A 144,179-nucleotide genomic window follows, 5' to 3' on the forward strand; every position below is an offset into this window, starting at 1 on the left:
TATGAGTTAGGTCGTTTTTTTTATTTCAATAAAAATGTTTATTGAAAAATAAGAAGTTTACCAGTTAAGCAAGAACACATTTTCATGGACAAGAAAAAGTAATCAAGACAAATACATGTCAAAACAAAGTCCAATACAAGCGTTATGCGTAATACAGCATATTACTAAGGCACAAGCAATCCATGTTAATCATGTGCTCCATTTTAAAACATGTGTAGCGCCCTGCTCCTATTGATCAGGCACTTGCATGTAAATTTAGGGGGTTATCTGTTCTGTATATAGTTCAGATTTAATCTGTAGCTAATTTAGCTTCTGTTCCAGCATTGGCTGTGTTGCGTGTAGTTCCACACTGTCGTCTGTAGGTGTCGCCAGTGTTGGAAGAGCAACAGGCTGAAGTGTATTGAGTGCTCTTCTTTCTCAGAAGTAACCCAGCAGAGGTGGTCCACCGCTGTGCATTCTGGGAGAGGGTACTTAAGAGGCAGACGCCATTTTCTTTGGCTCTTGCCTCCTGGCCCTCCTGGCCTAAGGTATGTGACAACTTCGTTCTTGTCTAGGAACCATGATGGCCCAAGGCTATGTTACTACAAGTGGGTCCAGAAGTCATCTGGGGCCTGTTGGTTCAGAGATGGTCCTGTGCTGTCTGTCCTGCGGGAAGAAGCCAAGCAATTGAAGGATCCAGGGGCTAGACTCATCTTGGAGAGGACCGTGCGAAAGGCTGATATCTCAAGAAGAGCCTGGTGACTCAATTGGAGGATGCATCCTAACTAAGCTACCGCACAGTACTGCCGGGTCAGCTTAAAGGTTCTGGTACTGTGTTTGCTGTTCAACTACTACTAAATCCTGTGGCAGAGGATTGTTCAACCATTTCTGTTCTTCTTAAGTCTGTGGCAGAGACTTTTCGTCCGTGCGCCATTCCTGCTGCTAGGTCAGTGAGAGAGGCCTATCCGGGTGGGCAAGATCCGTAGATTGAAGGTGTGTTTGTCTTCAGGATCTCAAATTCCTCAGTGATCTGCATAAGGTATCTGAACCCTCCTGCAACTCTTTTTCTACCTCTTTACTGCTACTTCTTCAAAAGTTTTGCAATAAAGCATTGGAAACAGAATTAAGTGACTGGTGCATACATTGGTCGGCGCAAGGCCTAATACAGACTCTAAGTCCCGTGTCTGGTGGAAATACAGGTAAGAGGGCAACGGCAAAAACCCAAATTAAATCAGCCGCTCCTTCGGGGGTAAGCGCTACACATGGAAAGAAATTAGAAAGTAGTTTGAAATCAGAGAAATAGGAGGGTATAGAATAAACTGACATCCGGTCAAGCATAGAGCACTCAAAATTAAAGTGATATTAAAATATTGTTTTCTTTTGTTTAACCACTTCCCGCCCGGCCTATAGCAGATTGATGGCCAGGCGGTGGTTCAGTTATCCTGACTGGGCATCATATGACGTCCAGCAGGATAACATGCCACCGCACGCCCCTGGGGGCACGCATCGCGGCGATAGGTGGAGCGGTGTGTCAGTCTGAAACACCGCTCCACCGATCTTGGTAAAGAGCCTCCGGCCGTTGATCGGCTTTCCCTCACTCGTGTCTGGCAGACGCGAGTAAAGGAGAGCCGTTCAGCGGCTCTCCTGACAGGGGGGGTCTGCGCTGATATTTTATCAGTGCAGCCCCCCTCGGTTGCCCGCACTAGACCACCAGGGAAGCCGCCAGGACCACCAGGGAAGGGGGCAACATGTGGATGGCCAGGTATGTACCCCATGGCCATCCACATGTGCAAATTATGCCAGATCTGTGCCAATCAGTGCCCACAAATGGGCACTGACTGGCACCATTATATTTCAGTGATGCCCAGCAATGCCACTTATTAGTGTCATCAGTGCCACCAATCAGTGTCATCAGTGCCACCCGTCAGTGTCCATCGGTGCCACCTGTCAGTGCCCATCCATGCCCATCAGTGCCCACCTATCAGTGCCCATTAGTGCCCATCCATGCCATCTATAAGTGCCACCCATAAGTACCCATCAGTGCCACCCATAAGTACCCATCAATGCCACCTACGAGTGCCCATCAGTGCAGCCTATGAGTGCCCATCAGTGCAACCTATGAGTGCCCATCAGTGCAGCCTATGAGTGCCCATCAGTGCAACCTATGAGTGCCCATCAGTGCTGCATATCAGTGCCACCTATCAGTGCCCATCGGTGCCACCTATCAGTGCCCACCAGTGCCACCTATCAGTGCCCATCATCAGTGCCCGTCAGTGCCACCTCATCAGTGCCACCTCATCGGTGCCCATCAGTGCCGCCGTATCAGTGTCTGTCAGTGCAGCCATATCAGTGCCCGTCATTGAAGAAGAAAACGTACTTATTTACAAAAAATTTTAACAGAAACAAAGAAAAACTTTTTTTTCAAAATTTTCAATCTTTTTTTATTTGTTGCGCAAAAAATTAAAACCACAGAGGTGATCAAATACCACCAAAAAAAAGCTCTATTTGTGGGAAAATGATAAAAAAATTTGTTTGGGTACAGTGTTGCATGACCGCGCAACTGTCATACAAATTGCGACAGCGCTGTAAGCTGAAAAGTGGCCTGGGCAGGAAGGTGTCTAAGTGCCTGATATTGAAGTGGTTAAAAATAACAAACGTCATACTTACTTGCTCTGTGTAATGGTTTTGCACAGAGCAGCCCCAATCCTCCTCTTCTCGGGTCCCTTGCCAAAGCTTCTGGCCCCTCCCTCCTTCAGAGTGTTCCCACAGTAAGCAGCATGCTATGGAGTCACCCAAGCCGAGCCGCTGCTCTGTGTCCATTCAGACATGGAGCCATGGTTTAGCCCCGTTCCCTCTCTCTCCTCGTTGGCTCACTGACTTTGACAACAGTGGCAGCCAGTGGTGCCTGCTGCTGTGTCTCAGCCAATCAGGAGAGAGAGTAAAATGCATTAAATATAAATGGGAAAATTGCACTTAGTGAGCTAATTATGATTGATATTATATGACACAACAGCAGCAAATATGTACACACCATTTAAACAAATAAATAAAGAAAATGTTGCGCTGTCAAAATAGTGATAAAATCTTTCCTTAATATAGTGATATCAGAGGATATAAACTATTAAAGTAAATTGCATAGTCCAAAAACCATTAGGTATGTTAAAGTGATGAAAGTGTCCAAACAGCAGTTAATCCTTAGTAGGGATGGGCTGAACAACCCTCCGTTTCGGTTCACACCAGAACATGCGTACAGGCAAAAAATTTGTGCAAACATACAAAACCGATTAAAGTCTATGGGACATGAACGTGAAAAATCAAAAGTGCTAATTTTAAAGGCTTATGTGCAAGTTATTGCCATAAAAAGTGTCTGGGGACCCGGGTAGTGCTCCAGGGGACATGTATCAATGCAAAAAAAAAAGTTTTTAAAACAACCGTTTTTTCAGGAGCAGTGATTTTAATAATGCTTAAAGTGAAACAAAAAAATGAAATATTCCTTTAAATATCGTGCCTTGGGGGTGCCCCTAGTCTGCCTGTAAAGTTGTGCATCTGTGTGATGTGTTTTACAGTGCCACAGCAAAATGACATTTCTAAAGGAAAAAATGTAATTAAAAATTGCTGACGGCTGTAATGCCCCCCCACCCCAGTCCATACTAGGCCCTTCAAGTCTGGTATGGATTTTAGAGGACTCCACGCTAAAAAAATTTTTAAAATTGGCATGGGGTCCCCCCCAAAATTCATAACACACCCTTATCTGAACATGCAGCCTGGAGCCCCGGATGGGCGGTGAGCGAGCGCCCCCCCCCCCCCACCTGAACCATACCAGTCCACATGCCCTCAACATGGGGAGGGTGCTTTGGGGTCCCCGCCAAAGCACATTGTTCCCATGTTGATGGGGACAAGGGCTTTGTCCCCACAACCCTGGCCGGTGGTTGTGGAGGTATGCGGGCTGGGAGCTTATTGGAATCTGGAAGCCCCCTTTAACAAGGGAGCCCCCAGATCCCGGCCCCCTTATGTTACATAGTTACATAGTAGGTGAGGTTGAAAAAAGACACAAGTCCATCAAGTCCAACCTATGTGTGTGATTATGTGTCAGTATTTCATTACATATCCCTGTATGTTGCGGTCATTCAGGTGATTATCTAATAGTTTCTTGAAGCTATCAATGCTCCCTGCTGAGACCACCGCCTGTGGAAGGGAATTCCACATCCTTGCTGCTCTTACAGTAAAGAACCCTCTACGTAGTTTAAGGTTAAACCTCTTTTCTTCTAATTGTAATGAGTGGCCACGAGTCTTATTAAACTCTCTTCTGCGAAAAAGTTTTATCCCTATTGTGGGATCACCAGTACAGTATTTGTAAATTGAAATCATATCCCCTCTCAAGCATCTCTTCTCCAGAGAGAATAAGCTCAGTGCTCGCAACCTTTCCTCATAACTAAGATCCTCCATACCCTTTATTAGCTTTGTTGCCCTTCTTTGTACTCGCTCCATTTCCAGTACATCCCTCCTGAGGACTGGTGCCCAGAACTGGACAGCATACTCCAGCTTGGCATTACATGCCATTGCTGAGCCTATCATCTACTAGGACCCCCAGGTCCTTTTCCATCCTAGATTCCCCCAGAGGTTCTCTCCCCAGTGTATAGATTGCATTCATATTTTTGCCACCCAAATGCATTATTTTACATTTTTCTACATTGAACCTCATTTGCCATGTAGTCGCCCACCCCATTAATTTGTTCAGGTCTTTTTGCAAGGTTTCCACATCTTGCGGAGAAGTTATCGCCCTGCTTAGCTTAGTATCGTCTGCAAATACAGAGATTGAACTGTTTATCCCATCCTCCAGGTCGTTTATAAGCAAATTAAATAGGATTGGTCCCAGCACAGAACCCTGGGGAACCCCACTACCCACCCCTGACCATTCTGAGTACTCCCCATTTATCACCACCCTCTGAACACGCCCTTGTAGCCAGTTTTCAATCCATGTACTCACCCTATGGTCCATGCCAACGGACCTTATTTTGTACAGTAAACGTTTATGGGGAACTGTGTCAAATGCTTTTGCAAAATCCAGATACACCACGTCTACGGGCCTTCCTTTATCTAGATGGCAACTCGCCTCCTCATAGAAGGTTAATAGATTGGTTTGGCAAGAACGATTCTTCATGAATCCATGCTGATTACTGCTAATGATATCATTCTTATTACTAAAATCTTGTATATAGTCCCTTATCATCCCCTCCAAGAGTTTACATACTATTGATGTTAGGCTAACTAGTCTGTAATTCCCAGGGATGTTTTTTGGGCCCTTTTTAAATATTGGTGCTACATTTTTCTCCAATCAGCTGGTACCATTCCAGGCAATAGACTGTCTGTAAAAATTAGGAACAACGGTCTGGCAGTCACCTGACTGAGTTCCCTAAGTACCCTCGGATGCAAGCCATCTGGTCCCGGTGATTTATTAATGTTAAGTTTCTCAAGTCTAATTTTAATTCCGTCCTCTGTTAACCATGTAGGTGCTTCCTGTGTTGTGTCATGAGGATAAACACTGCAGTTTTGGTTACTGAAGCCCCCCGATTCACTCGTGAATACTGAGGAGAAGAATAAATTCAATACCTTTGCCATCTCCCCATCCTTTGTAACCAGATGTCCTTCCTCATTCTTTATGGGGCCAATATGGTCTGTCCTCCCTTTTTTACTGTTTACATACTTAAAGAATTTCTTGGGATTTTTTTTGCTCTCCTCCGCTATGTGTCTTTCATGTTCTATCTTAGCCGTCCTAATTGCACCCTTACATTTCTTATTGCATTCTTTATAAAGTCTGAATGCTGAGGATGATCCCTCAACCTTGTATTTTTTGAAGGCCTTCTCCTTTGCTTTTATATGCATTTTTACATTGGAGTTAAGCCATCCAGGATTTTTGTTCGCTCTTTTAAATTTATTACCCAATGGGATACATTGGCTAATGCCCTTATTTAATATGCTCTTAAAGCAAACCCATCTCTCCTCCGTATTCTTTGTTCCTAATATTTTATCCCAATTTATGCCTTTTAGCAAGGTTTGTAGTTTAGGGAAGTTGGCTCTTTTGAAATTCAGTGTCTTTGTGTTCCCTTCATGTTTCCTATTTGTGTGATTTATACTGAAACTAATTGACCTGTGATCGCTGTTACCTAAATTGCCCCGTATTTCCACATCTGTGATCAGGTCTGTATTGTTGGTAATCAGTAGATCCAGTAATGTTTTATTTCTAGTTGGTGCGTCTACCATCTGACCCATAAAATTGTCCTGCAAGACATTAAGGAACTGGCGAGCCTTAAATGAATGCGCGGTTCCCTCCGCCCAGTCTATGTCTGGATAATTAAAATCCCCCATTATGATAACACTTCCCATCCTTGCTGCTAATCCAATTTGTGATAGGAGATCCGTCTCCACTTCCTCCCTCAGGTTAGGGGGCCTATAGCATACTCCCAGTATTATTTTCCCCTTAGCTTCATCCCTTTGGAGCTCTACCCATAAGGATTCCACCTCCTCACTAGCTCCCTCAGTGATGTCATCTCTCACATTCACTTGTACATTATTCTTGATATATAGGCATACCCCTCCCCCTTTTTTACCCTCTCTATCCTTGCGGTATAGGGTATACCCTTGAATGTTTGCCAGCCAATCATGAGAGCTGTTGAACCAGGTCTCTGAATTTCCCACAAAATCCAAATCCTCCTTGTACAACAGTATCTCTAGTTCACCCATCTTGTCCGCCATGCTCCTGGCATTGGTGAACATGCCACATAGTTTAGACCGGTCGCATATTGTCCTCGTATTGGGTGTTTCAAGATTGCAACTAGGACTTGCTACTATACTCACCTTGTGTTTTTGTGCTTTGGTTAACCTACCACTAATGCCCCCAATACTACCCTCTGGAATATCTTCCGTGCTGGCTATCACTGTCTCTGGACCCTCCCCCCCATCGCCTAGTTTAAAAACCCCTCTAACTTTTTGGCTATCTTCATTCCCAGCAGATCTGCACCCTCCTCATTTAGGTGCAGTCCGTCCCTTCTATAGTACCGGTTACCGAGTGAGAAGTCGGCCCAGTCCTCCAGGAACCCAAACCCCTCCTTACTACATCAGCTCTTCAGCCACTTGTTTACTTCCCTAATCTCCCTCTGCCTTTCTGGTGTGGCTCGATGTACCGGTAGTATTCCTGAGAACACTACTTTGGAGGTCCTTTTCCTCAATTTAGCACCTAAGTCCCTAAAATCGTTCTTTAGGACACTCCATCTGCCTCTGACTTTGTCATTGGTGCCAACGTGCACCATGACAGCCGGGTCTTCCCCAGCCCCTCCCAGTAATCTGTCCACAAGATCCGTGATGTGCCGAACCCGAGCGCCCGGTAGACAACATACTGTTCGGCGCTTCAGGTCTTGGTTACAGATTGCCCTCTCTGTCCTTCTAAGAATTGAGTCCCCTACCACCAGAATCTGTCTTTCCTTTCCCTTTGCTGCCCCCCCACTCTCACTGGAGGAGTTCTTCCCCTGGCAGCTAGGAGAGTCCCTCATCTCCAGCAGTGCTGGTCCCTGACTGGTTTCACCAATGTCACTCAATGGAGCGTACTTATTGGGATGCTCCAGTCCTGGATCGGCCTCTCTGGCACTTCCCCCTCTACCCCTCCTGACTGTCACCCATCTACTCTTTGCTAGTGCCTGCACCTCTTTGTCTCCACCCACCTCTGTGCTGGCCCCTGCCGGCACCTGCCGTGTACGTTCCTGGCTCAGCTTTAGTATGGAGGGACTTCTCAGTGCTGACAGTTGCTTCCCCAGATTCAGAACCTGGGCTTCCAGGGAAACAATGTGCTTACATTTTGCACAGCAGTATTCGCCCTCGATCGGATGATCAAGAAACGCATACATGCGGCAAGATGTACAAAGAGTCGCCTCTCCACACCCGCCGGGCATCGTACCTATTAAATTTAGTGAGGATTTGGGGATTTTACCCTGTCCAAATTACCTAACAGCTAGCTTCCTGGTACTAATACTCAAGACAATACACAGGTACACAACAAGACAATACACAGGTACTCACAGACCTACGTGCAATCGCAGAACAGTCGCAGACCTACGTGCACTCGCAATACTCAAGTATACAGTACACGATACACAAGTACTAACGATCCACACACACTACTCAGACAACACTCAGATACTCACACTACACAGGTACTATGACCCCTGTTGTAAACTCCTGTTTTAAACTCTGGTTTTTAACTCCCACTTATAAGAGCTCCACTTACACCAAGTTCCACAGCCTCAGACTGAGCACGCTCAGACTGAGTCCTACACCCAGTTAAATAGGCACCTGTGAGCAATTAACCACCCCCCTTAATTGATAGACTGAAGGAACCATAGAAAAAAAAAAAAAGAAGCTATTTAAAAAGGGACAGAAAACGGCAAATGAAAAACTAAAAGGAAAAGCCCCAAAAATGCAACCCAGCAAACAAACAGCAAACAAACAGCAAACAAACAGCAAGACTTGTACACTCTAACTCTGATTTTTAACTCCCACTTATACCAGCTCCACTTACACCAAGTTCCACAGCCTCAGACTGAGCACGCTCAGACTGAGTCTTACACCCAGTTAAATAGGCACCTGTGAGCAATTAACCACCCCCCTTAATTGATAATTGATACTTAATTGTATATTGTACCCCTACCCATTCACTAAAAAAAAAAGTGTCAAAAAGTAAAAACCACAAAAGACAGTTTTTTGAAAATTCCCTTATTAAAAAGTGTCCCGCGATGTACATCCATTGTCAATCACGCCACCCGCCTGACCCGAAAAATAGAAAAAAATAACAACAATAACGAAAATACTCCGCCTGCATGGGAGGGCCCCTGCTGACTGCTGTCTTTTCCTTGTGACAGCTGATATATAGGCAAGGGCGGGAGCTACCTGCTGACGTAACCAGATGACCCCGCCCCCTCTGATGACACATGATGTCAGAAGGGGCGGGGTCATTTGGTCACGTCACCGGGTGGCCCCACCCTTGCCTATATAACAGCTGTCACAACCAAGAGACAGCAATCGGCGGGGCGCCTCCCACCGAGGCAGAGTTTTCTTTCTTCTATTTTTCGGGTCCGTCGGGTGGTGTGATTGAAGATGGATGGACAAACAATTTTTTTTTTTTAATTTTGGCGTGGCGTTCCCCTTAAAATCTATGCTAAACCCAAAGGACCTGGTATGGATTTGGGGGGGACCCCACGCTTTTTTTTTATTTCTCCTGGAGTTTCCCTTAAAATCCATACCAGACCCAAAGGGCCTGGTATGGATTTTGGGGGGACCCATGCCGTTTCTTTTATTCATTCTGTCATAGGGTTCCCCTTAACCACTTCAATACACTATATTATATACTCTGCATTGCACTATATACCCTGCACTGTATTATATATGCTACACTGACTGCACTATATACTCTGAACTGCAGTATATATATATACTATATGGACTGCACTATATACACTGAACTGCAGTATATATACTATACAGACTTCACTATGTACTCTGCAGTAAAATTAGGTCTTAGGTGTTGGTGATGCCAGAACACTGTAACCCCACTGTAACCCATCACTGTGTTGGGCACAGGAACGGGCCCTGCTGTTGAATATTGTTTAAAAAACTGTAATTACATGCCCCAGTCAAACAGGTGTAGAAAAATTGGGCCTTGGGTGTTGGTGGTGCCAGAACACTGTAACCCCTCACAGTTACTCTTGTTGGGTGCAGGAACGGGACCTGCTGTTACATAATATTTAAAAAATTGCTATTACATGCCCCAGTCAAACAGCTGCAGAAAAATTGGTCCTTGGGTGTTGGTGGTGCCGGAACACTGTAACACCTCACAGTTACTCTTGTTGGGCAGAGGAATGGGCCCTGCTGTTAAAACATATTTAAAAAACTGTAATTACATGGCCCAGCCAACAGGTGCAGACAAATTGGGTATTGGTGGTGCCAGAACACTGTAACCCCTCACAGTTACTCTTGTTGGGCACAGGGATGGGCCCTGCTGTTATATATTATTTCAAAAATTGTAACTACATGCCCCTGTTAAACAGGGGCAAACAAATTGGGCCTTGGGTGTTGGTGGTGCCCTAAACCCAAATATTGTTGAAAGCTAGCATCATCAAAATTCCAAAATAAGATAGGCATCATAGGCAGTCTTCAAGGGATCCCAGATCCCTAGCAAATTCAATCAGTTACATCAGCATCAGGGGCTTGATAGCTACTGATCCAGGACTGATTCATTTTTATAAATGTGAGCCTATCAACGGAGTCTGTGGACAAGCGCACTCTTTGATCCATTAAAAAACCTCCAGCAGCACTAAATGTGCGTTTATAAAGCACGCTGGATGCAGGACAGGCCAGTAGCTCAATTGCATATTGAGCAAGTTCTGGCTAGTGGTCCATCCTCAAGACCCAATAACCCAGTGGATACTCATTTGGAAAGGTTTCCAAGTCTGCTCTTGACCCTAGATATTCCTGCACCATATAATGCAGATGCTGCCAATGGTTGCTTGAACCAATCAGCCCTGGGCGCCGAGGACTAAAAATTTTTTAAAGGCTTCGGTCAGCCAGCCACCTTCTCCCCGCTCTTCCTCTGACCGAACAAAGCCTCAGAAACACGATGTCCAACACCAGGAAATGGTAACCTCCCAGGGTCTGGAAAGGTGTTACACAAACTTTTCTTCAAGCCGTCCTGAAGAAATTTCATCCTCTGCTCCCTCTTCGAAGGCATGATGACCTGTAACATGGATCAAGAAGGGTTGCTGCTTTTGATGGGCGCTGGTGAAGCTGCTCTTAAAGGGCGCTGGTGAAGCTGCTTTTGATGGGCGCTGGTGAGGCTGCTTTTGGTGGGCGCTGGTAAAGCTGCTTTTGATGGGCGCTGGTGAGGCTGCATTTGATGGGCGCTGGTGGGCTGCATTTGATGGGTGCTGGTGGGCTGCATTTGATGGGCTCTTCATTAAAAAGGTGGGGTATACATGGGCAGGGCAAAGTAGGTGTAGTCAGGGGTGGAGCAAGGGGGGGGGCGGCAAAATGAGGTTTTGCCTAGGCTGTCAAAAATCCTTGCACCAGCCCTGTATATACTGTGTATACCGCCTGCACTGTATTATGTACTGTACACCAGCTGCACTGTATTATATGCTATGTACACCGCCTAAAGTGTATTGTATACTGTACACCGCCAAATGCACTGTATATATAGTCTACACTGAATGCAGAATATATATACAGTATATATATATATATATATATATATATATACACACACATATATACTAGACTGTAGGGATGAGCCCGATGTTTGAGTCAAATGTAAGTTCAACTCGAACATCGGGTTTTCGCCTGTTCGCCGAACAGCGAACTATATGCTATGTTCGTGGCAAATTCGAAAGCCGCCGGATCACCATTAATGTCTATGGGACACTAACATGAAAAATCAAAAGTGCTCATTTTAAAGGCTTATATGCAAGTTATTGTCATAAAAAGTGTTTGGGGACCCGGGTCCTGCCCCAGGGGACATGTATCAATACAAAAAAATTTTTAAAAAATTGCCCTTTTTTCGGGAGCAGTGATTTTTCTTAATGCTTAAAGTGAAATAATAAAAATGAAAATGTCCTTTAAATATCATGCCTGGGGGGTGTCTATAATATGCCTGTAAAGTGGCACATTTTTCCTGTGTTTAGAACAGTACCACAGCAAAATGAAGTTTCGGAAGGAAAAAATGTCATTTAAAACTGATCGCGGCTATAATGAATTGTCGGGTCTCGGCAATATAGATAAAACTCATTGAAAAAAAGAGCATGGATTCCTTCCCTTTCCATTACCAGGCCCTTTGGGTCTGGTATGAATATTAAGGGGAACCCCGAACCAAAATTTTTTTTAAAAATGGCGTAGGGGTCCCGCCCAAAATCCATACCAGACCCTTCAGGTCTGGTATGGATTTTAAGGGGAACTCTGTGCCAAAAGTTTGGGACAAGTCCTTTATTAAGGACGCTTTTTCTCTGTGACAGTTCTTATATAGCTGAGGGTGGGGCCACCCAGTGATGTAAACAGATGACCCTGCTTCCCCGTGGCTTCCCCATGGCATCAGAGGGGGCGGGGTCACCAGTTTACGTCACCAGGTGGCCCCCACCCCCAGCTATACAAGAACTGTCACAGAGAAGAAGCGTCAGTCGGCGGGAGCCTCCAATGAAGGCGGAACGGTTGCAGCTTTTTTTTTTTTTCAGTCTATCGGGCGGTGTGAATTTACATCGCCGGACATTTTTATTTTTTAATAAAGGACTTGTCCCAAGCTGTATCTTCTCTTTACCATTTTTGACACTTTTTTTTGTGAAATGGTAGGGGTACAATGTACCCCATTACCAATTCACATAGGGGGAGAGGCTGGGATCTGGGGGTCCCCTTGTTAAAGGGGGCTTCAAGATTCCGATAATCCCCCATCCGCATACCACCACAACCACCGGGCAAGGTTTGTGGGGATGAGGCCCTTGTCCACATCAACATCGGGACAAGGTGCTTTGGGGTCAGACACCAAAGCACCCTCCCCATGTTGAGGGCATGTGGCCTGGTACAGTTCAGGAGGGGGGGAGGGCGCTCTCTCATCCCCACTCTTTTCCTGTGGCCTGCCAGGTTGCGTGATCGGATAAGGGTCTGGTATGGATTTTGGGGGGGACCCCTACGCCATTTTTTTTTAAATTTGGCGCAGGGTTCCCCTTAATTTCCATATCAGACCAGAAGGGCCTAGTATGGATTTTAGGGGGATCCCCACGCAATCTTTTTTTCAATTTTGGTTTGGGGTTCCCCTTAAGGGCCTGGTAATGGACTGGGGGGGGGCCATGTTTTTTTTTTTTTAATGAGTTTTATCTATATTGCCAAGACACGACAATTCATTACAGATTCAAATCAGTTTTAAATGACAAATTTTCCTTTAGAAATGTAATTTTGCTGTGGTACTTTTCTAAACACGGGATAAATTTGCCACTTTAGAGGCATACTATAGACATCCCCCAAGCATGATATTTAAAGGAATATTTAATTTTTATTGTTTCACATTAAACATTAAAAAAATCACTGCTCCTGAAAAAACATCATTTTTTTTTTTTTAATTTGCATTGACACATGTCCCCTGGGGCAGGACCCAGGTCCCCAAACACTTTTTATGACAATAACTTGCATATAAGCCTTTAAAATTAGCACTTTTGATTTTTCATGTTCGAGTCCCATTGACTTTAACGGTGTTCGTGTGTTCTTCTGAATTTTTTGCCTGTTCGCATTCTCTGGTGCGAACCAAACCGGGGGGTGTTCGGCTCAACCCTACTAGGCTGTATATGTAGCGGATGCCCCGTAACTCTGCAGCCTGAGACTTACATTAATGCAGCCAAGCTGGCAGAGGTTCTTTTGTTAGGGAGAAATAAACCTGTCAAGTCTGCAGGGGATTTCGCCCCCCCCCTTCTTCCTGTTTTACTGACTGACTGAATCTAGTAATGTGAGCTGACTCACACAGAGTTGCTGTTCACTCTTAAACCTCCCCTGTGTCCCTATTGGCAGGAGTAAGAAAGCCAATTGTAAGAGCGGTTACAGGAACCAATCAATGGGGCTTTAGCAAGCAGCAGCTGAAAAGGCGTCTGGAATATGAAGTACTAGCACAAAGCTGCCCACTGACTTTTAAAGGGACAGAACTCCAAATCCCAGCCTGCACAGCAGGAATGATGGGAGAGACTATAACATAATCTGCAGACCAGGCCCAAAGCCTCTTGTTTCCTGGATCCCATTGTGAGAACATCATCCTGGTGTGAGGAGACTGCGTCCAGGGACGATTTAGCGCAGCTATCTGCACATAACCGCAGGTAATCGCAGTCTTTTGTGTCAACTGCGGATAGCAGCGTGAGGAAAAAAAAGAACAACAGGAAGCACATCATAAGCAGCAGGTATACCTGGGAAATGACACAGGAAGTTCAGGGGGATAGAGGAAAGAGGAGAATGCAGCATGGTGGCACAAGATATTTCCCATGAGGCGATTATAGCCCTGGTGCATGCCCGACCGGAGTTATGGGACTCAGAATGCCCAGGATATGCCGACCGAGTGTTGAAGAGATCAAAGTGGGAGGAAGTATACAGATATGTCACACCGAACTGGGACGATATGTCTGCAACTGGACAGGATAACCAAGGTGAGTGCAACGTTTGTTGTGTCTATGTAGCAGGGTACACATACATCATAGCTGTTTCCCATTCCAACCAAACTTTAACCACAAGCTGAAGATTTACCCCCTAAAAATGACCAGGCCATTTTGTGGCAGTACAGCACTGGGTCACTGACAATTGTGCAATGCTACAAACCAAAATTGTTGTTCTTTTATTTTTTCTAAACAAATACAGTGTCTTTGGGAAAGGTTTATGGCATTTGTATTTTTTTTGTCTGTACTATGGTGATTTGTGGAAAAAAAATTTGCAGGAGGGACAGCGACATTTTGGCAGACAGATTGCACACTTTTGACCCTCTTTTTGGGACCAGTGACAGTAGCAGTCAGAGTTAAAAAATAGCCACTGATTATTGTATTCATGTCACTGGCAGTGAAACGGGTCAATACTAATGGGAAATCAAATGGTTGGTGTCTCACCTAGAAGTGTTTCTTGGGTGGGGGGTGAGAGCAGATCTCTCTCAACTTATGTTCCTAACATACGTCATGTTTGATATATAACAAATTTATATGTAGCGCTGGTAGATTTTCAATCTACTGCTTGTAGGTAAATTTAGTGGGTTATCTGTTCATACATAGTCAGATTTGCCTCTGTTCCAGCTTGGCTGAGTTGCATGTAGTTTCACACTGTGCCTGTGGGTGTCATGTTCGCCATGGGTCGGTGTTGGAAAGGCAACACGCTGAAGCGTATGAGTGCTCCTCTGTCCCGGAGATAACTCGGTGGAGGTGGTCCTCTGGGTTGCATTCTGGGGGAGGGTATTTATGGGACAGACGCCATGTTTTGGGGTTCGTTTTTGTTCCACCTGCTGGCCCTCCTGGCCGACAGGTATGTGCTAGGAGTACTACCTCGTGGTCCTCCGTCCGGGAGGCCCACATAGCTGCAGCGTGTGGGTGGGCCCAGAAGCCTGTCTGGGGCCTACCACAGCGGCAGAGGAATGGTCCTGGGCTGTCTGTCCTAGAGGGAAGAAGCTGGACAACTGAGAAGATCCCAGGGGAGGACCTGTCATGGAAGGATCATGCAACGTGCTGGTCTGGAGAGGGGCCTGGTGACTCAGTTGGAGGATGCATCCTAAAGTAACCCTACCGCATAGTACTGCCGGGTCGGCTTAAAGATTCTAGTGCTGTGTTTGCTGTTCATTAGGGATGAGTCGAACACCCCCCTGTTCGGTTCGCACCAGAACATGCGAACAGGAAAAAAGTTCGCTCGAACACGCGAACACCGTTAAAGTCTATGGGACACGAACATGAATAATCAAAAGTGCTAATTTTAAAGGCTTATATGCAAGTTATTGTCATAAAAAGTGTTTGGGGACCCGGGTCCTGCCCCAGGGGACATGGATCAATGCAAAAAAAAGTTTTAAAAACGGCCGTTTTTTCAGGAGCAGTGATTTTAATAATGCTTAAAGTCAAACAATAAAAGTGTAATATCCCTTTAAATTTCGTACCTGGGGGGTGTCTATAGTATGCCTGTAAAGGGGCGCATGTTTCCCGTGTTTACAACAGTCTGACAGCAAAATGACATTTCGAAGGAAAAATTCCATTTAAATTTAACCGAGGCTATTGCATTGCCGACAATACACATAGAAGTTCATTGATAAAAACGGCATGGGAATTCAACACAGGGAAACCCCGAACCAAAATTAAAAAAAAAAAATGACGTGGGAGTCCCCCTAAATTCCATACCAGGCCCTTCAGGTCTGGTATGGATATTAAGGGGATCCCCGGCCAAAATTAAAAAAAAAAAATGACGTGGGGTTCCCCCTGAATTCCATATCAGACCCTTCAGGTCTGGTATGGATTTTAAGGGGAACCCCGCGCCAAAAAAAAAAAAAAAAAAAACGGCGTGGGGTCCCCCCAAAAATCCATACCAGACCCTTATCCGAGCACGCAACCTGGCAGGCCGCAGGAAAAGAGGGGGGGACGAGAGTGTGGCCCCCCCCCCCTGAACCGTACCAGGCCACATGCCCTCAACATTGGGAGGGTGCTTTGGGGTAGCCCCCAAAACACCTTGTCCCCATGTTGATGAGGACAAGGGCCTCATCCCCACAACCCTGGCCGGTGGTTGTGGGGGTCTGTGGGCGGGGGGCTTATCGGAATCTGGAAGCCCCCTTTAACAAGGGGACCCCCAAATCCCGGCCCCCCCCTGTGTGAAATGGTAAGGGGGTACTTACCCCTACCATTTCACTAAAAAACTGTCAAAAATGTTAAAAATGACAAGAGACAGTTTTTGACAATTCCTTTATTTAAATGCTTCTTCTTTCTTCTATCTTCCTTCATCTTCTTCTTCTTCTTCTGGTTCTTCTGGCTCTTCTGGTTCTTCCTCCGGTGTTCTCGTCCAGCATCTCCTCCGCGGCGTCTTATATCTTCTTCTCCTCGGGCCGCTCCGCACCCATGGCATGGGGGGAGGCTCCCGCTCTTCTCTTCATCTTCTTCTTCATCTTCTTCTCTTCTTCCTTCTTCTCTTCTTCTCTTCTTAATTTTCTTCTCCGGGCCGCTCCGCACCCATGCTGGCATGGAGGGAAGCTCCCGCTGTGTGACGGAGTCTCCTCGTCTGACGGTTCTTAAATAACGGGGGCGGGGCCACTCGGTGACCCCGCACCCCTCTGACGCACGGTGACTTGACGGGACTTCCCTGTGACGTCACAGGGAATGCCACAGGGAAGTCCCGTCATGTCCCGTGTGTCAGAGGGGGCGGGGTCACCGGGTGGCCCCGCCCCCCGTTATTTAAGAACCATCAGACGAGGAGACACCGTCACACAGCGGGAGCCTCCCTCCATGCCAGCATGGATGCGGAGCGGGCCGGAGAACAAAATGAAGAAGAGAAGAAGGAAGAAGGGAACAGGATGAAGAAGAAGATGAAGAGAAGAGCGGGAGCCTCCCCCCATGCCATGGGTCCGGAGCAGCCCGAGGAGAAGAAGATAGAAGACGCCGCGGAGGAGATGCTGGATGAGAACGCTGGAGGAAAAACCAGAAGAGCCAGAAGAAGATGAAGGAAGATAGAAGAAAGAAGAAGCATTTAAATAAAGGAATTGTCAAAAACATTTTGACAGTTTTTTAGTGAAATGGTAGGGGTAAGTACCCCCTTACTATTTCACACGGGGGGGGGGCCGGGATCTGGGGGTTCCCTTGTTAAAGGGGGCTTCCAGATTCCGATAAGCCCCCCGCCCGCAGACCCCCACAACCACCGGCCAGGGTTGTGGGGATGAGGCCCTTGTCCTCATCAACATGGGGACAAGGTGTTTTGGGGGGCTACCCCAAAGCACTCTCCCAATGTTGAGGGCATGTGGCCTGGTACGGTTCAGGAGGGGGGGGCGCACTCTCGTCCTGCGGCCTGCCAGGTTGCGTGCTCGGATAAGGGTCTGGTATGGATTTTTGGGGGGACCCCATGCCCCTTTTTTTTTTTTGGCGCGGGGTTCCCCTTAAAATCCATACCAGACCTGAGGGGTCTGGTATGGAATTTAGGGGGACTCCCACGTCTTTTTTTTTTTATTTTGGTTCGGGGTTTCCCTGTGTTGAATTCCCATGCCGTTTTTATCAATGAACTTCTATGTGTATTGTCGGCAATGCAATAGCCGCGGGTAGTTTTAAATGGAATTTTTCCTTCGAAATGTCATTTTGCTGTCAGACTGTTCTAAACACGGGAAACATGCGCCCCTTTACAGGCATACTATAGACACCCCCCAGGTACGAAATTTAAAGGGATATTACACTTTTATTGTTTGACTTTAAGCATTATTAAAATTACTGCTCCTGAAAAAACGGCCGTTTTTAAAACTTTTTTTTGCATTGATCCATGTCCCCTGGGGCAGGACCCGGGTCCCCAAACACTTTTTATGACAATAACTTGCATATAAGCCTTTAAAATTAGCACTTTTGATTTCTCCCATAGACTTTTAAAGGGTGTTCTGCAGCATTCGAATTTGCCGCGAACACCCCAAATTGTTCGCTGTTCGGCGAACTTGCGAACAGCCAATGTTCGAGTCGAACATGAGTTCAACTCGAACTCGAAGCTCATCCCTACTGTTCATCTTAAACCATTACATCCTGTGGCAGAGGATCGTACAGGTATTGTTCCGATCAAGTCTGTGGCAGAGACTTTTGTTCGTGCTGCATACTGGCTGCTAGGTTAGTGAGAGATACCTATCCAGGCAGGCAAAGATTCAACTCTAAATAGATAGTACATTCATCTACAAGTTCTAAATTCCTAATGCTACATCAAGAAAAGGTATTTGCACTTCCCTGCAACTCTCCTTCTACCTCTTTCTTGCTACTTCCTTCAATTTATGTTTATTAAAGCATTGGAAAAGATACTCAAGTGTCCGGTGCCTACATCGTATGGTGATAAACTCAACGGGACCCTAGACCCGGTTCTGGTGAAATAGAGGTAGCGAAGGTGACGGTAACAGCCCGCAATGAACCAGCAGCTCCACCGAGAGTTAGTGCTACATATAAAATGAAATATATATTGCAGGAAAGGAGGTTTTTATACGATGGAGGTCCCTACGCGACCGGGACAAGAAGGAACTAAATGAAGAGAGGTCTGCAGATAGAAGCGGAGCACCCTCAACTCGTCGTAGGCCTAACCCTCATGCAGAGGCTTTGTCATTTTTGAGGCGCACCACCGAGATGCGCTCGTAAGTGTATATACAGTGGGGCAAAAAAGTATTTAGTCAGCCACCAATTGTGCAAGTTCTCCCACTTAAAAAGATGAGAGAGGCCTGTAATTGTCATCATAGGTATACCTCAATTATGAGAGACAAAAAGTGGAAACAAATCCAGACAATCACATTGTCTGATTTTTGAAAGAATTTATTTGCAAACTATGGTGGAAAATAAGTATTTGGTCACCTACAAACGAGCAAGATTTGTGGCTCTCACAGACCTGTATCTTCTTATTTAAGAGGCTCCTCTGTCCTCCACTCATTACCTGTATTAATGGCACCTTTTTTAACTTGTTATCAGTATAAAAGACACCTGTCCACAACCTCAGTCACACTCCAAACTCCACTATGGTGAAGACCAAAGAGCTGTTGAAGGACACCAGAAACAAAATTGTAGACCTGCACCAGGCTGGGAAGACTGAATCTGCAATAGGCAAGCAGCTTGGTGTGAAGAAATCACCTGTGGGAACAATAATTAGAAAATGGAAGACATACAAGACCACTGATAATCTCCCTCGATCTGGGGCTCCACGCAAGATCTTACCCCGTGGGGTCAAAATGATCACAAGAACGCTGAGCAAAAATCCCAGAACCACACGGGGGGACCTAGTAAATGACCTGCAGAGAGCTGGGACCCACGTAACAAAGGCTACCATCAGTAACACACTATGGCGCCAGGGACTCAGATCCTGCAGTGCCAGACGTGTTCCCCTGCTTAAGCCAGTACATGTCCGGGCCCGTCTGAGGTTTGCTAGAGAGCATTTGGATGATCCAGAAGAGGGTTGGGAGAATGTCATATGGTCAAATGAAACCAAAGTAGAACTGTTTGGTAGAAACACAACTCGTCATGTTTGGAAGAGAGAGAATCCTGAGTTGCAACCAAAGAACACCATACCTACTGTGAAGCATGGGAGTGGCAACATCATGCTTTGGGGCTGTTTCTGTGCAAAGGGAACAGGACGACTGATCCGTGTACATGAAAGAATGAATGGGGCCATGTATCGTGAGATTTTGAGTGCAACTCTCCTCCCATCAGCAAGGGCATTAAAGATGAAACTTGGCTGGGTCTTTCAGCATGACAGTGATCCCAAACACACCGCCCGGGCAACGAAGGAGTGGCTTCATAAGAAGCATTTCTAGGTCCTGGAGTGGCCTAGCCAGTCTCCAGATCTCAACCGAAAAGAAAACCTTTTGAGGGAGTTTAAAGTCCGTGTTGCCCAGCGACAGCCCCAAAACATCACTGCTCTAGAGGAGATCTGCATGGAGGAATGGGCCAACATACCAGCAACAGTGTGTGACAACCTTGTGAAGACTTACAGAAAACTTTCGACCTCTGTCATTGCCAACAAAGGATATATAATAAAGTATTGAGATGAACTTTGATATTGACCAAATACTTATTTTCCACCATAATTTGCAAATAAATTCTTTCAAAAATCAGACAATGTGATTGTCTGGATTTGTTCCCACATTTTGTCTCTCATAGTTGAGGTATACCTATTATGACAATTACAGACCCCTCTCATCTTTTTAAGTGGGAGAACTTGCACAATTGGTGGCTGACTAAATACTTTTTTGCCCCACTGTGTGTGTGTGTGTATATATATATATATATATATATATATATATATATATATATATATATATATATATATATATATATATATATATATATACCGTATTTATCGGCATATAACACGCACGGGCGTATAACACGCACATTCATTTTAAGAGGGAAGTTTCAGGAAAAAACTTACATTTTAAATAAGGAACTTTGAAGCAAAATAAGGGTCAGTGCCCATCTGCAGCCTCACCATTGCCATCAATGCAGCCTGATTAATGCCCACCTGCAGCCTCACAAGTGCCATCAATGCAGCCTTATTAGTCCACATCAATACAGCCTCACCATTGCCATCAATGCAGCAGCCTCGCCATTGCCATAAATGCAGCAGCCTCGCCATTGCCATCTATTGACTTCCTATTACAGAGGCCGCCAAGTAAACAGGAGATTCTCACTGTATGTAATCTGACGCCCCCCCCCCCCCCGTTGCCTCCGAGGCAGCTGAAATTGAAGTATTGGCGTATAACACGCACACGTTATTTGCACCCGATTTTCATGGTGAAAAAGTGAGTGTTATATGCCAATAAATACAGTATATATATATATATATATATATATATATATATATATATATATATATATATATATATATATATTTATTTTCATTTTTTTGTGGGCGGTATAGCTGCACTGTTCCATTGATTTCAATGGGCTGGAGAGGTGAAGAAGCAGTATACACACTGCTCCTTCGCCACTCCAAAGATGTTGCTAGCAGGATTTTTGTTTGTGCCTTGCCAGCACACCGCTCCAGTGTGAAAGGTGTCTAAACCCCTTTTTTTAATGCTCCCTCAGCTCCAGATAGAGGTCTATTCTGTAGTGTACACATGATGGTATTCTACCATGGTATTTTTTTTTTAATTTTGTAATGTTGTTATTCTTACCTAGAACTGTCTCAAGTGTTCCTGCAAGAGCAAGAGCAAGGCGTGCAAGTTCGTCACCAGAAAATGATGACACTGACTCAAGTCAAGAAAACAATTCAGAGACAGTTTCATCCCAAGATTATCAACCGGTCACTCAAAAACCTGCGGTATGTATTTTCAAAACGTCACAACCTCCATCCACAATAAACTTATTACTTACATATTACAATGGCAGCTGGTGTTGGTACACAACGGCTTCTTTTTTTTGGGCAAAGTACCATATCAGTACTTATGGCTTTGGAGGTCTTGCTGCTAATACAGTGGCATCGTTTTTTGGGGCAAAAACAAGTGCCTGTGTCTGATCTATTCAAAACAGGTGCTGCAAGCTCTGACACAACTTCAATATTTGGGCAAGCATCAGGTTTATCAGTATGCTGTCCACCAAATGTGACCTCAACACCAGAAGCATAATCTATATATTCTCTCTATTTGCAGGCAAATGTTAATAGGAGAGTCGGGTCTACTTCCACCACTCGTCGAACATGCCGTACTCAGCAAGAGCCACCTTTTGAGGAATATTTTGATCGTATAATTCAAGAGATGAGAAACCAATCACAAAACCCTGCCACAAAAGATGATGAATTCCTCAACATCTCAGACCCTGATATGATCTTTTTGAGAATGTTACTGTTCAGGGAGATTCCTCCTGATAAGCCTTCTGAAGTCAGGGGTGATATACATGCCTATCTTACCCATATCCAAGATTTCAGCCATGGGGTCTGGGTTTTAATACACCTAGTGGCTCTTTGAATAAACCAATGCCAAGTCATCAGTACCATGAGACCACACCAGCCATGAACCCATACGTAGGACCGCCACCAACGTATACACCTTTCCCATCTCATCCTGGTTTATAAAGAATGCATGTGCAGCCACACCCAGTCAGTTCACCCCCATCTTCCCAATCTGGATCACCTATAGGTGTTGGCAGTGAACCAAGCCATTCTTCCCTGCGTTCCTCTTACCCAGTGTATGAAAACTTGTAGATTTATTATTTTAATGACTGTTTTATTTTTCATTTTTTGTTAATGCAATGTTATTTATACCTTTACACCAGTGGTCATCAAACTATGGCCCTCCAGTTGTTCTGCAACTACAATTCCCATCATGCCTAGTTATGTCTTTGAATCTCAGAGTTTTACAATGCCTCGTGGGATGTGTAGTTCAACAGCTGGAGGGCCGTAGTTTGAAGATCCCTGCTTTACACGAACTAATGTTTACAACCCCTTTAAGTTAAGGAGACCAAGGTTAGGTTTCTGACACTTTTTCGGAGGGGCCATCTCTCAGGAGAATGTTGGACACACTCTGAAGCACTTAATTATACCTTTACACCAGGGGTCATCAAACTATGGCCCTCCAGTTGTTCTGCAACTACAATTCCCATCATGCCTAGTTATGTCTGTGAATCTCAGAGTTTTACAATGCCTCATGGGATGTGTAGGTCCGCAACAGCTGGAGGGCCGTAGTTTGAAGATCCCTGCTTTACACGTACTAATGTTTACAACCCCTTACTCTATATTTGTGAAATACTCTATATTTGTGATTGCTTGAGGGTTCATATAAGGGATTTTTGGGATGTTGAAAAAAATACAAATCAGCGCGAAGTGGTAAATGAGCATTAAAAGCTGCTGAACACTAGGGTCAAAAAACAAATCCCTTAATACAAATATAACAACAGATAGTGCAGCGCTAAAGAAGTAAAACACTGAAGTCCACCATGATATCAATGTCCATAAGGGTAATCAGTAAATCATCCTCAGGTGCGAGCGAACACCAATTTGTAGAGAAGTGATTTCAGGTAGCCCACCACCAAGAAATAGGTTGGCCTCTCACCTGAAGAAATGGACCCTTTGATTATAGAGGGTCATAAATCGCCTTAATCAAGCAAGGAACAGCATGTGTAGGCGTCCGTCAGGGCTCAGGTGTCAAACACTCCTCAGGGACCAAGGGGCTCCGGTGACAGACTCTCCAATATAACCCGGGTATATAAAAGAGGAATGACAAAAAAATAGTGCTCTCTGTATGCAATACTTTATTAAAGACTAAAAAGAATCACTCACATGGTGAACGCTAGGTACAGGCATGTAATCAACAGAAGCAATGCGATCTCCGTCTCGTAGTGTGGATGTACAGTAGCCGCGGGTGACGTCACGGCGTATCCTCGTTCTGGACGCGTTGCGTCCCAGTGGGCGGGGACTTCATCAGCAGATGAGGACACGACGTGGGCACCCGCGTTATATACAAGGTAAGTATCCATGACAACGAACCACATGGTACAGTTAACCTCTCGCTAACCCGGAAATCAATCCGGACGTAGCCCCTCATACTAAAAAATATGCTGAACGGAACTAAGTGTTCAGACAAAAAGGATGGGGGATAAGTAAAATATACATCAATTCACAAAGGAAGAGATGCAAAAAACAAGATATAAAATGTAAATAAATTGGGAATGCTCAGTATTTCATTTCAAACCAATTTCAACATTGCATGACAGTCATCCGCAGCAACTGTCACCCACACATATTAGACGCTGTAAAATTGTAAATACGATCGAGCATAACACTTAAATCAATCAAATGTAAAAACAATCACATATTAAAATCTCATATAAAAATTTAAAAATTATCTTAAAGAATATATAAGAAGTAAAAGATAATTAACGATCAGAAATAAAGCAGTTGGTGTCAAAATCCACGTTTAACCCTTCAGGGCAAAGAACCCTAGTTTCAAAGATCCAGTATGATTCTCTTTTGCTCAATTGCCTTATGAAGTTGCCACCCCTCCAATGCCTAGTGACCCTTTCTATGTCCCAGAATTTCAGGCTTTTTGGATTCTGGTGGTGATGTAATTTAAAATGTCTAGAGACATTGTGCGTTTTCAGGCCTTTTTTAATATTATTAACGTGCTCAGCGAGCCTCACGTGTAGTGGTCTGGATGTTCTCCCAATATACTGGAGCCCACACCCGCACTCCAGCATATACACGACCCCTACCGTGTCACAAGTTATTAACTGTTTAATCTCATATTCCTTATTCGTAGCAGATGCCAGAAACTTTTTCCTTTTCTTTAAATTCCCCTTAGCATGTTTGCACGGGACACACTTGCCACATGCGTAGAAACCTCCTAAGAAGGAAAAGAGCCTATCGGAATAAGGAACAGGGGGGTTAAGGACACTGGGCGCCAGACGGTCCCTCAATGAAGGAGCCTTCTTGTAAATAAATTGGGGGCGGTCCGGTAAAACAGGGCCCAAAATTTTATCTTGTTTTAAGATGGGCCAATTTTTCAATATTACTTTTTCAAAAGTGCGATATTGCACATTGTAATCTAGCACCATCCTGAAATTAAATTTGTCCTCCCCAGGATCACTAACAGCATTCGAGACCAATGCACCCCTGTCCATGGTTTTCACTCTCGTGACCTCATTCTCCAACAAAGAGCGATCATACCCTTTTTGTTCAAACCTGGAGGTCAGGACTTGTGATTGGGTGATAAAATCCTCATCACGAGTACAATTCCTACGCAACCTAATATACTGCCCCCTAGGGATGTTGCACAGCCAAGAGTGATGGTGACAACTCCCCAGGGGGATGTATGAGTTGCGGTCAGTGGGCTTGAAATAATTGGTCGTCGTGAAGTGGTCATGAGTAACACTAATGGTCAGATCTAGAAATACCACCTTTTCTGGGTCAATCGTCCAAGTCAGGGCAATATTCTTTTGGTTATTATTGATCGCAGATTTATTGATGATCTGATCCTTGTCTGGAAAGGTGATAGAGATAAGCTTGATTTGTTTATTGAAACCCTTAATAATAACCAAAAGAATATTGCCCTGACTTGGACGATTGACCCAGAAAAGGTGGTATTTCTAGATCTGACCATTAGTGTTACTCATGACCATTTCACGACGACCAATTATTTCAAGCCCACTGACCGCAACTCATACATCCCCCTGGGGAGTTGTCACCATCACTCTTGGCCGTGCAACATCCCTAGGGGGCAGTATATTAGGTTGCTTATGGAATTGTACTCGTGATGAGGATTTTATCACCCAATCACAAGTCCTGACCTCCAGGTTTGAACAAAAAGGGTATGATCGCTCTTTGTTGGAGAATGAGGTCACGAGAGTGAAAACCATGGACAGGGGTGCATTGGTCTCGAATGCTGTTAGTGATCTTGGGGAGGACAAATTTAATTTCAGGATGGTGCTAGATTACAATGTGCAATATCGCACTTTTGAAAAAGTAATATTGAAAAATTGGCCCATCTTAAAACAAGATAAAATTTTGGGCCCTGTTTTACCGGACCGCCCCCAATTTATTTACAAGAAGGCTCCTTCATTGAGGGACCGTCTGGCGCCCAGTGTCCTTAACCCCCCTGTTCCTTATTCCGATAGGCTCTTTTCCTTCTTAGGAGGTTTCTACGCATGTGGCAAGTGTGTCCTGTGCAAACATGCTAAGGGGAATTTAAAGAAAAGGAAAAAGTTTCTGGCATCTGCTACGAATAAGGAATATGAGATTAAACAGTTAATAACTTGTGACACGGTAGGGGTCGTGTATATGCTGGAGTGCGGGTGTGGGCTCCAGTATATTGGGAGAACATCCAGACCACTACATGTGAGGCTCGCTGAGCACGTTAATAATATTAAAAAAGGCCTGAAAACGCACAATGTCTCTAGACATTTTAAATTACATCACCACCAGAATCCAAAAAGCCTGAAATTCTGGGGCATAGAAAGGGTCACTAGGCATTGGAGGGGTGGCAACTTCATAAGGCAATTGAGCAAAAGAGAATCATACTGGATCTTTGAAACTAGGGTTCTTTGCCCTGAAGGGTTAAACGTGGATTTTGACACCAACTGCTTTATTTCTGATCGTTAATTATCTTTTACTTCTTATATATTCTTTAAGATAATTTTTAAATTTTTATATGAGATTTTAATATGTGATTGTTTTTACATTTGATTGATTTAAGTGTTATGCTCGATCGTATTTACAATTTTACAGCGTCTAATATGTGTGGGTGACAGTTGCTGCGGATGACTGTCATGCAATGTTGAAATTGGTTTGAAATGAAATACTGAGCATTCCCAATTTATTTACATTTTATATCTTGTTTTTTGCATCTCTTCCTTTGTGAATTGATGTATATTTTACTTATCCCCCATCCTTTTTGTCTGAACACTTAGTTCCGTTCAGCATATTTTTTAGTATGAGGGGCTACGTCCGGATTGATTTCCGGGTTAGCGAGAGGTTAACTGTACCATGTGGTTCGTTGTCATGGATACTTACCTTGTATATAACGCGGGTGCCCACGTCGTGTCCTCATCTGCTGATGAAGTCCCCGCCCACTGGGACGCAACGCGTCCAGAACGAGGATACGCCGTGACGTCACCCGCGGCTACTGTACATCCACACTACGAGACGGAGATCGCATTGCTTCTGTTGATTACATGCCTGTACCTAGCGTTCACCATGTGAGTGATTCTTTTTAGTCTTTAATAAAGTATTGCATACAGAGAGCACTATTTTTTTGTCATTCCTCTTTTATATACCCGGGTTATATTGGAGAGTCTGTCACCAGAGCCCCTTGGTCCCTGAGGAGTGTTTGACACCTGAGCCCTGACGGACGCCTACACATGCTGTTCCTTGCTTGATTAAGGCGATTTATGACCCTCTATAATCAAAGGGTCCATTTCTTCAGGTGAGAGGCCAACCTATTTCTTGGTGGTGGGCTACCTGAAATCACTTCTCTACAAATTGGTGTTCGCTCGCACCTGAGGATGATTTACTGATTACCCTTATGGACATTGATATCATGGTGGACTTCAGTGTTTTACTTCTTTAGCGCTGCACTATCTGTTGTTTTATTTTTGGGATGTTATCTGTTCTACTCAGTCACTCTATATTTTATGGGATGCTATCTGTTGTACCAAGTCATGTTTTACTTGAAAATAAAAAAACATCTCAACATTCCAAAGGAATACAAATAAAATAAAAAAAAATCTTATACAAATGCAAGCATCAATGTTTTTGTAAGGTTTTTCTATGTTTTATACCCTTTGTTAATTTACATAGCAAAGATAAAAATAAATCCAATTTAATTGGACAAAGTTGTCAACTACTTTATTTAAAAAAAAATTTAAACAGTGATAACAAGAAGGTTGATGCAAATGGGTAACAAAGAAAATACTAAACCTAATCATACTGCCATGGTAGCTGTCCATCGTCAGTAAGGAAATAATCACAGAAATGTTCACAGACTTGTAGCACATGATTGCTTGGGCAAGTGGTAGTAACACGTACTCTGTGTTCTTCACAAACAGGTAACAGGGACTTATTGGGCGCAATCTCCTTTCCCCTTAGAAAGTTATGGAGAACACGGCATGCCAAAACCACATTGACCGCGTGATCCACTTCAAGGTGCATTGGAGTCAACAGTACACGCCATTTGGCGATACAAATACTGAATGTGCACTGCACCATTCTGCGTGCATGGCTCAGAGGGTAATTAAAAATGTGCTTCTTGGCAGTAAGACCATGCCTCGTATAGGGCCTGAGGAGGTGGGTGGATAGGGCAATTGCCTCATCTCCTAGCACTACTAGGGGCAGATCCGGTCCAGCAGTACCAGGTAGAGGCCTTGACTGTGGTATATTAAACTCTCCATACTGCAAACGCTGGCCCATCATGGAATTCCTAAAAATTCTCAAATCTCCAGAACTGCAGTAAGCTCCAACGTCCACCGCTATGAAGCTCATGTGTGCGTCACTCAGTCCCAGCAGGACAATGGAGAAGTACTTTTTGTAATTAAAAAAGCGGGAACCTGAGTTTGGTGGCTTGATGAGCCTGATATGTTTCCCGTCTAATGCCCCGATACAATTTGGGAAGTTAGTCTTCTCCCAAAATTCCTCCGCTATCTCTTCCCACAGACTGGCTGTTGGTTCCGGCATTACTGTGGTCTTAAGCTCCTCCCAAATGGCAATACAGGTGTCATATACTATAGTTGACACAGTTGAAATTCCCATTAGCAACTGATGATGAAGGGAGGTAAAACTCGCTCCAGTGGCAAGGTATCTGCAATACAAAATTGAGAAGAATTCAGAAAAAAGTATAAAATATAGATGTATATATACACACACACTATTATCAATAATATAACCTGCATGTGCATGAATGTAAGCATATGTTCAAGATATGGAAAACCAACCTTAAAGTAAGTAACAGCTATTCTTCCTCACTAATGCATCGTCTCATGCTGGTCCTGCGTCTGGTGAGGCGTCCTCGAACAAGTCCCAGCAATTCATCAAAACTCGCCACCGACATCCTCGTGTAGTTATAGAACTTGTCTCCGTGAGTTCACCAAACATGAGGGCAAAGTAGCCGATAAAAAGACGCTGAGAAGTTAAAGGGTGCACCCAGTAACGACAGGGACAGCTGCTCCGCTTGATCTCTCTTCTGCCATCAAAATACCCATACATGCATTCATCTTGAATGATCTCAGCACAATACACAGAACACTCCTCTCACTGCAAAACTCCAACACACACTCAGCCAGTCAACTAAGAGACAGGAAATAGATGGTTTGAACTGCAGAGGACCGAAATGCATCATGGGTAGATTCATGGGACCAAACAAAAACATTGACTACCGCAGCTAAAAGCAACCGCATGTAAACGCAGGTAATCGCACTGTTCAAAAGCAGTCGATCGCAGTGCCTGGAGTCTTGAATTTCACAGAACATATTATATGCTTTTAACTGCGGTAGAACAGCTGCCCGTGTGAAAGGCGCCTTAAGGTACTATAGGCCGGCCTGAGGTTCCCCTTTAGCCATAGCATTCTACAGCAATCAATAGTTTGCTTGAGGAGTACATTTAATCTGTGCGCATTGATAATATCCTCCTATTGTCGCAAAGTGTTATTGACTGAGAACAATTTCAACTGAGTTTTGGCTGTTTATCCACAACTTGGCTGACCAATATCCTTTTAAGTCTTTTCTCTTGACTAAGTAAATTTGAGAGAGTTTAAACAGTTTTAACTGTGTCTGTGTCATTACTGTGTTATTTCATTAATCACATTGCTAGGTGTGCTAGAGGGGCTGGGACAGACAGAGAAAGCAGCTGACCTGATCTATCAATTTGAACATGCCCTTCAATGCTAAGGTGAACGCCTGTCTGAATACATCAGATGGCTGAATAAAATGCTATACCAGATTGTGCTAAAAAAGGAATGATGCCTTCTGCCATAGGCCAGTCCAGAATACAGCAAATCCTAAAGGGGGCCTTACGCTCTGACCCAGTCTGGCTTCAACTGAAGACCTCTGCGGGTGTTATGTCCTTAAAATACCCTGATCTCATCAAAATAGTGAGAGAAGAAGAGGCCAATGTTTGATGACAAGCGAGTAGTTGTTCTTCAAGCCTTTACACCTCTGGCTGAAGTTGGGTCTGTGGGGGTAGTGGATGTAAAACTCTGAAATAGCCTCCCTGAACTCTCAGATGGCACAGATAATGAAGATGATGACCTTGCTGGTGGAGGAAAATCGCTTAAGACCCCAGACGAGAGTGTTACAGGGGCAAGTGTACCTCCGACCCCACCGACTGCCTCTGCCAAGAGGCCGATGAGCAATGAAGTATGCTTCAACTGTGGAGGAGTGGGACATTATCGACGGGTGTGTCCAAGCCCAGTGAAGCCTGAAGCACAGCACCAGAAGCTGGCAGAAAACTTCAGAGGCCCTCGGTGAAGTAGAGAACCAGGTGCCCACTTACAGCAGCTAGCTCCAGAAGCAACAAGGAGACCGCAGTGAGAGTCCCAACCCTCTCTGAGTGCTCCCGTGGGTGTCTCTAAGCGACCCAGTGTCCGGCTCCCTTCAACACAGGCCACCCAGCATCAGAGAGTCAGTGCACACCAGACTCCCAGAGCTCAACAGAGACTCAAGCCGGATCAGGACCTCCGCAAGAAAGGAGCACAGATACAAGCCATTGAACAGGCCAAGGCTACCACTTCCCACAAATTCCCTGCCAAGCTAGTGGGACCTTCTCCGGTTGTTTCCAGCCAAGTAGAGGGAATCTACACCAAGGCTCTCTTGGATACCAGAGCTCAAGTGACCCTCCTCTACAGAGACTTTTATGACAGGCACCTCAAACACCTGCCATTGTAGAAGTTGGAAGAGCTAGAGATATGGGGCATTGGGACTCAGAACTTTTCCTATGATGGCTATCTACCAGTCAAGCTGACCTTCAATCCCTCCGTAGCTGGGAAAGCTGAGACCTTTGACACTTTGGCAGTGGTCTGTCCTCGCCGACCAGGGGCCAGTAATGCCGCGTACACACGGGCGGACTTTTCGACAAACTAGGTCTGGCAGACTTTTCGACGGACTTTCCGACGGACTTTCCGACGGACTTTCCGAGTGAACAGACTTGCCTTCACACGATCAACCAAAGTCCGACAGATTCGTACATGATGACGTACGACCGGACTAAAATTAGGAAGTTGATAGCCAGTAGCCAATAGCTGCCCTAGTGCCATTTTTTTGTCCGTCGGACTAGCATACAGACGAGCGGACTTTTCGACCGGACTCGAGTCCGTCGGAAAGATTTGAAACATGTTTCATTTCTAGGTCCGTCGAACTTTTGGGAAAAAAAACTCAGCTGGAGCCCACACACGATCAAATTATCTGACGGACTCCGGTCCTCCGGACCAAGTCTGCCGTAAAGTCCGCTCGTGTGTACGTGGCATAAGAGTTCTCTCATCATCAGGACTAATACTGATCTTGTCAGAAGACTGTTGACACCTCTTGCCCAAGAGCCGGACACTTCAACTACAAGTGTGCACCCCATGTTGAGACAAGCCTATCAGCACCTGGTACAAGAACAGAGTGCCCCAGTTGAAGGAATGGGAAAGATCTGGCGCTTGGACCGAAGTGAGAAGGTGTTACAACCTGGTGAATTGGCCTATTTACGGTATGGGCATCTGTCAAACTAAATTGGAAACGACAGAGAAGACATGGGAGCGCAGATGATTTCTGAAGTGGTCTCAACCAAAGCATTGCAAAGAAGTCATGGGAGGATCAGGTCAGTGTCCGCAACATAACAGCCTCGCCAGTGAAGATGCTGGCTCAGATGTTGCTGGAACAAGTGAATCCAGCTACCCCAGTAAAACTGTCTGATTTGGTGGGGGAGGAAAGGATGGGATCCCTGTTGAGGATTTATATCTGAAGAACACTCATCTCTCACCCGAATTGAGAGGAAGAGCCAAGACAGCTCCTGAAATGGCAGGCTGCATTCTCAAAGAGTGAATTCAATGTGGGGTGTGCAAAGACACCCAACACCGGATCCGTCTACACGAAGATAAGCCATTCAGAGAAAGAGTCTGATGGATTCCTTTAGGGGACTTGGAAGACCTGCATGAACAACTGTCAGAATTGAAGAGAGCAGGTATCATTCGAGAGTCCCAAAGTCCATACACTTTTCTGATAGTGGTGGTACGGAAGAAGAATGGGTCGCTACAGACTACAGTATCGACTACAGAATGCTGAACAGAAGGACCATTCCTGACCAGTACACCACCCCACAGATAGAAGACGCCTTGCAGAGCCTGTCAGGGACAAAATGGTTCAGCCTGCTGGACTTGAAGAGCGGTTACTATCAAATCCCCATACATTCTGAGGATCGGGAGAAGACCACCTTTATTACCTCGGTGGGGTTCTTTGAATTTGATCCCATGCCTCAGGGCTTGTCCGGCACCCCATCCACTTTCCAAAGGCTCATGGAGAATACGGTGAGTGACATGAACCTGATAGAGGTGTTGGTGTATCGACATCATTGTCTTTGGGAAGACCTTGAAGGAGCACAAAGAGCATCTGGAGAAGTTCCTCAAGTGACTCCATGATGAGGGGTTGAAGCTGTCTCTGAAGAAGTGCCAGTTTTATCAACCCTTATTCAACTACCATGGTCACATCGTGTCTGCCGACGGAGTTGCAACTGGCCCCCAGAAGCTGGAAGCCGTCACCTCCTGGCCGAAGCCCACTAATGTGACCGAGCTCAGGTCATTTCTGGGATTCTGTTCCTACTACACAAGATTTGTCGAGGGTTTCACTAAAATAGCTTGCCCACTCAATGAGCTACTGAAAAGCGAAGAGGAAGACGATGACCCAGATCTGACTAAGCCTGTTAGACCAGCTGGAGGGCCCAGAAAACCCAAAGAGTCCATTCAGGAACAGTGGACTGCCCAATGTGAGGAGGCCATTAGGCAGCTGAAATGGAGCCTAACAGGTGCTCCAGTCCTGGGCTATGCAGATCCAACCAAGCCATATGAACTACATGTTGATGCCAGTCAAGATGGGTTAGACGGGGTGCTGTATCAAGAGCATGATGGCCACCTACGGCCTGTTGCCTATGTGACTCGGATCTTGGCACATGCCGAGAAAAACTATCCCACGCACAAACTTGAGTTCCTGGCCTTAAAGTGGGCAGTGGTGGATAAGCTGATGGATTACCTGTATGGAGCAGAGTTTGTGATCAAGACCGACAATAATTGTAACGAAACGTCCCACACTCCGCTTGAGTGCTTTTTCAAATACCGCTTCCTCCCAGTCTGAATATAGATATCAGATATTCCAACTGCTCACAAGCACAAAACAAGACCACACTTGTTTAGTTGCTGAACATGGACTCTTTTATTAGAACCAAAATACAAGTCTTATATACAGTAAAAGAGGAGGTTCCTCCCTCCTGCTCATATTACTCTAACAATACACCTGTAACCAGAAACCTAATTAACATGAGCTAGTTTACTAAATCATTTACCCAGGCTAGGTGACTCAGAGATATGACTTCACGTCTCCTAGCTCACCAACTATACAATACACATTATCAACACAGAACTCCTTCATACAATAGCAAGGTTAATTAGCACAAACAACAATGGGTGAAATACTCTTAGAAGCCACACTAGCTTTCCAAATCTCATTAATTAGCATTCCTTTCACATACATCTGCTATATGAGTCCCAAGAATGCAGAGACCATCATGGCCTCTTTAATAATGTCCTTTTGCATTACATAACAGAATATCTTCCTAAATGCTTGTAGCTCCCTCAAATGCCAGGGCCCATATTCGGTAGGCAAGAGGTTGCATTCAGTCCCCTCCAAAAGCCTCTGTCCCAGGTGAGTCTGTCACATTTCTCCCCCATCAAAAGTTGACTAACAAGGTCCCAGACCTCCACCCGGCCTGAACATGCATTAGTTGGGCAAAGTGAACTCAACTAGTCTGTCTGCATGATCTCCGTTCTTGGCTGCAAGGAATAGTTGACCTCAGTAGGTGTGGGGCAGAGGTCATTGATTCTCTGTCTGGCTGCCAGCACTTCAGCTGGGTGGTTTTTAACATTCCGGGGCTCGGTCTGCTGCTGGTAGAGGGGCCAATCGCCCCAGCTTCCTGAAGCTATATGAGTCCCAAGCATGCAGAGACCATCATGGCCTCCTTAATAATGTCCTTTTGCATTACATAACAGAATATCTTCCTGAATGCATGTAGCTCCCTCAAATGCCAGGGCCCATAGTCGGTAGGCAAGATGCTAGCATTCAGTCCCCTCCAAAAGCCTCTGTCCCAGGTGAGTCTGTCACAATAATCCTCTCACCTTCAGCCTCACTACCGCCAAGTTGGACGCAATGGGTCATAGATGGTTTACATTCAGCCTGAAGTATCAACCAGGGGTCAGGAACAAAGATGCAGATGCTCTGTCAAGAAGTCGCAATTGTTCCAGAGACCCTCCAGAAGAATGGACCCAGCTGACACCTGAAGGGGTACACTCCTTATGTCAAGGAGCAAAACGCCAAGCTGGAGGCAGATCCAGGGCCAAAGACATTGGAGTATCAGCCATTGGTGTCCCCAGAAGTTATTGCAATGTCACCTATGTCGGGGATGAAGGTCTGCCAAAGTTTCTAAGAAAGACTTGAGACAGGACCAGTTGGAAGACCCTTTATGTGGGTTGGCATTGAAGGCCTTGGAGAGCCAACGCCCTGACCTGCTCCTTATGGACTCCCCAAAGGAAGCTGATCTGCTTCACTGAGAGTGGGATCGATTGCAGCTGCATGAAAGTATGGTCTACCGAAGGGGCCCCTCTGATAATCTCGAAGAGAGATGGCAGTTATTCCTGCCAGAAAAACAGAGAGACAGTATTAACCACCCTAAATAACAACCATGGCCATCTAGGGCCCGAGAGGACTTTTCACCTGGTGAGGGACCAGTTCTACTGGCCCAGCATGCAGGGTGAAGTTGAGGGTTATTGCCAATCCTGCATCAGGTGCATCCAAAGGAAGACTCTTCCTCACTGAGCTGCCCCAATGGGCCATCTTCAGAGCTAAGGGCCCATGGGCCATTTACTTTCTGTGCTTGGAGCCTGACCTGAGCAGACAAGGAAATATCCTGGTAGTGACTGACCACTTTCATGAGGGACCAACAAACATCCACGGTGGCCAAGCTCTTAGTGGAGAAGTTCTTTGTGCACTATGGCCTGCCCCAACATATCCACTCTGATCAGGGAGAGATTTCGAGAGCAGCCTCATTAAGAGGCTTTTAGACCTGTTAGGCATTAAGAAGTCCAGATCCTTAGCCAAAGAGATTCAACCTAACCCTTCTGGATATGCTTAGGACTCTGACTTCAGAACAAAAGAAGCACTGGAGCAAGCATATAGCCGCTATTGTGCATGCTTATAACAGCACCGCAAATGATGCCACAGGATACTCTCCCTATCGTCTGATGTTCAGACAGGAGGCCTGGCTGCCAGTAGACTTGGCCTTTGGCATGTGCTCGGACCATACCTCAGCAACCTCCCACAGGTTGTATGTGAACAGCTTACGGAAAAGTCTGAAGACCGCCTATGACGATGCCCAAGCTGCCTCAGATGCGTGAGGACAGAGGTACAAAAGAAATTTTGACCTCAGAGTGTGGGTTCAGGACTTACAACCGGGTTTCAAGGTACTGCTGAGAAACCTGGGTGTCCCTGGAAAGCACAAGTTGGCTGACTGCTGGAGGTCGCAGCCCTATGTCATTTTACAAGCAGCTGCCAGGACTCCCAGTGTATCAAATCTGGCCAGAAGGGAGCACAGGCCTGCTGAAGACTTGGCACCGCAACCATCTATTGCCTCAGAAGCAGTTTGTTTGCCTCCACAGCCAGATTCACAGTCCACACCCAGAGCCTCTCTGAGATCCCGACCAGGGACTAGATATCAGTCTGTGTCCCTTATTGAAGAGGATGACAATAGTGAGGATGAAGAAATTGGACTGGATTAGCTGTGGTCTCAAATGCCAGGGCCTGCCCCCCCCCCCCTCATCTCTTCCCAAATTCACTGACAATGGCATTCTTAGGCCTGAGGCTCCTGAGTTTGTGCCTCAAAGTTCACCTTCTGAAGGGTTGGAAGACCCTCAATCATCCTTGCTGATGGCAGACCCTGAAGACTTCCCATCCTTCACTGAAGAGGAAGCTGAGGCTGATATGCAGGAAGAAGAAAAAGCTGTGGATGAAGCAGAGACCAGTGTGCCTGTAACTTCAGAGCCTAAAGAACAGAGAGAGAGCAAAGAGCTATTCACCCACCCATAGGCTGACCTATAATACTCTGGGTGAAAGCTCTGAAGAAGCTATTTTCACTTCAAAATGGACTCTTGAAGTGCCTGGTTCTTCCACCACATATTTGGTGGAGGACAACCCCAACTCACCCCCTAGCATATCTAGCTGGGCTATATTAATTCAGGTGGCCTGTAGGCAGGACAAGCTCCCCTCCTATGCTAATTGGTGGGAGGTTCCTCTGCCAGGTTCGTATGCAAATGTAAACTGCTTGTCTTCCTGTGTACCCTAACCTGCTTTTCCTCCGCGTGTATTTTAAAAGCATGTACCAGGTCAAGAACTGTTACTTCCTTTGGGGGACCAAAGGTTCTTTGGTGGGGGGAGTGTCCCACAAATCTTCAGCCTGAGATATACATTAACAGAGCCAAGCTGGCAGAGGTTCTTTTGTTAGAACCTGTCATGTCTGCAAGGGAATCTCTCCCCCCTTCTTCCTGTTTCATTGACTGACAGAATCTAATGTAATGTGAGCTGACTCACACAGAGTTGCTCTTCACTCTGCAGCCTCCCCTGTGTCCCTATTGGCAGGAGGAAGAAAGCCAATTGTAGGAGAGGTGACAGGAAGCAATCAGTGGGGCTTTAGCCAGCAGCAGCAGAAAAGGCGTCTGGAATATGAAGTCCCAACACAAAGCTGCCCACTGACTTTTAAAGGGACAGAGCTCCAAATCCCAGCCTGCACAGCAGAAAGAGAGGAGAATGATGGGAGAGACTATAAAAAATCTGCAGACCAGGCCCAAGGTCTCTTGTTTCCTGGATCCCATCGTGAGAACAGCATCCTTTTGCAGTGTGAGAGGACTGCAGCCTACCAAGGGCACACAGCCTGCAGCTCCAGCCCAGAGGGTCAGAACGCCACCTGCTTCCAGAAGGATGCTTTGCAGCAACGCTGAACGTCACGGAGCGACCGGTTCACCGGGTCAGTAGACTGAAAGCCATTGCGACACATCTGCAGCCAGGAGAATTGTTTGATCGCTCTTTGGAGGACACTGTACACAGACACCTGTTATCTGGATCACATCACATAGAGGAGTTACATTGAGGGACCCTTGTTCATAGAGCTCCAACGTGTGGGTGAAGATATAGCAAGGTCTTGCTTTTAGAACATTATTTTTGTTACTCTTAAAGGGGACACATCAATGGTGTTTATATTACCTCATTGCGCATTAGTATTAAAGGTACTATAGGGTGGCCCAGGGTTCCCATTTAGCCATAGCATTCTACACCAATCAATAGCTTGCTAGGGGAGTCCATTTATTCTGTGTACATTGATAATATTCTCTTATTATTGCAAAGTGTTATTGACTGAGAACTATTTTAACCAAGTCTTGGCTGTTTATCCACAACTTGGCTGACCAATAGTCTTTTCTCTTGACTAAGTAAATTTGAGAGAGTTTAACCACTTATTTAACCCCGGAAGATTCGGCTGCTCAATGACCAGGCCATTTTTTGCGATTTGGCACTGTGTCGCTCTAACTGACAATTGCACGGTCATGCCATTTTGTACTCAAACAAAATTGACGTAATTTTTTTCCCACAAATAGAGCTTTCCTTTGGTGGTATTTGATCATCTCTGCGGTTTAAATTTTTTGCGCTATAAACAAAAAAAGAGCGACCATTTTGAAAAAAAAAACACAATATTTTGTACTTTTTGCTATAATAATTATCCTCATTTTTTTTTTTAAATAATCAAATTTTTTCCTTAGTTTAGAGAGATATGTATTCCTCTACATATTTTTGGTTTGCACAAAAGTTATAGAGATAGATTTATAGCATTTTTATTTTTTTTTTACTAGTAATGGCGGCGATCTGCGATTTTTATTGGGACTGAAACATTATGGCGGACACATTGGACACTTTTGACACATTTTTGAAACCATTGACAATTATACAGCGATCAGTGCTATAAAAATACACTGATTACTGTGTAAATGTCACTGGCAGGGAAGGGGTTAACACTAGGGGGTTAACTGTGTTCCCTGACTGGGCACTGACTATAGGAGATAACAGATTGTGGTTCCTAGCTATTAGGAACTCACAATCTGCCTCTCCTCTCCTCACAGAACAGGGATTTGTGTGTTTTTATATAGATAGTCTACACTGAATGCAGAGTGTATATATATATATATATATATATATATATATATATATATATATATATATATATATATGTATATATATATATATATAAAATATATATATATATATATATATATATATATATATATATATATATATATATATATATAAAAATATATATATATATATATATATATAAAATATATATATATATATATATATATATATATATATATATATATAAGACTGTATATATATATATATATATATATATATAAATACGCTGCCTGAAGTGTATTAGATATTAGACACCGTCAAATGCACAGTATATATAGTCTACACTGAATGCAGAGTATATATATATATATATATATATATATATATATATATATATATATATATATATATATATATATATATATATATATATATATATATATACTAGACTGTAGGAAAGAGCCCAATGTTCGAGTCGAACGTAAGTTCGACTCGAACATCGGGTGTTCACCGACTAGACTGTATATATATATTAATACACTGCTGGCACTGACTGTATATATAGTCTACACTGACTGCAATGTACAGTGGGGACGGAAAGTATTCAGACCCCCTTACATTTTTTTAATCTTTGTTATATTGCAGCCATTTGCTAAAATCATTTAAGTTCATTTTTTTTCCTCATTAATGTACACACAGCACCCCATATTGACAGAAAAACACAGAATTGTTGACATTTTGCAGATTTATTAAAGAAGAAAAACTGAAATATCACATGGTCCTAAGTATTCAGACCCTTTGCTGTGACTCTCATATATTTAACTCAGGTGCTGTCCATTTCTTCTGATCATCCTTGAGATGGTTCTACACCTTCATTTGAGTCCAGCTGTGTTTGATTATACTGATTGGACTTGATAAGGAAAGCCATATACCTGTCTATATAAGACCTTACAGCTCACAGTGCATGTCAGAGCAAATGAGAATCATGAGGTCAAAGGAACTGCCTGAAGAGCTCAGAGACAGAATTGTGGCAAGGCACAGATCTGGCCAAGGTTACAAAAACATTTCTGCTGCACTTAAGGTTCCTAAGAGCACAGTGGCCTCCATAATCCTTAAATGGAAGACATTTGGGAGGACCAGAACCCTTCCTGGGGCTGGCTGTCTGGCCAAACTAAGCTATCGGGGGAGAAGGGCCTTGGTGAGAGAGGTAAAGAATAACCCAAAGATCACTGTGGCTGAGCTCCAGAGATGCAGTCAGGAGATGGGAGAAAGTTGTAGAAAGTCAACCATCACTGTAGCCCTCCACCAGTCGGGGCTTTATGGCAGAGTAGCCCGATGGAAGCCTCTCCTCAGTGCAAGACACATGCAAGCCAGCATGGAGTTTGCTAAAAAACACCTGAAGGACTCCAAGATGGTGAGAAATAAGATTCTATGGCCTAATGAGAACCATGTGACCCGCCTCTCTTCACTGACGCGTTGCGTGACTGTCACGTCACTTTATCAAAGGGTAACCTTTGATAAAGTGACGTGACAGTCATGCAACGCGTCAGTGAAGAGAGGCGGGTCACGTGGTTCAGCTTCCCGATCACGGCTGGGTTCGGGAATCAGCTGTTATTACCATCAGTTGTTATTCTTGCTTGTACCAACCTTATGTAAGTGGATATCTTTATTAAATGTGTTGGTTTTAAACTACTTAACTATGGAGTGCGTCCTCCCCTTTCTTACATGATTCATTATTGTCTGGCTGGGGCATTCTGAGAGCGGAGGATTTAGACAGGAAACCCCTAAAAGAATTACCGCTAGGGAGATCATGGAACAGAGGGAATTATTACTATTTATCTCTAAGGCTGCTATCGCTCAGCCCTGAGGTGAGAGGCTGGGGGAACTACACCTGTATTCACCTTATCTACACATATGATTGAGTGCTGACACTGGGAATTTTGGATGAATTAATTCTTCACTCAATTTAATTGTCACAATCTGAATTGCATAGTCTATGGGACTTTTTACTTTTTGACACTGGATTTTTCACTCAATTTAATTGTCACAATCTGTATTGCATTGTCTATGGGACTTTATACCTTTTTGACACTATATTTTTCACCATTTGAAGCACATTTAATGTTTTTTTAATGATTTATTTATTTATTTATTTGCACATTTATGAAGTGTCGCATGATATTTATTTGAACTAATTATATTTATGTTGCACAATTTGCACTATTTGCACTTTATCATTTATAATTATATTAATTATTCACCTATTGTGGCTGTATATTAGCTTGGCTTGTGCTATTTATATATTTATTTATTTATTTATTTAAACAATTGCGTTATTAATTATGGTTAGGCACTATACTAATTTCATGAGTCTCTAGGAATATTTTTATAATCTGGAATTTTTTCCCGGATATAGTTCACTCTCCTTCTGTGAGACTCCATTAATTGGTCGTTTCTGGGAGTAGTCTATGTTGGATCCATTTATTGAAGTAACTTTGATTTGTCTTGGTCCTGACTTACCCAATGTGATGGAAGAATAATGATTTTTAGACATAAGTATTTATTGGATTTTCCATTTTTGAATTTCCATTTATACCTAAAGGGGGGTTGTGACCTGTCCATACCAATTTAAAGCGATGACATGCCTCCATCCCTATTGGTGTGAAAACAGAGAAAGAGGACTAAAGCGGGACCTTGCATGAGACATGTCAACGGGTTAATAAAAGCTAGTTGGTCAGAATCAAATTAAATTAACCTGTAACCAACACAAATCTATAATCCATGGTATCAATGGTAATAAGGAACAAAGGGCGTAATCACAAAGGATTTACATCTGGTATTCATAAAAAATCAATTTAATTAATCATTGGACATGATAGAGCTGATATAAACAATCAATCAGTAGGCATTAATGATATAATAAATACAATTACAGTACAAAAGGTTATTAAGGTATAGGCATCCATAAGTTGGTAACTCAACGCGTTTCTTTGCTTACAACCAATCATCAGGAGTTCAGATGCATAGTGACTAAAAATAGAGTAATGAAACAGCTATTAGTCTAATGATTGACAAATAAGTACAGAGGAAGTATAGGCTTTAGTAATACTCACAGATTCACATAAGGTGAAAAATAACCAATGCAATGGGACTGTTTGGTGGTCTGGGTCAGCAAAGTCTCACCCGGGGTTGAGGCAAGGACCAGCCCCCACAAACCACAGGACAGAGGCCGCCGCCTGTGCCGGGACACCCCACAAAACCACCGCCAAGAAAAAAAGGGAGAACCAGGCTGTAACACAAAGGGGATGCTGTAAGGGAATTGAGTGTTTAAGTGAGGTGAGTGTGGGTGTGCAAGGATGAAAATGCAATCCATGGGTGTACAAAAGGGGGAGATGGTGTATAGATATGAAAGTGATGAAAACAAGTAGGTGGTGTAAAGGTCAGCAATAGCAGTGAAGGGGATATGTGTGTACCATAAGGGTAACAATAGGAATGTGAAAGCATGGATGGCAAAGGGAAAAATTGAGGGAATTTACCTGTGAAGTGCAAGTGATGTGTGAGCCGGTCGTCCCCATACAAGCTATGGTGGCGCATGGAGCAAACCGGCCAGAGGCCCCCGCTAAATACCCCGGGCGGGGGGCGTGTCCACGCCAACGTCATAAAGGGGCATCAATGCGGCGTGCAGGAAGGAAGGAGTGTTCCACCCGCGATATAGCCAATCGCAGTGGGTTCCCTTCCGCTGTGACCCCCGATGGAATAAGTCACTGGTGCCCGCAGTGCAGCGTCCTTGGACGCCGCACGCGGGACGTGAAATCATGATGCCGATGCGTCAAGGTCACGGCCCGCCCCCACCATGGCATGGGATTCAGTGCATACCACTTTTCCATTCCCTTTCACTTTAGCTACTTGTCTGATTTTCTCTTATTACTCAATTTTTCCATACTTACTCCATCTATGGGTGGTGGGTCTCAGTTTCGGGGGTTGCGATGCTCCCAGTATGCGGCCCCTCACCCATCCCATGCCATGGTGGGGGCGGGCTGTGACCTTGACGCATTGGCGTCATGATTTCACGTCCTGCGTGCGGCGTCCAACGACGCTGCACTGCGGGCACCAGTGACTTATTCCATCGGGGGTCACAGTGGCAGGCGGAAGGGAACCCACCGCGATTGGCTATATCGTGGGTGGAACCCTCCCTCCTTCCTGCACGCCGCATTGACGCCCCTTTATGACGTTGGCGTAGACACGCCCCCCACCCGGGGTATTTAGCGGGGGCCTCTGGCCGGTTTGCTCCATGCGCCTCCATAGCTTGTATGGGGACGACCGGCTCACACATCATTTGCACTTCACAGGTAAATTCCCTCAATTTTTCCCTTTGCCATCCATGCTTTCACATTCCTATTGTTACCCTTATGGTACACACATATCCCCTTCACTGCTATTGCTGACCTTTACACCACCTACTTGTTTTCATCACTTTCATATCTATACACCATCTCCCCCTTTTGTACAGCCATGGATGGCATTTTCATCCTTACACACCCACACTCACCTCACTTACACACTCAATTCCCTTACAGCATCCCCTTGGTGTTACAGCCTGGTTCTCACGTTCTCGCTTGGCGGTGGTTTTGTGGGGTGTCCCGGCACAGGCGGCGGCCTCTGTCCTGTGGTTTGTGGGGGCTGGTCCTTGCCTCAACCCCGGGTGAGACTTTGCTGACCCAGACCACCAAACAGTCCCATTGCATTGGTTATTTTTCAACTTATGTGAATCTGTGAGTATTACTAAAGCCTATGCTTCCTCTGTACTTATTTGTCAATCATTAGACTAATAGCTGTTTCATTACTCTACTTTTAGTCACTATGCATCTGAACTGCTGATGATTGGTTGTAAGCCAAGAAACGCGTTGAGTTACCAACTTATGGATGCCTATACCTTAATAACCCTTTGTACTGTAATTGTATTTATTATATCCGTTATGCCTACTGATTCATTGTTTATATCAGTTCTATCATGTCCAATGATTAATTAAATTAATTTTTTATGAATACCAGATGTAAATCCTTTGTGATTACGCCCTTTGTTCCTTATTACCATTTATACCATAGATTGTAGATTTGTGTTGGTTACAGGTTAATTTAATTTGATTCTGACCAACTAGCTTGTATTAACCCGTTGACATGTCTCACGCAAAGTCCCGCTTTAGTCCTCTTTCTCTGTTTCCATTTATACCTAGTTGTTGTACACTTTTAATTGATTTGATTGAGCGCCACTTTAACTATTATTTTGACTGACAACAAAGAGTGAAAAATTTAAGGAGGTCTGAATACTTTCCATCCCCACTGTACATATATTTAGACTGTATGTATGTGTATGTATATATATATATTAATACACTGCCTGCACTGACTGTATATATAGTCTACACTGAATGCAGAGTGTATACCGTGTGTGTGTGTGTGTATATATATATATATATATATATATATATATTACACTGCCTGCAAGCCACTAACTGCCTTATCTAACTCAGGTTATCTCTAGCTCTGTCCACTCCAACACACTACATATGGCCACCGTGTAAGCAGCCTTATATAGTGTGGGGCGTGGACTTAGCCCCCTGAGCCATGATTGGCTAAAGGTACCCTGCCTTTGGACAATCATGGCTCTCACAGCAGAACGCGCTGTGATTGGCCAAAGCATGCAGGTCAGGTGCTTACTTTGGCCAATCATCAGATATCAATGCACTGCGATCTCTCAGTGCATTATGGGGAATTCTGCGGCGCTCAAATTTGTCACGAACACTTCATAATGTTCGGTATTTGGCGAACACCGGTTTGACTCAAACCACAGGACCATCCCTACTGCCTAATCTATCTCCACTATATCACACTACATACGGACGCTGTTGATAGCAGCCTTATATAGTGTGGGGCATGAGCCATGATTGGCCAAAGGCACCCTGCAGAGGAGGTGGTGGACTAGCTTAGTAAACCATCCTCATCCTCCTGATCCTCCATTACCCAAGCAGAGACTAGTGCGCAGTCCACCGCAGCTGCCAAAGCAGCTTATTTTGCCCCCTTGTCCACAGCTACTCCTGCCATAGCCCCAGCATCATGCATGGAGGAGTCAGCCACGTTATTTGAGCACAGCATCAGCCACTTGCTCTTTGACGATGCACAGCCATTACTTCATTCAGATGTTGGTTCTGAGTTTGAGGAAGGTAGGAACATGAGCCCACAGAGAGGGGAGCACACTGGTAAACAACAAATTGGCAGTCATGTTCCCCCAGCCGCAGCAAATTGCTAAGTTTGCTCCAGTGATGAAGAGGATAGAGGGGATGATGATGATGAGGTCACTGACGTGACTTGAGTGCCGGATAGAGCAGAGGAGGAAAGTGGAGCTGGGACACAACCCCAATGAGGCAAGGTGTCCTCCAGAGGCAGCCATCATGGAAGAGTAGAGGGCAAACATTCTATTCTCTCAGCTTGTGGAGCTGTTATATTCCGGCCCACTTCATACAGCTCAGCTGTCGGGCCTTTTTTAGCACATGTGCAGCCAATCCAACTGTTGCAATGTGGATACTTTGCCTCAAGCAGATCAAGCGTGGAAAAAACACCAGCCATTTGGATACTGTCAGAAACCATGAATCAGACCGAGACAGAAATACAGTTAAATCACACTTGTTTAATAATAAAAGTAAATAGAACAAACATAGTCAAAGCATAGCCAAAGTTCGAAAACCGGAACAAATAGTCAGACAAGCCAGAAAGTCGGGAAGCCAGTTATCAGTGGAACAGCAAGCAGGATCTGGAGCCAGAAGGAATGTCAGCCAAGCAAGTATTTAACAGGAACGTAGGAGCCTCTGTGATGTTGACCAAGGCAAAGGCAGAGATCATCTGGGCTGGATGGCTTAAGTAGGCCGGACAGACGAGCAGGATTTAATATACAGGTGAGTCACTGTGAAGAGATAGCAGCTGACAATTAGCCGACACCTGAGTGGCCAGCTCCAAGAAGGAAGGACTGAGCCCAGTCCTGACAGATACAACATGCTTGACAAGGCATTTTACCTTCCATCACTCAGCCCTTTGGCAAGAGCACCTGAAGGCCACACAAAAGAGATGCAATTCTTCTCCTCCTCACTCCTCACCTTTCAGGTCTACCCCGCTACATCTCATGGCCTCTTAGCGACCTTCACTGACAGGAATGATGGTATAGTGAAGGGTGTCACAGGTCCTTGCAGCATGTCTGCCAGCAGCACACCACCAGCTGTACAGTATAGTAGGCAAATATCTATGTCGCAGCTGCTGCAGCACAAAAATACAGACACTGCCACCCACATGCCCAGCATCTAAATTTCAGCTTGTCCAAGATGCTGGTTTTACAACTTCTGCCTTTTCGTTTGGTGGATTCTGTCCCCTTCAGTGATATTTCAGAATGTGCTGTACCACAATGGCAGGTTCCCAGTTGCTATTTCTTTGCACATAAGACTATTCCAGCTCTGCACCATCATGTGGAAGGCAATGTTGTGACATTGTGGGCAAGGCAGTCAGCCACAAGACCCACATTACTGCTGACTTGTGGTCCAGCAAGCATGGCCAGAGATTATATATTTAGTTCACAGCACACTGGGTAACTCTGCTTGCAACCAGGAAGGATGCAGGGCAGGGCTCAGTGCTGGAACTTGTTTTGCTGCCACCTCTCCATACAGCTGGTGGCGATGATGCAAGATTTGTCAGCTCCACCCCCTCTTCCTCCTCATCCGTGCCCTCCTCTGCTGAATTGTCCTATGAACCACCAGTACCCCCTAAGCCTTCAAGGGGCTATTTAACGAGTTAGGCTAAAAGATGCCATGCAGTATCTCAGCTGGTCTGTCTAGGGGACAGAAGCCACACCAAAGCAGAGATTATTTCAGCTCTGCAGGGGCAGGCCAGGAGGTAGTTCACGCCACACCAGCGTGAGCCAGGAATGGTGGTGTGCGATAATGGCACTAACTTCCTGTCTGCCCTTCGACAGGGAAAGTTGACACATGTGCCATACCTGTATCAATTTGGTGGTGCAGCATTTCTTAAACAGGTACCCAGGTTTGTAAGATCTTCTGAAGCAGGCCAGAAGGGTCTGCAGCTATTTCAGGCGGTCATAAGCAGCCAGTATTAAGTTGGCTGGAATTCAGCGAGAATTCCACCTGCCCGTAAACCACCTAATTTGTGACATGCCATCCAGGTGGAACTCAACTTTGGCAATGCTGCAGCAGCTGCACATGCAACACATGAGTACCTCTGTGAGTATGGCACAACGACAGGCTCAGGGCAGCTCCCTTTTTTCCCATGCCAATGGCTGCTGATAAAGGATGTATTCACTGTATTGTCACCATTTGAGGAAGCGACAAGGATGGTGAGCCGTGACAATGCATGCATCAGTGACACAATCCCTGTTGTGTTCCTGCTGGAGCAGACTCTGCATCGCATAATGGACAGGGCACTCGCTTCCTTAACTCTCAAGGCCTGCTTTATGCAGACACCATTCTTACGACACCACAGAACACACAAGAGGAGAGGGAAGAGGAGGATTCTGGCAGTTTTGGAGGCATTGAAGCAGAGGAAGATATACGTCAAACCTTTAGAGTTGTTTTTTTGTCCCCAGAATCCTTGGGAGTAGTACGTGGCTGGGAGGAAGCAGGTCCAGATACTGTAATCCTCAGTGACTAATGCTGCGTACATACCAATGGACTTTCCGTCAGACTTGGTCCGGCGGACCGGACTCAGTCGGACAATTCGATCGTGTGTGGGCTCCAGCTCACTTTTTTTCCCCAAAAGTCCAACGGACCTAGAAGTAAAACATGTTTCAAATCTTTCCGACAGACTCGAGTCCGGTCGAAAAATCCGTTCGTCTGTATGATAGTCTGACGGACTAAAACCCACACTAGGGCAGCTATTCGCTACTGGCTATCAACTTCCTAATTTTAGTCTGGTCATACGTCATCACGTACGAATTCGTCAGACTTTGGTGTGATTGTGTGTAGGCAAGTCCGTTCGTTAGAAAGTCCATTGGAAAGTCAGTTGGAAAGTCCGTCGGACCAGTCTGCTCGTATGTACACGGCATAAGTGGACTCTTCTTCTCATGCCTCACCAAAATTGTGGTGCATGGGCTCTCTTATTCTTCGAAGCCTGCGAAGGGACCCAAGAATTCGTGGTGAAGGATTATTATTGGTTGGCAAGACAGTTAGAAATGTGTGGTTTGTTTCGTTCCGAATTGAAATTTGAACAAATTTTCCTTTTTTGAATTTAAACAAATCCAAAATAATGAAAAAAAATGAATAGATTAGAAAAGAATATAACAGAAAATAAAAGAACAGAATATAATAGAGTATTACAGAACAAGTTAAAATAGAAAATAAAAGAACAGAATAGACTAGAATATAATAGAATCAAATAATAACAAAGAAAGAATATAACCATCTTCTGAAATTTGAATTTAAAATAGAAAAAAAATTGGAATTTGAGTACATAAAAAAAGAATAGAATAGAAAATAATAAAATAAAATAGACTAAAATAGAATAGAAAAAAATGAATTAAAAAAAGGAATAGAAAGAATATAACCATCTTCCGAAATTCAAATTTTGAATAGAATAAATTGGAATTTGAATAGAAAAGAATAGAATAGAGAAGAATGGAATAGAATATAAAATAGAATAGAATAAACAAATAGAAAAATAATATAATTAAAAAAACAATAGAATAGAATAGAAAGAGTATAACCATTTCCCAAAATTTAAGTAGAATAATTTGAATTTGAATAGAATAGAAAATAATAGATTAGAATAGGAAGATGGTTATATTCATTGTATTATACTCTATTCTGTTGTTTTTTTCTATACTGTTGTGTTATTTTCTATTCTATTCTACTCTATTCTTTTCTATTCTATTCAAATTCGAATTGATTCTATTTGAATTTTGGAAAATGGTTTTATTATTTCTATTCTATTCTATTGTTTTTTTAATTCCATTCTTTTCTATTCTATTTGAATTTCAGAAGATGGTTATAATATTTCTATTTTATTCTATTCTTTTGTTTTATTCTATTCTATTTCATTCTATTGTTTTATTTTCTAACCTGGATATAAAAGATAAAAACAATTTGTCACCGATCGATACATCAATCAGTTAGCAAAAAACCTCTATCAGGAAGCAGCGCTCCTGTCATCTACAAATTGTTGACAAATATGCATGAAATAAAGTATACATGCAATCAAACAATTAAATATTGTGCAGAACTGTAGCAGGCAGATACATCTAAAGGTAAACAAAGTTCTTGGTGTGATTCGTTCAGTGGAAACAGGAAAACATGCTGGATAGTGCACAAATCACCGCAAATCCTCCACACAGTGCTCCACACGGGCCTCTGGGGTACAGAGGAGTCCCCCTCCCACCGCATTCCGGTGCCATCTGCCGCTTACCGTAGCCGTTGGCAGCGGCAGAGCTGATCCGGTCCTCTCACTGGCTGCGCATGGAGACGAGTGAGGGGAAGATGGCCCCCACCCGTCTCCACGCACTGCAGGGTGGACGCAACGTCAAAACATCACATCCACCCATAGCTCTTAAAGGGCCATTTTTTTTAAAACATTTTTTTAAATGACAACATTTTTTTTTTATTGCATTTTAGTGTAAATATGAGATCTGAGGTCTTTTTGACCCCAGATCTCATATTTAAGACGTCCTGTCATGCTTTTTTTCTACTACAAGGGATGTTTACATATATAGGAATAAAAGTGACACTTTTTTTTTTTAAAAAACAGTGTAAAAATAAAAAATAAAAGGTAAAATAAATAAGAAAAAAAGAACATTTTAAACACGCCCCGTCCCGCCGAGCTTGCGTGCAGAAGCGAACGCATACGTGAGTAGCACCCGCATATGAAAACGGTGTTCAAACCACACATGTGAGGCATCGTCGCGATTGGTAGAGCGAGAGCAATAATTCTAGCCCTAGTCCTCCTCTGTAACTCAAAACATGATACCTGTAAATTTTTTAAACGCCACCTATGGAGATTTTTAAGTTTAAAAGTTTGTCGCCATTCCACAAGCGGGCACAATTTTTAAAGCGTGACATGTTGGGTATCAATTTACTCGGTGTAACATTATCTTTGACAATATAAAAAAAATTGGGCTAACTTTACTGTTGTCTTTTTTTTTAATTCAAAAAAGTGTATTTTTTTCCAAAAAAAGTGCGCTTGTAAGACCGCTGAGCAAATACGGTGCAACAGAAAGTATTGCAACAACTACCATTTTATTCTTTAGGTGCTAGAAAAAATATATATAATGTTTGGGGGTTCTAAGTAATTTTCTAGCAAATAAAAATGTTTTAACTTGTAAACAACACATCTAAAAATGAGGCTCGGTCCTTAAGTGGATAAACTAAACAAATTCTGAAAATGAATTAAACAAATTTAATTAAACAAATTTATGTAACTAACGAATCAAAACTAAACAAATTTTTATGTTCTGCACATGTCTAGTTACAGTCTCGTGGAAAAGCTAGCTTTGAGGCTTCTGTTGATCAAAGGAGAAGCGGTGGAGAAGGGGGTCCGCCTCAGTGATGCATTTCAAATTTTTTTTTAGTCCTCGGCCCCCAGGGCTGTCAGCTTTCACATCCCATCGGCAGCGTCTCCATCATATGGTGGGAGATTATCTAGGGGCGAAAACAGACATAGAGGCTTTCCAGTTGACGATCCACTGAGTTACAGGGTCATGAGAATAGACCACTGGCCAGAACTTGCCCACTATGCATTTGTAATGGGCTCGCTGGGCTGCCCTGCATCCAGTGTGCTTTCTGAATGGGCATTCAGTGCTGCCACAAACTCGGTTGACTGGCTGACATTTATCAAAATTATTCATTCCTGGATTAGCAGCAGCTATCAAGCCCTTAATGCCGATGTCGTCGATTAAGTGGTTTTGGCGTATGGAATATCTGCAAGACTGATAGGCTGCCTAGCTTTGTGGGTGTTGATTTTATCTGGATGACATTTTTTGGTATAGGTTTCATGGGCACAATTAACGCCCAAAGCCCAATTTTTCCAAACCTGTTACTTCTATCCAAACGCTGAGAAACAGACACCAGAATTGATCCAAAAAAATCTCTAATCTTGTTTCAAGTGCACTAAATTGTGACCTCATCATACAGCCTGGCTCCCCAAGCTATTGTTTACAAAATAAAGAAAGCTTGCAGGGAAAATTTCATTTTTTTTCTTGATAAATGTAATCTTTGTGGCAGCAGGTTGTATACATGGTACAGATGTGCCACTTTACGGGCAAGTATGTGCCCCCCAGCACTGTATTTGAAGAAATTTTTTATTTTTCTTGTTTCACTTCAAGCATCATTAAATCACTGCTCATTTAAAAATGATCTTTTTTAAAAAGTTTTTTTGCAGTGATACATGTCCCCCAGGGCAGGTCCCGGACCCCCATACTTTCCCTATGCCCAATAACTTGGATATAAGCCTTCAGCATGGCCACTTTTGATTTTTCCAGTTCGGGTCCCATAGACTTTAATGTGGTCTGTTGTTCGGCTCTGAACTTTTGCAATATTCGTTTGGCCCATCTCTACCCATAGACACACTCTTAAAACTTGTGGACAGCCTTCCCAGAAGAGTTGAAGCTGTTATAGTTGTTGAGGGTGGGCTAACTATTGAACCCTATGAACTAAGACTGGGATGTCATTAAAGTTCATGTGCGTGTAAAGGCAGTACTTTTGAGATTATAGTGTATGTCTGTCTTATTGTTATTGTCTCACATGCAGAGTGCCAGATAGCTAGGTGTAGGCCACTGTATTTGTGTAGCAGTCACCTTCCAGTATGTTAGTAGGTAAACCTGTTTATTAAATTAGAGTTTATATGCAGTTTCTGTTATTTTAGTTAACCCTAAACCCTTCTGGTCTGGGATTTTATAGTTAATTTTAGCTCGGGTTCAATACCCAGTATAAGCTAGAGCCAGGTTAGGTATCCAATGGCTACTTGGTATTTAGAGGTCCAGTTGCGTGGTAAATAAGAAGCTACTTGGGGCTAAGATGCAGACTCTGAATTCCATTACCCCACCACCGTTTCTGCTGGTAAGAAGCTGCATTCCAGGCTGATTGAACAACAGTTGGAGGATCTTCCTATCACCGCTGATCTTGTCTTAATGTGTCCTACACTGAAACGGACACAGCATCATGATCATCACTAGGGGCCCATGCAACTGAACTTTGCTACAATGTTTATCTGCAGGTATCCATTCTATTCATTCATTTATTCATAACTATATACATGTATATATCCACAATTCCACCAGGTCTGTCATTGGGCCCATTTGTATATTGGATGTAAGTACTATAATTAAACTTTTCTTATATAAAGTTTGTAATATTTTCACACTGATGTGCTTCCATATACTTATGTTTAATGTTATGTTCTGGTTGCAGGAGTTCCTCTGCTCCCAATTACTTTGAATACATTACTGGTTAATTTCACAAAAAGAGAATCCCCTGCTTACACAGGACCTGTCCTGGGTGGAGGCACTACCAAATTTTTTATTATCAACGCCACTCTTCCACTTAGGGAGGGTTCTGGATCAAATATTTACCTACAGCTTTAGCGCAATATCCTGTTTGGGGAGGGCCATTCTTTATAATCCCCTAACCCTCCCCAAAAGAGGGCTACACGCTCAACAAACAATAGTGAATAATGAATACCTAGACAGACAATAGAAGACAATATCAGTCGCTTCTAATACCTTCATAACTATTTTCATCTGTCAACTGAGATTACACATAAACCTTATGTTGTAACATCAGTTGTATGCTCTATATATGACATCAAATTTGCATGTTGGTAATTTATCACTGCATTATGTAAGAGTTGCTCCTCCTATTAAGTTAGTAATATAAAGACAGTGCAAATCTACAATATTAGTTCTGCACAAACAGAAGAAAGCCATGGAGAAGTTTAGTAAGTGTTGTTTGTTATTTTCGTTAAATTTATATTGTTTTGTTATTAGGCTATTTGGCTGTTTATAAAGGTGTAATGGGCTTTAACCACTTAAGGACCGAGCCTCTTTTTTAGATGTGTTGTTTACAAGTTAAAAACTGTTTTTTTGCTAGAAAATTACTTAGAACCCCCAAACATTATACATTTTTTTTTCTAACACCCTAGAGAATAAAATGGCAGTTGTTGCAATACTTTCTGTCACACCGTATTTGCGCAGTGGTCTTACAAGCACACTTTTTTTTGGAAAAGATACACTTTTTTTAATTAAAAAATAAGACAACAGTAAAGTTAGCCCAATTTTTTTTATATTGTGAAAGATAATGTTACGCCGAGTAAATAGATACCAAACATGTCACGCTTTAAAAATTGCGCCCGCTTGTGGAATGGCGATAAACTTTTAAGCTTAAAAATTTCCATAGGCGACATTTAAAAATTTCTACAGGTTGCATGTTTTGCGCTACAGAGGAGGTCTATGGCTAAAATTATTGCTCTTGCTGTACCGATAGTGGCAATACCTCACATGTGTGGTTTGAACACCGTTTTCTTATGCGGGCGCTACTCACGTATGCGTTCGCTTCTGCACGCGAGCTCGGCGGGACGGGCGCATTTTCTTTCTTATTTATTTTACCTTTTATTTTTACACTGTTTTTTTTTTTTAATTATGTCACTTTTAGTCCTATTACAAGGAATGTAAACATCCCTTGTAATAGAAAAAAAGCATGACAGGACCTCTTAAATATGAGATCTGGGGTCAAAAAGACCTCAGATCTCATATATACACTAAAATGCAATAAAAAATAAATAAATAAAATTTGTAATTAAAAAAAATTATTTAAAAAAAAATGGCCCTTTAAGAGCTATGGGCAGAAGTGACATTTTGACGCACTTCCTCCCTGCAAAGTCATGGAGACGGGTGGGGCCCATCTTCCCCTCACTCGTCTCCGTGCCCAGCCAGCAAAAGGACCGGATCGCATCCACCGCTGCCAACGGCTCCGGTAAGCGGCGGAAGGCACCGGAGCACGGCAGGAGGGGGGCCCTCTTCCGCCACCGATAAAAGTGATCTCGCGGCGAATCTGCCACAGAGACTACTTTTACCTTGTAGCAGACCGCCGGCTGAACACGAGGATACCGGGATTATGGCAGCTAGTTGCTGCCATAACAATGATATCCGTCCTCAATGTAAGGACATATATCGGCGTTCGGCGGTCCGGAAATGGTTAAATTATTCCTGATGAGCATATTTTACTTCTTTGTGTTTTTTTTCCCTTTTTGTATGGTGTACTTTACTTCTTTTTTTTGTTCTTATTGTTGTACTCTTATACAAAATATGTATTTTCAGGTGCACACTGAGTCTAGAATCACACATGTGCCCCCTTCTCGATCTGTTTTCTATTTTAATACACGTAAACACATTGAAACACATCTTAACACATGTATTTACTGTTTTTGAAAACATTTCTTATTTGTATATGTGTAGTTGTTTAGTAACTGATTACTTCTGCATACACATTGATGTTGGACTCAAACCTATGTGTTTTCCCACTGATGTATTTTCTATATAAATTAACAGAAAAGCATCAAAAAACATCTCAACACATGCATTAAGACTTGGGCATTTTCAATATGAGTTGACACATGCATTGTGAAATGCATTGCCTTGGTGCCTTGCGTGGGCACAGCGAAAGGCTGATCGCTTGGGTAGTTATCTTTACTGTGCTTACTGAGTTAATGTGTATGTGCTGAAACTTCTCTCTCATGTTGAGTGTTTGTATTATTATTCACTATGTCTTCAGGGTTCTGTACTATAATTTAGTTATGTTTACTGTTCTTATGGAGAATGGAATAGGAATTTGGTATATTTCAATGGAATTCTTGTCATATGATTATGGTTGTGACATCTCAATAAAATAGTACTTGATTTAAAAAAAAAAAAAGAAAAACTGAACAAAGTGCTTTTAAAGGATAATGCAGCAAATGTTACCAACTTTATATTTACCATGCAAGCATAGCCTAGATGTCAGGAGCAGCAATAATAATCACCAGAATCGGTGCTAGTTACATTATTAACCCCCAGCATTGTTGCCAATAATAATCTCCAGTACTGGTGCCAGTTTACTCAATAATAACCTCCAGTATTGGTGCCAGTTTATGCAATAATAATCCCCAGTATTGGTGCCAGTTTACTCAAAAATAACCTCCAGTATTAGTGCCAGTTTCTAAGACTCCCTGGCCAATCAGGTCACAGGACCCACTTCATGATTGTCCTGGAGGAGAATCAGGAAGACAATAGCGAATATTAATTCGCTATTGTCACTACTCTGGGTGGGCTCAGGGGCGCAGTGCTCTGCACCCCGAGCCTACCCTTTTTTTAAGCCAAATAGAGCCTCAGGCTCTAATCATGAGCTTTAAAAAAAAAAAACCCTTGAAATCCATGCGACCGGCATCCTGCATGTAGATTAGGGGCGGGGCGCATGGATTGGGGGGTGACGCCCCTTATGGACAACTGCCATTGCTGAAGACATCTGGAAAAGGTAAGTATTATTCAAAATAGAGCATAGCATACACAAGGGGGGTCTCTGGGGGTGGAGGGGGGTCGACAGGGGGCAGAGCCAAAAGTTGGGCTTTAAAAGTCACATGTTAACCTTATACTGGAGAATATGATCCTTAAAACATTTTTTTTTGTTTAAAAACTTTTTTTATTAAAGTTTATAAAATATACATTCTTGTGACAAGATACAACAAAGAGTAGATGTCACAAATATAATCTTGTGTAAATTTGTGCGAACATGCGAACACCATTATGGGACACGAACGTGAAAAATCAAAAGTGTTAATTTTAAAGGCTTATATGCAAGTTATTGCCACAAAAAGTGTTTGGGGACCCAGGTACTGCCCCAGGGGACATGTATCAATGCAAAAAAAGTATTTAAAAACGGCCGTTTTTTCAGGAGCAGTGATTTTAATAATGCTTAAAGTGAAACAATAAAAATGAAATATTCCTTTAAATATCGTGCCTGGGGGGTTCCCTTAGTCCGCCTGCAAAGTGGGGCATCTTTCTCATGTGTTTTACTGTGCTGCAGCAAAATTACATTTCTAAAGGAAAAAATGTCATTTAAAATTACTCGCGGCTGTAATGTATTGCCAGATCCCAGCAATATAGATAAAAATCAATGAAAAAATTGGTGTGGGTTCCCCCCCAGTCCATACCAGGCACTTCGGATCTGGTATGGATATTAAGGGGAACTCCACACCAAAAAAAAAAACAGTGTGGGGTCCCCCCAACCCATACCAGGCGCAAGGGCCTGGTATGTATTTTAAGGGGAACTCCACGCCAAAATGTAAAAAAATGGCGGGCCCCCAAATCCCAGCCCCCCTCTGTGAATGGGTATGAGACCCCAAAGCGCCATCCCTATGTTGAGGGCAAGCGGGGGGGGGGCGCACGCTCGTCCCCCCTTTCCTGGCTTGCCATGGCTGCTTGCTTGGATAAGGGTCTGGTATTGATTTTGGGGGGGACCCCCACGCAATTTTCATTTAAAATTTTGGTGCAGAGTTCCCCTTAAAATCCATACCAGACCTGAAGGGCCTTGTATGAATTTTGGGGGAGACCCCCACGCCATTTTTTTTATTTTGGCTGGGGGTTCCCTTAAAATCCATACCAGTCCTGAAGGATTGTATGGATTTTGGGGGGACCCCCACACCATTTTTGTTTTTTAAATGTTGGCACGGGGTTCCCCTTAACCACTTCAATACATTGTGTTATATACTACACTGCCTGCTGTAGAGTCTACACTCTAGACTAAATGCACTCTGGACTAAATGCAGAGTGTATATACAGTATCTCACAAAAGTGAGTACACCCCTCACATTTTTGTAAATATTTTATTATATCTTTTCATGTGACAACACTGAAGAAATTACACTTTCCTACAATGTAAAGTAGTGAGTGTACAGCTTGTATAACAATGTAAATTTGCTGTCCCCTCAAAATAACTCAACACATAGCCATTAATGTCTAAACCGCCGGCAATAAAAGTGAGTATACCCCTAAGAGAAAATGTAAAAATCTCCAAATTGGGCCCAAACTGTCAATATTTTGTGTGGCCACCATTATTTTCCAGCACTGCCTTAACCCTCTTGGGCATGGTGTTCAAAAGAACTTCACAGGTTGCCACTGGAGTCCTCTTCCACTCCTCCATGACGACATCACGGAGCTGGTAGATGTTAGAGACCTTGCACTCCTCTGCCTTCCATTTGAGGAGGGAGGCCCCACAGATGCTCAATAGGGTTTAAGTCTGGAGGCATGCTTGGCCAGTCCATCACCTTTACCCTCAGCTTCTTAAGCAAGGCAGTGGTCATCTTGGAGATGTATTTGGGGTTGTTATGTTGGAATACTTCACAGCAGAGCGCGCTGTTATTGGCCAAAGCATGCAGGTCAGGTGCATGCTTTGGCCAATCATCAGACATCAATGCACTGCAATTTTGTAGTGCATTATGGGGCATTCCGCAGCTCTCTAATTTGCTGCGAACGCCCCATAATATTCTCTGTTCAGCGAACAGGCGAACACCTGATGTTCGAGTCGAACTTACGTTCGACTCAAACATCGAGCTCACCCCTGATCTTGAATACAAAAAAAGAGACAATTCAGAAGCATACAGAAAAACCATTAGAAAATATGTATCAGTAACTGTAAAAAAAATTTAGGTACATAAAGAATCAGAGAGATATACCTGAGGGTATTGATCTTACAGATCATGGCCACTTAAAGTGGTACTATATTAATTTAAGATAGCAGAATATGTCTATTGCCGCGTACACACGAGCAGACTTTCCAGCATACTTAATGCGACCGTGTGTAGGCTCCGGGGGACTTTTTCCCAAAAGCCCACCGGACCTAGATTTGATCATTGTTTTAAATCTTTCCGTCGGACTCAGTTTCTGACGGAAAGTCTGCTCATCTGTGTGCTGGTCCGACGGAAAGCCCGCTCGTCTGTATGCTGGTCCAACGGACCAGATACGACGCAAGGGCAGGGTATTGCATTTCGCGCTCGCGGCAATAGGAAAAACAAATTTTCCTATTGCGGCAAGCGCGGGGCATACCAGGCCCTTAGGTCTGGTATGGATTATAAAGGGAACCCCATGCGCCAAAAAAATGGCGTGGGGTCCCCCCTAAAATCCATACCAGACCCCGATCCGAGCACGCAGGCCGGCCGGTCAGGAAAGGGGGTGGGGACGAGCGAGAGCCCCCCCTCCTTAACCGTACCAGGCCGCATGCCCTCAACATGGGGTGGTGCCTTGGGGGAGGGGTGGTGCCTTGGGGGAGGGGGGCCCTGCGGGGACCCCCCACCCCAAAGCACCTTGTCCCCATGTTGATGAGGACAAGGGCCTCTTCCCGACAACCCTGGCTGTTGGTTGTCGGGGTCTGCGGGCGGGGGGCTTATCGGAATCCGGGAGTCCCCTATAATAAGAGGGCCCCCAGATCTCGGCCCCCCACCCTATGTGAATGAGTATGGGGTACATGGTACCCCTACCCATTCACCTAGGGAAAAAGCGTCAATAATAAAACACACTACACAAGTCTTTAAAATAATTTATTAAACAGCTCCGGGGGAGGGGTCTTCCTCCGGCTTCGGGGGAACTTTAAGTAAACTCCGGAGATGGGATACACATGGTGGATAGTTTGCAGCAAAAATAGAAGATAACTGTGGTGTGATGTATATGCCGAGATAAGGTATTTTATCAACTGACCATTGGAAAGGAAAGGATCCTCTGAGTGCCTCACACTGAACAGCGGGTATATTAATTGGGAGAGCTGTAGATTTTGTAAAATTGACTGAAAGCCCAGAGATAGAGGCACATTTCGATAATATAGAGAATAAATTGTGCAGGGAGATTTGGTAATGGGTCAAAAAGAGCATAACGTCATCTGCATACATGCAGAGTTTAAATTGAGAAGATTCAATGGGATATCCAGTTATATCTGGGTGTTGTTTAATAGCTATTGCTAGGGTTCTAGAGCTAAGGTGAATAATAAAGGCGACAAGGGAAATCCCTGTCGGGTACCCCTGCCCAGTGTTAAGAAATCCCAGTTGCAACCTGGTAATTTAATTCTAGTTTTGGGAAGTTGATAGCGAGCTTGTACACCAGTCAAAAATTCATCTTTGGACTCTGGACGGGCGCCGGGCTCTTCCCGTGGTTCGCCCCAGCTGCGGCAGGCGCCTCCTCCCCACCCCCTTCCTGCTCGCCGCCCCCGACCCCTCACGGGGAAGGGGGAGCCGGTGGGCGCGGCACCTCACCTCGGCCGGTGCCTAAAAAAAAAAAAATCATCTTTAAAGCCCATACTTTGTAGCACCAAAAACAAGTAAGGCCAGAGTACGCTATTAAAAGCCTTGTTAATGTCAAGACTCAATAGTAGGACCTATTTTGTATGGAGATTAGCATCTTGGGGAACATTCATAGTCAGATGAATATTATCCGTGATGAATCCTGATTGATCAGAAGAGGTCAGAGTTTTTATAATAGTAGCCAGTCTATCAGCCAAAGCATGACTAAAAATTTTGAGATTATTGGTAATGACCGATATCGGACATGGATAATGCCGAGTTACTATGTAGGAGAAATTTGGCTTTCGACCATTGGAGGGATATTTCTACTTTGGCTGATAACAAGGTATTTAATTCCAACCATTTCTGAGCTATTAGTTGTCTATTAGATAGTATTGGGTTTCCAATTTGTATTCTGTGTAACTTATCTAGTTCTGTAGTTAACATAAAAATGTGTTGCCAGCGTCCCTTATTTTTCCTTGATGCAATACTGATGAGATGGCCCCGTAAAACTGCCTTGTGAGCCACCCACAGAGTATCAGGGGATATATCTGGCATGGTGTTTAAAGTAAAGTGTTTTCTGAATAGCGGTAGAAATCTCTTGACTAGGGATGAGCCGAACACCCCCCCCGATTCGGTTTGCACCAGAACCTGCTAACGGACCGAAAATTTACACGACCGTTAGAACCCCATTGACGTCTATGGGACTCGAACGTTCAAAATCAAAAGTGCTCATTTTAAAGGCTAATTTGCATGGTATTGCCCTAAAAAGGGTTAGGGGACCCGGGTCCTGCCCCAGGGGACATGTATCAATGCAAAAAAAACTTTTAAAAACTGCAGTTTTTTCGGGAGCAGTGATTTTAATGATGCTTAAAGTAAAAAAAAAAAAAAGTGAAATATTCCTTTAAATATCTTACCTGGGGGGTGTCTATAGTATGCCTGTAAAGTGGCGCGTGTTTCCCGTGCTTAGAACAGTCCCTGCACAAAATGTCATTTTTAAAGGAAAAAAAGTAATTTAAAACTGCTCGCGGCTTTAATGTAATGTCGGGTCCTGGCAATATGGATGAAAATCAGTGAGACAAATGGCATGGGTACCCCCCAGTCCATTACCAGGGACACTTTGGGTCTTGTATGGATATTAAGGGGAACCAAATTAAAAAAGGAAACAGCAGTATACAGGCTCTGTACTCTGAACAGCAGTATACAGGCGGTGCAAACAAGACAGGGACTGTAGGTTTGTTGTTAAGTAGAATCTTTTTGTAATTTTGAACTGGTATATTTTTAACGTGTTTAGCTCCAGCCAAAAAATCTACTTTAAGCTTTTTGGAAAACATAGGGAAGGGTTATCACCCCTGTGACATTTGTTTTGCTGTCTGTGCACCTCTTCAGAAGATTTCGCCTCAATTTCTGTCCCAATGATAAATGTGTTTTTACAATTTGGGGTTTTAAGTGAAAAAAGGATTGGTGATAAAGCATCAGTGGAGAGGACTCGAAATGTTTTTCCCATATTAACTCTTACAGGAGAGAATCTCCCTTCCTAGGGGTAGATTTCATCTCACTTCCTGTTGTCTCCTTCCGTTTGCAAGTAGGAGTCGTTTGTAAGTTGGATGTTTGAAAGTAGGGGCCTGCCCTATATACTCAGTAGAAATTTAGGCCTTAGGTGTTGTTGTGGCCACAACACTGTAAGCCCTCACAGGGCCCTGCTGTGAAATATTAGATCAAGAATTGTAATTACATGCCCCTGTTGAACAGGGGCAGAAAAATTGGGCCTTTGGTGGTGGTGGTGGTGCTGGTGCCACAACACTGTAAGTCCTCACTCGCTCTTGGTGGGCGCAGAAACGGGTCCTGCTGTGAAATATTAGATCAAGAATTGTAATTACATGCCCCTGATGAACAGGGGCTGAAAAATTGGGCCTTAGGCACTGGTGCTGGTGCCACAACACTGCAACCCCTCACAGATACTCTAGTTGGAACACAGGAACGAGCCCTGCTGCAAACTATTGCATCAAAAATTGTAATTACACGCCCCTGTTAAACAGGGGCTGAAAAATTGGGCCTTAGGCACTGGTGCCACAACACTGCAACCCCTCACAGATACTCTAGTTGGAACGCAGGAACGAGCCCTGCTGCAAAATATTGCATCAAAAATTGTAATTACACCCCCCTGTTAAACAGGGGCAGAAAAATTGGGCCTTTGGTGGTGGTGGTGGTGGTGGTGCTGGTGCCACAACACTGTAAGTCCTTACTCGCTCTTGGTGGGCGCAGAAACGGGCCCTGCTGTGAAATATTAGATCAAGAATTGTAATTACATGCCCCTGTTGAACAGGGGCTGAAAAATTGGGCCTTAGGCACTGGTGCTGGTGCCACAAACACTGCAACCCCTCACAGATACTCTAGTTGGAACGCAGGAACGAGCCCTGCTGCAAAGTATTGCATCAAAAATTGTAATTACACGCCCCTGTTAAACAGGGGCTGAAAAATCGTGCCTTAGGCATTGGTGGTGGCGCCCAGAACCAAAAATGTTCTTTCAAGCTATCAGCGTGATGATTGAGGAGGAAGAGGATAATTACTCAGGGATAGTCACTCAGCATCAGCATAAGCAGTCTTTGAAGGGATCTGAGATTTAAAAAAAAATTATTCGGTTACATCAGCATCAGGTGCTTGGTAGCTGGTGGTGATCCAAGACTGATTCATTTTTATGAAGGTCAGTCGATCGACCGAGTCGGTGGACAGACGCACCCTGTGATCGGTTACAAAGCCTCCAGCAGCACTGAATGTGCGTTCCAAAAGAACGCTGGATGCAGGACAGGCCAGGAGCTCAATTGCCTACTGTGCAAGCTCTGGCCAGTGATCCATCCTCAAGACCCAGTAACCCAGAGGATTTTCGGTGGGAAAGGTGTCCAAGTCAGATCTTGCCCCTAGGTTTTCCTGCACCATGTAAAACAGACGCTGGTGATGGTTGCTGGAACCGATCATACCTTGGGGCTGCGGACTAAAAAATTGTCTGAACGCATCAGTCAGACGGTCACCTTCTCCACCGCTCCTTCTTTGACTGACCGAAGCCTCAGCAACACGTTGTCCAGAAACAGGAGTTTCTAACCTCCCAGTCTCTGGGAACGCGTTGCACAGACCTTTCTGCAAGGCCTCCCGAAGATGTTTCATCCTCTGCTCCCTCTGCGACAGCAAGATAAGGTCCGCAACCTTACCCTTGTAACGTGGATCAAGGAGGGTTGCCAGCCAGTATTGGTCCTTCTCCTTGATACCACGAATACGAGGATCCTTACGCAGGCTTTGCAGGATCAGGGAGGCCATGCAGCGTAGGTTTGCTGAGGCATTCGGTCCATCTGGGTCACTAAGGATGACATGGTCCGCAGCCACCTCCTCCCAGCCACGTACAAGTCCATGTGTTTCTTGGGACTGATCCCTTAAAGACTGCTGCTGATGCTGAGTGCCAGGCTCCACCTCCATACTGACACAATCCTCCTCCTCCTCCTCCTCTTCCTGTGTGATCGGTGGGCACGCAGGAACACTGTCTGGATAAAGGGGGCCTTGAGAGCTAAGGAAATCCTCCTCTTCCTGCCTCTGTTCTGCCTCAAGTACCCTGTCCATTATTCCACACAGCGTGTGCTCCAACAGGTGGAAGAGGGGGACAGTGTCACTGATGCATGCACTGTCACTGCTCACCATCCTCGTGGCCTCCTCAAATGGTGACAGTACAGTGCATGCATCCCTGATCATGGCCCACTGGCGTGGGGAAAAAAACAAGCTCCCCTGACCCTGTCCTGGTGCCATAGTCGCACAGGTACTTATTGATGGCCCTCTGCTGCTTGTGCAGCCGCTGCAGCATGGCCAACATTGAGTTCCACCTGGTGGGCATGTCACAGATTAGGCAGTTCTTGGGCAGGTTAAACTCCTTTTGGAGGTCTGCCAGCCGAGCACTGGCATTATATGACCGTCGGAAATGCACACAGACTTTCCTGGCCTGCCTCAGGACATCCTGTAAGCCCGGTACCTGCCCAAGAACCGCTGCACCACCAAGTTAAGGACGTGAGCCAAACAGGGCACATGGGTCATTTGTCCCTGTCGGAGTGCAGAGAGGAGGTTGGTGCCATTGTCACAAACCACCATTCCTGCCTTAAGTTGGCGTGGCATCAACTACCTCTGAACCTGCCCCTGCAGAGCTGACAGAACCCCTGCCCCAGTGTGGCTCCTGTCCCCCAAGCACACCAGCTCAAGCACCGTATGGCATCTTTTGGCCTGCATACTTGCGTAGCCCCTTGAACGGCTACGGAGCACCGCTGGTTCCGAGGACAAAGCACAGGAAGAGGCCATGGAGGAAGAAGAGGAGGAGGGGGTGTAGGAGAAAGGTGTGGCATTTTGGAGGCGTGGTGGCAGAACAACCTCCAACACTACTGCACCTTGTCCTGCATCCTTCCCAACTGCCAGCAGAGTCACCCAATGCACGGTGAAACTTAGGTAACGTCCCTGTCCATGCCTGCTGGACCATGAGTCAGTGGTAATATGCACCTTACCGCTGACCGCCCTGTCCAGCGAGGCATGGACATTGCCTTCAACATGCCGGTAGAGAGACGGAATCGCCTTCCATGAGAAAAAGTGGTGTTTGGGTACCTGCCACTGAGGAACCGCACATTCCACAAACTCACAGAAGGGGGCAGAGTCTACCAACTGAAAAGGAAGCAGTTGAAGTGCTAGCAATTTTGCCAAGCTAGCATTCAACCGGTGGGCATGTGGATGGCTGGGAGCGAACTTCTTTCGGCGGTGCAGAAGCTGGGGCAGGGAAATTTGCCTGGTACAATCTGACATTGGTGTACTGAAAGCAGATTGCCCACAAGTACTTGGCTGTGACACACCTAATTCTACACCTTCATTCTTCTCTCTGCAGGTCTCAGAGAGGACTGAAGGTATAGTGGGGTTAGAGATCTCAGCTGATGAGGAGCAAGGAGAGGTCCGCTTTGTTCTTTGGTGTGGGTCTTTTAGATACGCTTGCCAACTAACTGCATGGCAGGTCAACATATGTCTGGTCAAGCATGTGGTGCCCAAGCGGGAGATGTTTTGGCCACGCGAGATACGCTTGAGACATATGTTGCAAATAGCAGCGGTGCAATCTGATGCACTCGTCTCAAAAAAGGCCCACACCAAAGAAATTTTGGAATAACGCACAGAGACAGCAGCGCCCTGCACATGCGGAGCTTTGGGGTGTGATGCAGTCAGTGTGCTGCCCTTAGGCTGGCCCCTGGAGGGCATCCTGCCTTGTTGGTGATGTGCCTCCTCCTCCTCCTCCTCCTCCTCTCTCCTATCAGGCACCCATGTTGAGTCAGTGACCTCATCATTCCCTCCCTCCTCATCACTGGAGCAAACCTGGCAGTATGCTGCAGCAGGGGGAGCATGACTGCCAGATTGTTGTCCTTCTTGGGCACCCCCTCTTTCCGTGCTCATGTTACTGCCTATATCTAGCTCAGTATCATCATCAGAGCCTTCTAAATGCTGGGCATCCTCCTGGAGCATGTACCCAACACTGTGGTCAAACAGTTTGAGGGACTCCTCAGGAGGACATGGTGGGGCTAGGGAAGGAGTCACTGATGCCATTGAGCCGAGGGAAGAGGCCACGTTGGCAGCTGCTTTGCCAGACAAAGTACCCTGAGCATGGGTGAGAGAGGATGAGGAGGATGAGGACGGCTTGGTCATCCACTCGACCAAGTCTTCCGCATGTTGTGGCTCAACGCGGCCAGCTGCCGAAAAAAAGGCCAAGCGTGTCCCACGGCCACGTGCTGATGAGGATGCACCGTCTTTATGACTAGCACTGTTGCCTCTAGACACAGAGCCTGCTTGCCCTCTTTTATTGGCTTGTGACTGTCTGCCTCTCCTTGTTGGCCTTCCAGACATACTAATGGCCTGTAGCTGCACTAAGCTGGGATATATATATATATATGTATATATATATATATATATATACTGATACTGCAGCTAGCAAAATCAACTGCCTGCCTGTAGTATGAGAACACCACCAACCTTCTAGAGGTAGCTTTAGCTGAACACTGTGCGGAGCTCGCAAAACACTAACTTGTAACTTATTTAGCTGCTTGCGGTAGTGATAGGATCAGGAAAACACCAACCTTCTACAGGTAGCTTTAGGTGAACACTGTGCAGAGCTCGCAAAAAACTAACTTGTAACTTATTTAGCTGCTTGCGGTAGTGATAGGATCTGGAAAACACCACCAAGCTTCTACAGGTAGCTTTAGCTGAACACTGTGCAGAGCTCGCAAAAAACTAACTTGTAGCTTATTTAGCTGCCTGCGGTAGTGATAGCATCAGAAAAACACCACCAACCTTCTACATGTAGCTTTAGCTGAACACTGTGCAGAGGTCGCACTACACTAACTTGTAGTTTTAGCTGAACACTGTGCAGAGCTTGCAAAAAACTAACTTGTAGCTTATTTAGCTGCCTGCGGTAGTGATAGGATCAGGAAAACACCACCAACCTTCTACAGGTAGCTTTAGCTGAACACTGTGCAGAGCTCGCAAAAAAATAACTTGTAGCTTATTTAGCTGCCTGCGGTAGAGATAGGATCAGGAAAACACCACCAACCTTCTACAGGTAGCTTTAGGTGAACACTGTGCAGAGCTCGTAAGAAACTAACTTGTAGCTTATTTAGCTGCCTGCGGTAGTGATAGGATCAGGAAAACACCACCAACCTTCTACAGGTAGCTTTAGGTGAACACTGTGCAGAGCTCGCAAAAAACTAACTTGTAACTTATTTAGCTGCTTGCGGTAGTGATAGGATCTGGAAAACACCACCAACCTTCTACAGGTAGCTTTAGCTGAACACTGTGCAGAACTCGCAAAAAACTAACTTGTAGCTTATTTAGCTGCCTGCGGTAGTGATAGCATCAGAAAAACACCACCAACCTTCTACATGTAGCTTTAGCTGAACACTGTGCAGAGGTCGCACTACACTAACTTGTAGTTTTAGCTGAACACTGTGCAGAGCTTGCAAAAAACTAACTTGTAGCTTATTTAGCTGCCTGCGGTAGTGATAGGATCAGGAAAACACCACCAACCTTCTACAGGTAGCTTTAGCTGAACACTGTGCAGAGCTCGCAAAAAAATAACTTGTAGCTTATTTAGCTGCCTGCGGTAGAGATAGGATCAGGAAAACACCACCAACCTTCTACAGGTAGCTTTAGGTGAACACTGTGCAGAGCTCGTAAGAAACTAACTTGTAGCTTATTTAGCTGCCTGCAGTAGTGCTAGGATCAGGAAAACGCCACCAACCTTCTACAGGTAGCTTTAGCTGAACACTGTGCAGAGCTCGCACTACACTAACTTGTAGTTTTAGCTGAACACTGTGAGGAGGACGCACTACACTAACTTGTAGCTTTAACTGAACACTGTTCAGAGGACGCACTACACTAACTTGTAGCTTTAGCTGAACACTGTGCAGAGGTCGCACTACACTAACTTGTAGTTTTAGCTGAACACTGTGAGGAGGATGCACTACACTAACTTGTAGCTTTAGATGAACACTGTGAGGGGGACGCACTACACTAACTTGTAGTTTTAGCTGAACACTGTGCAGAGGTCACACTAAACTAACTTGTAGCTTTAACTGAACACTGTGCAGAGGTCGCACTACACTAACTTGTAGTTTTAGCTGAACACTGTGAGGAGGACGCACTACACTAACTTGTAGCTTTAGCTGAACACTGTGCAGAGGTCGCACTACACTAACTTGTAGTTTTAGCTGAACACTGTTCAGAGGACGCACTACACTAACTTGTAGCTTTAGCTGAACACTGTGCAGAGGTCGCACTACACTAACTTGTAGTTTTAGCTGAACACTGTGAGGAGGACGCACTACACTAACTTGTAGCTTTAGCTGAACACTGTGCAGAGGTCGCACAACATTAACTTGTAGTTTTAGCTGAACACTGTGAGGAGGACACACTACACTAACTTGTAGCTTTAGCTGAACACTGTGCAGAGGTCGCACTACACTAACTTGTAGCTTTAGCTGAACACTGTGCAGAGGTCGCACTACACTAACTTGTAGTTTTAGCTGAACACTGTGCAGAGGTCGCACTACACTAACTTGTAGAAAAAATATGGAGGATGAAGGCGGGACTTTGTAACAAAAAACAACAAAGCAACAAAACAAAGAATGTAGGGATAGATAGTAAGAGAGAATGAAAAATTAATATGGTGGGGAATAGAGATAAGTTGGCATGATTGAAGAGTAAATTAGGGTTGGTACATGTGGACTTAATAGGTGGATTAATCAGGCCACAGAAAAACGGGTGTCTGCCACCCGGGTATTCGTATAACCGAAAATGGGGTTGTGACCTGTCCACTTACTTGTATCAGAGTGCATCAACATGCCTCCATCCCAATGAATACAGAAAAAATATGGAGGATGAAGGCGGGACTTTGTATGAGGCATGTTGGTGAGTGTGTCCACATTAAGGAGAGTGCTGTGGTGAGATGTCTAGGGTGGATCCTGTACATATTAATATTACCCACAGAAAATGTTGCAAGATAATGATGGTATAAAGTTTAATAACATAGATCTTAGAACAAAATACAGTCATAAATGGAACATGTTTAAGGCCACCATGAAGCATATTAAAAATAGTATATTTACAGACATAATTCAAATGCTGATTGTACAATTGCAAGAAAAAGTACATAGTACAATAAAATGAGTATGTGCATCAATAGTTGTTAACTCTACGCGTTTCTTGGCTTGAAACCAATCATCAGGAGTCTGATGCAGTGGGCTGCATTAAAACAATAAACGTGTGTTAATGTGGGAACAGAGGTATGGGGAAGATAAGCTACGGGGATGCAAGTTGTTAATGTACTCACAGATAATGCATTGGTCGGTAATGACCCATACATTAGAGTGCAATGTTGGTCTGGGTCCACTAAATCTCCCCTGGGGTTGAGGCAGAGAGCCCGCTCCAGGAAACCGTCGGCCATGGCTATCAAAGTGGCCAAAGCACCACAGGGGTCACCAGGCGAGGACATGCGACGAGGCCAAGAGAGTAGAAGGAAAACTGTGAAAACAAACAGGGAGATAGGTGAAGTAAGTCGAGTGTGAGGGGTGTGGAGAGAGTGTAGAGGGAAAAACTAGGTATGGAACCAATGTGTGAGTGAGTGTGAGTATTATAGGAAGAGGCCCAAAACAAGAGAGAAGCGTGGAAGTGTATGTGAAATGAAATGTGAGTGCAATAGAGGAGGCCACTGCTGGTGTCAGTGGAGCCGTGTGGAGGTGTGCAAAAAGGTTACCTGTGGTGAAAAATGCCGGGCCAGGTAGCATGCCCCAAAGAGAACATGGCGAAACCTCGAGGTGCCCGGCCCATGACAGCCTTTAAAAGGCCGCGGGCCAGGGGCGCGCTCCCGCCAGCGTCATGGGCGGACGTAATGACGCGACAGGGGGAGGATGGGGAGGGGTAGCCAGAGAGATATTGCTGCCACCTCCCAACCCCGCAGCGCCAAGGTCCTGGATGGTGAGCCACTGATGATCCCGCTATGCGGTAGCCATACGACGTCGCAAGCAGGACGTGGGAAGCATGACGCCGAGGCCAGGGCCCACCCCCGTCAATGGTAGGACGGGCATGGCCTGGGCGCATCGCAACCCCGGGAGAAAGACCAGATAGATCCCAGCACCAACTGCATCGAGGGAGTGATGGAATGAGACGTGTAAACTGCATTGGAAAATAAAGTTTTGAAACAAAAATTAGGATACACGCCATACTCTCTTGCATAATGATTTTATTCAGTGCATGAATTGGTGTCTATTGTGGTATTGTCTCTGCCAATATTGATTCAATTCAAGGCAGAGATCATTTGCTTTTGTATCTCTTGCTCATTCATCCTTTTTCTCTTTTTTCTCTTCTTTATCCTAATTTTTGTAACTTAAATCTAACTTAAATCAAATTACACTGTCTCTCTGTCTATCTCTTTCAACGCAGGAACACACACTACACAGGGCCGCTGTGCAGGCGGCCTTATATAGTGTGGGGCGTGTACTAAATCCCCTGAGCCATAATTGGCCAAAGCCTCCTTGGCTTTGGCCAATTACGGCTCTCTGTTCAGACGGCGCTGTGATTGGCCAAGCATGCGGGTCATAGTGCATGCTTGGCCAATCATCAGCCAGCAGTGCACTGCGATGCCGCAGTGAATTATGGGCCGAGACGCGCCACACGAATTTGGCGCGAACGGCCCATATCGTTCGCAATTCGGCGAATGGTCGAACAGATGATGTTCGAGTCGAACATGGGTTCGACTCGAACACAAAGCTCATCCCTACTCTTGACAGATAATGGGGTCCGTAAGCAGAGAGTCATTTAAACGCCAAGTGTATGGAGTGTCTGACAAACCAATTAGAGTAGTAAATAGGGTTACAATGTTATAGTCAGACCATGGGCAGAGATGGATTTCAGAATTGGTGGAGTTAGCTAGAATAATGGGGATACAAAAAATGTAGTCCAACCTGGCAAAAGAATTGTGGGGGGGTTGGAATAAAATGTATAGTCCTAAGCTCTGGAGTTATGTGATAGCCAAGCATCTAATAATTGTAATTGTAATGACTGTAGTGTTTTAGTCAGTGATTTGGGGAATGATTTAGAGAAAAGAGAGGCAGTGCTCCTGTCTATCTGGGGGTGGGCCACAAGGTTAAAGTCACCACCTATACCTTAAAACATTACTGATCTTCAGTTTAAGCCAAATGAGCCTAGTCCCTTTTTCTTAGTTGAATACCAGCAAATAATGTTGTTTTTAGTTTCGTATAGAGTGGGGAAGGGTTAGAACTGCATTAGGTATTTGTTGATGTCCCCTTTGGAGAGATTTTGTACAACTTCCTGTCCAGATCCCTGTCAGTAAAGAAATCTAAAGCCTAGTCGGGCGACATTGGGTGGTTCAATAAAAACCAGCTGACATTTGGCCCGTGCGTATGCCAGCCAGTCCGACAGAAGCCAGTATGCTGCAAAACCAGCAGCCGACCAGTTCCCGATCAGCGCTCACAACACAACAGCTCAGCCGGGGAGATCGCTGTGCTAACATTGCATTGTTAGCACAGCAGCTCCAACTGGAGCTGTCAGTTTTTTTTTTTCGGGTTGAATGAAAAAAAAACCCGAATGGTGTGTACAAGGCTTTAAGCTGGCCACAGATGATTACTCCAGCAACACAAATGAGGTGGATGGAGGAATCCTTCCTGCCAAAACATTGTATTCTGAAAGGGGGACTCTCCGCTCTCAGAATACACTGATTAGTGACTCCAGCCACTGATCTCCAACAGTTTTCCAAGATTACTGTTTGGTAGAAGTCAATCTAACAATTGACTTCTGGGGAACAGGGAAGGCCACACATGGATTGACATTCAGCTGGTCTCTTCTGAACTGACCAAATTTTGATTAATCTATGGCCAGCTTTACTGATAGGGATTCAGAAAGCAATACAATCCTGACAGATGCCCAAAGCCATCCCCACTCTACTAATGAACTGAACGCTGTCTAAAGCCTGGTACACATGATGAGATTATCGGATAAATGATCGTCCATTTTATTTATTTTTTGCATGCTAGTCTCCATATTGAAAATGAAGAGGTTACTAGAGTTACGAAAATTCTTGTACAACAAAATAAAAATTCAGAAGTGATCTAATGTATAGTATTGTATTTATATTGCATTTTTGGATTAAAAACTGCACTGATTAAACTAAAATCATATAATCTGGAATCGTACGAGAAAAATATTGTTTATCAGACAAACTGTCGTGATCAGCTCTCGAAAGCTGTGTACTAATGTTCAGATTATCGAGCAATTGATTCGAAAGCTGTATTTTTCGTACAATTTTCTGATTGTGTGTACTAGGCTTAAGACACATTCTCCTCATTTTTTGTCCTAATGACACAACAGGAAGTGAAGGGGATCTCACTTTAAGGGATACAGTCAACCTTAAATGACAAAAAGGGTTCTAATTCTTTCTAACTCTATTCAGATCTAAAAGAGACGTTTTGTTGGCAGTCTATTTTAGGAAACAAGCTAGTACACACATATAACTATAAATAATGGCATGTTGTTTACTTGTATGTCAAAGCTGATAAATGGAGGTTCCTCTGCTTTTTTTTCCTAATAAAAATTCTTTGCTAATTACTTTTAATTGCAAGGTATGTGTTGCTGTTTTGTGCCGGCCATTTTCAACTGAAAACTGGATCAGAACTAAAAAGAAATAATAATGCCCAAATGTTCACAGCTTTTGGATTATAATATATGTGCTCAACTGCTCCGTGACCTTGGTCAATCTGAAAAGTCCAAAGAGGATGCGTTGCTTTGAAGTAACTTTTCCCCAGGGATCCAAAAACATCCCTCTAAACCTTGTCAAAAATAAACGTAACTTTATCATGGTGAATGATAGTTTGATGAGCATATTAAAAAATGCACACAAATTTGATCTCGGTTTTTGGAATCAATGGGTTTAATATATCACTCCCTTTTGAGCCTTTTTTTTAGTGTAGAGGTCTTTCTTCTTATTTGTTTCCTACTTCTTCTTTCTGTTTTTCTGTTTTTGTGATACCTGTATTGTTTGCCAGTTTTAGGTAATTGAACAGTATGTTTTGAGGAACCTCCATATGTAATATGATATACAGTAGCTCTATTCCTCAGTCTATGTACCATTCACAGGTAAAGAGCAAAGATATGATACAGCTAAGGAGAATATAGCCATTTGAAGTTCATATTGCCTTCTGTGTTTAAAGGTTTACCAATAAAACATCAAAAACAAGTTGTTGGACTGTTTTCTTGTCTTTGAATGAGAGTAAAAATGTGTGTTGCCTGGCTATGCAGGAATAGGGGGACCAGAAATCCAGTGGCTCCTGCTGGGGTAGCATTACATTAATATGAACCTTGTTAAAATTAATAAAAAATATTAAATAAATAAATAAATAAATAACAGCACTACAGAACATTTATTTTACATGTCTCAAGTATATCATTCTTATGATGGGTCATACTGGAGGAACTGACCAGATGACTAAAAACATAATAAAACAGACTTCTAGCAGAATTATCCATCAATATTCCTACCAATAATCTAGTTTTTTAATATTGTTAATAGGAAGTCATACTCTCTGCACTCTTGGCATGTAGATAACAGTGTAAGCAGTCAAGGGAGTGACATTCATACATGTTTGACAGTCAGCTGGCTGGCTGTCCTTAGTACTTTCAACCTTAGAAATTACCTTTCAGTAACTTTACATGTCTCCATGAACTGTTGTGGTGCATTAATACATGTGCATTAACACGCCGCATGGCATTCATTGATGTGCATTGGGTTAAGCAGCCTATAATTGTGAATGGGCTTCCAATGAATCACAACAGATTAAAAAACATACATGACCCTTTTGTAAAAACCTAGCACACCACAAAGCATACTATATGGGTTGTGGTGTGCTGCCATGCATCATGTGATAGGCTCTCCTGTACAATGTGTTGGGGTACTGTTCACAATAAATGGCACCTCAATGCATCACACTCAGAGCAGCTGCATCGCCATGCATTGTGGTAATTGCACATTAATGCAAGCATTTTAGCACTCGTTGCCACAATGCAGACATGCAATTGGGCCCTAACTCTAATGGGCCGTACACACGCTAGGATTTTACGACAACAAATGTTGGATGTGAGCTTGTTGTCGGAAAGTCCGACCGTGTGCATGCTCCATAGAACATTTGTTGTTGGAATTTCCGCCAACAAATGTTTGAGAGCAGATCGCAAATTTTCCTACTACAAGACTTGTCAGAAATTCCAAGCTTGTGTACACAATTCCGACGCACAAAAGTCCACACATGCTTGGAATCAAGCAGAAGAGCCGCACTGGCTATTGAACTTAATTTTTCTTGGCTCGTCGTACGTGTTGTACGTCACCGCATTCTTGACTTTCGGAATTTCCGACAACATTTGTGTGACCATGTGTATGCAAGACAAGTTTGAGCCAACATCCGTCGGAAAAAAATCCACGGTTTTGTTGTCGGAATGTTCGATCGTGTGTACATAGCATTACAGTTGTGCTGTACACAGGTATTAGAGGCAGTTGCCAGGGAAACTTCACATTGTTGAGCATGGCTGCTAAGCCATAAGTTTAACTTCCCACACAAGTTGCATTTATCAGCCTAGCCTAAGAAACAAACAAAAAAGTCCCAAGTGGGGATCTCCATTACATACAGTTAGGTCCATATATATCTGGACACAGGCACAATTTTCATACTTTTGGCTCTGTATGCCACCAGAATAAAATTAAAACAATCCAAACTAATTTGAAGTGGAGACTTTCAGCTTTAATTCAGGGGGTTAAACATAAATATAAGTACAAATTTTAGGAACTACAACCATTTTTATACACAGTCCCCCCATTTTCAGGGGCTCAAATGTAATTGGACAAATTAATATCATCATAAATAAAATGTTCATTTTTAATATTTTGTTGAGAATCCTTTACTGGCAATGACTGCCTGAAGTCTGGAACCCATGGACATTACCAAAGACTGGGTTTCCTCCTTTCTGTTGCTTTTCCAGGCTCTAACTGCAGCTGTCTTCAATTGTTCTTTGCTTGTGGATCTTCCCGCCTTTAGTTTTGCCTTCAGCAAGTGAAACGCATGCTCAATTGGGTTGAGATCAGGTGATTGACTCGGCCATTGCAGAATATTCCACTTCTTTTCCTTCAAAAGCTCCTGGGTTGCTTTTGCAGTGTGTTTTGGATCATTGTCCATCTGTACTGTGAAGCTCTGTCCAATCAACTTTGCTGCATTTGGCTGAATCTGGGCTGACAGTATATCTCTAAACACTGCAGAATTCATCCAGCTGCTTCAGTCTTCTGTCACATCATCAATAAACACCAATGACCCAATGCCACTAGAAGCCATGCATGCCCATGCCATCGCACTGCCTCCACCATGTTTTACAGATGACGCTGTGTGCTTTGGATCATGAGCTGTTCCAAGCCTTCTCCATACTTTTTTCTTCCTGTCATTCTGGTACAGATTAATCTTAGTTTCATCCATCCAAAGAATGCTTTTCCTGAACTGGTCTGGCTTTTTTAGATGTTTTTTGACAAAGTCTAATCTGGTTTTTGTATTCTTTATGCTTATGAATGGTTTGCACTTCTCTTGATTGTAGACTTTGACAATGACATGCCCACCTCCTGGAGAGTGTCCTTCACTTGTCTGGATGTTGTGAATGGGTTTTTCTTTACCATAGAAAGGATCCTGCGATCATCCACCACTGTTGTCTTGCGTGGACGTCCAGGCCTTTTTATGATGCTGAGCTCACCAGTGTGTTCTTCTTTCCTCAGAATGTTTTTGAAGACTTACAATGGCTTCCCTTGCATGGACAGCTCCTTTGAATGCATGATGTAGGTTCACAGCGATAGTGTACAAATGCAAATGCCACACTTAAAATCAACTCCAGACCTTTCACCTGCTTAATTGATGAAGAAATAACAAAGGAGTAGCCCACACCTGGCCATGAAACAGCTTTTGATTCAATTGTCCAATTACTTTTGGTCCTTTGAAAAAGGAGGGATGGCTTCTTAAGAGCTGTGATTCCTAAATCCTTCCTCAGATTTGGATGTACATACCCTCAAATTAAACCTGAGAGTGTGCACTTTCAGCCCATATCCATTAGATAACTATAGCTTGAATATATTTTGGTAAATACCTGAAAAAAAACTAAAATTGTGCCTATGTCCAAATATATATAGCCCTCAGGGCCGTCTTTATATCGATTGGACCCTGGGCAAAATTCTCTTGGGCCCCCCCCCCTCCATGTAATTTTGCTCTCCACCTGCTCTGAGACATACAAAAAAAAGCAGCTAGACTCAAAATCAGTTTACTGAATCAGATTAGGCAGTGATTGTGATTGGCTGCCAAAGGTTACAGTGCATCATTGCCGCCCACTGATTGGCTGCTAGAGGTTACAGCACACATTATGGCTCACTAATTATTTGCTTGAGGTTACAGCACGTGACTTCTGCTTGTTGATTGGTTATTAGAGGTTACTGTACATCAATACTGCTCACTGATTGGTTGCTAGAAGTTACTGGACATCCTTGCCACTCACTAATTGGTTGCTAGAGGTTACTGCACATTATTACTGCTCACTGATTGGTTGCTAGAGGTTGCGGCATATCCTTACCGCTCAATGATTGGTTGCAAGAGGTTAATGCACATCATTACTGCTCACTGATTGGTTGCTAAAGGTTACAACACATAATCTACTCACTGTCTGCACGCCATGGACTGGTTAGGTGACGGGACCCAATAATAGACAGAAAACTCCTAGGGATCCTAGGACTCCTGGAACCAGTGGCAATGCTGGGGGGGGGTATTTAGTGGCAATGCTGGGGGGTTGATGGGATCAGTGGCATGGTGGGGGGATGGGATTAGTTAGGAGGCAGTACACTGTGGCAAATTCTGAATCATGTAGAGCAAAGCTGGAAATCTTTGGCAAGTATGTAATGGACAATTCTACACTGACCACCAATGTAATGGGGAATTTACAATGACCACCAATGTAAAGGGGGGTTTACACTGACTACCAATGTGAAGGGGAGTTTGCACTGACTACCATGTAATGGGGGTTTTTGCGCCACCCACCAATATAAAATGGATTTTCTACACTAACACCAATGTAATAGGAACATTTACACCAACCACCAGTGTAAGGGGGAATATACAATAACATCAATGTAAGGGGAATTTACACTGACAATCATTGTTGAGGAGATTTGCACTGACCACCAATGTAAGTTGACACTTCTATACCGACCACCAATGTTATGGGGAATTTACACTGACCACCAGTGTAAAGGGGGATTTACACTGACCACCAGTTTAAGGGCAATTCTGCACTTACCACCAATGTAAAGGGAAATGTATACTGATCACCAATGTAATGAATAATTTACACTGACAACCAATGTAAGGGGGACCTTCACACTGACCACTAGTGTAAATGAAAGGATTATATACCAAGCCCCAATGTAATGAGAAGATTTACACTGACCGCCAATGTAACTGAGACATTTAGTCTGCGTTCACATTTCTTTGTGTGGAGAACACATGAAAAATCGCTTTGCTGACACCACAGAAATGTGCTGCCCTTTAGCAGATACACAGCAGTGACATTAATTGTTAATGACACTCTCACGCATCTTCTGAGATGTGCGTATTCACATCCACCAAAATTCACGGGGCTGTAGCACCATGTTATTTTAAAAAAGGGTCCTCCAATTTGCTTACCTTTGCAGAACAGGCTGATGTTAGGCTTAATGACCACAGTTGTAGGCAGGACTTTCCAGCATGCCCCTTTACCTCCCCAGTGGGCAGCATTCAGCAGAGGTGATGGTGGATATGACTTCAGAGGGGAATTTAAACTGGTATAGTTGACAAGTATGAGCCAGCTGCTTTGGGCCCCACAACAATGATTGGGCCCAGGGCAGCTGCCCCTTTTGCCCTGCCTTAAAGATGGCCCTGATGGACCTAATTGTATATTCATATTTTTATGGTTGGTTAGTAAAAATATTATCTAAAGTACTTTGTAATTGTTTTGTTCCCTCAGTATTTCTCAGCCTGCTGATTTGGGCTGGAGTATATGGTCAAAGCAGCAAAGGTTCAAACTTGTTGGAAGAGTGTCTTAAGGATCCGGAGTATGAAGAGATGATGGATATTGCCATACAAGGATTGCCTTCTGTCCCAAAATCCAATCGGAAACACATTGTAATTGTTGGCGCTGGGATGTCCGGATTATCAGCGGCCAAAGCATTACAGGATGCCGGTCACAGAGTAAGTTGATGAATTTATCAGGAGGTACTCAAAGACATTGGTAGTAACTCCTTTCCATCCAGTTCCAATTTACTGTACCTTAGTAATTTATGATAAGGTTTGGAAACCCTGGCATGTCAATGTACCGAGCACTGTCAAGGCCTCAGCGCGAAAGTGCAGGCATAGCCAAAGAAAAATGTATTTTTTAAATAGACAAAAGAAAGGTTAAAGTAAAACTAAACCTTCAGATCAAAGCACATGTGTCAGTGTATCTTAGAATAGCTAAGCTTACCGTATTAAAATGTGTGCATGATTAGCTTCATAAACTGTATTATATTATTGGGTTATTGTGCTCTGCCCTCGCAATCTGCTCAACCACCATTGCCAAACTTCCAGTCTGAAGCTTCAGCAATGCATATATAATCATAGCATGCACAGATTACAATTCATTGTTTTTGTTAAAAAGAATTACATAACAAACTTTATTTTAAGCGATATTAAACCCAAAACCAAATAGATTTAATATATTGCAGCACACCAGTCATTAGATGTGGTGACTGTTTTAGTTCTTATTTAGGCTTTTCACTCTCTGTTTCCACCTAATGATCTGGCCACTGGCCAGTAATACACCTCCTGTATTAGAGTGCTCCAACTCTGGAAGAAAGAGCACAGGGGCACCTTTAGACACCAGCATTGTCTGTCTGGGGGAAGGAGAGTGTTAAGCTGATCATATATGAATTTAAATTTGTCCGTTTCATCGGGGACTGACCAAATTTCGATCCATGTATGGACAGGGTAGTTGTTTAACCCTTCAGCTCCGGAAGATTTAACTCCCTTCATTACCAGGCCATTTTTGGCGATACGGCACTTCGTTACTTTAACTACTTTAACTGACAATTGCGCAGTTGTGTGACACTGTACACAAATAAAATTTATGTCCTTTTTTTCCCACAAATAGTTCTTTCTTTTGGTGGTATTTGATCACCTCTGCGTTTTTATTTTTTGCCCTATAAACAAAAAAAAGACTGACAATTTTGAAAAAAAGACAATATTTTTTACTTTCTGCTATAAAACATATCCAATAAAAAAAAAAAAAAAAAATTTCATCAATTTAGGTCAATATATATTCTATTCTATATTCTATATATTCTATATTTTTTGGTAAAAAAAATCCCAGTAAGCATATATTGATTGGTTTGTGCAAACGTTATAGCGTCTACAAACTATGGGATATATTCATGACATTTTTATAAATAAATAAATTATATATAAATTATTTTTAGCACTGATCACTGTATTAGTGTCACTGGTTCCCAAAAAAGTGTCGAAATTGTCAGTGTTCGATTTGTGCACCTCAATATTGCAGTCCCTCTATAAGCCGCTGATCGCCGCCATTACAAGTAAAAATAAATAAATACATTTATTTTTATCACTTTCTATCACAAAGCTCAAGCCAGACTTTCTTGCCTTATCTGAAAAACTATTTGCAGCATAAAAATCTGGCTCTAGACGTGACAGTGCCATTACCCACCTAGAGAAAGTCACACTCAGTTCATCTGATTGCGATTAACCACCACCTAGAGGACCTGGATAAGTGTGACGACATAACATTACAGTCTGGGGGGTTCCAGAAATGGTTGAGCCCAATTGTATTGCCTCTGCTCTGCAATCAGGGATGGGCTGGGCCAGGGGGTAGGGTGGCAATTGCCCCCCAGGCTGCCCTAACTTATGTTGAAAATGACCAACGGCCACTGCCAGCTGTAATTTTTTTTTCATCTCTAGGAAGTCGGGCCGGGGGCACAGCCGCGGTGGCCGACCGCTGCTGCATTTTGGAAGTTGTAGTCCGTGCTCAAGCGCAGAGGAAACTACAACTCCTGGAGACTTTGGAGGCAGGCAGAGGCGGGGCACGCCAGGCAGTCAAGACGCACATGACTGGCTTGGGCCACGGTGCTGGGAGCTTGCTGCTGGCTGCAACTTGACCCCAGGTCCAGGACCAGGAGCATCACCCACCAGGAGGCCGTGGTGTGCAAGGACCTGCTGAGCTGAGCTTCAAGGTGAGAGACCCTGACACCCCCAGCTGACCCCCACACCCCATCTCCCCCCCATACTTACCCTACCCCAGTGATCAGGCTGCATTTGCTGGGCACTGATAGGCTGCATTGATGGGCACTGGTGAGGCTGCATTGGATCGGCACTGATCAGGCTGCATTGATAGGCACTGATCAGGCTGCATTGATGGGCACTGGTGAGGCTACATTGGATGGGCACTTATCAGGCTGCATTGATGGGCACTGGTGAGGCTGCATTGATGGGCACTGGTGAGGCTGCATTGATGGGTACTGGTGAGGCTGCATTGGATGGGCACTGATCAGGCTGCATTGATGGGCACTGGTGAGGTTGCATTGATGGGCACTGATCAGGCTGCATTGATGGACACTGGTGAGACTGCATTGATGGGCACTGGTGAGGCTGCATTGATGGGCACTGGTGAGGCTGCATTGGTGGGCACTGGTAAGGCTGCACTGATGGGCACTGGTGAGTCTGCATTGATGGGCACTGATGAGGCTGCATTGATGGGCACTGATGAGGCTAAATTGATGGACACTGGTGAGGCTGCATTGATGGACACTGGTGAGGCTGCATTGATAGACACTGGTGAGGCTGCGTTGATGGACACTGGTGAGGCTGCATGATGGGCACTGGTGAGGCTGCGTTGATGGGCACTGGTGAGGCTGCACTGATGGGCACTGGTGAGTCTGCATTGATGGGCACTGATCAGCCTGCATTGATGGGCACTGATGAGGCAAAATTGATGGGCACTGATGAGGCAAAATTGATGGACACTGATGAGGCTGCATTGATGGACACTGGTGAGGCTGCATTGATGGGCACTGATGAGGCTGTACTGATGGGCACTGATAAGGCTGCATTGATGGGCACTGATTCAAGCTGCATTGATGGGCACTGATCAGGCTGCACTGATGAGGCTGAGTTGATGGGCACTGGTAAGGCTGCATTGATGGGCACTGATTAGCCTGCCTTGATGGGAACTGATGAGGCTGCACTGATGGGCACTGGTTAGGCTGCATTGAAAAACCAGGTGGGCATGGATGGTGAGCTGATTCAGTGGTTCAATGGGCCACTTGACTGGACTTGCCCCCCAGGCCTAAGGCTGCCAGCCCTCCCCTATCTGCAATCCATCTTTAATAACTTGTTAGAACGCCAAGCTGACACATGATTGAGTTTAAGAGAGCGCATAGGGCTTTGCAGGCTCACCCAGCTGATTCAGCACCCATGAGAGACATTATTTGCTGTCTCCCCAACTTTACACTGAAGGAAGACATAATGGCAAAAGCGCGCCAAAATGAACTTATCACCTTTAATGAGCATGTGGTAAATTTGTTCCAGGAACTTTCGTGATATCTTCAAATAACCTTTCACCTTAAATGCGACCTATCAAGGAAAGCAATACTTCTTGATAACACCGGACGATCAACAGGCTTTCTGTGATCATTTGCAGCTGCCGATTATGGATTTGCCTGAATGGTACAAGGAATTCCGCAACCCTCCTCAGGCTCGTAGTACATCTTGTACACTTCAATCTACTCCAACCAAACTGAACTTAAAGAAGAGGAAATATCACAAGCAGCAAGCTCTCTGTGCCAACAAATGAGGAAGAACAGAACCTTCAATAGTATTAAAAAGTAAAAGCATATAGTATAAAACCAATACAGTGTTAGACAGTCAGCCTTAGATATTATAAGCGTATGCAATCAACACTTACAATGATTGCATAAAAAAAAAAATACATCAGAGGACAATTATACCTTTGGTCATACCCCCAATCCCCTGGGTGCAGATCATCTGTTCTCATACTTACCTCTGTTAATGTTCTAGCAATCACAGGAGCACACAGTCTCTAATTCCAATAGCATCTCCACGTGGTTCTCTTCATCTTGCACATGTGCGCCACAGCCTCATTAATTGAAGAAAGATGTAATCGAAGGACCACTGGAGGCCATTGTGCAACTGGTGGGGATTTTTTTTTTTGTAGAAAGGATGTAATGCTCTGGGCAGGAGAGGAAAAGAAGAGCAGCACCATCTAAGTGTAACAATGTTAAAGCTTTAACCACTTCAGCCCCGGTAGATTTTACCCCCTTCCTGACCAGAGCTCTTTTTACAATTTGGCACTGTGTCGTTTTAACTGACAATTGCGCAGTCATGCGATGCTGTACCCAGACGAAAATTTGCATCCTTTTTTTTCCCACAAATAGAGCTTTCTTTTGGTGGTATTTGTTAACCTCTGCGGTTTTTATTTTTTGTGCTATAAACAAAAAAAGAGCGACAATTTTGAAAAAAAAAATATTTTTTACTTTTTGCAATAATAAATATCCCTGATTTAAAAAAACCTAATTTCTTCATCAGTTTAGGCCGATATGTATTCTTCTACATATTTTTGGTAAAAAAAAACACAATAGGCATACATTGATTGGTTTGCTCAAAAGTTCTAGCATCTACAAACTATTTTGAAAGATTTATAGTATTTTTATGGCATTTTTATTATTATTATTTTTTTTTTTTACCAGTAATAGCAGTGATCTGCGATTTTTAGCGGTACTGCAACATTGCAACGGACAGATCGGACACTTTTGACACATTTTTGGGACCATTGACATTTATACAGTGAACACTAGGGGGTGATCAAGGGGTTAAATGTGTGTTTCCTCAGTGTGTTCTAACTGTATGGGGATAGGACTGACTAGGTGAGGAGACATATTGTTGTTCCTACAAATCCCCCTGCTGGCTCTCGTGCACGCGATTGCGTGTGGCAGGCGGCAATCGCGACTGGCAGCAACGCGCATCGGGTCCCCCGCTGTGCAGTGGGCGTTCGCGCGTGCCTCCGGCGGCTCTTAAAGGAAACCCTGTACCCGTACGGGTTTTCGCGCAGGGGTGCCATTCTGCCCTCGGAAAAAGACGTGAGCCGGTCGGAAATCGGTTAATATAGTAAAAGATGAAACACCTACATGATTAAAAATAGAAAGCGCTGTGATAATGGTGATAATCCGCTCGGACCCTAGAGCTGCTTCTTGCTCCAAGACAAATCTTCCACTACAGTGGGCTGTTATATTCATGGACTACCATTTCATGGACTTGTCCACCAAAACCTCATCGTTGTCCCTTCAGTTGTGCCAATAATTTGCTTTGTTTTTTTTCTGTTTATACATGGTTTGCTAGTGGGATCGTCCACCAGATCCTGCTTGGAGGAGAAACTGCTGACTCTGCCACAATGTGAACTCGATGCCACAGTGACTTTAATGGACTTTTCTTAAGGACTAAAAAGACACCCTTCATTCGTTTATCACTCCTTATCCATTTTTCTTTTTTGTTTTGTCAGTTGCACCCATGCCCCCCTTTTTTGTGCCTGGGTACATTTAGTTTGTTTATGCTCTTTACAAATCTCTTTCTAGTTACCCCCTCACTGCCTGCCAAACACGGGCCACATGTCTGAAAGAGCCATTTTAGCCCCCATTCCTCCCTCAGAGCTCCCCTAGATTCCTTTAGTTTCATGCACCCCACAGAGCCCAGGTCCCTTCCTCTCCTTCAACCCACTGACACAGATGGAAATCAGTCCTCCTCAAACTAACAATAGTGACACAGGAGCATTTTTCCTTCAAGTGACACCACAGGCGCAGACATTTTTTCTTTTGCCACTGTAAGCCTCATATTTGTGCACTCATTTTAAACGTTTAGTACAAACATTACGTCTCAGCCCCTCCCCCTCTTTCTTTGAGGGGGGGTTGGAGTTCGGTCTTGATGGACTCCGGTTGTCAAAGATATAATGGAGGTGGGCAGATGTGCTTTTACTGGATTATATTACCCATTCTTCGCCCTGGGCTTTGGATGACCTTTTCCCAGCACTGCCTGTTTCTGTGATAACTGTCTAAGACCTGGTTCACACCTATGCAGGTACACCTATGAAAGTAAAAAACAATATTTTTTACTTTCTGCTATAAAACTAATCCACTAAAAAAAATTAGAAAATTGAATTGCTTCATAAATGTAGGCCAATATGTATTCTGTTATATATTTTTGGCAAAAAAATCCCAATAAGCGTATATTGATTGGTTTGCGCAAAAGGTATAGTGTCTGCAAACTATAGGAAATTTTGATGTATTTTTATTGTTATTTTTTTTTTACTAGTAATGGTGGCGATCAGCGACGTATAGTGGGACTGCGATATTGTGGCTGACATTCTGACACTAACTGACCCTTTTGACACTTTTTGGGGACCAGTGAGACTAATACAGTGATCAGTGCTAAAAAATATGCATTGTTACTGCATTATTGACACTGGCTGAGAAGGGGTTAACATCAGGGGCGATCAAAGGGTTAACTGTGTACTCTTGGTGATAACAGTAAGGCTCGGTTCACATAGGGGCGACTTGTCAGGCGACCTAGTCGCCTGACAAGTCGCCTCCCGTTCTGTGCTACGGAACCGTTCTAATAGGAGCGACGCAAGTCGCTCCGACTTAGAAAAAGGTTCCTGTACTACTTTGGGGGCGACTTGGGGCGACTTGCATAGACTTCTATACAGAAGTCGTTTTGCAAGTCGCCTCAGAAGTCGTTTGCAGGTCGCCTCGCTGAGGCGACCTGCAAGTCGTGCCGCCCCTGTGTGAACCGGCAGTAAGTGCCGGTTCACACTAGACGCGGCACGACTTGCAGGTCGCCTCACCGAGGCGACCTGCACACGGCTGCCGGGGCGACTTGCAAGACGACTTCTGTATAGAAGTCTATGCAAATCGCCCCCAAAGTAGTACAGGAACCTTTCTTCTAAGTCGGAGCGACTTGCGTCGCTCCGATTAGAACGGTTCCATTGTACAGAACGTGAGGCGACTTGTCAGGCGGCTAGGTCGCCTGACAAGTCGCCCCCGTGTGAACCGGCTGTCAACAGGACAAATAGACAGGGTAAATCTACCTAACAGGGATAGAAACCTCTCCACTCTATCCATAAATCTGTCGTGAATGTTGAAATGAATGAATGACAATGCCCACTGATACTTAGGTGACTGGGGACTTGTTTTAAAGTGTCTTTACTGCTTGTTTGGAATGCAAATGCTCATTTGCAAAGTTAAAAACATTTATTCTGGTTTAGGTCAGAACCCTTGCCATGTGTTATTGCAGTCTTTGTTCCACACTGGGGGGGGGGGGGTTAACTATTGGCCAGACAGAGATGAGAAATCTAAAATTTAAGTTGTTACCGGAAGAGGAGGTGATCTATCAAAGGGGACACCTGTTCCATTGGCATCTGTCTAAGGAGGAGATTTACCATCATTGCATCACAGACAATCTCTGCAACATAACATAGCAATAAAAACATGACATGACACGTGTTTTAACATTTCTGTATCATATACAGAACTAAAAGGATTTATTAACAGAGATTTTCATATAAAATTTTCCCTTTGTTCTCTTAGTTTTGGATGAAGCAGGAAAAGTTTTGAACATCTGACAGATTTTTATTGCTGTTGGTGTCTGTTGGGCACTTCTTGTTGAGTTGGCAGATGTAAGTCTCTTCAAGGTGGACACCAGTAACAATAAAAACCCAACAGATATTTAGCCCTTTTTCACTCTATCCAAAAATGTTTGGCCTGGCGTTCCAGTTTAATTGATGATGGGTAAGATTGGTGTTAGTGGAAACATTACAGGAAAATATTCACTCTATCTTTTATATTTCAGGTGACAGTGCTGGAGGCCAGTAACCGCATAGGAGGTCGTGTACTGACCTATAGAGATCCAGAGGGCTGGTATGGAGAACTGGGACCCATGCGTATTCCTCCGTCTCACAGGTATCCATAAAAAGCTCTTTTATATTCATGAAAAAAATATAAAGTTCATCTTCATACCTTTTGATAATAAAAAACTAAGGCTGCCAATTCCGAGGATTCAGATTTTAACATTAACACTCACACTATATAATGTTCCACTCTGCAGTGCAGAGAGTCCAGCTTTTTCACAGAAAGTGTTATTAACCTTATTATGTGAAATTTGTAAAACGTGCATCTGTTTATTTTTCCAGGCTTATACGGGAATTAATTCGTCAGTTTCAATTGCAGATGAACACTTTTATCATATCTAATGACAACACTGTATACTTGTTCAATAACATAAGACAACTGCAAAAGGATGTTACTAAGATGCCAAACCTGTTTGGGTTTGCATTGAGCCCTGAGGAAGAAGAAATATCCCCTGATGATCTATATTCTAATTTGGCATACAAGGTAATCACTGTGTCTCAGAAAATACTATGTCAAAAAATAAAAGCGTTTTAGTGCATATATACACTGATTATGTACCATGAATCAAATTAACATAAAGCATGTAATTATAGGTGTGCGCAGCCTATTGTATTAGTGTGTGCACCTCAAAGCTCCAACACATATGCATTTGTGACATATTAACTGGCCTTTTCCCCACTCGTCATCCTAAAACAATGGAGGGGGAGCAGGTGAGCACACAAGGGGACCTGGGCAGCAGAAAGAAAAGGAACTGGGACAAGAGGGGTGACATACTTTGGTACCAATCCCCTGTATTTATCTCCAGTAGCAGCTGAATATCGGCGAGAGGATTAGGAGGAGAAGCCTACTTTCAGCTGCTGCAGAAGAAAATACAGATCAATCCATTAATTTCCACTCCAGCCACCTATCCTGTCCAAGTTCTGGGGGTCGGTAAAGTAAGGATTGCGGCTTACCTGTCACCTGCTCACAATCATAGGTGTGCGCAGCCTATTGCATTAGGGTGTGCACCCTTAAGCTCAAACACACATGCATGTGCGGGTGTCTACATATATATGACCCCGGCACATTGATCTCCCTGCCGGCACAGTGAAAGAGAAGAACATAAACACTTCTCTTATGGCAGAGCCGGTAAGAGGGAGATCTTTCCCCTGTTTCTGCTGCTACACAGAGCGATAACACTAATGTGCACGGGGTGATTAGGGTGTGCCTGGGCACACCCGGCACACCCTGTGCACACGCCTATGCTCACAATTGATGGGTTGCCAACTCCAGGGTTAGGGTGTGCCCAGGCACACCTGGCACACCCCTTGCGCACGCCTATTCATGTAATCAAACATCATACATCTTATCGTAATAATCTAAACACATGCATGAATGTATAAAGTGACCCAGTGGACTAAAAGTGCTATGTGCAAAAATTGATACAATAGAAGAAAATCTTGTGAATCATAGATAACATACCGTATTTATCGGCGTATAACACGCGCCGGCGTATAACACGCACCCCAAGTTTAGGAGAGAATTTTAAGGAAAAAAAAATTTTAGGAGGGAAGTTTAAGGAAAAAAAAACTTACATTAAAATGCCCATCAATGCAGCCTTATCTGTCCATCTGCAGCCTTTTCAGTGTCAGTGCAGCCTTGCCCCAGTGCAGTCTTGTCAGTGCAGCCTTGTCAGTGCAGCCTTGTCAGTGCAGCTTTGCCCCAGTGCAGCTTTGCCCCAGTGCAGCCTTGTCAGTGCAGCCTTGTCTCAGTGCAGCTTTGCCCCAGTGCAGCCTTGTCAGTGCAGCCTTGCCCCAGTGCAGCTTTGCCCCAGTGCAGCCTTGCCCCAGTGCAGCCTTGCCCCAGTGCAGCTTTGTTAGTGCAGGTTTGCCCCAGTCCAGCCATGTCAGTGCAGCTTTGTGTACTCGGTGTAGATTCAAAAAATGGCGCCGAGACTGCAGGGAGCCGAGGCGCCGAAAAAAGCCGAGAACACTCGGGTATCTCGGATCCAACAAGAGCCGAGATACACATACCCGAGTGTTCTCTGCTTTTTTCGGCGCCGCTCACAGTCACGCCCAGTCCCGCCCTATGATGGACATAACACAGGTCCAGGGGCGGGACTGGGCGTGACAGCGGCGCCAGAAAAAGCCAAGAACACTCGGGTATGTGTATCTCGGCTCCCTGCAGTCTCGGCGCCATTTTTGAATCTACCCACGGCTGTGTATGTCGGCGGCGACCGCGGCAATTGCCGCGATCGCTCCGATGACACAGAAATCGGCGGGGATCGGCCTATAACACGCACACACGATTTTCCCCTGATTTTCAGGGGGAAAAAGTGCGTGTTATATGCCGATAAATACAGTAATTAGATAATAAAGTCCATTCCAAAAATAGTCAAATCTTGTAATGGGGATTCAAACGTGTTCTCGTGTCCACACAGGTGCTTCCCCCTTATGTGTATACCCTCACCTCAGAGCGTGTGACCTCACAATTAAGTTCAGTCAGTGCACACATATGAACCACCCCTGGGTTAAGTGTTATGCCCTTGATAGGATTTTCTGCCAACAAAACCGTGGATTTTTTTCTGAAGGATGCTGGCTCAAACTTGTCTTGCATACACACGGTCACACAAATGTTGTCGGAAATTCCGAATGTCAAGAACATGGTGACGTACAACACGTACGACGACCCGAGAAAAATTAAGTTCAACAGCCAGTGCGGCTCTTCTGCTTGATTCCGAGCATGTGTGGAATTTTGTGCCTCGGAATGGTGTACACACAATCGGAATTTCCGAGAACAAAGTTTGTACAGCATTTTCTTTTCATATATATATTGTTTTTGCACGGTCTTATGGGACACGATCAATGTTAGCAGCTGTCCAGATAGGAGTTATAGGAGATATATACTAGTGGTAGCTCAAAAGGTGTTTTGTTTTTATACAGTCATGGATAGCAGGGAGTTATTGCCCGTATCTAAGGGTTTGGGGGGCTCTTGGGGTGAAGAGATGTGATGACAGGAGTACAGTGTAAATCCAGGATAGAACAGAACAGGAGAGCATGTGTAGGATCAGAGCAGTCAGATAAGAATATACAGCATTGCCAGCTAGTGACAAATGGCTCTCATCAGAGTACAAGGACCAGAAACACCAGCTCTTCGCCAATGAAAGTATAGATGGATTTGAGCATCAGGACAACTCCCAAATATAATATATATATATATATATATATATATATATATATATATATATTCTATTGGGTTAAGGTCAGGACTCAGTCAAGTTTCTCCACCCCAAACTCGCTCATCCATGTCTTTATGGACTTTGTTTTGTGCACTGGTCCAAATCATTCGGTGGAGGGGGGATTATGGTGTGGGGTTGTTTTTCAGGGATTGGGCTTGGTCCCTTAGTTCCAATGAAGGGAACTCTTAAGGCTTCAGCATACCAAGACATTTTGGACAATTCCATGCTCCCAACTTTGTGGGAACAGTTTGGGGATGGCCCCTTCCTGTTCCAACATGACTGCACACCAGTGCACAAAGCAAGGTCCATAAAGACATGGATGAGTGAGTTTGGGGTGGAGGAACGTAACTGGCTTGCACAGAGTCCTGACCTCAACCCGATAGAACACCTTTAAGATGAATGAGAGCGGAGACTGCAAGCCAGGCCTTCTCGTCCAACATCAGTACCTGACCTCACAAATGCACTTCTGGAAGAATGGTCAAACATTCCCATAGACACACTCCTAAACCTTGTGGACAGCCTTCCCAGAAGAGTTGAAGCTGTTATAGCTGCAAAGGGTGGGCCAACTCAAGACTGGGATGCCATTAAAGTTCATGTGCTTGTAAAGGCAGGTGTCCCAATACTTTTGGAAATATAGTGTATATTGATTTACTCTATTATTATGCAGTTTGTTACACAAATATTGCACTTTTGAGTTAGGAGTATGATTTTTGCACATTTATTATATTTGATTGCTGTTTGATCTTTATATCTATGTGGGGATTGTTGTGGAACTATAGCACTGGGTATGTCTGTATAAAACTTAAAGTATATGCCTAGCAAAACCAATGAAGACACAGAGACAGGAACAGGGTGCCAGTACAAAGCACTCAGAGAAGAGCAGATGGACACATTACTAGGAGCAACAGCATACAAATACAAACAGACAGGAACAGGAGGAAAAGCCAATGCAGATAGGTAAACAGGATTAGAAAATGATAAAACCTGACCTTCGAGGAAATCTAGTCTTCATTGTAACTTCTCACATTTTCTTTCTTTAGTTTGTAAGACACGTTGCTGGAGAAAACTGCTCTGGAATCTTGGGCTCACTTGATAAAGTTTCCCTTCAGGTAAAATTATTAGGCCAAAACAATAACACTGAGAGCACAAATATCCATTGACTGTACACAGGGATCTCTCTAGATGTGTATTTTGCTTTTTTGTATGCAGGCATGAAATCAGCTGGGATAAAACCTGGGCAGTTATTTGCCACACTTAGGCCCCTTTCACACTGGAGCGGTTTTCAGGCGGTATTGCGCTAAAAATACCGCCTGAAAACCGCCCCTAAACAGCCTCCGCTGTTTGTTCAGTGTGAAAGCCCGAGGGCTTTCACACTGAAGCGGTGCGCTCGCAGGACGGTAAAAAAAGTCCTGCGAGCCGCTTCTTTGGAGCGGGGAAGGAGCGGTGTATTCACCGCTCCTAAACCGCTCCTGCCCATTGAAATCAATGGGACAGCGCGGCTATACCGCGGTAATACCGCGGCTATAGCCGCGCTGTATGAGCGGATTTAACCCTTTTTCAGCCGCCAGCGGGGGTTAAAACCGAACCGCTAGCGGCCGAATACCACTGCAAGAACGACGGTACAGCAGCGCTAAAAATAGTGCTGTTGTACCGCCGACGCCCCCACCGCCCCAGTGTGAAAGGGGCCTTACACAAGGAATGCTTTCAGCTGGTTGTGATGTCCAGTATTTCTGTTTTAAATTCTAAACAAGGCAAGTTCCCATCTTTAGACCAGTGCTTCTCAACCTTTTTCCAGTCGGGGCACCCTTAAAAAGTATTTTCAGTCTTGAGGCACCCCAGTCCAAGGCTTAGTTCACGTTACTGTGTGTTGCGGAACATGCGCAAAATCGCACTCGTTCCTGACACACAGACAAATGCTCTGCTCTTTAGGGGTGCCATTATTCTTAATGGTTCCTCACACATTGGAAAATGTGCTTTTGGTGCAGTGCAATTTAAAAAAAAAAAAAAGGTCGGGGACTTCCTTCCCTGAATTTTTGTGGTTAGGGAAGCCCATTGAAATGAATGGGCTGACCTACACGCAGCACGCAGCCACACAGATGTGAACCAAGGGCTTGTTCACATGTCAGGTTGGAGGGGTGGTAAAAGCACATGGTTAAGCTGTTTTTACCACCCCCAACTTCTTCCCCTTTAGCTGCAGAGACAGCAGCTGGGGGTGTACACATGCTGTGGCTGCAGCTGGAGGTATACCTAGGGTGAATGGGGCTGCACTGCAACTACCCTGCAACTGTATTCATTGCACGGTTGCGGTGTAGTGATGCTGCATTAAAACAGGTGGTGAGGAGGCAACATAATGCCTCTTTACCGTCTGCCAAATGCCTCTGAAAAGCGATCTGTGCATGGGTTGCTTTTCAGAGGAGAAGCAGTCCTTGCTGCTATCACAAACAAGACCTACAAAAGCAGTTCTGATGGTACAGGAATGGAGGGGGGGGGGGTCCGGATTAAAAGTAAGATATATACACACACACATATATACAGACACATACATGTGCACACAGGCATACAGACACATACAGGCACTTGTACACACACACATTCAGACACATGCACACACACACATACAGACACATGCGCACACACACACATACAGACACATGCACACACATGTACAAACACACAGACAGACACATGCGCACACACACACACACATACAGACACATGCACACACATGTACAAACACACAGACAGACACATGCGCACACACACACATACAGACACATGCACACACACACACACATGTACAAACACACATACAGACAGACACTCACATGCTCACGCACATACAGGCACATACAGACACATGCACACACACATACAGACACATGCACATGCACACACACACACACATACAGACACATGCACACACACACACACATACAGACACATGCACACACACACACATACAGACACATGCACATGTACACACACACACACACATACAGACACATGTACACACACATATATACACACACACATACAGACACATGTACACACACACATACAGACACATGTACACACACACATACAGACACATGCACATGTACACACACACACATACAGACACATGTACACACACACATGCAGACACATGTACACACACACATACAGACACATGTACACACACACATACAGACACATGCACACACACACATACAGACACATGCACATGTACACACACACATATATACACACACACATACAGACACATGTACACACACACACACATACAGACACATGTACACACACACATACAGACACATGTACACACACACACACACACATACAGACACATGTACACACACATGTACACATATACAGACACATGTACACACACACACACACACATATATACACACACACATACAGACACATGTACACACACACATATATACACATATACACACACACACACACACACACACACATACAGACACATGTACACACACACACACAGACAGTCAGAAACTCACATGCACGCACACACATGCACAGACACATGTATAAAGCCCTTTTAAAACGAATCTAGCTTCTAGTACAGTACCTTTCCAGTTTCCTCATTCAGCCAGGTACTGCACTGTAGGGGGAAGCAGAGAGCACATCACACTCCCCTGCACTTTACTTTCACTTTGCTGAGGTTGACGGAGCTTCTCACAGTGCCGATGTACAGTTCAGCAGGGGATCGGGAGATCAGGCTCATCTGACAGCCCTTCTCTCCCCTGATCCCGCGGCACACCTGAGAACCTCTGACGGCACACCAGTGTGCCGCGGCACACTGGTTGAGAAGGGCTGCTTTAGACTATCTGTGGCACTCCAGTGCTTGTGGACCCGTTAAATGTTTGAATCCTGCTAATTAAAGTTGTAGCGCAACCCTCTTAGGAGCCGCTGAGTATAATGGGACCCCAGTTCACTTGTGAGCCCTGAGTAAGGCCCCATACACACAATTAGATTTTCTGCAGATTTTTGTCTTCAGATTTACCAAAACCATGCAATGACCTGCCTGATTGCATACAAATTGAAACTCTTATACCGTGTACACACGATCGTAATTTCCGACAACAAAACCGTGGATTTTTTTCCGAAGGATGTTGGCTCAAACTTGTCTTGCATACACGCGGTCACACAAATGTTCTCGGAAATTCCGAACGTAAGAATGCAGTGACGTACAAGACATACGACGAGCCGAGAAAAAGGAGGTTCAATAGCTCCTTCTGCTTGATTCCAAGCGTCCGTGAACTTTTGTGCGAAGGACTTGTGTACACACGATCAGGCTTTCCGACAACAAGTGAAGTTGGCGGAAAATTTGAGAACCTGCTCTCAAACATTTGTGGCCGGAAATTCCGACAGCAAATGTTCGATGGAGCATACACACGGTCGGACTTTCCAACAACAAGCTCACATCGAACATTTCCTGACGGAAAGTCTGACCGCGTGTACGCGGCATTAAAGTTTGCCCTCATATTATATGGTTTTGGTAAATCTGAAGACAAAAATTTGCAGAAAATCTAATAGTGTGGATGATGGTATGTTTTATACAGTAATCTTTGAAATTGTCTATCTGAGGCTATACCCAAAATTTCATAATAGTGTGTATGGGGTCTAAGGCACAACCCCTGCTGGCACCACCATAAAGCTGTAAAAGATATCAACTTGGTTATCACACAAAGGATAAACCATAGCTCCCAACTGTCCCTGATTTTGAGGGACTATCCCTGATTTGGAACAAAGTCCCTCTGTCCCTTTTTCCTCCTCATTTGTCCCTCATTTTGTTCTGATCTATATAATTGTATATAAAATGCACTATTTATCTTTCAAAAAGTGTTTCCCACTGCTAAACCTTTCATCTAGTTTCTACATTTCTGCATTGGCGATTTTCAAAAGCCAAAATAAAGGAATAGTAGTGGTTAAAAAACAAGCACTTGTGGGTTTAAGTAATCTTTTTTTTGTATAATTGTCCTTTAAGGGGGTATGTCCTATGCCTACATACTTTTGCTGAAAGGTGTGCCTCGTTCTTATTGCAAAAAGTTGGGAAGTATGGATAAACTTTTGATGAAGAAATCGATGAATATTTTGTTTTTTATACGATTTAGATGGGCAGTAATTTAGGCACAAAATTAACATCTAATGTACATAAAGGAGAATCGCATATAACAAATATCTCCAAACAATCAAAAAGGGATAGAAAGCAAGGAATGTTAGGCTACCTCACTTGTGGGTTCCAAGTACCAGAGTTTAACTCTCTGAGGGTTTTGGTAAAAAAGTGTCCCATATAGAACCTATTACACAATGTGGAAAAAACTATTTTCCCGGCTTGAGGGAGCTCTCTACATTGGTGCACAGTGTTCCCCTTTAATAAATGCCACAAGCTGGGAAGTCACTTTAAAGACGTTAGAAGGTTATAAAAGTTATTTAAGCTGAAGAGGGATTGGAATGTGTCCCCTTAAGTGCAAAGCTTGGCTTGTGGAACTTGTTGCTTCTTTGGATAGAGTAGGCCTGAGGTAAAATGCATTAAACAGACTGGTGAGGCAGACTGAATCTTTGGCAAACAACTGTGAACATGAAGATGCTGCTGTGAGCTCATCTTATATGTCCTTCTCCCTCTCTCCCTCACATAAAACTTGGGGAACCCATTTCTTTTGGAAGTATATATCATCTTGAATAGGGCTGGTAAGATCCATACCTATAAGACCTTTAATTCCACCATTTGATCTGGTGTGAGCTTTAAGGGAGCCTGGCCGGCCCCACCCTTTGCTGTTTACCAATTTGGGGACCTTATATTTGATTGTAGACTTACTGAGGAAGCTAATATAGCGAAACGTGTTTATTTTACACGTGTGTACCATCGAATATCGTCTGCCTAAATATATCACTGGCATTTCATTGTGGGGATTTAATTAGATGGCACTCTGTTTTAATGTGATATAATAAACTCTATTTTTTTTTATAATCCTGGTTTTGTGATTTCCTCATTTGATTGGCACATTCAAAGTCCCCCTTTCCTGTGGTTTTTGGAGTTTCCCATCCTTCATTCTGGATGCTGTTCTCCTTTTTCATACTAAATAATATGCATTTACAGTTCCTACCTATCAAGCATACAGGAAGTATTAGGGCTGGTATCCTGTGTGCAGTACATTAATGGGCAGCTAGTGTAGATAGGCCGCAGCACTGATTGGGTTACAGAGTCTGTGTCTCTATGTAGCAGTCTGTGTTGTAAGAAATCTTGGACTTAAGTAACTAGCAACGGCAACAAATGAACTTGTAGCATATGGTGGTGTGGTATAGGTTAGGTTCCCTCCCACTCGGTCTTTCAACATAGCTCCCAACTGTCTGGCTTTTCTTTTTATAAGCTCCTGCCCCTTTGCTCACTTACTTGGGACCTGTAATTATATTCCGTTTTAACTGAATGAAGAAGTCCTGCTTGCAGCATACAAGTCCCAACATTCTTAGCAATGCTTTACTAGTTCCTATGACATCTAAACTGCAGAGCACTGCCATCTTATGGCCATTTAACAACCTGCAATTAGTAACAATGCAGTGTGTTATAAAGTAAAAATTGGGAAATAGCTGCAGCTCACCACATGTACCCCTCTACATGAACCTAAAGTCTAATAAGTTCCCATCTTTGCAAAACCCTGATACTGTGCTTTTATTTTTTTCTGAAATAGTCAATCATGGCGGATGAAGGACATTTAAGTGCTGGTGCTATAAAGATGCTTGGAAACTTGATGAATACTAATAGTCAGCCCTACGTCTCATTTATGGAAGCAGTTCTGGATATGTATATTTTTAAAACCCCAAGGTACAGTAAAAAAGTAAATGCATACATGTGTCATATTTCCTGTATTTCCCTGTGATACAAATATATATAAACTAAAAGCTTAAAGAGTGGTGAGTTGAACTGACCTGAAAGCTAAACACACAATATTGCTCGGGCAAGGCAGCACAGTGTTAAATAGTGTATCCTGTAGAGGCTAGGGTGGAGCCACGCTGAGGGAAGATTGCTTAACCAAGCAGGTGTGAGAGTGCAGGCCCTAAGGCTGATGCACAGACCAGAGGTAAGCAGACAGACAGGACATGAAGATATTACTGCAGATTCATGACAATTTGTTTAATTTGTTTAATTTGTTTTAAGATTCTGATTCATTTATTTGAATTCGAAACAATTAAAATTTTCTGAATTCTCAAAGTTTAAACGATTCGAATTGCATTCAAATTCAACTCGAATTCCATTCTGAATCAAATTTATTCTATTTAAAATTCGAATTTTGGAAGATGGTTATATTCTTTTTATTCCATTCAATTCTATTGTTTTTTTCTATTCTAGTCTTCTTTTATTTTCTGTTCTTTGCTTTTCTTTTCTATTATATTCTATTCAAATTTGGATTTATTCTATTAGAAATTAGAATTTCTGAAAACACTTATATTGTTATATTCTTTCTATTCTATTCTATTATTTTCTATTGTTTATTCTATTCTATTCTTTTCTATTTTATTATTTTATTTTCTATTATATTATTTTCTGTTCTTTTTGAATTTGAATTTATTCTATTCAAAATTAGAATTTTGGAAGAAGGTTATATTCTTTCTATTTTATTCAATTCTATCCTATTTTTTCTATTTTATTCTTTTCTATTCTATTCAAATGTATTCATTTTAAAATTTTAATGTCAGAAGATGGTTATATTATTTCTATTTTATTCTATTCTTTATTCTATTATATCCCATTCTCTTCAGTTCTATCCTATTCCTTTATTTTCTATTCTATTTTATTCTGATCTTTTATATTCTATTATATTTTGTTCTGTTTTACTCTATTATACTCTATGCTATTATTTTCTATTCTATCCCTTTATTTTTATTTTTTGTATTCTTTCATTTTATATGCTGTGCTGCTTTACTCTATTATATTCTATTATTGTCTATTCTTTTCTATTCTATTCTAATCTCTTTGGAAATTCGAATTAGATTTAAAAAAATTTGATTTCGAAAACTATTTGAATTCAGTTTGAAAACTATTTGAATTTGAATTTGAATTTTGTCAGAAATTTTTGTTTTGTTATTTCGGATTTGTTTAAATTCGTTTCTATTGTAATTTGGTCATTTGGAAACATCCGAATTTCCGAATAATGAAAAGTTTCAATGCAGAACAAAACAAACCACACATGTCTACTTCAAAGGAGTTTCGATGCCAAACCCAAACCCCACTGAAATCAAAGGGAGTCAGATCTGTGAAATCAAAACTGACAATTTTCTAGGGTATTAGGCAAAGGGTTGTCAAAAATAGCATGGGGGATGGGTGTGGACATTGCACTGGAGAACATGTACCAATGCAAACAAACAAAAAAAAAATAAAACTTCCATTTGTCTGGGAGCACTGATTTTTTTGGAAAACCCTGACATTCACAAAGGAAAAAAGCATTTTAAATCGCTGGCAAATGACATTTCCCTCTTGGCTTAATTTTTTCAAAAGAAAATGGGACACAGCCCCCAAAAATTACCCCATAATACATAGAAGACCCCTAAGATCCACAATGAAATGTTGTTTGCTGGTAATTTAAACAATATTAGTTTATTTTAATTGTAAATGTCACAGAGTGAAAATAAATCGTGTACAATCCCCCTGTAAATGCATATCAGACTCTTGAGTCTAGTTTGGATTGTAAGGAGAATTCCATCACAAAAAACGTTGGCAAAGTATCCTGCTGGCAAAACACCTCGTTGAAGTGCAAAGGACAAAGGTCTTTTCCCCATAACCCTGGCCCAGTGGTCGTGGGGGTCTGCGATCGGGGAGCTTATTGGAATTTGGAAGGCCCCTTGAACAATAAGGGGGAGATTAGATATCTCTCCCCATGTGATTGAGTACTATTCACCCGTTCTCATTTACAAAAAAAATGTAAACAGTAAAAAAGAAAACAAACAGTATTTGACTGTATAATTCAAAGTCATTTAACCACTTACTGCCCGGCCTATAGCAGATTGATGGCCGGGCGGTGGTTCCGTTATCCTGACTGGGAGTCACATGATGTCCAGCAGGATAACATGCCGCCGCGCGTCCGCGGGGGCGCGCATCGCGGCGATCGGTGGAGCGGTGTGTCAGCCTGACTCTTTACCACGTGATCAGCCGTGTCCAATCACGGCTGATCACGATGTCAATAGGAAGAGCCGTTGATCGGCTTTTCCTCACTCGCGTCTGACAGACGCGAGTAGAGGAGAGCCGATCGGCAGCTCTCCTGACAGGGGGGGTCTGCGCTGATTGTTTATCAGCGCAGCCCCCTTCAGATGACCACAGTGGACCACCAGGGACGCCATTAGGACCACCAGGGAAGGGGGCAACATGTGCATTGCCAGGTATGTACCCCACGGCCATCCACATGTGCCCAATGTGCCCAATCTGTGCCAATCAGTGCCCAGCAATGCCACCAATCAGTGTAATCAGTGCCACCAATCAGTGTCATCAGTGCCACCTGTCAGTGCCCATCAGTGCCACCTGTCAGTGCCCATCTGTGCCCATCAGTGCCCACCTATCAGTGCCCATCAGTGCCCATCCATGCCACCTATCAGTGCCACCTATAAGTACCAATCAATGACACCTACAAGTGCCCATCAGTGCCGCCTATGAGTGCACATCGGTGCCATCTATGAGTGCCTCATACCAGTGCCACCTATCAGTGCCCATCAGTGCCACCTATCAGTGCCCATCAGTGCCACCTATCAGTGCCCATCATCAGTGCCCGTCAGTGGCACCTCATCAGTGCCACCTCATTGGTGCCACCTCATCGGTGCACATCGGTGCCGCTGTACCAGTGCCCGTCAGTGCAGCCATATCAGTGCCCATCATTGAAGAAGAAAACATACTTATTTACAAAAAATTTTTACAGAAACAAAGAAAAACTTGTTTTTTTTTCAAAATGTTCGGTCTTTTTTTATTTGTTGCGCAAAAAATAAAAAACAGGCCTGATCCCTGCAAACGCTAACAGTTTTTTTGGTAGCGTTTGAAGCAGTCGCTGACAGTCAGGTGCTTTTTTTTCCTGCGAGTCGCACTAGTTGTACCAGTAAATTTAGAGGCCAAATTGTCCAATTGAAGGTACACTAGTGAAGAGGCCTACACATTTCTGAGCATAACAGATGAGAGTGAAGAGGAAGTCACCTATCTGTCAGATTCAGGCTCAGTATTCGAACCCATAGACAGCAGCAGCACCCTGACAGATAGCTCTGATGACGAAGTAGTGGTCCATGCCAAGGTCAGGCGTACCCGACCCCGTTCTCCTGCTGTTGTTGAGGTTCAAGAACCGCAGGGCTCTCGTATGGAGCAGGGAGCCAGTACTAGTGCCGCTCATCCTTCTGTTGAACTGGCAAGCACCAGCAGCCTAGTACACCCTGGTCATAGTCAAACCATCACTGCGGTATCACGTGGTGATGTGGCGAGTCCCATAAGTGCAGTTCAAGCTGGTGAGGTGGCTAGCACAAGTAGTGTCCCACAGCCACCAAGAAGACAAAGACAGGCTCGTAGAGCCCATAGTGCCCTTCCTGCTGCATTTGCCAATCCTAATTGGGAGCTCACCACTTCTGCAGCACCCGTACTTCCCCCATTCACTGGCCAACCCGGAATTCAGGTGGAAACAGCTGATTTTACACCACTTGATTTTTATTCGCTGTTTTTTACGGAATATCTCTATAGATCTATTGTGGACCAAAGCAATTTTTATGCTGGTCAATTCATCGCCACTAATACCTATTTGACCCTCGCCGGTGAATGGAAACCTATTACGGTTTCCAAATTTAAGACCGTTCTGGGCCTATCCCTCCTTATGGGCATAACTTAAAAGAGTGAGTTACGGTCATATTGGTCCACTGACCCCATTCATCATATGCCCGTGTTCCTTGCCTCCATGGCCAGGGCACGATACGAGCAGATCTTGCAGTTCATGCATTTTAATGACAATTAACTCTGTCGTCCTGGGGGTGACTCTGAATACAATCGACTCCAAAAAAGTCGGCCCCTCTTAAACCACTTCAACCAACAGTTTGCAGCCTTGTTTACTCCCGATCAAGTTGTCTGCGTTGATGAGTCCCTGATTAAGTTTTCTGGCCGCTTGTCTTTCAAACAGTATCTTCCCAGCAAGAGTGCCAGATATGGGGTCAAGATGTATAAGCTCTGTGACAAGGCAACAGGCTATACATATAGTTTTATGGTTTACAAGGGAAAAGATAGTCACGTGGAGCCGTAGAACTGCCCAGACTACATAGTGAGCGCTGGTAAGATTGTGTGGAACTTGGTGTCACCCTTATTCGGAAAGGGGTACCACTTGTACGTGGACAAAAATTAAACAAGTGTGCCACTTTTTAGTCATTTGCTTGATCATGGAATTGGCACGTGGCATCGTGTGATCTAATCTCCGGGGCTTACCCCAGCGGCTTGTAGATTCCCGTCTTTGGCTGGGGGAGAGAGCCTGCTCGAGAAGTAATAATTTGCTTGAAGTGAAGTGGAGGGATAATCGGAATGTTTTCGTTCTGCCCTCCCTTCATGCAGACACAACGGTCCAAATTCAAACGGCGACTGGTGTTGTGGAGAAACCCCTCTGTGTCCATGTATACAACCTTAACCACTTGCCGACCAGCCGCAACCATTATACTTCGGCGCGCGCGCCTGCTGCATGGCAGGGGTGCCGATGCTCGTGGGCGGCGGTCGCGATGACCGCCGGCCACGCACGATCGGGGCACGAGAGGCAGAACAGGGACGTGTGTGTGTAAACACACAAATCCCAGTTCTGTGAGGAGAGGAGAGGCAGATATAATATATAAAATAAAAAAGCCAAAAATAGTTGTCGTTTTATCGTTCTCTCTCTCTCTATTCTCTCTCTGTTCTGCTTTTTTTTACTGTGTTCTTTGCTTAACTGCAATGTTTTATTGTTACTATGTTTTATCATGTTTGCTTTTTAGGTATGTAATTCTTTTATACTTTACTGTTTACTGTGTTTTATTGTTAATCATTTTTTTGTTTTCAGGTACGCCATTCAGCTGCAGCACTGATTTATTCATCTTGGCAGCAACAGCGTTTGCTCCCACGATACGTAAATCAGCAACTCAAATGCTGTAGGAGGTGATTTCACCATCACAGTTAAAAAAAAAAAAAAAGAGCATATATGCCGAAGCATGGGGGCAGGGGTGGAGGGGCCCCATGCTTTGGCATATATTTGTTACTCTTTTTTTTGGCACAGATTGTTGTTTTATTGAGTTAATGTTTTATTGTTACCATTGTTTGCTTTTCATGTACACCATTCAGCTGCAGCACTGATTTATCCATCTTGACAGCAACAGCGTTTTCTCTCACGATACGTAAATCAGCGACTCTAGCAATGTAGGAGGTGATTTCATCACTATTGCTATCATAGGGGATATTTACATTCTCCGTTATAACAATTAAAATTATTTAAAAAAAAATGAAAGGAACAGTGAGAAAATAATATAAAAAGCAAAATAAATAATAATAGTCAGATCGAGGGCAGTCATTTTAGCAGTAGACCCCCTCTGTAAATCTCAAGTGGTAACCTGTAAAGGCTGTTAAAGGCTTTTAAAAATGTATGTAATTTGTCGCTGCTGCATGGTTGTGTGCAATTTTAGAGCATGTCGTGTTTGGTATCTATGTACTCGGCATAAGGTCATCTTTTATATTATACCAAACATTTGGGCAATATAGTGTGTTTTAGTGTATTAAAATTCAAAAAGTGTTCTTTTTTTCCAAAAAAATTGCGTTTGAAAAAACGCTGTGCAAATACTATGTGAGCATTTTTTTGCAACACCCACCATTTTAATCTGTAGGGCATTTGCTTTAAAAAAATATAATTTTTGGGGGTTCAGAGTAATTTTCTAGCAAAAAAAAAAATATTTTCATGTTAACAAAAAGTGTCAGAAAGGGCTTTGTGGTTAGAAGAGTGGGTGATGTGTGGCATAAGCTTCTAATGTTGTGCATAAAATACCAGGACAGCTCAACCCCCCCCCCCCCCCCCAAAATGACCCCTAGTAGACACAAAGTAGACACCTCAAGCTATTTGCTGATAGGCATTTTGAGTCCATGGAATATTTTATATTTTGCCACAAGTTTTGGGAAAATTACAATAATTTTTTTTCCCACAAAGTTGTCACTAAATGATATATTGCTCAAACATGCCATGGGAATATGTGAAATTACACCCCAAAATACATTCAGCTGCTTCTCCTGAGTACAGGGATACCTCATGTGTGGGACTTTTTGCAGTCTAGCCGGGTACAGGCCCCCGAAAACCAAGCACCGCCTTCAGGCTTTCTAAGGGTGTACATTTTTTATTTCATTCCACACTACCTATCACAGTTTCCGAGACCATGAAATGCCCAGATAGCATAAAAGCCCCCCAAATGACCCCATTTTGGAAAGTAGACACCCCAAGCTATTTGCTGAGAGGCATGTTGAGTCCATGGAACATATTTTGCCACAAGTTTTGGGAAAATTACAATATTTTTACTTTTATTTTTTTTTCACTAAGTGATATATTGCTCAAACATGCCATGGGCATATGTGAAATTACACCCCAAAATATATTCTGCTGACATTTCGGAGGCCCTGAAATGTCAAGATAGCACAAAACCTCCCCAAATGACCCCATTTTGGAAAATAGACACCCCAAGCTATTTGCTGAGTGGCATGGTGAGTATTTTGCAGCTCTCATTTGTTTTGGAAAATGATGAAAGAAAAAGAAAATGTATTTTTTTTTTTTTAATTTCTAAAACTTTGTGACAAAAGACGAGATCTGCAAAATACGCAACATGCCTCTCAGCAAATAGCTTGGGGTGTCTACTTTCCAAAATAGGGTCATTTGGGAGGCTTTTATGCTATCTGGGCATTTCATGGCCTCCGAAACTGTGATAGGTAGTGAGGAGTGAAATCAAAAATGTACACCCATATGCCCTGTACACACGGTCGGACATTGATCGGACATTCCGACAACAAAATCCATGGATTTTTTCCAACGGATGTTGGCTAAAACTTGTCTTGCATACACACAGTCACACAAAGTTGTTGGAAAATCTGATTGTTCTAAACGCGGTGACGTAAAACACGTACGTCAGGACTATAAACGGGGCAGTAGCCAATAGCTTTCGTCTCTTAATTTATTCTGAGCATGTGTGGCAGTTTGATTTGTGTACACACGATCGGAATTTCCGACAACGGATTTTGTTGTCGGAAAATTTTATAGCAAGCTCTCAAACTTTGTGTGTCGGAAATTCCGATGGAAAATGTGTGATGGAGCCTACACACGGTCGGAATTTCCGACAACAAGGTCCTATCACACATTTTCCGTCTGGAAATCCGACCGTGTGTACAAGGCAATAGAAATCCTGAAGGCGGTGCTTGGTTTTCAGGGGCCTGTACGCGGCTAGACTACCAAAAAGTCCTACACATGTGGTATCCCCGTACTCAGGAGAAGCAGCATGGCATGTTTGAGCAATATATTATTTCAGTGACAACTTTGTGTCAAAAAAAAATATTTTTTTGTAATTTTTCAATCACTTGTGACAAAAAAATAAAATATTCAATGTGCTCAACAAGTCTCTCAGCAAATTCCTTGGGGTGTCTACTTTCCAAAATGGGGTAATTTTTTTACCCAAGACATGTGGCTGAATGCTTTTTGGCCTAAATTCATGACTAAAATTGAGACTATTGTATTTTTTATAGCAAATTTTGTTTGGGTACAGCATTGCATGGCCGTGCAATTACCAGTTAAAACAGCGCAGTGCCAAATTGCTCTGGTCAGTAAGGAGGTAAATCCTTCCGGGGCTAAAGTGGTTAAGATGCCTGCCAACTCGCCAAAACAAAACAAAAACAAAAAAAAGAAGGCGCCTGCCAGGATACATCTAGACTATTTGCTTGCCTCCCGTCTGAAGTCATTGACCATATATGGATACAACCATATTGGTCAATGATGTCATGGGATCCCAGGGTCCTAGGTGAGAACACAGGAATTTGCTTTACGGTGCATATACATGTACAAATCTAAAAAGCAACAAAGTCCATCTACATCTGGCAACATATCTATTTTTCCAGAGGATGAGAATGGTAATTTTAATACCCTTAAAGTGTATGTATAGTCATAACTTTTCATTTTAGTTTCAGAAAATTTTAAAGGTTAAGGGTTAGTTTATTATTTGCAGTCTGTGTCGCATTAGGGAGATTTCCCTTCATTTCCTCACATGGAAATGCTACAGAAAGCGAGAGGAGATCTTTCCTCCTGTTACTGGAAATTTTGGATTTTCCATTACTTTCTTTTCAATAAAAAAATGACAGGGGTTCTAACCCTTTCTTACATTTTCCAAAAAAGTTTTGGAAAAAGCTACACTTTACATTTTTTTTGTGTTGGGATCAATTAACATCTATATCAGACCTTAATCTAGGTGAGGGTCTGACATGAATATTTAAAAAAAGCACAAATTGTATGGGGGAGCCACCATTTGCGGAATGTGGGTGGTAAAAGGTTAGATGGCTAAATTATTATATTTAATGACTTATAGAAATGAATATAGATAAGCATGACCTAATTAAAAAAATATTCTATTTCACCAGGTTAGATGAGATCACTGGAGGCTTCGATCAATTGCCCTTGGCCTTGGCCAAATATTTGGGAAATGTGATCAGATTGAAATCCACTGTAGTTAAAGTCAGGAGGAATGAAAAATCAGTGATCGTCTACTACCGTAAAGATAGGACCACTCCTCCCACCAGCATAATCGCGGACTATGTCATCATAACATCCACCGCAAAGGCAACCAAACGTATTAAGTTCAGTCCTCCTCTGTCCAATGAGAAGGATTTTGCATTAGGTAACATCCACTATGCAAGTGCCACAAAAATCTTACTGGGCTGCTCTGAGAGTTTCTGGGAAAAAGATGGTATAGTTGGTGGGAGAAGTATCACCGATCGCCCATCGCGTTATATCTATTACCCAAGTCACAACTTCACCGGAGGAAGAGGGGTCCTCCTTGCATCATACACTTTGTCAGATGAGTCATCGTTCTTCCTATCCCTCAGTGATGAAGAGTGCATTGACATTGTTTTTGAAGACTTGGCTGCCATCCACTTGAGACCAGAGGAAGAGCTCAGACGCCTTTGTCCTAAGACTGTGGTGAAGAGGTGGAGCCTGGATTCATATTCCATGGGTGCATTCGCCCATTTCATCCCGTATCAGTATAGTAACTTGTTTGAGTACCTGGCTCAACCTGAAGGCAGAATATATTTTGCTGGGGAACACACTTCAGCTCCCCATGGTTGGATTGACACAGCTATTAAAACTGGCCTGAAGGCTGCCAGAGCTGTTCACAGAGATGCCAACACATTTCTCCACAGATAATTTAATGGCATACGTGTATGAATATCAATATTTCTTGGTTCTGGAAATATACATTCTATGTCAAGCAGTGTACTTTAAAAATGAAAAATTATTTTAGTAACAGATAATAGTATCACCATTCTATATGCCTAGACATCTGTGTATTAATTTAGGCCAAGTGCACTAGGACGTTTTCAAGAATTTTATCTTCAAGAGAACTAGTCATGACTAGACTTATGTTAGAATTATAACCTTTATGCCCTGTACACACAGTCGGACATTGATCAGACATTCCGACAACAAAATCCATGGATTTTTTCCAACGGATGTTGGCTCAAACTTGTCTTGCATACACACGGTCACACAAAGTTGTCAGAAAATCCGATCGTTCTGAACGCGGTGACGTAAAACACGTACGTCAGGACTATAAACGGGGCAGTAGCCAATAGCTTTCGTCTCTTAATTTATTCTGAGCATGTGTGGCACTTTGTGCGTCAGATTTGTGTACACACGATCGGAATTTCCGACAACGGATTTTGTTGTCGAAAAATTTTATAGCCTGCTCTCAAACTTTGTGTGTCAGAAATTCCGATGGAAAATGTGTGATGGAGCTCACACATGGTCGGAATTTCCGACAACAAGGTCTTATTACACATTTTCCATCTGAAAATCCGACCGTGTGTACAGGGCATAAGAAGTCTATTTTTAAAATAAATTGCTTAATAAATATCAAAAGCATTTGGCCATTTATCACAATTCTCAAAGTATTTTGCCTAATATGTTTATTTCCTACAATCATCAGCTCCATCTAGTGTTCATAATGTAGTTATTTCCTGACATACCTTAAAGGATAAGTTCACTTAAAAAAAAAAAATACACATATTATTTCAGGTAATAAAATATGCATTTATTATTATTTTTTATTGGAGCCTTGAAAGCATTGCACCAGCAATCATCAGATAGCTGGTGCCATGCAGGCCTCTTGCAGAACTGTGAGTGTATCTGTGTGCCCGTACATCCCTTACAGGCAAGCATATTCACTGACAGGAAGAATCAATGAACTACCATGGCGCTCCACAGTGCCATGGTAGTTCATTGAAAAATATAGTTCATTGAGAAATTATCATTGAGAGAAGCTGACAGCTGCATAGGATGGCGGGGCTTGAAGTCCATTCACACACAGAGCTCTGTAAATGAAAGACGTGGCTGTGTGGGCGGATCCCCGCATGGCTGCACCAAAAGTGACAGCAGGGACGGGGAACTTCTCCCCATACTGCTGTCACACAGAGACAGTGGATCCCCGAGTGGTTGCAGGTGCAGGAACATGTTTCATGTTCCACTCTGAAAACGGAAAGAAAATAATAAACGTGTTTGGAAAAATAAGGAGAGAATTGGTGACGGCTAAGCGAATGCTTTTGAAATTTGTTCAGCAATTCTTTTATAAATAGATCTTTTGGTCTTAAATTGTTATACCTGTGCATGTGTACCCAAATTCTGACCATGGCTGCTTTCTCAAGTGTCACTTCACACACTACATACTATGTCCTCTAAAACAAGCTGAAGAGTTTGGTACATGCAAAAGTAAATTAATGCTAAATAAGGGCCAAATATAATTGATTATATGTAAGCCTGCGCAGTTATACTAATTTAAGGCAGAATTTTCAGATTTTTAATGCTGTAAACTATGTTTATAAACTAAATGTTTCAACTTAATGATTTTGTAGTGTTATTTTTTTCAAACTATAGACTACGGTATACTGTGTGTGTGTATATGTATCCATATAGACCATATGTACTTCAATAAAGGGTTGTCAATAAGATTCTCTGTGTCAAAACTGTGTTTGCTGTGAGAGGATTCATCCAGCCACTTGGGCAATTACTGTGTACAGCTTTATAGATAATAAGCAGTTTCACCATTTTTCAAAAGATATGTTGTGTAGGCATTCATAGTGACTTGACTTTGGGCGTTGTTGACTTCGTATAGCATCCACCCAGGTCACCGCCCAAAAAGAGAGCAATCATGTTTTGTAGCTCTCAGGCCTCCTCCGTACACCCCATTTTCCTTGACTAATTTGGCTCGGGAATTACCCACAGGACCAGTTTATATCTGGGACCCAACTAGTTGGTTCTTATGTATCTGTGCAATTTGCATTTAGCAACCTTCTTGTAGATGATTAACAAAGTTGCCAATTTCTTTGTCCGCTACAAAACCATGAACAGGAGTGCCCCTTTTAAAGCAGAGTTCCACCCACATTTTTTTTTTAAGGCACCCGTTCTGCTGGTATTAATTAAATTCTCAAAATTAAGTTGTTAAAAACCTGCCGTCCTATTACATTTTTTTTTTTTACTAACCTTTGTTTCCTCTTTGCTGAGCACTTCCATCTTGATTGTGGCATGTGAAGCCCACTAGGACTCTTTTCCGGTATATGGTGCTGTTGGCTACCCAGCATGCACCTCCTGATCTCACGCATGCGCATTACAAACAGGGCATATTGCAGGGATTGATGGTGCTTAGATCCACCTTGCATCACATAATTTCCTGTTTGGAAATAACGCAATGCAAACAGGCGGCGATGCCCACTGACTCCTGGGAATGATGACACTCATCTCCCAGAAGCAAAGGCGCCACAGGAAATGACGTACATCGCCGCGGCCCCCGAAGGAGGAAGAATACACAAGACACCCTAGCAACTTACACAGAGCTGATGAAAAAAAATTGCGAAATGTTGGTCAACCTGCAGGACTGTAGCCACTGAAGCAAAGATTAAATTATGGGTGGAACTCCTCTTTATAGATAGACAGCAATGAGTGCTGCCCTTTCCATGCAGAAGCTTCTTGACTGGCTACACCCCGTTATATCACATGTTGCAATTGATTCTTGTTGCAAGCTAATTAGTTGGCCGGGATAATGTGTGATGGTTACCAGCGGGTATTCCTTACAATAAAGTCCTGCACAAGCATAGCAGGCAAACAGCCCAGTACAGGGTTGACCCAGAATGACAACTTCATCCCCCTCTAGACATATAACCCAAGTGTTAACCAGCACAGGGGTTTTTAGTGCAAACATCTTGGCATGATTAACTATTAAAGTATAATGAATGCAAAACAAGGCACCCTTTTAAACCATGCACAGCCTTGAAGCACTCCATTTTAAAATGTAAAAAACAAAATTATTAGTTTTACATTCTGTATTGCTGTATTGCCGCAACATCAACACATGAACAATATAGAGAAAGGGGAGCTAGTTAGGAAGCTAGTCCTGAGGGTCTCTGCCACATCCCAAAGCCTAATGTGAAGAGAGGGAAATGCCCCAAAAGGGATACTATGGGCAGAAAACCAACACAGGATCAAAGTATGGTAAATAGAAAAACAGATAAAAAATATATAAATTTTATTCAATATACAAAAATAGTACAAAAATGACCAATACCATTACTAAAAGCATTGAATAGCAAATGAAGAACAGGAGTATTGCACAGTATTACACGCTGCAGCAAAAACCACTTCTGAAAACTGAGAAACAGACACCAGAAATGGCTGCATAAGGACCCAACATGTTTTGGAGAGCATAAAAAGATAAATTTCCTTTCATGACACTATATTTCCTTCTTCAGGGGTTCAAATAAAGCGTGCTGTTGTGTTTCTAACAGAAAAAGAAAACATATATATGCATATAATAGGTATTGATTACATATTTGTAATAATTAATCTGGCATTATCCAGAAAGACAGAAATAAAAAGCATGTATCATTTACAATGGTACTCACAATAAACGCATGTTCCTCTGCAATGACAAGATACACAGCAATATTGATTATGGATGAACTCCCACATCCAAAAGTCCACTAGATTGATTTATCAAGTTGGAATAACGCAGATAGGATTAACTTTTTACTGCCCGCTTGGGTGCAAAATGAGTGGGACATGCGTCAAAACATAACTTGGAGAGACAGGTGAGCTGGACCCCGAGAGAGTGGAGCGGTAAGTCAGAGCTCACAGGAACCGCCAAGAAGATAAGGAGGGTGCGAATCTAGCAAATAAAAAATATATACATGCATGTCATCAGTATATGTGTATATTCCTGCCAAATGAAAATATAGTATAGGTGCAGAGATAGGCTTGTTAACAGATAGTACCCAGAGTAGGAGTGAATATGTCATTTCAGTGTAGATGGTAAAATACAAAAACACATAGTAATAGGTAAGAAACAAAAAAAGGAAAAGAGGAAAAGACATAAAACAAAAGAAAAAGAAGAGAAAGAAACAAAAGGAAAGAAAAAAGGGAAAGAAAAATACAGTGTGGTTTCTACCTCTGAATAAACTAGCCTCTCATGTTCCTGCAGGAGTGATGTTCATCTGGGCTGTGTAGCAGTGCTGTGCTGCGCTCACCATCTTACTGTCAGCGTGCATTGGGAACACTGGAAACAACATTGGGCGGATATACATCTTAAAGGGTAACTCTAATTTCATGGGGAAAAAAATAGCAAATAAAGAAAAAATAATAAAGCGTGTACAATTGCGACACAAAACATATTGTAATTGAATGTTATTAAAAATTACCTTTCCTTTTCAATCTGCAGTTCTGTAATTTTCTGAAAATGCAATGCAATATGGCTACCTGGAGGTGTTCTGCCCCCCAGATACATAATTTCCTGCTTGTGTGATTGGCTTACTGATTTTGCCATAAGTCTGCACTAAGATACAAGTCAGATATCAGGCATCCCCTGCAACAAAAATTGAATTTTTGGTGAGATACTCCAAATAGGAAATCATGTCTAAAGTAATGCGGGCCCAGCAGCTTTCCTCATTAGTGCCCTGCAGGTGCAGCAGCTGATTGATAATTTTGAAACCTCTCCCATCAGACTCACTTTCCCACATGGATACAGACAAACACAAAGGGATTTCTTCAGAATAACAAAAGGAAGAAATTTGCAACAAAGTTTGTTAAAATCCTTGCAATGTATATACAGTCGGGACGGAAAGTATTCAGACCCCCTTAAATTTTTCACTCTTTGTTATATTGCAGCCATTTGCTAAAATCATTTAAGTTCATTTTCTTCCTCATTAATGTACACACAGCACCCCATATTGACAGAAAAACACAGAATTGTTGACATTTTTGAAGATTTATTAAAAAAGATAAACTGCAATATCACATGGTCCTAAGTATTCAGACCCTTTGCTCAGTATTTAGTAGAAGCCCCCTTTTGATCTAATACAGCCATGAGTCTTTTTGGGAAAGATACAAGTTTTTCACTCCTGGATTTGGGGATTCTCTGCCATTCCTCCTTGCACATCCTCTCTAGTTCTGTCAGGTTGGATGGTAAACATTGGTGGACAGACATTTTTAGGTCTCTCCAGAGATGCCCAATTGGGTTTAAGTCAGGGCTTTGGCTGGGCCATTCAAGAACAGTCATGGAGTTGTTGTGAAGCCACTCCTTCGTTATTTTAGCTGTGTGCTTAGGGTCATTGTCTTGTTGGAAGGCAAACCTATGGTCCAGTCTGAGGTCCTGAGCACTCTGGAGAAGGTTTTCGCCCAGGATATCCCTGTACTTGGCTGCATTCATCTTTTCCTCAATTGCAACCAGTCGTCCTGTCCCTGCAGCTGAAAAACACTCCCACAGCATGATGCTGCCACCACCATGCTTCACTGTTGGGACTCTATTGGACAGGTGATGAGCAGTGCCTGGTTTTCTCTACACATACTGCTTAGAATTAAGGCCAAAAAGTTCTATCTTGGTCTCATCAGACCAAAGAATCTTATTTCTCACCATCTTGGAGTCCTTTGGGTGTTTTTTAGCAAACTCTATGCAGGCTTTCATGTGTCTTGCACTGAGGAGAGGCTTCCGTCAGGCCACTCTGCCATAAAGCCCCGACTAGTGGAGGGCTGCAGTGATGGTTGACTTTCTACAACTTTTTCCCATCTCCCGACTGCATCTCTGGAGCTCAGCCACAGTGATCTTTGGGTTCTTCTTTACCTCTCTCACCAAGGCTCTTCTCCCCTGATAGCTTAGTTTGGCCGGACGGCCAGCTCTAGGAAGGGTTTTGGTCATCCCAAATGTCTTCCATTTAAGGATTATGGAGGCCACTGTGCTCTTAGGAACCTTAAGTGCAGCAGAAATGTTTTGTAACCTTGGCCAGATCTGTGCCTTGCCACAATTCTGTCTCTGAGCTCTTCAGGCAGTTCCTTTGACCTCATGATTCTCATTTGCTCTGACATGCACTGTGAGCTGTAAGGTCTTATATAGACAGGTGTGTGGCTTTCCTAATCAAGTCCAGTCAGTATAATCAAACATAGCTGGACTCAAATGAAGGCGAAGAACCATCTCAAGGATGATCAGAAGAAATGGACAGCACCTGAGTTAAATATATGTGTGTCACAGCAAAGGGTCTGAATACTTAGGACCATGTGATATTTCAGTTTTTCTTTTTAAATAAATCTGCAAAAATGTCAACAATTCTGTGTTTTTCTGTCAATATGGGGTGCTGTGTGTACATTAATGAGGAAAAAAATGAACTTAAATGATTTTAGCAAATGGCTGCAATATAACAAAGAGTGAAAAATTTAAGGGGGTCTGAATACTTTCCGTCCCCACTGTAGATCACCCAGGGGGAAGGTTTTTTTCTCAACAAAAGTAGAGTTATGCTTTAAAGAATAAGTTTACTTTTTGCAGATAAAAAAAATGTGCATTTATTTTTTTATTTTTTTTGGAGACTATAAAGCATTGAGCTGGTGCCATGTAGGTCTCCTGCAGATCTGTCAGTGTATCTGTGTGCTTGCACCTCCCATACGGACAAACAGATACACTGACAGGAAGAATCAATGAACCACCACGGCGCTCCACAGTGCCATGTTAGTTTATTGAGAACTACAAGCCAACAGCCACAAAGGATGTCGAGGCTTGTAGTTCATTCACACACAGAGCTGAGTGAATGAATGACGCGGCCGTGTGGGTGGAGCCCCGCACGGCTGCGCTTATTTCAAAAAGTGACAGCTAGTACCCCGGAACTTCTCCTTCTACTGTTGTCACACACAGGCAGTGGATCCCTGAGTGGCTGCAGGAGGGGGAACATGTTGCATGTTCCACTCTTAAAACAGATGGAACATGTAACATGTTCCCAAAGGTAAACTTATCCTTTAATCAGGAAAATCATTAAGACCACTAGAAGGAGCTGACAACCATAGAAAATAAACCTATTAGGAAAAATATGGTGAGAATTGGTGATGGTAAGGTGAATGCTTGTGAAATTTGTTCAACTTCATCTCCCTCTAGGCATATAACCCTAAGTTAACCAGGACAGGGGTTTTCAGTGCAAACATGTTGACATTATTAAATATTAAAGTATAATGAATGCAAAACAAGGCACCATTTAAAATCATGCACAGTCTTGAAACACCCCATTCTAATATGTAAAAAGTGTAAAAAACGAAATATTTTTACATTCTGTATCGCAGCAGCATCAACACATGGGCCACCCGGCATTAGAGGTTATTTATTCCTCCACCTTTACAAGCTGGTATTGTGCTCACAATGTGGTATTTTCCTGACATACCTTCAAGGATAAGTTCACTTTAAAAAATAAAAAATAAATGCACATTTTTTTTGCAGGTAAAAAAAATGTGCATTTATTATTATTATTATTATTTTTGGAGCCTGTAAAGCGTTGAAGAATGCTTGTAAATTTTTTTAGAAATAGAAAATTTTAGAAATTTAAGACCCCTTGGTCTTAAATTGTTATACCTGATCAGGTGTACCCATCATCATTTATTTATACAGTATCTCACAAAAGTGAGAAGACCCCTCACATTTTTGTAAATATTTTATTGTATCTTTTCATGTGAAGAAATGAATTACTTTTGTATGATACTGTATATGCCCCCTTATTAAATGTCACTTACTTGTTTGTGTCTAGCAGCTTGATTCAGGAGGACAGAGGTCACCCATATTCTGACCATGACTGCTTTCTCAAGTGTCACCTCTCACACTACATACTCTGACCTCTAAGACAAGCTAAAGAGTTGGGTACATGCAAAAATAAATAAAGCTAAATAAGGGGCAAATATAATAGTTCATATTTACCGTAAGCCTGCACAGGTATACTAATTTAAAGCAACATTTTCAGATTTTTAGCATAAATCCAACCAGGATTTTTTTTTTTTAATGGGGATGAAGGGATACTATAAACTATGTGTGTGTGTGTAGCGCTTCCCCCAAAGGAGCCACTTAGGCCCCTTTCACACTGGGGCGGTGGGGGCGTCGGCGGTACAACAGCGCTATTTTTAGCGCTGCTGTACCGTGGTTCTTGCAGCGGTATTCGGCCGCTAGCGGTTGGGTTTTAACCCCCGCTGGCGGCCGAAAAAGGGTTAAATCCGCTCGTACAGTGCGGCTATAGCCGCGGTAGTACCGCGGTATAGCCGCGCTGTCCCATTGATTTCAATGGGCAGGAGCGGTGAAGGAGCGGTGAATACACCGCTCCTTCACCGCTCCAAAAAAGAGGTTTGCAGGACTTTTTTCACCGCCCTGCCTGCGCACCGCTTCAGTGTGAAAGCCCTCGGGCTTTCACACTGAACAAACAGCTGAGGCTGTTTAGGGGCGGTTTTCAGGCGGTATTTTTAGCGCAATACCGCCTGAAAACCGCTCCAGTGTGAAAGGGGCCTTAATGTATATTTGGTTCTGTACTCTGCCTCTCAACCCCAAGAACAGTCCCAACCCCTCTGGCACACCTACTCAGCAATATTAGTGCGAAACACAGCAGGAGAGGGGACACAACTGTGGTAAACCAGAAGGTATGTTTACTGAAACAAAAGTGACAAAAAGAAAAAGAAATATATATATATATATATATATATATATATATATATATATATATATATATATATAGTAGCTCACAAAAGTGAGTACACCCCTCACATTTTTGTAAATATTTTATTATATCTTTTCATGTGACAACACTGAAGAAATTACACTTTGCTGCAATGTAAAGTAGTGAGGAGTGTACAGCTTGTATAACAGTGTAAATTTGCTGTCCCCTCAAAATAACTCAACACACAGCCATTAATGGCTAAACTGCTGGCAACAAAAGTGAGTACACCCCTAAGAGAAAATGTTCAAATTGGGCCCAAAGTGTCAATATTTTGTTAGGCCACCATTATTTTCCAGCACTGCCTTAACACTCTTGGGCATGGAGTTCACCAGAGCTTCACAGGTTGCCACTGGAGTCCTCTTCCACTCCTCACTTTTGTGAGATACTGTATATATATATATATATATATATATATATATATATATATATATAAATAGCATAAACACAACAGAACCTCAGCTCACAGTATTGATACCTATGTCAAACCTCTTCTCCCTGTACATCAACTCACAGGCCCACAACAAGGCAAACGATGATGAAGAAGACTATCAGGAACTTTCTCTGTATCCTGGCTCTGGGAAATGGCGTCCTGCCGGGCCACATAAATGCCAACATTGTAAGAAAATTTATAGGGACACTTTTTTGTCTGTAGGCGGACTCTTATTATAATTAGGGGCGGGCATTCATTTTAAGGCATGGCATAGATTAAAAGGTGAAAAACGGGTGTGGTTTAAACAAAATAGTGGGCGTGTTGTATTAAAGGGGGCGCGTCTCAAATGGGGTGTGGTCCGAGTATGAGATGAACGAGGGATGGAGGGAGAAAGAAAGAAATAGGGAGGGAAGGAGAGAGAAGGAAGGAAAGAAAAAAGGATAAAGGGACAGTAGGCCCAGATCCTACGCTACAATAGAAATATGTGTATTCTATAAAGTATAACAATTGGCAAATAAAGTTACTACAGACACCTGGTGTTAGCGCTTCAATCATCGGTTGTTATGGTGTCAGGGTGGTTGAAGCACATTATCTCTATTATTACATTATAATATAAAATGAAATAGTTCAACTCACCATAATGCCCTGAGCATGTTATTTGCCACGTTGCCTGCCACCAGATGCCATCAGGTGTCCCCAGCAGAGTCCCTCCCTACATCAGTCGTCCCCAGCGCATTCCCTTCTTACATCAGTTGTCAACAGCGAAATCCCTCTTTACAACAGGCGTCCACAGAGGAGTCCCTCCTTACATCAGGCATCCCCAATGGAGTCATTCCTTACATCAGGCGTCCCCAGCGCAGTGCCTCCTTACATCAGGCGTCCCCAGTGGAGTGCCTCCTTACATCAGACGTCCCCAGTGGAGTGCTACCTTACAGCAGGTGTCCCCAGCGGAGTGCCTCCTTACATAAGGCATCCACAGCGGAGTGCTTCCTTACATCAGGGGTCCCCAGCAGAGTGCCTCCTTGGATCAGGTGTCCCCAGCGAATTGCCTCCTTAGATCAGGTGTCCCCAGCGGAGTACCTCCTTACCTCAGGTGTCCCCAGCGGAGTGCCTCCTTAGATCAGGTGTCCCCAGTGGAGTGCCTCCTTAGTTCAGGCATCCCCAGCGAAATTCCTACTTACCTTAGGCGTCCCCAGCGGAATGCTTCCTTACATCAGGTGTTCCCAGCGAAGTTCCTCCTTAGATCAGGCATTCCCAGTGGAGTGCTTCCTTAGATCAGGTGTCCCCAGCGGTGTGCCCGCTTGGATCAGGTTTTTGTCAACCGGAAGGTCGGTCCCCTCGAACCTGTGATTATTGATGGAGAAGCCGAATATGAGGTTGAGTCAATTCTGGATTGCAGGAAAAGACGTAACCAAGTCCAGTTTCTGGTGAAGTGGAAGGGATACGGGCCCGAGGAGAACTCTTGGGAGCCGGAGTCTAACATTCATGCGAAAAGGTTGATTCTTGCCTTTAAGAGGTCCCATCCAATTAAGATGGCACAGTTGGGCATCCGGAGGCTGCCCCTTGGGGGGGGCAATGTCATGAAAGACGTCCTGTTAACACAGTTGTGGGCGGAGGATCAGTACACAGAACTCCTGTTGTTAGAGCCGGTGGACGCGTGCGGGTGCGCGTTAGCATTAACGGACACATGCGGGTTCGCGTTAGCACGAACGAGTGTGTGCGGGTGCGCGATGGTGCGAGCGGGCACGTACGATCGGTACTCGGGCACGCGCAGGGGTGCGCGGGTACGCGCAGGCGTGCAGTGTGACAGTGTTTGGTGCCAGTGGACTTATTTAAAGGAGCCTGTCAGCATGCTTTCTTGCTGTCTGGCCTACAGCGTTCCCTGTGACCTTAAGCTACCAGTATTCCTGTCTACCTGATTCCTGTTACTCGGCCTGCTCCTGACTACTCCTGTTTGCTGCCAGTTCCTGATCCCGGCTAGTTTGACTATTCTCCTGCCTGCTCTTACGGTTGTTTGCTGCCTGTCTGTTGCCAACCCGGTCCGTGCCCTGACTACTCTTCTGCCTCTGTTTGGTACCTGCTCTGCCCACTAGTTCTGACCCGGCCTGTCTGACCTCGCTAGTGCTCCAGTTGAACTACAGAACACCTCCCTGCTGCCTGCTGTTCCTGAGTTTCTGCCAGCTACGGTTCTTCTCTGCACAGTCTGCTGTTCCAGTGTTCCTGCCAGAGTTCCAGTGCATCTCACTACAGTCAGCTGTTCCAGTGCTCCAGTGGTACTACAGAACACCTCCCTGCTGCCTGCTGTTCCTGAGTTCCTGCCAGCTACGGTTCTTCTCTGCACAGTCTGCTGTTCCAGTGTTCCTGCCAGAGTTCCAGTGCATCTCACTACAGTCAGCTGTTCCAGTGCTCCAGTGGTACTATAGAACTCCTCCCTGCTGCCTGCTGTTCCTGAGTCCCTGCCAGCTACGGTACTTCTCTGCACAGTCAGCTGTTCCGGTGTTCCTGCTTGCCCCACTTCTGCTGCACCAGAGGTCCGGATCAGCTCTACATCTGCCACTTGCCAAGCACTTGTGGCCCCCTGTGCTCTTGAGCCCCTGTTTCCTCTATCAGGGGTTCTCGAGCCAGAGGCATACGAGAGGCTACTTCCTGCATTCTGGGCTCCATCATCAGGTACGTGACACGGTGTCTGCGAAATTAGCAAAAGAGGTTGAGCTGGGCCGCATTGCTGGTCCGTTTGTCTCTTCGCCGCTGGATAATTTGGTGGTTTCTCCTTTGGGGGTAGTTCCTAAGAAGGAACCCAACAAGTTTAGGCTGATTCATCATTTGTCGTATCCCAGAGGGGGTTCAGTGAATGAATTAATCGATCCCAGTATATATTCCGTTTTTTTACACCTCTTTTGACGTGGTGGTGCGTTGGGTTAGTTTCTATGGTCGGGGGGGCTTCATTGGCAAAAACGGATATTGAATCCGCTTTTCGTTTGTTGCCTGTACATCCTGACAGTTTTCACTTGTTGGGTTGTAAGTGACAGGGGTGCTATTTCATTGATAAATGTTTGCCTATGAGGTGCTCCATTTCTTATTCATTGTTCGAAACTTTTAGTTCGTTCTTTGAGTGGGTGGTCCGGGAGGTGTCTGGGCTTCCGTCTGTCATTCACTATTTGGATGATTTTTTGTGTGTTGGGCCGGCCGCTTCTAATCGTTGTAGGGTTTTGTTAGCTACGGTTCAGCACATGGCAGAACGCTTTAGCATTCCACTGCCAATGGACAAAATGGAGGGTCCAGCTACGGTATTGAGTTTTCTTGATATTTTGATAGACACTGTGGCCATTGAATGGTGCCTCCCGGAAGACAAGCGGACGGACTTGTGGGCGACGGTGGTTTCAGTGCAGGGGGCTGACAAGTTGATCCTGCGTCAACTTCACCCACTTCTTGGGAAGCTCAACCTTGCTTGTCGGATCACCTGGCTACCTGGTCGGTTTATTCGAGGGTTTGGAAGGAGTGGTTTGGTCTGGTCCGTGGTTTGGGTGGTACCGTAGTTGAAGGTGATGACGGGTTCTTGGTGTAGTATCTCATAGGTCAGAATATGGAGGAGGGAGTGTCAGTGTTGAATAGTAAGTTGGCGGGGTTGGCATTTTTGTTCAAGCTGTTGGGTCGTAAGGATTGTACGAAGGATTTTTTGGTTCAGCAAGCGGTAAAGGGCTACCGTAGGAGGTTTCGGCTGGTGGATGGTTGCTTTTGAGCTATTGGGTTCGTTTTTGGGATACTTCCCAATTTGTCAGCCTATGAGGCCCTTTTGTTTCTGAAGGCTTTTTCTTTGGCATTTTTTGGGGCGCTGCGCATTGGGGAATTGGTCTGTTCTTCTAGATGGGGGTCTGACGGTTTGCAGATGGCTGACGTGCAATGTAGTGAAAATTCAGTGTTTTTTTGGATACGGAGATCCAAGACTGATCAAGCCAGTTGAGGGGTGCGGGTGGAGTTGTTCGGTGTTACGGGGTCACCAGCTTGTTTGATGCAGATTGTTTCACGTTTTTTGGAGTCACGCCCGGGTTGCGTTGGCCCCTTTTTATTGCATGCGGATGGTTCAGCTTTGTCTCATTATCAGTTCACGGCAGTGTTCAGGAGGTGTTTGGTTATCTTGGGTTTTTGTCCGTCCGACTTTGCATTTCATTCCTATCATTCCTATTTCATATCAGGGCCGCAACAGAGGTGGCACATTTGGGGTTAAGTGAGGGGGCCTTGCGCCGTATTGGTAGGTGGGAATCCCAGGGTTATCGCATGTATGTCCTCATTTGTTATGATTTATGTTAGTCTATGTGGGGTTTGGTGTCTGTATGCTGTCCTGTTTGTCTCCTCTTGTTTTTCGGGAGGAGGCTGCCTTTGTTTTCTCGCTTCTATGTGTGTGGTGTTTTGTTGTTTTTTCTTTACAGGGAAGGGCTCCTGCTTAATTTGGATATTGGGCCACTCATAAGTCCACTGGAGAGCGAGAAGAGCTAATGTATGGTCTGACGGATGTCAATTGGGCATTCCTAGGGATGAGGCGTGTTTTGTTGGGATGTCCGGTCTATTGTGGAGTAGAGTGGTTCCTGAGGTTGAGCGTTATGCTCGGCTTGATAGGGCCCCCGATCTATTAGTGGTGCATGCTGGGGGAAACGATTTAGGGCTACGGTTCTTGAGGGAGCTCATCTGGGAAGTTAAATATGATTTCTTCAGCTTCGACTAGCTTACCCGGATTTGTTGATAGTATGGTCCGATATGGTGACCCGTATACAATGGAGGTGGGTTAGGTCAGTTACGGCAAGGCAAGGGTAAAAGTAAATCGGGAGGTGGCATGATTTCTGATGCACAATGAGGGTTTGGCGCTACGCCATCACGAGTTGGAATTGGAACCTTGGTAATGTTTACGTTGGGACAGCGTTCATTTGAATGCTGTTGGTATTGACATGTGGTCAGTGTTAATTTTGTCGACTAAAACGACTAAAACATTTTAGTCGACTAAATGAATACTATTTTAGTCGACTAAATGAATACTATTTTAGTCGACTAAAATTAAAACAATTGAGTTGACTAAAAAACAACTAAAACTAAAACGGCATTTTAGTCAAAAGACTAAAATGGGACTAAAACTAAAATGGCATTTTAGTCAAAAGACTAAGACTAAAACTAAATTGAAATTTGACTTCAAAATTAACACTGGTCTGTAGTGCATGTTCATACCTCAATACCTTAAATAATATATGAGATTTTTCACTCCAGCAGTATATAATGAGTTTGGAAATTGTAGAGAAATGTTAACTAATGCATTACAATTTATTTACACCCATTCGATTTTAGATTACTAAAATGAGTTTTAGTCGACTAAAATGTACTGGAGATTTAGTTGACTAAATACGACTAAAACAATTGCAGAAGACTAAAATGGGACTAAAACTAAAAAGCCATTTTAGTCCTAAGACTAAGACTAAAACTAAATCAAAATTTGCTGCCAAAATTAACACTGCATGTGGTGTCTTGGTTTGGAGAAGGGTATCCAGAGGGCCCTGGAGGTGTGGAGGTCCGCTCAAACCTAAGGTGTCAGGTTTGCGAGGTGGTGGCAGGGTGCAAGGTCCTTTTAGGTCATATGGGCATAAAAAAGGTACCGTGTAGGGACCCGTCTGAGGTATGGCTCCCAGTTGGTGTATATATACCTGCAAATTGTCTCTGATTCGGTGGTTTTGTGGCTGAAGGCCTTAGAAGTGACTAGCAGGTACGGTTTTATGCCTGTTGGGACATTGGGCTCCATTCTTTAACTGCTTGCCGACCAGCCGCCGTCATTATACTGCGGCAGGTCGGCACGTTCCCACGAGCCATCATAGCTATATGTCGGCTCCTTTAAACAGGATAGCAGGCGCGCGTGCACCGCCGCACTGGGGGGGGGGATTTCCGATGCTCATGGCCGACGATCGCGGGCACGAGAGGCAGAACAGGGATGTGTGTGTGTAAACACACTCTTCCCTGTTCTGTTCTGTGAGGAGAGACAGATCGTGAGTTCCTAATAGCTAGAAACCACGATCTGTCATCCCCTCTAGTCAGTCCCCTCCCCATACAGTTAGAACACACAGTCAGGGAACACAGTTACCCCTTGATCGCCCCCTAGTGTTAACCTCTTTCCTGCCAGTGACATTTATACAGTAATCAGTGCATTTTTATAGCACTAATCACTGTATAATTGTTAATCGTCCCAAAAACGTGTCTGGCGTGTCCGCCATAATGTCGCAGTCACGATAAAAATCGCAGATCGCAGCCATTACTAGTAAAAAAAAAATAATAATAATAAAAATGTCATAAATGTAGAAGAATACATATCGGCCTAAACTAAGAAAAAAAATAATGCTTTTTTAGGGATATTTATTATAGCAAAAAGTACAAAATATTGTGTTTTTTTCAAAATTGTCGCTCTTTTTTGTTTATAGCGTAAAAAATAAAAACCGCAGAGATGATCAAATACCACCAAAAGAAAGCTCTATTTGTGGGAAAAAAAGGATGTCAATTTTGTTTGTGTACAGCGTTGCACGATCGCGTTATTGTCAGTTAAAGCGACGCAGTGCCGTATTGCAAAAAATGCTCGGGTTATTGAGCAGCCAAATCTTCCAGGGCTGAAGTGGTTAATAAACCATATGTTGTGTTTTGGTATGTTATTGATATGTTAATTATCCACTTCAGCCCCAGAAAATGTTACCCCCTTCCAGGGCTGGACTGGGACAAAAATTTGGCCCTGGACTTCACCCAGACTGGCCCACTTTGACAGGTCTCTCCCATGCCGGCTTGCCACCCAAGCCCCCCCCCCCCCCACTAGCTATTAGCCGTTCTACATTATTTCTCTTATAGGCAGTATCAGTGGGGAAGCTAGACATTATTTCACCTGGGGCAAAGAATCAGTTTGGCGCCCCCCCCCCCCCCAATGGAACAAGATTAGGCAGGAAAGTGAGGCCGCCCTCCTTCCAGATCGTATGATGAGCTTCTAAGTGTTGACTCCTGAGCATCATGTCTGTATTCAGGCGCGCTGCATAACTAGCCAGGGAGAGGAGGTGAGCACTGCGGGGGGGGGGGGGACAGAGGACTGGAGGGAGGCAGCTGTCACTGAAATCGGCCCACTGAGCCATCGGCCCACCGGGAAACTCCCTGTAGTCCCAATGGCCAGTACATGCCTGCCCCCTTCCTGACCAGAGCACTTTTTGCGATTCGGCACTGTGTCGCTTTAACTGACAATTGCGCGGTCGTGCCACGTTGCACCCAAACAAAATTTATGTCCTTTTTTCTACCATAAATAGAGCTTTCTTTTGGAGGTATTTGATCACCTTTGTGGTTTTTATTTTTTGAGCTATAAACAAAAAAAGAGCGACAATTTTGAAAAAAACGCAATATTTTTTACTTTTTGCTATAAGAAATATCCCCCAAAAATATATAAAAAAACAATTTTTTTCCTCAGTTTAGGCTGATATGTATTCTTCTACATATTTTTGGTAAAAAAAATCACAATAAGCTTTTATTGATTGGTTTGCGCAAAAGTTATAGCGTCTACAAAATTGGGGGTAGTTTTATGGCATTTTTATTATTAATTTTTTTTTTACTAGTAATGGCGGTGATCTGCGATTTTTATTGGGACTGCGACATTATGGCGGGCACGTCAGACAATTTTGACACATTTTTGGGACCATTGCCATTTATACAGCGGTCAGTGCTATAAAAATGCATTGATTACTGTAAAAATGTCACTGGCAGGGAAGGGGTTAACACTAGGGGGCGATCAAGGGGTTAATTGTGTTCCCTGGTAAGTGATTCTAACTGAAGGGGGAGGGGACTGTGTAGGGGAGATGACAGATCGCTGTTCATACTCTGTATGAACAGACGATCTGTCTCTTCTACCTGCAGAGAACCGGAAACTGTGTGTTTACACACACAGATCAGGGTTCTCCATGTGTCACCTGCGATCACGGGAGCCCGGTGGTGATCGTGACCGGCAGGCACTCGCATCGGCTCTGGGGGCGAGCAGCGGGCGCGCTCGTGCCTCCGGCAGCACGTCGCGCCCCTAGTGGCCACAGTTACATAACGTCGCTTCGCCCAACCGTGCCATTCTGCTGCAGTACAACTGCGGCGGCTGGTCGGCAAATGGTTATTGGATATTTATATTTTGGTTAATAAAATGACTGATATCGCCAATTTAACTCCAATTCTGTGTGGTGTGGTCATTAGATGGAAGAGTGGGATTATTTGTATAACAGGCAACAAGCCATATTTAATACCATAATCAAGTGCTATCAATAAGATTCTCTGTGTCAAAACTGTATTGGCTGTGAGAGGATTCATTCAGCCACTTGGGTAATTACTGTGTACAGCTTTAAAAATAATAAGCTGTTGCACCATTTATCAAAAGATATGTTGTGTGGGGATTCATAATGACTTGACTTTGGGTGTTGTTGGGTCAGTTTAGCATCCACCCTACCCAGGTCACCACCCAAAAAGAGAGCAATCTTGTTTTGTAGCCCTCGGGCCACACCCAATTCTTTCCTTGACTAATTCTGCTCGGGAATAACCTACAGGACCAGTTTATATCTGGGAACCAACTAATTGGTTCTTATGTATCTGTGTAACTGGCATTTAGCAACCTTCTTGTAGATGATAAACAAAGCTGACAATTTTTTTTTTGCCTGCTACAAAACCATGAACAGGAGTGTCCCTTTTAAAGATAGAGAGCAATGAGTGCTGACATTTCCATGCAGAAGCTTTTTGACTGGCTTCACCCCATATATCACATGTTGCAATTGATTCCGGTTTCAAGCTAATTAGTTGGACGAGATAAAGGGTGACGGTTACCAGCGGGTATTCCTTACAATAATGTCCTGCACAAGCATAGCAGACAAATAGCCCATAGGCCGTACAGGGTTGACCCAGAATTAGGGATTCCCGAAAAAACATCTGTTTTTAAAACTTTTTTTTGCATTGATACATGTCCCCTGGGGCAGGACCCAGGTCCCCAAACACTTTTTATGACAATAACTTGCATATTAACCTTTAAAATTAGCACTTTTGATTTTTCATGTTCGTGTCCCATAGACTTTAACAGTGTTCGCGTGTTCGAATTAATTTTTTGCCTGTTCGCATGTTCTGGATGTGAACCGAACAGGGGGGTGTTCGGCCCATCCCTAATTCTGGGTCAACCCTGTACTGCCTATGGACTATTCGTAGGTGGGAATCCCAGGGTTTTCGCATGTATGTCCTCATTTGTTATGACTTATGTTAGTCTATGTGCGGTTTGGTGTCTGTATGCTGTCCTGTTTGTCTCCTCTTGTTTTTTGGGAGGAGGCTGGCTTTGTTTTCTCGCTTCTATGTGTGTGGTGTTTTGTTGTTTTTTCTTTACAGGGAAGGGCTCCTGCTTAATTTGGATATTGGGCCACTCATACCTCCACTGGGAAGCGAGAAGAGCTAATTATTGTCTGATGGATGTCAATTGGGCATTCCTAGGGATTAGACGTGTTTTGTTGGATTGGGATGTCCGGTCTATTGTGGAGTAGAGTGGTTCCTGAGGTTAAGCGTTATGCTCGGCTTGATAGAGCCCCCGATCTATTAGTGGTGCATGCTGGGGGAAACGATTTAGGGCTATGGTCCTTGAGGGAGCTCATCCGGGATGTTAATATGATTTCTTCGGCTTCGACTAGCTTACCCAGACTTGTTGATAGCATGGTCCGATATGATGACCCGTATACAATGGAGGTGGGTTAGGTCACTTACGGCAAGGCAAGGGTAAAAGTACATCGGGAGGTGGCATGATTTCTGATGCACAATGCGGGTTTGGCGATACGCCATCACGAGTTGGAATTGGAACCTTGGCAATATTTACGTGGGGACAGCGTTCATTTGAATGCTGTTAGTATTGACATGTGGTCAGTGTTAATTTTGTCGACTAAAACGACTAAAACATTTTAGTCGACTAAATGAATACTATTTTAGTTGACTAAATGAATACTATTTTAGTCGACTAAAATACAACTAAAATTAAAACAATTGAGATGACTAAAATACAACTAAAATTAAAATGGCATTTTAGTCAAAAGACTAAAATGGGACTAAAACTAAAATAGCATTTTAGTCAAAAGACTAATGCCCCGTACACACAGTCGGACATTGATCGGACATTCCGACAACAAAATCCTAGGATTTTTTCCGACGGATGTTGGCTCAAACTTGTTTTGCATACACACGGTCGCACAAAGTTGTCGGAATTTCTAATCACCAAGAACGCGGTAACGCAATCCACGTACGACGAGACTAGAAAAGGCCAGTTCAGAACCAAGCGCGGCACCCTTTGGGCTCCTTTTGCTAATCTCGTGTTAGTAAAAGTTTGGTGAGAGACGATTCGCGCTTTTTCAGACTCATGTTTTTCAGATCGTTTTCTGCTGTTCAGTTTGTGCTTGTGAGTTTGTATCTGGTCTTCACTGCGTGCAAGCAAGCTACGCGTGACTTGTCATTGTGTTCTTGTTCGTTCGTTACTGTTTTTCAGGTCGCTCTTCACAGGCCTTGCTGTTCTTCAGTGCGTTCTATTACTGCGTTCTGAGCAGCCAACCGTTTTCTAGCCATGTTGCGTATACGTACTCCTCGTAGAGTTCGTGCTGTGCGGGGGCTTGGTGTTGGGGTCCTGACCTTGACACAAGTCCAGTCCATGAACAGGGTGGAGAGGAGTTCATGGACCAAGAATTGGTTGCTTCAGCATGACCAGTTCTGTCATATGCCTTTGCTCCGTGAGATCCGTGAGAATAATCCTGATGATTTCAGGAACTTTCTCTGGATGACGGACCCCGTATTTCACCGTTTGTTGGCTTTGCTGACCCCCTATATTAGCAGGCAGGATACCTGCATGAGGCAAGCCATCACTCCGGAGCAGAGGTTAGTTGCCACCCTGCGGTACTTGGTGACGGGGAGAAGCCTGCAGGACTTGAAGTTCTCGACAGGTATCGGGATCATTATCCCAGAGACCTATTCTGCCATTATTCAGGTCCTGCAGAAGGAGTATATTAAGGTAAGATTTTTATCCTTTAATAACACATTTTATTGTATATAATGTTTGCTAATATATTGTATTTCTTTCCTCATTCCCTAATTACCATGATTGTAATATGCTGTGAATGTCCCCTTTGTTCTCATGCATGCTGGATTTTTATGTATTTTTTTTTGGTCCTTCATACTTATTTGCCTTCACTTACCTCCCCAGCATGGTCTCCTGGCCCTATATTCACCTCATGTAGTCACTTAACAATATATTTTATCAGCTCCATAGTAGTGCTTTACCCCTAACACCACCTAAAATGTTTTTAAATGTGATTTGTGCTTTAAATTCAGGCAGAGTGCCAGAGGCTTTTTTTTGGGGTCCCCAAATCATTTGGAACCCTCCCTTCCCCCAGCTGCTAAGTCAGCTGATACCAATTCTCTATCTATCCTCAATAATCTATCTGCTGACTTTGCCAAACCCATACACACTATACCCATCTCTTCTGTGCTCAGATTTATGGATGAATTCCCCAAAGCATGTAGTGCAAGGGCCTGCCTGTATGCTTTCAAATGGTACTGTTTCAAGTTTTTGTATCCTATTATTTTCTTGATAGGTAATAGCAGAATTCCAAATGTGCTCAAATGTGTACAGTGTGTATTTATATCTTTTTATTATGACACTTCTTACCTGTCCAGTGGGCTGCCAATAGTGTAACTAAGGAGGGGCTGTTCCAAGTAATACACATTATTTAGGCATTCGTCTCTCAATGAAGTGGAGAGGGTTACCTGTCCAAGAGCCCCCCCCCCATATAATGTTAGAAATGGCCCATGACGGGGGGGGAGGGGGAATATGATAGGTGTACCTTATACTTTGGTCTTTAAAAATTCCCATAAATCAATGTTATCTTAATGTTGGCCAAGAATGTTTGTGTCTAATCTGCTTTCCATGTTTATGTGCAAAAAGCCTAATTTTTTTTTGTTTTCCTCAACAGTTTCCTTCCACGCCACAGGAATGGCAGACTGTGGCCTCCCACTTTGCCCAGCGGTGGGACTTTCCTAACTGCGGAGGGGCAAGTGATGGGAAACATGTCCACCTCATCCCACCACCCAACTCGGCTCGTACTATTATAATTATAAGGGGTTCAATAGTATTGTGATGTTGGCGGTGGTGTCGGCTACTTACGAGTTCCTGTATGTGGATGTGGGGAAGAATGGCCAGATGTCCGATGGTGGAGTCATCGCCCAGACCGAGTTCTACAGGCATCTCCAGAATGGCAGCTTGGACTTGCCACCTCCAGAAGACAATGTGGAAGGACTCCCATTTGTCTTCATTGCGGATGAAGCCTTTGCGCTGGGGGACCATCTTATGCGGCCATTCCCTATGAGGACCCTCACCCCGGACCAGAGGGTTTTTAATTACTGGCTGGCCAGAGCCAGAAAAGTGGTGGAGAACACGTTTGGAATCATGGCCAGCCGGTTCCGCCTATTTCTTACACCCATACATATGGCGGAGTATAAACTGAATCACATTATCCTGGCGTGCTGTGTTCTACACAACTTTTTATGGCAACATTCTGCCAACTATGCAGGCTCAGTTGGGCCTGAAGCCGGAATTCAAAATGAACCAACCCTGAGGGCGCTTGAAAGTGGCCATCCTGGCTTGCCCTCCCTGAGTGCCCGTGATGTCCGGCTAAGATACCTGGAATTCTTTGCGGGTAGGGGAGCTATCAATATGCCAGACAATGTGTGAAACCTTTATCAAATAAAAAAAACATTAAGCAAATCTTTGGTGACATTTACTGCTTGTGTTTGTTTTAGCTGACCCTGACAGAAATGTGTGGAGTCCTGAAAATGGCGTGATTGTGTAACCTTACAAAGCTCTGTTGGGTGTTATTTACTAAAGGCAAAGACACTTTGCACTACAAGTGCACTTGAAACTGCACTTGTAGTGCAAAGTGAATTTGCCCTTAGGAAATAACCCCCATTGTCACAGAAAGCAGCAATTAGAGCACCACAAAAGTGTTGGAGCGTTGGGACAATTATCCACACATTCTTGATTAACAATCTTTTTAATACCTGCACAATATCATGTGCATTTAGAAAAGGTTTTTAAAACAAACCAACATGTTTGTTGTATAACAATTTTTGGGGTGGCATTAGAAAAAGTAGAAATGTCCATTTAAGATAAAACAGGCATGTTTCAAACCAACAAGAAAGACACAAATCTTGAACTTACAAAATTCACATTTGGTAGAACTTGAAGGCAATATCAGACATGAGTATTTAGGAACTGTGTTTGATATTGTGTTCAGATGGGGTGAAGTCACCCCAGGGAAAGCCAAATTTTGAAGATGCACACCAATTTACGAATGTCAACATGTGCTAGCTGGCATCACGGGGGATCAAGGGACGTGTTTTGGGGGAGCAACCCCTTCCTCTCAGCTTCTTTATTATTGAGGAAGGGGTTGCACCCCCAAAACGCGTCCATTGATCTCCCGTGATGGCAGATAGCACATGTTGACACACTGTGTGCCTCTTCAAAATTTGGCTTTTCTACAATTCGACAAAAAATGTAAAAATTGTAGCACACCATAAAAGAAAGGGATTTGGAGGGGTTTTAAACTCTCCCCAAAACATCAATGATGTTATTATTTTTTTGAATAACATCATTGATGTTTTTCTTGATATTTTCCAATACAACATTACACCCCGTGATCTCCCCAATCAGGATCTGTGCATTTTCCAAGGTGAAATGCCCTGGATCCACAACATCACGCTCACCTAAAAAGATAGAAACCAAAAAAAAACGTATTATAAATATGCCGGCATCCATCTTCTTACCTGAGCCTGTGGTCGCAGACACTCACCTGTTGTGGTGACTAGATCCACCACGTCTTCCTCCTCCTGCTCTTCTTGTCTTTGGGGGATTTCCCCTTCTTCCAGAGGTGGGGGGTCTGTGGTCTCCTCGGATGAGGGGTGTCCTCCGAGTCTTTTCTCCCCTATGTAAAAAAAAAATTGTATACTTAGCACACAGATATTTGATGGCAGAAATATAAATATGAAACATTGCTTGGAAGTGGGGTACAATTGTCTGTTTTGGGAGAGTTCCAAGATGTAGAATTTTGAGTGTCCTTTGTCAAGCTTCAATACTTTACCTGTTTTGTGCAAGCTTCACAGATGGAGACCCCCCTATAGTATACACTGGAGCACCTGTGTGGGCCCCCTAATAAAAAGAGTGTTCTTGTGTCCCACACTAGTGCTCCAGTGTCCACATGTGTAACCAGTTGCTGAGTGTGCTTTCCTTACACAGAATCGAGTTTGCATTTCATTCTAGTAACAAACCCATCTACACAACCAAATTATTTTCATACAAGTAGGCCCTAAAAAATGTGGGCAAATGCATATGGCCAAAACAATGGTGTTTTATAGGCCGAAAGAAAAATGTTGGATACGAACGAATAATGTGCCCATGAACATGTAAGTTGTCATTTTAAACTGTACAACAGTTAAGAAAAGCACATGGAGCAGCACGAACGTAATAAACACAAAAAGAATAGGAACACAGGACAACTACTTACTTTTTTGCAGCACTCTTCGGATCTTTCAGTACTGTTCATGCTCTCTTAATTTCAGGTCCGACCACCGCTTCCTGAGCTGATCTTTCGATCGACGTATCCCGACATTCCAGTGCAGACTTTTGACCACTTTCGCCATTATCTTGGCCTTTCGGACACTGGGGTTGGGGTAAGGTCCATACTTTCCATCATAGTCGGCCCTCTTCAGGATGTCGACCATCTCCAACATCTCCCCAAAGGATATATTTGATGCCTTAAATCTTCTCCTTCTGGATCCAGACGTTTCTGGCTCCGGGCTTTCCTCCCCCTCCACCTCATTGCTATAATTAGCACGCACCTGCTGTGTCTCCTCCATGTGCTCTTTCCCCACTGTGCTGAACGAAAAGTGGCGGGGAATAGACTAGAAAGAACGTCAGGGGCGGGCAGAGTTACACACATGCGCAGTGTGTATAAAGCGTAACACGCGTGCGTAGTACGTACGATCTGTGAGCGGAGGAAGGAGTATCGGAGGCGCCGATCGTGATAACGAAGGTAAGATCTAAACTTGGGCCTATACTGCTTCTAGATTGAGGCCTATATTGTAACAAGATTAGGAGAGTTTTGCCTGACATTAGGGTTTGTCTTGTGTTGTGTCTTGCAGTGAAAATGGATATCTTGGACGATAACGACTTTATGGCAATCTTCATTGATATGTTCAGAGAGCTGCATTGTCTATGGGAGATAAATCACCCTGAATATAAGAATCAAACAAAGAGGAAGGCAGCACTGGATCAATTGCTGGAATTTGTGAAGACGGTGATCCCCACGGCAGACATCACCTATTTGATGATCCTAATTGGTGGCCTGAGGAGCACTTATCTAAGGGAGCACAAGAAGGTCCAGGATTCCCAGAGATCCGGAGCTGCAGATGACATTTATGTCCCCAGGCTGTGGTACTATGACAGGCTGCATTTTCTGGCAGGTCAGACTGAACCCAGGTCATCACTCTCCAGTCTTTCTTTCACGCTTCCTTCCCCCCCAGCTGAGGCTTCTGACGTTCAACCTGGGCCTTCCAGGCAGCAACATGTGGAGGAGCCCAGCTTGAGCCAGGTATAGCATTCCTCTAAATATTTCTGCTTGTCCAATCAATGATGTTAACTAGATGTTAGTTTGGAGTACTAATTTATGATTGTGATTGATGATGCAAAAACTAAAACCATGTCCCTTTTTCATACACAGGGAAGTCTCAGCCAGGAGGTGGCCGGGCCAAGCAGGCTGCCTGATACCCAGGTCCCTCCCCTACACCCTCAAAGACAAAGTGACAGGAAGATGAGTAACCTGGAGGAGGCTGCCATAGGCCTCTTTTGGAAGGCTACAGAGGCCCTAAGAACCCCCCACACTGTGGAGGAGGACTTTGCTTGCATAACTGCCTGCAAAATGCTGCAGATGGAGGAGGGCCAACGACTCCTGTGTGAGTCCTTAATTTTGGAAGCTCTCAATAAGGGGTTGAGGGGCCAAATAACATGTGCTACCCACAATTGTGACCTCACACATAGTCCTCCTCCTCCTCCAGGTCCTACTACTCCTCCTCCTCCAGGTCCTACTCCTCCTCCTGCCACATTTCCAACACCAGAGCCACAGCCGGGAAGGAAGCATGGAAAGAAGACCAGAAAGTGATGACCCTGGGTCCAGTCTGGTCTGGCAAAAAATGCAGCCTCTTGTAGTACCACAGCCTGGGGACACAGATGTAATCTGCTGCTTTCATGATCTCTGGGACGTCTGGACCAGACTGCACTCCCTTAGATAAGGACTCCTCAGGCCACCAATTTTGATGTTTCTGCTGTTTCTCCAGTGTTGCCTCCCTCTTTGTTTGGTTCTGAGCCCTTAATAAAGGATTTTTTGTTTCAATTATACTTGCCTATGTGTGTTTTCCTTAAAAAAGGACAGTTGGTTTGTGAGGAGGCAGGTACATTTCAAAAATACTGAAATTATGTGAAATTAACAAGGAACACCAACACCAAGCAACCTTCTTGAGATTAAATAATATAAGATATCAATGGTGTTGTGGTAACTTGACACACAAAACACACACAAAAATATTAGGGAGTAAAACTAACCAAAAAATAAAACAAAGATCAGCCTTGAAAAAAATACAAACCCAAAAAACAAAAACAAAAAACAGCCTTAAAAAAAAAAAAAAAAAAAAAAAAAGAAAACGACCCAAAAATAATTTTGTCAGATGTGACAAATCAAAATATATTGAGGGAATCCCGATAAATAATAAAGAAAGAAGTTTGAGAGAAGTCTGTGTGAATATGAGCAGAAAAACTACTTCATTCTTCTCACATTATAAAGAAGAAGAGAGTGCGCAGTATTAAACCATTTTTTACATTGCACCGTGAGGAAAGTGCTGTATCCATTGTGAACGCTAATTTTACCAGACCGAGCTGTTCTGTCTCGGAATTTCTTCTGAGCATGCGTGGCACTTTGTGCGATCAGATTTTGTTGTCGGAAAATTTTATAGCCTGCTCTCAAACCTTGTGTGTCAGAAAATCCAATGGAAAATGTCGGATGGAGCCCACACACGGTTGGAATGTCCGACAACACGCTCCAATCGGACATTTTCCATCGGAAAATCCGACCGTGTGTACGGGGCATAAGACTAAAACTAAATTGAAATTTGACTTCAAAATTAACACTGGTCTGTAGTGCATGCTCATACCTCAATACCTTAAATAATATATGAGATTTTTCACTCCAGCAGTATATAATGAGTTTGGAAATTGTAGAGAAATGTTAACTAACGCATTACAATTTATTTACACCCATTCGATTTTAGATTACTAAAATGAGTTTTAGTCGACTAAAATGTACTGGAGATTTTAGTTGACTAAAACGTAGGACATTTTAGTTGACTAAAATGTACTGGAGATTTAGTCAACTAAATACGACTAAAACAATTGCAGAAGACTAAAATGGGACTAAAACTAAAAAGCCATTTTAGTCCTAAGACTAAGACTAAAACTAAATCAAAATTTTCTGCCAAAATTAACACTGCATGTGGTGTCTTGGTTTGGAGGAGGGTATCCAGAGGGCCCTGAGGGTGTGGAGGTCCGCTCAAACCTAAGGTGTCAGGTTTGCGAGGTGGTGGCAGGGTGCAAGGTCCTTTTAGGTCATATGGGCATAAAAAAGGTACCGTGTAGGGACCCGTCTGAGGTATGGCTCCCAGTTGGTGTATATGTACCTGCAAATTGTCTCTGATTCGGTGGTTTTGTGGCTGGAGGCCTTAGAAGTGACTAGCAAGTACGGTTTTATGCCTATTGGGACCTTGGGCTCCGTTCTTTAACCGCTTGCCAACCAGCTGCCGTCATTATACTGCAGCAGGTTGGCACGTTCCCATGAGCCATCATAGCTATACGTCAGCTCCTTTAACCACTTGCCGACCGCCTAACGTAGATATACGTCAGCAGAATGGCACGGGCAGGCAGAATCACGTACCTGTACGCGATCTGCCTCCCGCGGGCGGGGGGTCCGATCGGACCCCCCCCGGTGCCAGCGGCGGTCGGCTTGTGACTGGGAGCGTTGGGAGGCGAGGGGGAGACCATCCGATCGTGGCCCCCCCCTCGCGATCGCTCCCAGCCAATCGGAATCCTCCCCTGCCTGTGTGTAGTTTCACACAGGCAGAGGATGTGATGTCATCTCTCCTCGGCTCGGCAGTTTCCGTTCCAGCGCCGAGGAGAGAAGACATGTAAGTGCACAACACTACACACAACACAGTAGAACATGCCAGGCACACTAAACACCCCCGATCCCCCCCCCGATCCCCCCCCAACCACCCCCCCCCTGTCACAAACTGACACCAAGCAGTATTTTTTTTTTTTTTTTCTGATTACTGCATGGTGTCAGTTTGTGACAGTTACAGTGTTGGGACAGTGAATATTACCCCCCTTTAGGTCTAGGGTACCCCCCTAACCCCCCCTAATAAAGTTTTAACCCCTTGATCACCCCCTGTCATCAGTGTCACTAAGCGATCATTTTTCTGATCGCTGTATTAGTGTCGCTGGTGACGCTAGTTAGGGACGTAAATATTTAGGTTCGCCGTCAGCGTTTTATAGTGTCAGGGACCCCCATATACTATCTAATAAATGTTTTAACCCCTTGATTGCCCCCTAGTTAACCCTTTCACCACTGAACACCGTATTAGTGTTACGGGTGACGCTGGTTAGTTCGTTTATTTTTTATAGTGTCAGGGCACCCGCCGTTTATTACCGAATAAAGGTTTAGCCCCCTGATCGCCCGGCGGTGATATGCGTCGCCCCAGGCAGCGTCAGATTAGCGCCAGTACCGCTAACACCCACGCACGCAGCATACGCCTCCCTTAGTGGTATAGTATCTGAACGCATCAATATCTGATCCGATCAGATCTATACTAGCGTCCCCAGCAGTTTAGGGTTCCCAAAAACGCAGTGTTAGCGGGATCAGCCCAGATACCCGCTAGCACCTGCGTTCTTCCCCTCCGCCCGGCCCAGCCCAGCCCAGCCCACCCAAGTGCAGTATCGATCGATCACTGTCACTTACAAAACACTAAACACATAACTGCAGCGTTCGCAGAGTCAGGCCTGATTCCTGCGATCGCTAACAGTTTTCTTGGTAGCGTTTTGGTGAACTGGCAAGCACCAGCCCCAGGCAGCGTCAGGTTAGCGCCAGTACTGCTAACACCCACGCACGCACCGTACACCTCCCTTAGTGGTATAGTATCTGAACGGATCAATATCTGATCCGATCAGATCTATACTGGCGTCCCCAGCAGTTTAGGGTTCCCAAAAACGCAGTGTTAGCGGGATCAGCCCAGATACCCGCTAGCACCTGCCTTTTTCCCCTCTGCCCGGCCCAGCCCAGCCCACCCAAGTGCAGTATCGATCGATCACTGTCACTTACAAAACACTACACAAATAACTGCAGCGTTCGCAGAGTCAGGCCTGATCCCTGCGATCGTTAACAGTTTTTTTGGTAGCGTTTTGGTGAACTGGCAAGCACCAGCGGCCTAGTACACCCCGGTCGTAGTCAAACCCGCACTGCAGTAACACTTGGTGACGTGGCGAGTCCCATAAGTGCAGTTCAAGCTGGTGAGGTGGCAAGCACAAGTAGTGTCCCGCTGCCACCAAGAAGACAAACACAGGCCCGTCGTGCCCATAATGCCCTTCCTGCTGCATTCGCCAATCCTAATTGGGAACCCACCACTTCTGCAGCGCCCGTACTTCCCCCATTCACATCCCCAACCAAATGCAGTCGGCTGCATGAGAGGCATTTTCTTTATGTCCTCCCGAGTACCCCTACCCAACGAACCCCCCGAAAAAAGATGTCGTGTCTGCAGCAAGCGCGGATATAGGCGTGACACCCGCTATTATTGTCCCTCCTGTCCTGACAATCCTGGTCTTTGCATTGGTGAATGTTTTGAACGCTACCATTCACTAGTTGAGTATTAGCGTAGGGTACAGCATTGCACAGACTAGGCACACTTTCACAGGGTCTCCCAAGATGCCATCGCATTTTGAGAGACCCGAACCTGGAACCGGTTACAGTTATAAAAGTTAGTTACAAAAAAAGTGTAAAAAAAAAAAAAAAAAACACAAGCAAAAATATAAAATAAAAAATAATAGTTGTCGTTTTATTGTTCTCTCTCTCTCTATTCTCTCTCTATTGTTCTGCTCTTTTTTACTGCATTCTATTCTGCAATGTTTTATTGTTATTATGTTTTATCATGTTTGCTTTTCAGGTATGCAATTTTTTATACTTTACCGTTTACTGTGCTTTATTGTTAACCATTTTTTTGTCTTCAGGTACGCCATTCACGACTTTGAGTGGTTATACCAGAATGATGCCTGCAGGTTTAGGTATCATCTTGGTATCATTCTTTTCAGCCAGCGGTCGGCTTTCATGTAAAAGCAATCCTAGCGGCTAATTAGCCTCTAGACTGCTTTTACAAGCAGTGGGAGGGAATGCCCCCCCCCCCAACGTCTTCCGTGTTTTTCTCTGGCTCTCCTGTCTTAACAGGGAACCTGAGAATGCAGCCGGTGATTCAGCCAGCTGACCATAGAGCTGATCTGAGACCAGAGTGTCTCCAAACATCTCTATGGCCTAAGAAACCGGAAGCTACGAGCATTTTATGACTTAGATTTCGCCGAATGTAAACAGCGCCATTGGGAAATTGGGAAAGCATTTTATCACACCGATCTTGGTGTGGTCAGATGCTTTGAGGGCAGAGGAGAAATCTAGGGTCTAATAGACCCCAATTTTTTCAAAAAAGAGTACCTGTCACTACCTATTGCTATGATAGGGGATATTTACTTTCCCTGAGATAACAATAAAAATGATTTAAAAAAAAAAAATGAAAGGAACAGTTTTAAAATAAGATAAAAAAAATAATAATAATAAAGAAAAAAAAAAAAAAAAAAAAAAAAGCACCCCTGTCCCCCCTGCTCTCGCGCTAAGGCGAACGCAAGCGTCGGTCTGGCGTCAAATGTAAACAGCAATTGCACCATGCATGTGAGGTATCACCACGAACGTCAGATCGAGGGCAGTAATTTTAGCAGTAGACCTCCTCTGTAAATCTAAAGTGGTAACCTGTAAAGGCTTTTAAAGGCTTTTAAAAATGTATTTAGTTTGTCGCCACTGCACGTTTGTGCGCAATTTTAAAGCATGTCATGTTTGGTATCCATGTACTCGGCCTAAGATCATCTTTTTTATTTCATCAAACATTTGGGCAATATAGTGTGTTTTAGTGCATTAAAATTGAAAAAAGTGTGTTTTTTCCCCCAAAAATGCGTTTGAAAAATCGCTGCGCAAATACTGTGTGAAAAAAAAAATGAAACACCCACCATTTTAATCTGTAGGGTATTTGCTTTAAAAAAAATATATAATGTTTGGGGGTTCAAAGTAATTTTCTTGCAAAAAAAAATTATTTTTTTATGTAATCAAAAAGTGTCAGAAAGGGCTTTGTCTTCAAGTGGCTAGAAGAGTGGGTGATGTGTGACATAAGCTTCTAAATGTTGTGCATAAAATGCCAGGACAGTTCAAAACCCCCCCAAATGACCCCATTTTGGAAAGTAGACACCCCAAGCTATTTGCTGAGAGGCATGTCGAGTCCATGGAATATTTTATATTGTGACACAAGTTGCGGGAAAGAGACAATTTTTTATTTTTTTTATTTTTTTTTGCGCAAAGTTGTCACTAAATGATATATTGCTCAAACATGCTATGGGAATATGTGAAATTACACCCCAAAATGCATTCTTTTGCTTCTCCTGAGTACGGGGATACCACATGTGTGAGACTTTTTGGGAGCCTAGCCGCGTACGGGACCCCAAAAACCAAGCACCGCCTTCAGGCTTTCTAAGGCCGTAAATTTTTGATTTCACTCTTCACTGCCTATCACAGTTTCGGAGGCCATGGAATGCCCAGGTGGCAAAACCCCCCCCCAAATGACCCCATTTTGGAAAGTAGACACCCCAAGCTATTTGATGAGAGGTATAGTGAGTATTTTGCAGACCTCACTTTTTGTCACAAAGTTTTGAAAATTGAAAAAAGAAAAAAAAAAAATGTTTTTTCTCGTCTTTCTTTATTTTCAAAAACAAATGAGAGCTGCAAAATACTCACCATGCCTCTCAGCAAATAGCTTGGGGTGTCTACTTTCCAAAATGGGGTCATTTGGGGGGGGGTTTGTGCCACCTGGGCATTCCATGGCCTCCGAAACTGTGATAGGCAGTGAAGAGTGAAATCAAAAATTTACACCCTTAGAAATCCTGAAGGCGGTGCTTGGTTTTCGGGGCCCCGTACGCGGCTAGGCTCCCTAAAAGTCCCACACATGTGGTATCCCCGTACTCAGGAGAAGTAGCTAAATGTATTTTGGGGTGCAATTCCACATATGCCCATGACCTGTGTGAGCAATATATCATTTAGTGACAACTTTTTGTAATTTTTTTTTTTTTTTTTTGTCATTATTCAATCACTTGGGACAAAAAAAATGAATATTCAATGGGCTCAACATGCCTCTCAGCAATTTCCTTGGGGTGTCTACTTTCCAGAATGGGGTCATTTGTGGGGGTTTTGTACTGCCCTGCCATTTTAGCACCTCAAGAAACGACATAGGCAGTCATAAATTAAAGGCTGTGTAAATTCCAGAAAATGTACCCTAGTTTGTAGGCGCTATAACTTTTGCGCAAACCAATAAATATACACTTATTGACATTTTTTTTACCAAAGACATGTGGCTGAATACATTTTGGCCTAAATGTATGACTAAAATTGAGTTTATTGGATTTTTTTTAGAACAAAAAGTAGAAAATATCATTTTTTTTCAAAATTTTCGGTCTTTTTCCGTGTATAGCGCAAAAAATAAAAACGGCAGAGGTGATCAAATACCATCAAAAGAAAGCTCTATTTGTGGGAAGAAAAGGACGCAAATTTCGTTTGGGTACAGCATTGCATGACCGCGCAATTAGCAGTTAAAGCGACGCAGTGCCGAATTGTAAAAAGTGCTCTGGTCAGGAAGGGGGTAAAACCTTCCGGGGCTGAAGTGGTTAAACAGGATAGCAGGCGCGCATGCACCGCCGCACTGGGGGGGTGCTGATGCTCATGGCCGATGATCGCGGGCACGAGAGGCAGAACAGGGACGTGTGTGTGTAAACACACTCTTCCCTGTTCTGTTCTGTGAGGAGAGACAGATCGTGAGTTCCTAATAGCTAGGAACCACGATCTGTCATCCCCTCTAGTCAGTCCCCTCCCCATACAGTTAGAACACACAGTCAGGGAACACAGTTACCCCTTGATTGCCCCCTAGTGTTAACCTTTTTCCTGCCAGTGACATTTATACAGTAATCAGTGCATTTTTATAGCACTGATCGCTGTATAATTGTCAATCGCCCCAAAAACGTGCCTGATGTGTCCGCCATAATGTCGCAGTCACGATAAAAATCGCAGATCGCAGCCATTACTAGTAAAAAAAAAAATAATAATAAAAATGTCATAAATGTAGAAGAATACATATCGGCCTAAACTGAGAAAAAAAATATAGCTTTTTTAGGGATATTTATTATAGCAAAAAGTACAAAATATTGTGTTTTTTTCAAAATTGTCGATCTTTTTTATAGCGCAAAAAATAAAAACCGCAGAGATGATCAAATACCACCAAAAGAAAGCTCTATTTGTGGGAAAAAAAGGATGTCAATTTTGTTGTGGTACAGCGTCGCACAATCGTTAAAGCGACGCAGTGCCGTATAGCAAAAAATGCTCGGGTCATTGAGCAGCCAAATCTTCAGGGCTGAAGTGGTTAATAAACCGTATGTTGTGTTTTGGTATGTTATTGATATGTTAATTATCCACTTCAGCCTCAGAAAATTTTAACCCCTTCCTGACCAGAGCACTTTTTGCGATTCGGCACTGTGTTGCTTTAACTGACAATTGCGCGGTCGTGCCACATTGCACCTAAACAAAATTGATGTCTTTTTTTTTACCATAAATAGAGCTTTCTTTTGGAGGTATTTGATCACCTCTGTGGTTTTTATTTTTTGCGCTATACACAAAAAAAGAACGACAATTTTGAAAAAAAACGCAATATTTTTTACTTTTTGCTATAAGAAATATCCCCCAAAAATATATAAAAAAACATTTTTTTTCCTCAGTTTAGGCCGATATGTATTCTTCTACATATTTTTGGTAAAAAAATCGCAATAAGCTTATATTGATTGGTTTGCGCAAAAGTTATAGCGGGGGTAGTTTTATGGCATTTTTATTATTAATCTTTTTTTTTTACTAGTAATGGCGGTGATCTGCGATTTTTATTGGGACTGCGACATTATGGCGGACACGTCAGACAATTTTGACACATTTTTGGGACCATTGTCATTTATACAGCGATCAGTGCTATAAAAATGCATTGATTACTGTAAAAATGTCACTGGCAGGGAAGGGGTTAACACTAGGGGGCGATCAAGGGGTTAATTGTGTTCCCTGGTATATGATTCTAACTGAAGGGGGAGGGGACTGTGTAGGGGAGATGACAGATCGCTGTTCATACTCTGTATGAACAGACGATCTGTCTCTTCTCCCCGCAGAGAACCGGAAACTGTGTGTTTACACACACAGATCACGGTTCTCTGTGTGTCAGCCGCGATCACGGGAGCCCGGTGGTGATTGTGACCGGCAGGCACTCGCATCGGCTCTGGGGGCGAGCAGCGGGCGCGCTCGTGCCTCCGTCAGCACGTCGCGCCGCTAGTGGCCACAGTTATATAACGTCGCTTTGCCCAACCGTGCCATTCTGCTGCAGTACAACTGCGGCAGATGGTCGGCAGATGGTTATTGGATATTTATATTTTGGTTAATAAAATGACTGATATGGCCAATTTAACTCCAATTCTGTGTGGTGTGGTCATTAGATGGAAGAGTGGGGTTATTTGTATAACAGACAACAAGCCATATTTAATATCATAATCAAGTGCTATCAATAAGATTCTCTGTGTCAAAACTGTGTTGGCTGTAAGAGGATTCATTCAGCCACTTGGGCAATTACTGTGTACAGCTTTAAAAATAATAAGCAGTTGCACCATTTATCAAAAGATATGTTGTGAGCGGAGCAGACATGCATTGTTAGAGCTCCACACCGCTGAGGAGAGAAGAGAAGGACAAAGCGGAGCCTGCAGGCTCAAAAGGTATCCATTTGAACCTTTTTGCCCCAGGGAACAAACTGTGAAAGTTTGGGCAGGAAATATGGTACTGGGAGGAAGCTGTGGCAGAAATAAAAATCACCTCACAAAGAGCTCACAGGCACTCACTGCAGCTGAAGCAGCTCCAGTCACCTCACAAGATACAGCATCAGGGCGCTCTCACAGACAGAAAATGTCACAGCAAGACTCTCCATTTGAGTCAGATACAGAACAAATCCTCTCACAAACTTCTCCACAAGCCTCCTCAGTATCCCCAGTAATATTATTACAATTTGAAAAGATGCTTCATAAGGCTTTAAAACAAACCTCAGACCAAATAACAAAAAGCCTAACCAAAGAAATAAGAGAGCTGGGAAACCGCACCGCAGCCTTAGAAATAAAAATGGATGAAATTGAAATTACAACCCAAGAAAATATAACAGAATTGGAACAATTAAAAAAAGAGAATTTAATACTTCAAACTAAGCTCGAAGATTACGAAAATAGAGCCAGACGTTCAAACTTGCGCATAAGGGGAATACCTGAAACTGTGACAGACCTGCAATCTACTATTACTGCTCTATTACAAGAACTAAAGCCAGATATCCCTATTGAACGTTTAGAACTGGACAGAGTACACAGAGCCCTCACAGCCAAAAAGAAAGATGGACCCCCACGTGATATAATCACAAAATTTCATTATTACAGAACGAAAGAACAAATACTAATTGCTGCAAGAGAAAAAAAGGAACTTAATTTTCAAGGACACAATTATCAAATTTTTGCTGACCTATCCCAACTTACTATTACTAAAAGACGATCCATGAAACCCCAACTAATGGAACTGCAACGCCACAACATTATGTATCAATGGGGCTTCCCCTTTTCAGTCAGATTTAACTACCAAGGTACAATTTACAGAAGCAGATCAGCAGATGAACTACAACAAACCCTTTTAAAATTAAATCTGACAGAACCCACAAGCAGCAACACTCCCACACGCATAAGAATGGCGTCATCTTCACCTCCAGGCAGCACCCAGAAAATTTCAGAACAAAATGGGAATCATCATTCTCACAAAAGAGGCCGTTATGCCACATCATCCATGGACCAAGAAGATTCAATGGACTGACATCCTAATTCCTGATATCTCTTCATTTATTATACTAAGAGATGGTTCTCTATAAAAAAACCTGTATTTATAACTGAATGTAACTGCATTCTGATAGTCACACACTGTGTGGGATCATGTTACATTCCAGTTATATTTCTTATTACTTCTGATTCATATAGCCTTAGAATATATAAGTGAAATAAGGAAATTCTTGTTCAGTTATATATTATCAGGTAATAACAATAGATTTATTACTTTTTAGGACAAATATGTTCAATAATCCAGAAGTAATGGAAGCTTTTTCTTTCTTTTCTTAAAACAAATATATTATTACCTAACTAGTTCCTAGAATTATGTTTTTGTTTATTCTAATCTGAAGCAATACAACCTCAATTTTATGAGTTAACGTATCTAAACAGTTACATATGAATAAAATATGTAATTGTTTACTCTAAAAGGGTTAAAATCCCAAAATAATTCAAACTATCTTCATCAATACCAAAGTTATTAACAGTACCTTTCTAACTGAATTATTTAGCCTAGGGCAAGACTAACCATATACAACCACCCTGGAATAAATAATTTCAACAAAAACTATATTCTGCACTCCAATTAAGGAAACATCATTTTGATGTCTTTTGACATAGCACTTCTCTCCTGTAAGCGGAAGATCCGTGTACCCCCATTAGCCCTCCTCATTCTCCCAACCATATTATGTGGGAGTGTGACGAAGGCACTTATTCCCCTGAGAGAGATATTTATTCTCTTTCATGGGTAAATTGTGATTACTTGCAAAAAATAATTTATACAATGTATCATCTAATCTCATATGTTTTTTGTTTACTCTTTACTCCAGAATTCATTGGTTTCTTTTCTATCTATTCATCTCTTCAGTCCACACAGGTTGATCTGCGCAGTCAGCTCTGCATAACAAAAAGTAAGTCAAAACTATTTGATCTATTGCCATGGCACCACTGAATATACTTTCCCTGAATGTTCAGGGAATAAATGTCCCTCAAAAAAGGACCAAAGCCTTCCGTACTTTCCATAACAAGAAGGCTCACATAGTATGCCTCCAAGAAACACACTTCACCAAAGATTCTACTCCAAAATATATTTCTCCTTTTTATCAACAAATTTACACGGCTTCTGCCTGTACCAAGCAAAGGGGAACTCTAATTGCATTTCACCGATCCACACCATTCACCTTATCATCAGAAATTAAAGACCCAGAAGGTAGATACCTGATACTCATGGGTTATATAATGGATACAGCAATCACGGTGATTTCCTACTACGCTCCTAACAAACAACCTACACCATTCCTCTCACATATATTACAAGTGATTAATACACACAAAATAGGAACAGTGATAATGTGTGGGGATTCAAACCAGGTCCTCCTCCCATTTCTAGATAAATCACCTTTTACACCATCCAAAATAACCTCTAGATTACCTTTTTCTCAACTTCTTTCCAAATACAATCTGGTAGATTCATGGAGAGAAAGTAACCCAATGAAAAAGAAATTCACTTATTTCTCGCACCCTCATCAAACCTTCACCAGAATAGATCATATTTTTCTAACAATAGGAATGATACCAGAAATTATTGCATCAGATATAATTCCGATTCCCTGGTCTGACCATAATGCAGTATACACTACTATAGCCTCAGCCATACCAAAAGCGCATGACCCAACGTGGTACTTACCGGACATAATGCTCAAACACCCACTACATCAGAAGGCCATTGAACAAGCTTTAAAGGAATACATATCAATTAATAATACAACAGACATCTCCCCAATAACACTGTGGGAAGCTCATAAGCCTGTCTTGCGTGGTACAATACAAAGACAAATGGCACTATTTAAACGGGAACGCAAAAATCTAGCAAAAAAACTAGAACTCAATTTTAATGCAGCCTACATATCATTTCAAGATAATCCATCCCAGAGTACAAAATTTCATCTGGAAAAATCTAGATTGGAATACGATCTATTTCTCACTGAGTCAGTTGATAAATCCCTAAACGCTCCAAACACAATTTCTACATGAATACAAACAAACCAGGTACATATTTGGCTCGGGCATTAAATTCAACTAACAAATCTTTCAAACCAATACGTTTGAAATTATCAAAAAATGTTTACACTTGTAATCCAGTTAAAATAGTCCATAAATTTCACTCACATCTCGCAACTTTATACAAGACAAACAATGAATTTAATCCTACAGAGGCTGAATCCTTCTTCTCAAAAATAACCTTACCTGAGTTATCTCAGAATCAAAAAAGCAGTTTGGATGAGCCTATAACTATAGATGAAGTTGCTAACACCATAAAAGACCTAAAACTTAACAAAAGACCAGGCCCAGACGGCTACTCGGCTTTATACTATAAAACATTCTCAGAAATACTCTCTCCCATTCTCACTGAAACTTTTAACAAACTTCTAGATGGACATTCTTTTCGGCAAGAAACACTAATGGCAATTGTTTGTATGATCCCAAAACCCCTTTCTGATGATACTTCCTGTGTGAATTATCGGCCTATCTCTCTGTTAAACCTCGATATTAAATTATTAGCAAAAATAATAGCAAAACGCCTCAATAGCATTATAGGAAAATTAATACATAGAGATCAAGTAGGCTTCATGCCAAATAGACAGGCAGGCGATAATATACGCCGGGCAGTGTTATTGGCACATATTGCTAAAAAACGGAAAATCCCTTTATGTTTTCTATCTCTCGATATTAAGAGGGCATTTGACACAGTATCCTGGCAATATATGCAATATTCATTACAAAAATGGGGTTTTGGACCCCACTTTTTAACATGGATCAAAGCATTATATAATAAACCCAAAGCCTATATAAAATATGCTGGATACAAATCTGAAGCCTTTAATATCGAAAGAGGTACCCGACAGGGTTGCCCATTATCTCCCTTATTATTTGCCCTTATACTCGAACCCATGGCCCAATACATCAGAACAAACCAAACTATAACTGGCATTGAAGTAGGAGGTATTACACACAAATTATGTATATTTGCAGACGATATATTACTTTTTCTATCATCACCACAGGTCTCTGGTCCTAACTTAATACCAGCTCTTGATGGATTTGCAGCCCTATCCGGCCTTATGATTAATCCTAAGAAATGCCTAGTGCTTAATATTTCACTCACAAACATGGAATTGATCCCGGCTAGGGCTGCACTCCCATTCACATGGGCAGAAAAATCAATCCCATATCTTGGAATTCATTTAACAGCATCTCATTCTGACTTATTCTCAACCAATTATCCTCCTGTATTAAGACAGATCACAAATCTAATAAAACAATGGTCGCAACTTCCTTTATCCTGGATAGGGAAGATTAATGCAATCAAAATGACTATTCTACCCAAATTGCTTTATCTATTCAGAGTCCTCCCTATTCCAATTCCTTCCTATTTTTTGAGAATAGTACAAAAAAGAGCAACTTCGTTTATATGGGGTTCTTCTAAACCACGTATACCTATACACACACTACATCTTCCCAAAAATAAAGGAGGCCTGGGATACCCTAATTTTACTAACTACTACAGAGCAGCACATTTGGCCAGTCTGTCCAAATACCATGCAAAACAGGAAATCCCATTATGGGTATTTATAGAGGCTTCAGAAAATGACCCTCTATTAATATCAAATTTATTATGGCTTGATCCTAAAGACCGCTTTAAAATTCATAATCCCATAACTAAACACTTCTTATCTCTCTGGGATAAACTAAAAACCAAATATCAGTTACAATCTCCACACAATCCTCTCCTTTCTTTTATCAGAAATCCGGCCTTTTATCCGGCATGGATCTACCCAAATTCTTTTAAAGCTTGGACAACATCAGGCATTCAGACACTAAATGACTTCATAGCATCTAAATCATTCCTTTCATTCCCATCGCTTAGAGAAAAATATGATCTACCAAACTCTGAGATATTTAGATATCTCCAAATCAAAAATTTCTATACACCATTCCTAAAGGGGGATACACCATTATCCCAATTATCCATTTTTGAATCAATCTGTACAAAAGATCCATTTGCTAAAGGTACAATTTCATCACTTTATAATCAATTATATGGAGTAGCAAATCTTAATAGACCCTCTTACGTTCAGAGGTGGGAGGAGGACCTGGGACGAACTTTAGAAGACACGGACTGGTCTAACATATGGCTCACATCTAAGTCATCTTCACCCAACATCTTAGCACTGGAGACAAATTATAAAGTCCTAACTCGCTGGTACCTTGTACCCGCTAGAGTGGCAAAATATTCACCTAATACCTCAGCTCTTTGTTTTCGAGGATGCCCAGAAATAGGCACATATTTACACATATGGTGGACGTGCCCAGTAATCCAAACCTTCTGGAAGGAAGTCTTCGTGATTGCATCTAAAATATTTAAAAAAATAATACAACCAGATCCATATTTAACTTTACTTAATCTAAAACCGGAATGGTTAACACTCTCTCAATTCAAACTTATGATCCAACTAATAACGGCTGCAAAACAAACAGTGGCCAAGGCATGGAAATCTCCTACATTGGTACTAGCAGAAACAATTCACAGAATGAATAATACAATGTCCCATGCTAAGATGGTAGCCATCGATCAAAATCAAATTCCAAAATTTGAAAAACTTTGGCATCCTTGGATAAAACAACAGTTCCTGTCAAACTTCAATGACTCTGTCCTGTTGCCATGGTAACAGATTAAATGACTTACAGTGACACCCATTCTAAGGCTTCA

General features: G+C 43.3%; 1 protein-coding gene across 1 annotated transcript; it reads left to right on the plus strand.

Annotated features, from left to right (window-relative positions):
* Positions 1–51,945: 51,945 nt before the first annotated feature.
* On the plus strand, positions 51,946–105,521 carry LOC141110996 (L-amino-acid oxidase-like). Its single transcript, XM_073602879.1, has 7 exons — positions 51,946–52,079; positions 76,074–76,297; positions 84,014–84,123; positions 84,354–84,555; positions 88,330–88,398; positions 94,009–94,142; positions 102,939–105,521. The coding sequence occupies exons 1-7, from the start codon at positions 52,067–52,069 to the stop codon at positions 103,720–103,722; spliced, it is 1,536 nt and encodes a 511-aa protein (XP_073458980.1). The 5' UTR covers positions 51,946–52,066; the 3' UTR covers positions 103,723–105,521.
* The last annotated feature ends 38,658 nt before the right edge of the window (positions 105,522–144,179 follow it).

This window comes from Aquarana catesbeiana, linkage group LG10 (assembly GCF_042186555.1).
Source record: "Aquarana catesbeiana isolate 2022-GZ linkage group LG10, ASM4218655v1, whole genome shotgun sequence".
NCBI classification, from domain to species: domain Eukaryota; kingdom Metazoa; phylum Chordata; class Amphibia; order Anura; family Ranidae; genus Aquarana; species Aquarana catesbeiana.

Coding starts and splice junctions, on each gene's coding strand:
- LOC141110996 (XM_073602879.1), top strand. Junction 84,124..84,353: donor CGTATTCCTCCGTCTCACAG/GTATCCATAAAA, acceptor TTATTTTTCCAG/GCTTATACGGGAATTAATTC. Junction 94,143..102,938: donor TATATTTTTAAAACCCCAAG/GTACAGTAAAAA, acceptor CTATTTCACCAG/GTTAGATGAGATCACTGGAG.